General features: G+C 38.1%; 6 protein-coding genes across 12 annotated transcripts; 1 reads left to right on the top strand and 5 right to left on the bottom strand.

Moving 5' to 3' along the window:
• Positions 1–3,337: 3,337 nt before the first annotated feature.
• On the bottom strand, positions 3,338–60,406 carry elf2a (E74-like factor 2a (ets domain transcription factor)). 6 transcript variants are annotated; one of them, XM_088926504.1, is made up of 9 exons: positions 60,063–60,406; positions 32,302–32,505; positions 27,187–27,352; positions 12,348–12,461; positions 9,762–9,932; positions 9,022–9,108; positions 8,626–8,818; positions 6,233–6,625; positions 3,338–5,542 (listed from the first exon to the last, which is right to left on the bottom strand). In XM_088926504.1, exons 2-9 carry the CDS (start codon positions 32,374–32,376, stop codon positions 4,957–4,959), a joined length of 1,785 nt encoding a protein of 594 aa, XP_088782630.1. In that variant the 5' UTR covers positions 32,377–32,505; positions 60,063–60,406; the 3' UTR covers positions 3,338–4,956. The 6 variants fall into 6 exon arrangements, with proteins under 6 accessions (XP_088782630.1, XP_088782627.1, XP_088782628.1 ...); XM_088926501.1 differs by having other exon boundaries at positions 3,338–5,545; positions 60,063–60,392; XM_088926502.1 differs by lacking the exon at positions 60,063–60,406 and adding an exon at positions 43,711–44,054 and having other exon boundaries at positions 3,338–5,545.
• A 4,553-nt stretch (positions 60,407–64,959) lies between these two features.
• LOC148840893 (uncharacterized) lies at positions 64,960–70,756 on the bottom strand. 2 transcript variants are annotated; one of them, XM_088910883.1, is made up of 3 exons: positions 68,696–70,756; positions 67,898–67,946; positions 64,960–67,151 (listed from the first exon to the last, which is right to left on the bottom strand). In XM_088910883.1, the coding sequence occupies exons 1-2, from the start codon at positions 70,353–70,355 to the stop codon at positions 67,912–67,914; spliced, it is 1,695 nt and encodes a 564-aa protein (XP_088767009.1). In that variant the 5' UTR covers positions 70,356–70,756; the 3' UTR covers positions 64,960–67,151; positions 67,898–67,911. The 2 variants fall into 2 exon arrangements, with proteins under 2 accessions (XP_088767009.1, XP_088767018.1); XM_088910892.1 differs by lacking the exon at positions 64,960–67,151 and adding an exon at positions 67,190–67,354.
• A 4,776-nt stretch (positions 70,757–75,532) lies between these two features.
• LOC148840892 (uncharacterized) lies at positions 75,533–78,520 on the bottom strand. The gene is made up of 2 exons (XM_088920671.1): positions 78,482–78,520; positions 75,533–77,179 (listed from the first exon to the last, which is right to left on the bottom strand). Exons 1-2 carry the CDS (start codon positions 78,518–78,520, stop codon positions 76,715–76,717), a joined length of 504 nt encoding a protein of 167 aa, XP_088776797.1. The 3' UTR covers positions 75,533–76,714.
• On the bottom strand, positions 75,533–91,668 carry mgarpa (mitochondria localized glutamic acid rich protein a). The gene is made up of 4 exons (XM_088910870.1): positions 91,511–91,668; positions 85,980–86,083; positions 84,647–84,752; positions 75,533–80,474 (listed from the first exon to the last, which is right to left on the bottom strand). The coding sequence occupies exons 1-4, from the start codon at positions 91,584–91,586 to the stop codon at positions 80,380–80,382; spliced, it is 381 nt and encodes a 126-aa protein (XP_088766996.1). The 5' UTR covers positions 91,587–91,668; the 3' UTR covers positions 75,533–80,379.
• A 1,701-nt stretch (positions 91,669–93,369) lies between these two features.
• ndufc1 (NADH:ubiquinone oxidoreductase subunit C1) lies at positions 93,370–97,177 on the bottom strand. The gene is made up of 4 exons (XM_088924339.1): positions 97,059–97,177; positions 95,756–95,859; positions 93,822–93,896; positions 93,370–93,533 (listed from the first exon to the last, which is right to left on the bottom strand). The coding sequence occupies exons 1-3, from the start codon at positions 97,102–97,104 to the stop codon at positions 93,837–93,839; spliced, it is 210 nt and encodes a 69-aa protein (XP_088780465.1). The 5' UTR covers positions 97,105–97,177; the 3' UTR covers positions 93,370–93,533; positions 93,822–93,836.
• A 2,571-nt stretch (positions 97,178–99,748) lies between these two features.
• On the top strand, positions 99,749–137,393 carry LOC148840889 (N-alpha-acetyltransferase 15, NatA auxiliary subunit). The gene is made up of 20 exons (XM_088933885.1): positions 99,749–100,020; positions 111,033–111,117; positions 112,424–112,528; positions 114,613–114,770; positions 117,797–117,931; positions 120,074–120,227; positions 120,458–120,577; positions 122,146–122,241; positions 123,074–123,180; positions 123,699–123,771; positions 126,115–126,284; positions 127,356–127,508; positions 127,778–127,906; positions 130,295–130,508; positions 131,315–131,508; positions 132,541–132,649; positions 134,145–134,243; positions 134,331–134,474; positions 135,023–135,120; positions 135,930–137,393. The coding sequence occupies exons 1-20, from the start codon at positions 99,967–99,969 to the stop codon at positions 136,128–136,130; spliced, it is 2,598 nt and encodes an 865-aa protein (XP_088790011.1). The 5' UTR covers positions 99,749–99,966; the 3' UTR covers positions 136,131–137,393.
• The last annotated feature ends 204 nt before the right edge of the window (positions 137,394–137,597 follow it).

Raw genomic sequence — 137,597 nt, 5'->3', positions numbered from 1 at the left:
GTTTTTACTGTCACATAAACTGTCGTGTTTTTAAAACAGAGTGCTAAATATTTTGAGACTAATGTAGAAATCAATTAACTGTTCTATTTTAGCTGGAGTAAATGAAAAAATAGGTCCACAAAGAACTGTTTGACACCCCCACCCTGTCTGGATATCTCACCGGTTAACAAAAAGCTGTTTATTTGCGGCAAGTGCCGTGACAACGCAAAGTGTAACCTGAATCTGGGGCTGCAACCTGGACAAGACACCTGTCCCTCACAGGGCACAACACAAAAGGGCCTTCAGCCCAGAAACAAACCCAAAGGGCTGTAAGGCAGCTGTGGTAGCTGTGCTATTTGACACCTGAATCTAAAAGGAATACTCTTTCCTCAGTAGGATTCGTTAATATGAAGTTTGGCCTGTTTATGTTAACATAAAATTATTAAATTCATTTTGTTTGTGTCTGTGATCCTGTGTTCTGTAAAGTACTGGCCAATCCCATGATGCTTACAGCGGTCTCAATGCAGAAAACAAAACAATTACAACTGAGGAAATATCTTAAACCCAACAAGGGTTACTTCAATTTATAGTACTGTACATCTGCCTCAAAGGTTAACTTACTCCCCCTGGATTTCGACTTATTTTTGCTAAGCAACTTAACAAAAAGGATATCACCTTGTCTGAGTGTTACACTGTTCTGTTTGAGCTATTACTACCCAGTTCCATTAAGTTCCCAGTTCCATTGAGGGCACGGTGTCACAGTTCATGAACTAGCAATTTGTGTCTGCTTCAAATCTATTACATTCAGACTCAATTGAAGGGCTGGACGATAATTACAATGCTACTCTCAAAAGTGTACTGGACTAAAATACTACCCATGGTTTAATGAAATCACATGGTTTAAACATATCAAATGCAAATGGTACAAACTACAAGACCATTGTTTTGCTTTGTAAGACATTCACAAATATAGGGTCTTCAGTGAGATCAGAATACTATTCAGACCTTAAAGTATCGGAAAAACCTTTTGTTGCATTGATTACATGAAATGTAATTAAAAAATAGAGAAATTCATATCTTCAGTTCTAAAGAAACCATTGAATATGTCAATCTAGAGAATAGTTGTCAATATTGTGAAATTTAAAGATGTTTTTAAATGTCAGCTGAATCTAATTAAATCATAAAAATGAAATGCTGTTTTCTAACCATATTCCAATTATTATTACTCAAATACAAATTTTGACATAATTAACAGTTCTAATTTAATTAATTCTCTCAAAAAACAAGGGTGGCTGTTTGGATATGTATTGTTTTTATTTTGAATCCCATTTTCATTTTTTTTCATGATTCATTTTCTAATGAGGAAGATACCTTTATTTTTTTTATCAGATGTCACTCTAGGTGTATTAATTATCCAAAAACATCAGGTAAACTGTGTTGTGCTGGTTATCACTGTTATCAGCTACATTTATTGTTTAATCCAATCAATAGCTGTTTTCATATATCTGTGTATGATTGGCTGACAAATGGATGACCATACAAATATTAAACCTACCCTTTCCTTATTAAAAATTTATGCTATTGAGACCTCAATCAACTTAAAAATATAAACTTATTTACATAATATTTGAATGGTTTCCCCATTAATTAAAAGCCTGAGATGAAGAAAAACCTAGGCATTCAAATCAAAATTTGGCCATTGAGAAACATCTCGGAAACGTCATTTCAGATTTTTATTTCTAAAAACCTAACGTTCCACTTTCGTAACATCCAGGCTTATTATTGTAATGCCTTTCTACACGTTTCTTAGGTACCTCCTCATATTTCATCTCCACAACTTGTACACAATGCTGTCTCCATTTTCACAATAACCAGGGAGTTCAGCACACGATCTCGGTATTATTTTAAAAAAAAAACATCCACTTCCTGATGGATGATTAAGGATCAAGGATTAAGTTATAAATCTGTCTACACATAAAGCTCTTTGTGAGTGTGGAGCCATATACTACATCAAAGGCCTGTTGATCCTCTTTGTCCTAGAACATAGTTCTGCTCAGTGTTCCAAAGGTACAGAAAAAAATATATGCAGAGGCTCAAAATTTTTGCCTTAACGCCCTTGACTGTGTCATGATCTGCTACCGTTTCTAAGGAATGCTTCCTCTTTTGCTGTTTGTGAACAATAAAAGCATTTTTACAAACTGGGCAGCATGGTGGTACAAGTTAGCATTGCTGCCTCCCAGCACTGGGTAAAATTCTGGGCCTGTGGTGCTATCTGTGTGGAGTTTATTTGTTCTCCCCATATTCATGTGGGTTTCTCCACAGTCCAAAGACATACTGGTTGGCTAATTGACTTCTAGGGAAATAGGTCCTGGTGTGAGTGCATGTTTCTGTCTGCGTGTTCTCTGCAAAGGAGTGGTGTCCAGTCTAAGGTGTATCCTGCCTAGTGCCTGTTGCTTGCTGGGATAGGTCACTGGGGAGCCGTACCTCCCCAGCGACCTTGAATTGGATGAAACGGTCAGGAAATGGATGGATGGTTTTATAACTCCATAAATGATACTCTTTGATACGATTTGATACGAAATCGATACGATTTGCTTTAATCTAGACACAGTTTATCTCCACACTCCTTTCAAAATCTTTTTTTTTTTAACTTTTTGTATCTTTTCATACTTTTCATTTGTTTAGCACGGGAGTGCTCATTTCCATGAAAAGCGCTTTATAAAAATAAATTCTTCTTGTACATCATAGAAAAATCTATAACAGTTTGTTATTAAAGATTAAGAGTAGTCGTACTCACATTGTTGCCATCACAACCTTTCTAAACTTGTATATATTGTTTAAATATTTAAATGAGAAAACTGGATTTGGTTCCTTTAAACCAGGGGTCTCCATCCCTTAACCTGGATAAATCCATTGCAGTTTGTCTTGTAAATCACCTGAATTACCTGTTTTTTTTAGAGGAACACTTGCAAGTTAATTGATTAACCAAATAGTCAATTCAATTAGGAGAACTCTGGTCCTTGAAGGCTGAAGAATTTTTAGATTTTACTGATCACAGTTGAAAAGTTCAAGGTCACAAGAAATTGATTCATTTATTTTCTAATTCATTTTCTCTTCAATGATTCAGAACTCTTCCAGGCAGCACTGGGCAAAATTATCTGACATATTAAAATAAACACCTCACAGTTTATCAAATAGCTCTTGATGTTCTTTGGCACTGGAGTGAAGTTGCTCACACAGAGATAAGTGCTGCAAAGATTAGGCTTTGTCTGTAATCCCACAAATCCAATTGTATTCAGACTGTCAGGGCAGACAAGTCATTCGAAGCTACTGGAGCAGACATAAAACACGTTGTCCGTTTTGAAGGCAGGGACACAAAGTTTAATACAAGTGAAGAAGTGTTAAGGAAGTAATCAATATACACTGCAGTGTGCAGTACTAATCAGTAAAGATGTTACTCACCCAAATCATTTTTATCAGCTTTTTTTTTTAACAAAAGTACACATACTACAGCTCCTGAATGTCTACTAAAGGTGTAAAAAAATGGTACTGGCAATATTTATAAGTTAAGGGCCTTCTTGGACTTAGGATTAATTGTTAAAGCTCTGGCATATTAAAGCTGATGATTTCTTTTTCTCCTTACTGCACATTGGTGGTGGTGGAGGGGAGTCCCCATTACCTGTAAAGCGCTTTGAGTGGAGCGTCCAGAAAAGCGCTATATAAGTGTAAGCAATTCATTATTATTGTTATAAAAAGAAAAGCTATGGGGGTGGGGGAAGCACAGACATGCTGTTCTGTCATATATGAAGGTCATCGAAACATTCAAAAGAAGTTTTTTTGTATTTTTTATATTTCAGTAAAATCTACTTGAATACACTTTGAAACAAGAGTACAACAAAATAGAATATACTTCAAATGTTGAATATACAAACTAGTTCAGTCTGAACACGAACTTTTTTCTCTCCCTCTTCAATTACTAAAAAAAAACAAAAAAGGAAAAAGTTTAGAACGAGCTGCAAGGGATGCATGCTGAGCGTGACCTTTTAAGTAGCAGAAATGCTCCGAAACTGAAATGTCCATACAAACGCCAAGGCAATGGGACACAGGCAAAGTACAGCAAAAAACACTGCTGAAACTGAAATCCTGGAAAGAATTTTAAACTATAATACAAAATGTTGCCTTATTTCTATAATACTGTGCTTGGTACAAGGTTTTTTTAAAAAAACTTTACACATAAAGCTAGTTAGCTTATTTTTTTAGAAATGGAAAAAAACAGAAGAAAATGATTAATCTAAGGCTGCTTCTTTGAATTTCTTTTAGACTGTATAGCAGACATATACAAAGTCCCTTTTTACTTCCCTCATTCACAAGCTGTCCAGGAACAGCTTTGCCACATGACTCCACTTTCCAGATAAATATCTGTGAAGCTTTCACTTAGCACCAAAAAAGGGGGTACTATGTGCACACAGTGATAGTCAAACAATTTGCTGGTTTGCATTTTAAATGCAGAAACTGTATTAGACAAAAGTGTTACAAAGTTGAAATTGTCCCACCCATTCCAAAAGATCACTGTTGGTTAATTTACTTTTAGTGTTCTGGACATTTAGTGTCTGGGTAAAACTGTAGTGTCTGTTTGGTCCCTTCTCTCATCCACACTGCAAAATGCTTCCTATGCTTCTGTTATTCACTGCTGATTCGCATCAGTCTCTCACGTGAAATTGATGTGGTTCAAAATCCCATCAAAAACCATGGGACGGACATAAAAAAAGTCTCAGATCAAGTCTTTTTGCAGTTTTTAAAGTCAGTTTGACTGTTGAATAAACTAAAACAAAATGAGCACTGGATGGTTTTGCTTTGTTTTTTGTTGGTACAACCAGATTATTTATTCTCTCACTGGATGAGCCTCTCAGTCACTGAGTTTGAACGGCAAATCTAAAAAAATGTCAGTTTCATGTGCCGTCTCCCAATCTTTCCCTCTCAGCATTCGGCCTCCTCTGATTTCACTGTGACACTGTCCACAGCTGTCGTCTCCCCTATGGGGTGTGGCTGCGCTTCACTCTTCACTGTGGCTTGCAATGCACACTCCTGCTTGACCTCCGGCCGCCTGATGATGGCGCTGACAACCCGAGCTGGGGTGTGGCTGGCAGCCTGGCTGGTTTGCTGGTGGTGCTGCTGCTGCTGTGCTGGCATGGCCAGTCTCACGACAGGGGTCCCTGGCGCTACCGACACGGGGGTGAGCGCTCGGACAGCCAGCGGGGTTCCTACGAGGTTGATATTAGAGGTCCCAGGCAGCCCGGACTTGGTGTTTAGCTGGCACTGAGCGAGTTGCGTGGCAGGGATGGTAATGATTTTGGCAAGCTGTACGGTAATCTTGTCTCCATTCTCGGCAGTGGCAGGCATCATGGTGGGGATGGTCTGGATGACCACCTTGGGTGCCGAGGCCGTCGAGGGGCTGGTGTTGGTAAGGACTGAGGAGCCGGCAGATTGGACAGCCATGGTCGAGATCTTCTGACCCAGCGACGTCGTCATCACGACTGGCACCTGCATGGCCACACGAACTGTCCTGCTGAGATAAAGAAAGTTTTTAAAACCTCAAAACGGCAAGGGGAACTCCATGGACCCACACCAAATTCAGAATATAATTTTCAGAGATATCAGCGGCAGATAGGGTATAGCCTTTTGTAGTCACTAAGCTTTATGCACTAATTGTAAAAATATTTTTATTCCATAAACCTTTGGTTCTTTGAGGGGTTTTAAAGATTGAAGATTGAATAGAACCAATTCAGCCTACAGAAGTTCTGTTCTCAAGAACATCTGTTCTCAAAGGACAGGGAGGAGACTTGTTGGATGATTTAAACTTTTCACTGCTCGGAAACTGTCTAGGATTTAGATTTACATCCTTCCAAATCAAATGCAAATCTCAGACTTTGACAGCTCTCATTTTTCTGAACTCGCTTTGAAACTTCACTGGAAGAAATATTCCCTTACACACACACAAGTGAGGCCTCTTGGAGTGAAAAAAGGGTAGAACAGTGCTGGGTATGAACACTTACATTTTGCAACATCAGAGCATTTAAAACAAATAAGCAGAAATAATGGTTTTCTAATTACATGTAGATAGAAGAACTTCATGCTCCTTTTCAGAACACATTACTTTACGTTTTCCAGAAAAAGAGCCCAGAGCATGAGACTGCTGGGTTTTAACGTCTTCCACTCCGCTTCAGCTCCACGGCGGGAAGAAGGACCTCCTCACCTGGCTCCCGATGCCGCGGGAATGACGGTGGCGTGCGACTGCGGCGGGGAGGCGTCCTGGTGCTGCGCCGCGTACGTGACGCTCACTATCCGGGGCACGGGGGACGCGGACGCCGCGGTCTTGCCTCCCTTCGCGGGACTGTGGTGGACCAGGGTCCTCCCCCCGCCCCGCAGGATCCCGGGGGTCTTGGACAGCTCGGCGGAGGTGAGCAGGCTCTCCGAGGAGGGGGGCACGCGCTCGTACGACTTGTCGGCGGTGGGGCTCAGCAGCTCGTCGCCGCCGGGGTCGGATTTGTCGTCGTCAATCACCACGATGTTTTTTGGCATCTCTTTGAATTGGTAGACGAGCCGCTGTCCCTCCACCTTCGCCAGGATACCTCTTTGGTAGTAATACCTGGGCGAAGGAAAGGGTTCTTGGAGTCAAAGTCAGACTAATTTCTAAGTTGTATCAAATAATTAAAGCAAAATTAAGTGGCTTGTGAATTTTGGGATTGCAGGCCGCTAAAAACCTTCTATTCCACTACTGAAAACAGTCTAAATTGATGAATTGGCTTCATTACTCTGCTCTTCTCCCCACTGATAGCTAGTGTGTGGTGAGTGTACTGGCGCCCTATGACTGCCGTCGCATCATCCAGGTGGATGCTGCACGTTGGTCCCCATTACCTGTAAAGTGCTTTGAGTGGAGTGTCCAGAAAAGCGCTATATAAGTGTAAGCAATTATTATTATTATAAATTACAAAGTAAAACTAAGCCATTAACTTGTCATTTTTAAGCTTTCTACCAATTTACACAAACCTCCTCACACCTGCTACAGTTTTACTGCAAAGCAAGTTTGACTCTGTAAATTTGACTGCTGTACCTATTCATACACGTTGCAGTGCTGTTGCTTAATACCATAAGATTAAGGATGTTTGCAAAATTGGAAAGATCTAGAGGCTGACATTATAAAGAGGTTTATTAAAAAAACCTCCAAGTCTGCAATAGATCCATATCCTTTTATTTCACTTATATGTAAACAGCAGCAGCTGCTAAGCAACTACCAGCTGCTATATCACCCTGTAACTCACACCTGGCAACACACTGAAGCTCAGCAGGTGTGAGCCTGGTCAGTAACTGGATGGGAGATCTAATGTGATAGCTAAGGTTACTGCTGGAAGAGGTGTTAGTAAGACCAATAGGGGGCGCTCACCCTGCGAACTGTGTGGGTCCTAAGGCCCCAGTATAGTGACGGGGACACTATACTGTAAAAAGGTGCTGTCCTTCAGATGAGACGTAAAACCGACGTCTTGGCTCTCTGTGGTCATTAAAAATCCCAGGGCATTTCTCAAAAAGAGCAGAGCATCCTGGCCAAATTTTCCCCTGGTCTTTTCCAGTCATGGCCTCCTAATAATCCCCAGCTATGAATTGGCTTCATCACTCTGTTCTCCTCCCCACTGATAGCTGATGTGTGGTGAGTGTACTGGTGCACTTTGGCTGCTGTCACATCATCCAGGTTGGTGCTACACTTTGAGTGGAGTGGCCAGAAAAACGCTATTTAAGTGTAAGGATTAATATTTAAAAGTAATTTTCTAGGATTTCCTTAGTATGTAATAATATACCATTTACCATTTAAATATACCATTTAAAAAGCAGTTTTCAATGTTAAAAACATTCTTAACATCTGCACATAAAACCTAAATTACAACATGAAATAAAAGAACTACAAAAATTGTCAGCGAATAAAAAACTGAAGGTGTGGGAAGAGACTGGGACTCTGGTCACCCTGATCTCTATGGCAAATGTGCTTTGAGTAGCCAAGTGATGTTGCGAAAATGGCAGACCAGCATTAGAGTGATGTTAAACACGAATCAAGTGACCAACAAGTTTTCTTTCCGTCACAGAATGAAGTTTGAACAATATCACTGGTGATACGCGTGTGCTTCTTCTAGAAGATCCAGAGAATTCAGCAACTGAGAGCATCAATCCAGTAGCCAAGCAGTGATTTAACATCAGAAAACCAATTCACTAATCCAGAAGAAACAAGACAAAAGTGGAATGGAAACATTATACTGCAAAAGCATTCTGTAGTTAATGTCTTTAGGCTATTTTGTTATTGACTGTTCCTTGTGAAATATGCATTATTTCTATATTTAAAAATGTTGGCAGTCTGAGAGTGACTTTTAAAAAGGGGACTGGAGCAATGTACTTCTATTTCATTTAGTCTTTTCAAGCTACTAGCTTCAATTTCAGCTTTCAAAACTTTTGGAACTCATGAAGAAAATGAGTCTTGTGAGACTTTGTAAAACCATGAGATGAGTGATTCTTATGCTTGGGCTGTTCTGTGCTTTTGGACACACATCTGCACAGAGGAACTGTCCCTCAGTAACCACTGACAGCTGCTCTTCTGGTCCTTACCTCAGTGCTCTGCCCATTGTCTCATAGTTCATGTCGGGTTTGTTTTTGTGTTTGCCCCACAGTTTGGACACAGCCTTGGAGTCCACCAGCTTGAAGATGCCCTTCTCTCTCTGGGTCCATTTGATGTACCTGGGGCAGGTATTCTTATCCTGGAGAAGGTCCAGCAAGAACTCCCACAAATAGGTGGTATTACCTGGAAACAGTGCCAGAAATAAACTTACAGACATATCGTCAAGACTAGTAGGGAGGCTACATCCATCAGAATCATGACAGATTACAATAAACTTTCACACAGAATTAAAGTACAAGAAATTATTCAAATAAAACAAATAGCATTTCCCTAATATTTGCTAATTTTGTTCTGTGCTGTGCTTCATTCTATGTGCTGTAAATTACCTTTGCCTTCTCTGGGTTTTTTCTTTATACCCAAATCAGGAGACCCATTGGAAACAGCTGCCTGATGAGTCTTTGGCTTTCTCCCTGCTAAAGAGAAGAGAAAAGCAGAAAAAAATCCAGTTTTACCAAAGATACACTTTATTGATTCCTGTTACATGGAAATTAAAATTAAAATTAAACCCCAAAACTTTATAGAGACTATCAGATCTCTATTCTAGCAACTAGATAGAAACAAAGGGTTTAAGGAGATGATTTTGGAAGGGAATGTCTTTCTTCCAGTTAAAACAATAGGTTAGAATTGTACAGAAAAGTCACTAATAAAAGTCCTGAAATTATTAGAACCTGCATCACATTACAAGGAAAGGGTGGTTAAATCCAGTGTTAAAGTTCTACACATATAAGTAACACGGAGGGCTGAAACACAGCCAAAAATATCCCATTCAGACAACTTCTTAGAATATAGTCAAATCTCTTTTTGCCATCATCTTATTTCTTTTGAGCTGAAGTAAAACAAGACAGTCTTGCCTTAAGGTGTTTCAAACTCAGTGGCAAAATGTCTAAACTACAGCCTTAGAGCAAAGAGCTGTTAAAATCTTGAATTAGTTGTGCTTATTCAAGCTACCACTTCTGGTAGTGGTCTTACATTACTCACCAGCCTGTAAAGAATTACAAGAGCAATTTACTTACACAAGCACAATGGCAAGTAAGTTAAATACTAGGTCAAATTCATTCGTTCATACCTTTCCTTTTCTTTGTAGGCTCACTTTCTGGAGTTTCCATGACAGCACAGACCTCCATTGGCTCGGGATCTTCAGTGGACACCTCCACCACAGTCTCCGTGATGACATCTGGCCTCATGGCAGCGTGGATGAACTCGGGCGTCGTCACGCAAGGAGGCACAAACACCTCCACTGAGGAGACACATGCATCCCATTCAGTACAAACCTTCCAGCGTATTCCTCCCCTGAGCATGCGGCACGACAAATGTCACAAGATGCGCACTTTATTCAGAAATGACCAAAAAATAATACGTCTACAGCCCAAGTAATATCCCTGAGAGCTAAAGACTTGGTACAGAGCAGTTTCACATGAATGTAGTAGGTACACCTCACCTACCAATCACTCTGATGCCACGTAAGCTTCGCAGCACTTTGGAACTTTATTGGAGGAACTTGTATACTCAGTACCCACAACTCACACCCTTGCCTTTTGTAGCAGATTTCTTTACAATGTGATTAAAAATACTTCTTCATAAATCATTACAGAAACAATATATTCTGTATCACACCTATCTATATATCACAAGTTCTAAATGTACCACCAATTCAGGTTACCCTGAATTACCCACAGATGGCATATATTTACCTAAACAAGATAACAGTTGGTTTCAGATGTGTCTCAACTTTGACAATTGTCTTACATCACCTGCATGCTAAATGGAGTGCTCTAAGTTTGCTTAGGTCAATTTATCATATTTACTGTGGAACGTGTCAAGCCTGCTGAAGCTTAGAAAACACTTAGTGATCTCCCAGCTACGAAAAGCATTTTAAATTGTATATTGTGAACATTCTCAGCTCTCAAATTGGCATTTAAGATGCGCTCAGGGTGAGCTAACAAGAGTTAACCCCCATTTCGGCACATCGATGGTCTCCTCGAACTATCCCCAACCTCCACGCTAGCATCAGCCTGAAAGATGGTTATTTCATGACCTCCGCCTCAGAGGCTTACTTTAAAATAACTTACCCGGTGTCTCAATAGGAATGTGTCAGTATCATACAGCATTAACCATACAAAAGACGTCGCAAATACCTAAACCAGTTTTAAAAAAAGTATTCTTAAAATGTAACATAATAGAAATACGTTTATAAATTAACCTACGTGAGTAGTGAACACAGCATTCTCTTGACAGAATATCAGACTGAGGAGCAAGATGGGTAAACAATATGAATCAAAAAAGCATTCTGGTTTGTTTCTATATTTCCTTGTCATTGTTTACTTGTTTTAATACGTTATGCATGTTTATCTTTACTCTGTTACTTTAGGTAATGAGCTCTACTGATTTCTGGTCAGTATATTAACAGGGAAAAATAAAGGTTATCGGCTCTCATTGATGAATAGTTAATAAAACTGTTATTCTGCTTAACTGCATTTATTTTACACAGAAAAGGAAACTGCTCCAGGAAGTTAAACTTAAGGCACAGGTTTTTACACAGGCACCACCAATTAGCTATATGGAAAGTGCCCTCCAGATCTGTTCATACCCCTGATGAAACAGGAACAAAAACATCATATAACAAAATGAATTACAGATTGGATAATGCATAAACAATTGCTTAAACCAATTCCAAAACTCCTATATTGTAAGCATAATAACGCTGCACAGAGAAAAGTTATATTTGTCATAATTGAATTATAAAGAACATGAGGGTCATAGTTATGCACACCACTGAATACTCCTTTAAATAAATATTCCTTTAAATAAAATCTCTAATAACACTATTCTCTTTGAAAGTTAATAGAATCATCTGAAACCACACAGAGGTCTCAAAAAGTTTCCTCATTTACTTGGAGCATATAATGAGGTAATGCACAGAAGGCAATCTGTAGTAGCACTGATCATTATGGATAAGGTCAAACAACTCTCTGAAGAATGCAGACAAATGGTCACTGACGTCCACAAGAAGGGGGCTGGCTAACCGTAAAAGGCTGAATCTCTAGTGTAGTGTCCCTTATTGGTCCCAATCTAGCCAGGAAAAGAATGCAATTGTTTCTTGTCACCACAAGCTGTGGGACAAGTGTTCCGTTAAGCAGCAGTTGGAAGTCTCCAATACACACTGGCATCTTTAGAGTCCAAAACTAAAAACACAACTTTGCTCTGCGCAATACTATTACAGTATGACATCATCCAACCTATACATCTTCGTTATATAAAATATAGTATTTTGTTCCGATTTCACTGGGGGTGTAAATAAATCAGTAAACTCTGAGCACTCATTTTTAAATTTATTTTCCTTATAGAACTCCTTAGAGAGGACATATACAATTTGTCAATTTATATGAATTATGCGAAATCATGATCGACAAAATAAGCAGAATAAAAGCCTATGACAGCACATTAAGTGATACTGAGGATCTGAAACTTTGTTCAAGACTGCGTTCCAAGCCTTTCCACGTCCTAAAATGCTGTTACAGACCGACAAAATCCATGCGTTTTCTCAATATTTTATAAAACAAGCTGAAAGGACCACAAAACACTAAGACCTGCTCAGTGCATGACCGTTCTGCCTGCGGCAGGTTTAGAAGAAGTGTCTCCGGTGGAGGCTCACCTGGGCTGCGGTCCCCCCGCAGGCTGGTGGGAGAGTCCATGTGGAGCAGGGCTTCGGCCGCCTCGATGGTCTTGTCAGAGCAGTGGACATTGCTGCCATGCACCGATGCTTCCACTGCGAAAGAAATAAGGTGGACTTCAAGAAAAGCACCAGCTGGACAATCCTTGATGTAAAGAGAGAGGCAGGAACCGCCGATGCCTTTTAGCTTCACAGGCTGTCTTTTGGTTCGATTTTCATGAAGGGTTATTTGCAACGGTTCCGTTACACAGCGCCGAGCAAAATTTTCCATTAACGTACGTAAAGACAAAACAATTTGAGCAATTTTTACAGGATTAAATTGAAAACACCTCTTTTCATCTGTGGCTTTCTAACTCCAATCTAGGGAATAGCAGCAAGCAGGCCAAAAACCACAAGAGGGCAGAGCAGCTATTTAAATACTGTGTCATGCCTTCTTTGTGCACTTTAAAAGTAATTGGTAATAGCAATCTAATTTATTTAGTAAAGATGAGAATCAAGGAATAAGAATTTACTGAACACAGCATATAGAAATATATACAGAAAACAAATGCCAATCTATACCCATTGATCACTGTCTCTTCAAACTTAAAATAAAACCCTTTCAAACACAAAGTTATTTTTCACGTTGACATAGATTTGGATCTGTAGCAATGGACCATGCCATTGCTACTACAATCACCTAACGTCTACTACTCGTTTGGGTCAAAATGTGGTCAAAACCAACAGACTACATACTGGAAACATGTATACATCAGATTGAACAAGGCAAGAAACACTGTGTAATGGAAAATCCAAGCTGATAGCTTGCACACCAAATGCATGAGAGACCCAGTTTGCAGATACTTTCCATTAATGTTCACTTTCAACACTCAGGGTGAAAATAACCAAAGCGGGGAATAATTGCTCAAGTTAATTCGATAAGAGAAGGAATTTTAGCACTTGAATGATTACTTGTAATCATGATTACTTTATGTTGAAAAACCTTATTGCACCACGAGCTCCCATGGGTAAAGCTGTTGGCCGAGCAAATCATTTATCCCCCTTTGTACTGCCTCCCCATTCAGAAGTGAAAAGAACTGACACACTACTATGTTACGAGAGACGTTATGCAAACTGCTAGGAAAACTCAACTATTCATGATGTATTTAATAGGCATTTTTTTTTCCCAAATGAAGCCACCACCTAACCTACAGAAAGAGCTCTATATACAACACACTGACATGCTCTCAGGCTTCCTCCAGCGTTTCTAACCTCGCTGACGCCACACCACCTGTTGTCTTCCATCACCATGTCCACAGCCCTGCTCTGGCCATGTTTGGCCATGAGCAGTGGATGCCTGAGAGGGGCTATCTTTAGGTGATCCTACGTGTTCAGTCCCCAGTGCCAATGTGCTGAAGAGGACCTGACCTACACACTTGCTACACATTTTAACAGGGAGAACCACGAAGCTGGGCGGCAGTAAAACCGCTCGTACACAGTGAAGAGCTTCAGGAAAGCAACACAATGACAAAGGGAATATTTCTTAGAAAGCTGGCAACAGGCATTACTAATGTCTTGTTTAGAAAGTAGTGACTTCATAACGACTATCAAGATACAAAACAGTGCTGAATATATGATTAAGTTTAAAAGAACAGACAACAGAAATGGGTTTATTAAATATCAACTGCATTTTATTCTACATAAAAGGATAAAAGTCACAGAAGGTAGAATAGTTAACTGTTGTACACTTATGAATTTTAAGCCTTGTACATCCATTTTAGTATGATCTTATGGTATGGATAAGTAACGAAACACACAAAACCAGTAACCAAAGAAAAAGTCTATATAAAACTTGAAACAGGCAAATGTGTATAGACCTATTACACTTTTGATTTTAAAGTATCTTGATTTTATTCTACATAAAAGGATAAAAGTCACAGAAGGTAGAATAGTTAACTCTTGTACACTTATGAATTTTAAGCCTTGTACATCCATTTTAGTATGATCTTATGATATGGATAAGTAACGAAATACACAAAACCAGTAACCAAAGGAAAGTCTATATAAAACTTGAAACAGGCAAATGTATATAGACCTATTATACTTTTGATTTTAAAGTCACAAGTATTTTTTAGTAAGGTATACTACTTCAGTGATGACATATTGATGAAAGGTTTAAAATGTCAGTTTTATTAAGGAAATCAAGCAGAAGCAGCAGCAAAAGAAGACGGGACTGCCCTGATGTTCTTCATCTGAAGCACTTAATTCACAAAAACGGCCGCAGAAGTGATTGGGTCGTCTGCGGATACCGTTGACTTTGACTTCGGGCACAAAAAATAAAATCCAAAATGCAGTTTTAAAAAACAAGTCATTAGACACCACCTCACTCTACCCCAATCACACCTACGTTGTCGTTTCAACTCATGAATGGCAGAAGTAACTGAAGAACCTGTCATGATTAAAGGAGCAAGAAACTAAGGCTACTCTAAGCGTGTTAAAAAACTGCAAGAGCCACTGGAGTCTCCTTAACTGCTGGAAGTGGAAAAAGATAGAAAAAAGATAACGCTCTAAAAATAGGTACCGTGTAAACATTGATCTAGTGCGGCTCTAACAATTCAAAGGACAGCTTCTCTGTAACAGGTTATTGGACATTGTAAGTCAATAATATTTACCCAGCATATAACGATGTTTTTGTCAACTATCCTAAAAATGTGCATGCAAAAAAACAGCTGTACTAAAACTCTTCATTATAATAACATCAATGTAAAGCCAAAAGAAACCAGACGATGGAGAACAGTCGCATAAATAGCCTTTAATCTCTAAAAAATGGGTAATTAAAACGGTACTATTTAATTGCATCCTGTATAGCGGTTCTGCAAAAAGTAGTGCTGTCCCTTCTGACTTCCGTGTTTACACTCTTTCCCTCCAGTTCCCTCCGCAGACGCTCTCGCAGCGACCTGTCTATCATCCCCCGCCCAGACTCGCATTGGCCAGCGGGCGCTTCCCCGCCTCTCACACCACGCACAGCTATTGGGTCTGTGGCGGATTTCGAACATCTCTCACAGCCGATTGGTCGGACGGTCCTGTCAGTCACAAAATACAGTGTCCGCACGGATCTCAGTGCTTCCGCCATCAAATAATCAGAAAAAAAGAAAATCCTAAAATAAGTCATTCGACTTATAAAAAACTGGGCGCATACTAATAAAATGAAAACTCCTAATATCCAATCCCCGTTTTCTAATAAAACAACAAACCTCCTACTTTGCAGTGCGCACAGGTCACGCATTTTCTTATGAAATTAAATTTAGAATTGTACATCTAAATTACATAAAATATACCAAAATAGTTTAAGACGTGAACTATCTGTCGAGCTCTATTATTTCTATTAAAAAATTAGACCTATCATATGAGAACCTGAGCATGCAGTTAGGTCTTGTAATTCCACCGTTACAGAATTTTTATTCTAAGAAAAAAACACAATCCGGTAATTTAATCCCTCAGAATGTTCAAAACTATAAGAAAAGGGCAATGGCACTCTTATTATACATTTTACGGTGACATATAGCAAAAAAAACAACAGTAAAAAAGAAAAAAGATTAGAAGTGCACGTCCTTCCGAGTCAGACAGCGTGGCAAAGACGTAGGAAAGACAACAATCTTGCACACTTCCTGGTTTCCCAGCAACTCACAACAACCATCACTAAAATCCACAGAAAGCAGACGAAATACACCTCAAATTAAACTGTATGCAATGCAACAGAAAATCCTGTCACATCTGCATTTAGCTGAGCTGCTGTGCATTTTAGAATAAAGTACTTTTTTCAGCCCCCGAAACAGGAAAAGCAGAGAACGCCATGCAGGTTGCTAACCAAGGTGATCACTTCCTGATCTGCCCTCCATTACTTTACAAAACAACTTAACAAATCTGGATTTATGGACCAGGCTGGAAAGCGCGGAAAACGAAATCAAGCAACGACGCGACGAAAGGAAAAGTTTGCAAGGCTTTACCGGCTCTGATAAGCAGATCGAGCTGGTTAGCGGGTCCCTCATGCAGTGAAGTCGCCATGTTCTCCGGAGCTGCAGATTCACATTGACTTACATTGGAGAGGCGCAGCTAAGATCACTCCGCCAGCACAGGAAATCGCCTCAAATTCAGCCAAACACACAACCTACTCGAGCAACCGCGATTCTTCCGCGCCGAACACAGGAAATCCTCTACGTGCTGCTGTCAGCTTCAAGAGCACAAGGACAGCCTGCAGTCACTTGCTCAGAAGATTTTGGATGTTTACAGCGCTAATATGTCCCATGTTTGTTTTCCCCATAATCATAAGTCCTTTAATCTATGGCGCTTGCCTAACCGTAAACATTAACTGAACTTTACATAAAAGATGTCATCAGATTTTTATTCTTGAATTATTAACGCACCAGAAATGCTTTTGTTCTTTCGTTTGTTCGATGCGTTACTTCAGCTGCCGAGATCACTGCAGAACAAGTTTATTACTTTCAGTTAAAAGATCCTGAACGTTTCAATACGAGCGACATATCATCCGTAGACAAAAGCAGCAGCAAAGTCGCGACACAGATTTCCTGATTTATTTCACATGTGTGTGAGAGGCCGGCAGGCGTTTCCCTTTAATTCCCACACAGCTATACTGTTTACAAGTTTAGTAACATATTCTTCTGTCCCGACAGCCGCAAGAAACAGGCGAGTTGCTCAATATGGCTCTGCGCTAAACAGATCAAATTCTGTAGCCTGAAGGCTTAAGGAAATTGTAAGTTTACAGTACTCGGGAATAAGAGCGAGTTTGCTGTAGCAACACCAAACAGACGATCGTTGCTATCGCTTAAAACAAAGAAATTACACGCTTTACACTGGTTCGCTTTTATTGCTAGTTTATATACACAATCGCTACTACTATAATCACTCTCGAATATACATTTTTGAACGCCGGTTTTCTATAACAAATTATATATATCCCACACTTTCTGTACTATAGATTGAGGCAAAAAACAGGTGACAGAAAATCACTATTAGTACAACAGTTACTATTACAGAGGAGCCAGTTTTGCTATGATAACATCTGTAAGATTATGTCTGAAAGCTTTTCAATCAGAATCCTCTCTAAAAGGTTACCAATTGCAAACACTAACAGTTAAGTGTATGAAAACGTAATATCACTGTACTTACCTTTTATCTTTTTCAAGAACGTTTGAAAAGTTTTAAAATTCTGCAGTTTATATTAAAATTATATTTTAATATTTTATATTCATAACCTTTTATTTTTACAACTAGGAATACAACAGTGCCATATCTCCCAAATTATGAACACTGTCGCAGATTTTCAAATCAAAGACAAAACCCGTTTCTTTCCCCACATTGCTGTGTCACCAAGCAACTCTAGCAACAGCAAAGGTAACATTCAATTTTAAAGAGGTGTAAACACCATTTGGCTCTCAGATAATTACATTGTGACAGCTACATATATACTTAAAAGTATTTACATAAATTACTGTATGTAAAAGTATGACAGTTCTTCGGTGAAGCTTCCCACCAAATACATTTTTAAGATTTTTTTATGACTGCTAAAATCAACTGGGTTATTCTGTTAAATTACGTTTTCATGTAAATTTCACTTCAATAAATTCATTAATACCAGACGTGTATTTGATAGGTCGATATTTTACAATATTGCTAACTCCGATTCACAGAGAACGTTGTGTAGATCATGTCCCACAGTCTCTTCAGTTTCACACCCCGTTACTGAATCAGAAGTACCAGTTAAGCTTCAGAGATCTGGCACTAATAAATCAGCTGGTCAGGACAGCATTGAACTGTTTTTTCGAAGAAAACAACTTTAATTTAGGATCTTTTCACTGACTTCACTGTTAAAAGAGACTAAATTCCAACACGCTCAAAGCCCTTGTTCTTCCTCTTTTCAAAAGGTATACAGTATGAAGTCCGACACTGACTGCTGTGAACTTTTATCCATTTTCCTTGCCATTTAGAGGAATCGTGAAAAGAGTTAATAAGCCGTTAAGAACCTGTTTAGATAATTATATTGGTAAACTTCAAATTAGCCTGCACATTATTTTCGGTATTTCTTTTTGAAGGCTACATATGAGGTTATACAACATTCATTCCGTGTGTTTTAGGTTATCATTTGGATTTGGTGCAGGAGTATGGTTATTATGAAACTTATGTGCCTCTTATATCTTCTGGAACTATGGTTATCAATGGTTTTGAATGTTATAACATCTCAAAAAGCCTCTAGGACAGCAATATTAAATTGTTCTGCAGGTTTACAAAGCCTAACTCAAAGAAATCATTACCATTGCATTTAGTCAGATATGCAGTATGGCTTTCGCTCTGAGCATGGATGTGTTACATCAACTTCTAATGGTACGAATGATATGATACTGAATCTCAACAAAAATTACACTTGCAAAGCTATCTTCACAGACTGCTGATCACTCAAGTCTAATGAAAAAGCTGCAAAATTGGCTTTGATATAAACATTTGCATTTGCAGTTTAATGTTGTCAAAATTGGCTGTGTGAAACTGCTGGCACTTACTGGTTGTCTTACAATTTAACTAGCAGTACCTTTTATCAAATTGAACCTTCCAAAAGCAAGATGGAATTTGAAAATGACAGTGCATTTAAAGTCCAGAACAGCAGACACTTCTTGACCCAAATGGTTGTGGAAGTGTGGAAGAACCTAAGCAGCCATGTTGTTGAAGCCTTTTAAGAAATGTCTAAATGAGTTTAGCGGATCATTTAATTACTACTAAATCTGCTCGATTGGCACATTTGTAACCTTTGTTATGTTCTTAACTTACATGTTGGGATACCAGTCATTTCATTTTGCTGCTACTAAAAACTGGAATAATTTACAAAGTAAGCTGCAACTATCTAGCCTTGCTCAGGGTATTTTCATTTTTTTCTTCTTTCATTACTTTGTTTTCTGTATTGCCGTAAATGAGACATCAACTGATTTATCTGGTTAAAAAAGGACTAAACAAAAAGAGCTCAAGCACGAAAACAAAGCCAAAAATGTAATTTTAAACATGAACATTTGCTGAGATACACAGTACACCCTTTTGTAAGGGCAGTGTGTGGTGCTTGTACATAAAATGCATCTCATTTTGGAGTGCTTTTAAGATCTAAAACTGCTATCTAGAATTTCAGTAGTCCCACAAACCTTAGGTACCTCATCTTCAGTATTTTTGTGTTGCTGGGTGCATCAGTGTGGAAAATTGTCCAGTTGTCGAATTCCTGGGCAGGCGGCTTTGCTTCTTATAACGTAGGTTAAAAGTCACTTCCAAATTGTTTATTTCTGATCATGATTTAACTTTCTGTATATAGATCTGCTATTGTCTGCCTACTGTAATATACAATTTAATGACCCTTCATTAAATGTTAATAGTAAATCATAAAAGAAACAAATAAAGTACAAAAAATATATATTATTGGTGATGCAGGTCACATGAAAAATCCAAGTAAGTTTTCTTTCATATTTTAACAGATTTTATTAAAATTGTCAAAAAATACTTTACTGTCCCTATCTCAATCCTGTATATGGTCTATTTTTTAAAAAGGGGGATTTTCAGGAAAGCATTGTAAGTGACTGTGAATTAGCATTAAAAGCAGAAAAATGAAAGAAGTATAACATTTTACACACTGTAGACAGTGTCAGGTCTGGCAGGCGGTAATATAGCATCAAAGCACAGATCACCAGGTAGAGGAATAGTTATAATCGTCAAGCAGTTTCTTGAATAGCTAATACCTAGCAGTAGACTGACTACTAGCCACTACCACGACCTGTTGAATGTATCATTTGTGCACTGTATACTGTACATTCTTTTTGTTTACTATTGTATAGTGTAAAATATATATTGTATGTTGTATTGTGTATTGGAAGGTACGGTATTTGTACTTCATGGCTATTGCTTTTATTTATTGATGTCTTCACTTGTTTGTACACGACAGAACAAGCACGATAAAGAATTCAAACGCACTTATTACAAATGGCAATAAACCTTGAACTTGAACTACTAGAACTCCTTTGTAGCTTTTCTGTCTCCACTGGTAGTTCTCCTGAACTACCACTAGATGTCCCTCTAGACGTAGGGTGCCAATCATGAGCTGTTTTCCTTGCAAAAATCTGAACAAAACCTTTGACATCTGAAGCAAGTCAATCAAGAGCTCTTGACAGCTTTTCATTGCTTTCCTTGAACTGAAAAACACAATTTACAAGAATCCAGCAAAGACATATAATAATGAAATTAAACTTAAAAATTAAAGCACCCTTTTTAAAGAACTGTAACAAAGATGAATTCAGATTGTGCTTTAAAATTAAAGCCAGAAAACATCTTGTATTTTTACATTTACTGTTTGTTATTCATAAATATAATCTGAATTTATAAATACAAATATTTTTGCTTCCTCTGATTAGCATTATAGTCAGTAACCAGCTAATATACACACACTAGAAGGGTTAGATTTCAACTATGTAAACTCACCCTTTCCATCCCTTTAACACATTGAACTAGCCTGACCATGTAATCACAAGTTTCTAGAAAAAAAAACTCTTAATTGTTTAGAAATTTAGAAACAGGTGAATTCTGTATCTCTTCATACCTTATTAGACAATGTTTTATCCTCAATTGATTTAAATAATCGAGGTAAATAAGGGGTAAATGCTCAAACTGGGGTGATGTAATTAGTGGCGTACAACAGGGGTCCGTATGAGGACCACCAATCTTTCTAATTTATATCCATGATCTAAATACGGGATAGTTAGTAAATTATTCATGTTAGCAGACCTTACAAAATAGAAGAATCCGCAAGCATAAAAGCAGCAAATGAAATTTGAAAAGATTTTGATCAAATTCAAGATGGTTTACACAAGTGCAGAATATTACACGCAAGTAGCAAACAATATATAAAATAGCAAAAGTTTGAAGATTCTACTTAAGAAAAAGGTGTTTAAGCTGACACATGGACAATGTGTGGAAGCAATAAGACAGGTATACAATGTTAGGATATAAAGTTAAAAATAAAGAATTTAAATCAAAGGTTATGAAATAAGGCTTCATTCAGAACAATATGTACAATTCTGGTCACTATGTTACAAAAATACTGATGTTCTGGAATTCATCAAGAGAAGAGCAACTAGATACAGTATATTCCGGGGCTGAAATAAGAGTGTTACACTTACAGGTTAAAGGAGTTGCCCTTTTTTAGTTTAAAACAAAGAAGACTACAAGTGGGCCTCATCCAAGGATTCAGATTCCCTAAAGGTATTGTCTTTAATTTTTTTTTTAAGTTAAATAACTTTTTGTTCCTGAATAATCATTGATGAATCAACTAACACAGTTCAAACCTTAGGTGTGATGCTACAGATAGCCACAGGATGGAGACAGCAGTTAAACAAACAAAAAAGTAAAACAAAAGAGTTGTTATCTGAACAGATGTACAGTATAACTGTACAACTAAAACATAGTCTTGCAATTTAGTAACTTTGGTCAAATCTGCTTCTTGATTAAAAAATATATATTTCAATGGATAATTTAACAGAAAGATAGAGGACATTTAGATTTAAAGTATTAAAAAGTGCACAAACCATATTTTTCAAAACTTTTGAACACACACAGTGTCTCTACCAACACACAATAATAGCAGGCCATTAATATAACCAAAGCTATTAGTCCTTCATTCTGTTCTAGTTTTACAATAGCACAAGAAGGGTCATACACCCACTTTCTGTTCCTTTCATAAGAAACTAATATTTCATTTTAATACATATCTTTACACAGTTCTCATAGAAGATGGAGATTACCAAGGCCGTTAATTAATCTAAAGCAAACAACTGTATCACCTGGTAGTTAAAATGCATATAAATAAATATGTTACTTTTATTACAGCTATCAGTACCCTACAGGTAAGCTTTTATAGATCTAGCTGGTAAAAAAATAGTTTTAAATTTATATAAATGAGAAGTAAAAGATTCCACACATACAAAGCCTTTAGTCATGTATATACAGCAGTTACATCCAGGAAAATGTTAACATGAATTAGAGTAGTTCTGTACCGTTAAGTACAAACCATTTTTAACTTAATAGCTCTGTAAAAAATGATGTTATATTTTTTGTGCAAGCACAATATGACTATATCATATCAAATGTTTTCAAATCCAGACCTTGTACTAGGAAAATCAACTCATTCCTAAATTTAAAATAATTTTATTAGAAATATCTTACTGCCCATGCTTGAACTCTAACATGACAGCACTGAAATTATGCAGCACAATTGTTTAGCTCGCATGACAAAGGTATTTCTCTGACTATACCCTCAATTCCATGGACAGTAAGCTCAGATATGTCCTCCTGTGTTCTCTTACTGATTAAGTCCTGATGGAAAAACTGAAGGTTTGCATGATTTCTAGGATTGCCTAGGTTATCTTCCGAGTAACATTAACTTCATGGACAGGTATTTACAATCACATGTACTCTACCCTTAATGTGTAACAAAATGCAACATCTAGCAAGTTTAGCACTAATACAGAAATGCAATTCTGAATGCTGTTCCATTTTGTATGTACTGTAACCACTCAAAGAGGAGGGAAACATCAGAATTTGAACTGAGTGTTCTATTTTACGCTTGTCATGAACTGTCTGCTTCAGCTTATCACTCTTCTCAAAATTCCATCTATACCATCTTTCTCCAAGTAAACCGAACATCAAAAGAAACATCTCATAATACATTTTGTAAACAAATTCAATGCAACTACAATAAATTCACAAAATATTCAGAAAGATCATCATTTATAGCAGTTATACCCATATTTTATCCCAGCTCTTCCCACAGCTGTTCAATGGGGATCAGGTCTAGTGAATATGGCATTCATCAAACAAATGCTACAGGCTCTCCTCACCAGAAAGACATTGTCACATAAGCAGCCTGAGGACATGTGCTGTTCCATCACAAAGAGCCCACAGAAAGAGCAGCAGGTGAGGTCCCAGGACTTGATTATTGTAGTGCTGTGCTGTGCTGTCTGGTACAGTCCATTACCCCTGGGCCTGTCCAGTGATCTTGACAAGACATTACATTGTATGACACTATAGTGTCCCAGATTTGACTATAACATTTTCTTCTAACAAGGTTAGAAACTGCTGGCTGTGAACACCCTCAACTGCAAGCAGCCATGTGCCAAATTAGTCTGGCCTCCAACATCCCAATGGCATAAAGAATGTTTCTCTTGATATTAGTTTCTTTCTGTATTATTTTGGGATGTTCACTAGCTTGACATACTGTACAGCAGGCGAAATTACTTTTGCCCAATGAACTCTCTTACTAATGTGGCTTTTAACTGGTTATACAACAGCCACTTAAGTGCCTAAATCAGAGTTTATAATTAAATAGTAGATATGCAACGGTTCTTATTACAAACCATAACAAGAACCTACAAAATGAACTAATAAATCAGTACTTAAATGTTCACGTTAGTATTGTCAGTCGCAGTCCTCCCCTTGGTAATATTTATGAAAAACTCTCATGCAGTGTGTTTGTATGGGTAAACAACTTAATATTAATATTCCTTAATAAAGTCATGGTAGTAACACAAAACAAATGTCAGTGTACTAAATTATCTATTATCTAATACTTTGACCACCAATACATGCAACAGGTTATTACATCTCCACTTTAGATCATACTGTTTGATCAGGGCTGCTTTACAGTGTATGACAGGCAGTGAGCAACAGCTACCAGATAGCAGAAAAGCTCTGCTGAGTAAATTAAAAACCCTAAAGTCATTATTGGCTAAAGTGTAACTACGTACAGTAACACACCAACTTTAGAAGCAGTGTACTAGACAAAACATGGCATTGCTTTTAGCTTGTCTTTCACAGAAAAGTTTTTTTCTTCAGCAGCCATACCACCCTGCAACTCACAACTGGCAGCCCACGGAAGCTCCTGGCCAAAATTTCCCATTGGCCCTTATCAATCAAGGCCTCCTAATAATCCCCATCTATGAATTGGCTTCATTACTCTTCACTCCTCCCCACTAATAGCTGATGTGTGGTGAGCGTTCTGTCGCACTATGGCTGCCATTGCATCATCCAGGTGGGGCTGCACATTGGTGGTGGTGGAGGGGAGTCCCCATTACCTGCAAAGCGCTTTGAGTGGAGTGTCCAGAAAAGCGCTATATAAGTGTAAGCAATTAATTAATTAATTTTCTATAAGTATATACAGTATATCACTCAGGTTGGAAGAAAGGCATGAATGGACCGGGTTTGGAAAAGCTACTTTTTAAAATGTAGTTCATTACAGTTACAAGTAATGTGAAAGGGCTTACTTTTTATAATTAACAGGAAATTGAGTGAAATTGTTTTTTATGAGGAAATGTATTACTTTACATAGTCTGTACATGTTCAGGTAGGTAGCTGAGTCAGCATGCGAAGTCTTCAAAGGAACAAGAAACAGATTTATTCCATGCTGAAAAGAGGAGAGAGAAAACACGTTTCGGAAGGCTTCACAGCCAAAACGTTGTGTTTTCTCTCTCCTCTTTTCAGCATGGAATAAACCTATTACTTGTTCCTTTATAGTCTGTATATATACTACACAGATAGATCAATCAATCAATCAATCAAAGGTTATTTATCAAATGCACAACAATACAGCATGCAGCAGTAGTTGCTGGCAATTAATTGTCTTTTCTATAAGCTCACCGGGGGGGATAAAAATCACAAAATTAAAGTTACAAAATAAGTAATGTAACCAATGTACATTGATTGTAACCAATTAATGTAGCCAATAACTTTTTTAATTGTTTCCCTCTAATTACGTTTTAAAAAGTAACCCGCTAAACACACAATCCCATTTATGGATAGATGATACCAACATAAACCCTCACCAAAGTGATGGGAAGATTAAAGTGTAGAAAAAGGAAATGCAGATACTCCAAAGAATAGTGTCATCTGTGAAGCATATTCTGGCTTGTTCATGCATGGCTGACTCACTTGTCTTTATGGATGGTGTAACTAATGGTGGCAGCAGCAGAATGAATTCTGAAGTCTATAGAAACATTTCATCTGCTTATGTAGAATAAAATGCTGCTGTACTTATTGAGGAGCTTGACCATGAAGCATGATAATGACCCAAAACATATTGTCAATGCCAGTTTATCATGAAAAAAGACTGACTGGCCTAGTAAATTTCCAGAATTCAATCCAACTGAGACAAATGTTTTACATGTTGAAGAAAAATACTGAAGTCAGAACACCCTAAAAATAAGCAATAACTGATGATCTGCGGTAGAGCATCTCAAATGATTGCACAAAATTTGGTGAACTTATTTACAGACTTCATATTGTTATTGCTTCAAAGGAGTATGAAGCGAAAGACCAAATTTTACTCTGAAATCTACTTCATGTGAATGTGTCCCAATACATATGGTCACTGGATTGAACACATAGTATTTGTTCAAATACAGTCAAATGTATGTATGCAATTACTCAAAAATAAAGCATACATTCTTCAAATCACTCATAAAAATACCACAATCACAAATACAAACTGCTTGATTTTAAAGTAAAATGAACAGTTGTCACTCCAATGTCCAGATTCTTTTTTGGAGGGGTACTATACAGTATATGTAGCCCATGGATGAAGAACACTAATTGTGAATTCAGAAATTGTTTTTTTAAGGCTCTTTGGTTTTGAATGCTTAAGAACCAGTAGATGAAACATAATGTCAAAGCCTGTATAAGTCAATACTAGGAAGAGGGTTGTGGCGTGCTCAGAAAGTGGGGTCTTCAGAATGAATAGAATGGCTCTGAAAAAAGTCTAAAAATGCATGATCTCTCAGAGGCGTCCTCTAGCAGCATTTTGTAAAGAAAAAAAGGGTGTGACATGGAATGAGCCAAAACACATGAAAAAGCTCTTTCGGATTAGTCGGAATAACAGGCAAATGAGAAACAATTCAAACTGCCGTTAGTTTCCACCATAGTGACTCAATAGATTTAGCTAGTGATTGTGTAAAATGAGGAATGTGGTCAGCAGAAAACCAAGTGTACATCTGTTACAGTCACATAACGCCTATTCACTGGCTGTCCAAAAAATACTAGTAACAAAATGAGCCAATCATAACTAACAGCCATCTCCTGGTTTGTAATAAAGACACCTCACGCACATTTATTACATATTTTCTTGTAAAGTAATTAAATGTTACAGAAGGCTCAATAAGGGATTAGACAAGAAATATTAATTGTCAATCTACATGCTAATTACACTGTATTACTGGACTCGAATGGCTTTTCCTGGATGAGAGAGCTGCCTTGCACCACACGTATTCTGTAGTAAAAGTCAACTTCATATTAATGCGTGAGAGGCGGAGGCCATAATTCACCAAAACAAGGCATTACAATGTAAACGTGACATTTGCCGTTAACATCTTCAGTTTTTAAAATAAAAAAATAAAGTTTTGACAGAGCAGATATTTTAAGTAATGTCAGTCGTGAAAGAATCTGGGGGAAATTTATGAGGCTTGATTTTTAGGAGGAAAACATGATGACCATTTCTAAATGCAGTTTGGTTCCCATTACTGAAAAAAGTTCTCCATTGGAGCGAGTGGTTTTTATTCCGAAATAATATAAATGAAGCGATGCTGGTTTCACTTCCTCTCACATCATTCCCTCACAATAAAGTTAAGACTTGAAAGCTTCAACAGAAGGAATACAGTATTTAATTTTCTACATTTTTTTTTAAATTAGAGAACCACCTTTGTATCTATGGTTAGCGCCCCTCTCTGTGTTTATGCAAAGAAAGTCAAACAGGTCCTACCGGACTCCACGATTTCAGTTTCTATCTCCTGCTCCTCTGCGACGTCTTGCATCAGGTAGGTTTCGTCATCGTACACCAGGACCTGTGCTGCGTAACACTGCTCCAGACGAGCGCTGGGGACCTGCTCCACAATCACTGCGGGATACTCCTCCCCCTGAACCTCCTCCTGCCAGAACAGCACACCCACCATCACACCTCAGCTTTTAGTTCTAATCCACAGACACTGGGCACCAGCCAAACACAGCACTACAGTACTGCCTGCTTGGAGAAAAAAAAAAACGCTCATTTTTTGGGAAGGAAAGAATGAAAGAATCTAACTTTTAGCAGCAAAGTCCCTTTCAACACAAGACTGAGGTCATGCTGTTGGGTTCCTCCCATCTGTAAAACCAATGATGTAAGCAAGGCACTATGCTTGCGTTTCAATCCAAAATGAAGAATTTGGAGGTGGTTTTCATTCCTGGATTGACTTTTTGAACCTCAAGCACAGAATTTCTAAGCACCTTTGTTTTTCCATCTGAGAAATACTGCCAACCTGCCTTACACTCTCCATGTCTGTAGTGGAAAAACTTTCAAGGACTGATTATGGTAACACCCTAGTTGTAGAAGTCACTAAAACTACACTTAGTAACAGTAGGATCAGAATTTGGCATCTAGAATCCTGACTACGTTATGTGCCAGTGATCACATCACTTCAGCCTTGGAGTCCCTGCACTGGCTTTCCATCAGCTTTTGAGTTGATTTTAAAATCCTGCTTACATTCCAGAGCTCTACATGGCATTACTGTCTAGTATCTACTGGATGTGCGTCTACTGTCCTCCATGTGACCTTCACTCAGAATATTCCTATTTATTATGCATTCCTACAGTTCATCACCAGTCTGTGGGTGACTATGCCTATGGCCCTTTTGTTGATTCAGTAACACTTGATGTTCGTAAATCAAGCCTAAATATATACTTTTCAGAATGACTTTTTCATGATTGTTCTGTTTTCTATAACCTATTTGTTTTATTTTCTTTAATCTTATTGTGATTTTTGTGTATTTTGAAGTGATTTGAGATGACTGCTTCTAAAGGCACTAGTATATTATTATAAAATACAGGTAATGGTGTTCCTGTTGAAATAGTGGTCTTAAGATTCAAGTATAGTCACCTATTAAGCAGAACAGGTCAGGCGCTTTGCACCTATACAATATAAAAATGTTGAAATTGTGAAAGAGAAATACAGTTACATGAAAGGTTTATTCAATGGGATCTTCTGGTTATTTACATAAAAATCTAAGCAATACTGGAGGACACTTCAAATTCCTAGGCACTTTGTGTCCTCTAGTATCCCTGTGCACAAAGCTTTTCTCATTTATCAAGAAAACAGGCCAAAGTTTGAGCTGGTAAACCAGATAAATTAATGATAACACTAAGACATTATCATTTGTATCATGTTGTATATCTGTAGAACAAAGAATGTTTTTCCTCAAAATAAATTCCGGCTGATGACAATACTGTCCAGTGATGCCTTATAGATCCAAAAGGAATTCCTGAGATAGTGAAAAATTATGTCGGACATATACCTCACATAAACTTTAAACTATATGAATTCATTTCCCAATGTATTTTAGAAAGCTAATGGAAATGAATTTCTTGGAAAGGAGGAATGTTAAAATTACGCTGCTTACAGTCCATTCTATGCACAAGATTCCTGAGTTTTTTAATCCTGACTAAAATAACTTAAGTACATACCTCTCCTTCTGCAGAGTACCGTTTATAACGTGCTGGGTTTCTCAACCGGTGGTTACAGAAAATGAGGGAGAAGCCACTAAACTCCATTCTGTGTTGACCTCAGTAAGATTATTTGGTTTATCAAGGTGTAACACAAACTAAAACATATCTAAGCTCACTGCTCCTTCAGACTTAGCCAGTGATAAATTTCTTTGGTTAGGGTGACATATGACTCCATATTCTCCAGGGGACTAAGACAAGAAGGGTTTCAAAACTGCTTCCAAAGATGGCAATTTCTAAATTCATCATTACGCCTTTGACAAGATGAAAATTGGTGCTTAATGCCTGTGCACAATAAAACATGATATTTAAAGGTTTATCAAACACCATCTTTCTAACAGATTAAAAACCACAGTGTTTTAAAAAAAACACTGACAAATTGCAAAATCGCTCAAATGAGGATCTACAAAAAACAGTAAGACTGTCTAGCCTGACAACCCCACACCTGCAATATAAACACAAGCCTTCTACAAACCCCTCAGCAACCAGCCCACAAGTACGAGCGAGCACATACACATGTCTTAACACCTGCTTTGTCTTTTGTTGCCATCTCCATATCTCTGTATCAAGGCTGCTCGCTGCAGGGCTCTGGACTTGATTTTCAGTGTAGACTATTGTAAATTAAACTAATCTTAGGTACCACCAGGGGCTAGTAATTAGAACTGAAATCAACTGCAAGACAGAATGTGTGAAAATATCTTAGTAATTGACCACACATGTAAATGTCATTTCCTACAGCTCATGAAGGCTATCACAGTGCCAGCGTATGTCAGCTTTCACAGTTCCCATGGTCAGCTTGTGCTTGTCCTACAGTGTGCCAGTAGATCACATGCCAAAAACTAGCCAGTTTAGCATTTTGTATGCCAAGACTCTTAGCATGCTGAGTCTCCCTTTTCCATCCAGTATCATTTGTCAACATTTAACAAGAGGGGGGTGTTTGAGGTCAGCAAACACAATTATGTTAAAAGGACAGCCTGGCTGTTGTGGTATACAAAAAGAACGAATTGGGTGACTCCTATACAATTTTAATTCTCTAAGAAAGTGTATAATTCCAGTATTGAGACAATCAGTAGTATAGAGTTTCTAATCCTTAAAAAAAGATCCTGTATTTGTGCATATACAAGAATTGCAATTCACTAACTTTCAGCAGTTTTGTGACATGCTGCTGAACTTGAGAGCTTAAATTCACACATTGTGTTTCAATTTCAAAACATGAAAACAGGATTACTATAACAAAAAGATGTTTGTTAGCAAAACTAGTCAAAGCAAAATAGACTGCCCTGAAACTACGCAAACAGAAACAGCAGGACTCAGGTCCCACTAGTATTACTGAAGAAAAAAAAACCAAAACCTTCTAATTTCTCCAGGCATTTTCAGACCAACCTGTGAATTCAGCAACAATACGATGGAAAATGATTTAATTACGTATTCTGACATTTAGATCAGAAAGGCAAATTGCAAATAAAAGAATGATGGAATTAAAGGAGTATGAAAAGATCTGTTTTTAAATACGTTCTAATAGTGATTATGACACTATTCACATTTTTTTCCCCTATGACTAACTGTTAATTCAAGGGCTACATTTAAAATGTTTTCTTTCCATAACTGTATTACTAATTGTGACAGATAAAAATCAGCCAACAATAATGATTGCCTCACTTTAGCTAGGTCAACAGCAGGGTCCTGCCACTGGATACTCAGGGCTCTGTTTGCCTCTGAGAATTAAAGTGTGTGTACACTTTGGCTCCAGCTCAGAAGAGTTCTTTTCTCCAGTTTACTCCCACTTTCCAACACTGCCTCTGCCCTGCCAAACGTACATCACAGTCCTGCGATCAAAGAAGAGGACATTGATTTCCTGTTTTACAAATACCGCAAAAAGGCAGGAAAGAACTTGGGCCTTTTTGTTTCATTTTGATCCCTTTTCTTCAGCTTCAGGTGGTGATAAATTGAATACTTCCAAACGCATTGCCCAGACTACATAATTAGGAATAAGCCAAAAAGCACATAAGCAAACAAGGCTATTCAAGCATTTAATTTGAAGAGTTTAAATGGTTTTGTATTTTATTGGTGAACAAATTGGTACACAAAAAGTCATCAATACTTCTATTTTCACCAAGGATTTGTACTGTGTCTAAGTACTTCACTGGGCTTTGTATTTAGAAAGGCTGCTACAGAATTGATTTTTTCATCATCTTTCAACTCTGCTGCTTTGGTCTTGTGGTAGTCGCTTTTGTTGTTGTTTTAGTGTGTCAAAGTATTATTATAATCCAAGTGCTTGATCATATTTTAACACATTACCCCTCAATGTTGTAGTAGAAAGGATTGTCCTGGTGAAAGATCATCACTATCCGATAGGCATTATCAAAAATACTTGCAGCAGTTCCTTAACTTCTCTGCTTCAAATATAATGCATTCTGTGCAAGCCCACAATAATTGGAAAACTGCCTTTTCTGACTGGTATTTCCAGAAGTAAATAAAAGACAGACTTCATTTAGTCAATTCCCTCTTAAATAAATAGCAAGGGGTCCTCCATTAAGGGAGCAAAAATCCAAATGTATTTCAAAGTAAGAGGAAAAATCTGAACACGGAAAAATTGCTTTATGAACTGTTACTCCTAATGCAGACAATAATAAAAACAGTTTAATTACATGTGAAAAACAATAAGTTTTTTTAAGAAACAATCCTGGAAAACTCACTGTTAATATGTAATAAGCCATGACCACTTCCTATGCAGGGGTACAGAGCTACCATTGTACTCGGAAAACACAAGGATGTCATGCCTTTTGAACAAACAAGCTACTACAGTACTTCTGTTTGTAGAAGGAAGTAACTTTATAAATATTATTTCATTTTTAAACAGCATCAAGATGAGCACTTCTGAAAAAAATACATATATACATATTTACTGTACAGCTGGATAACACTATTGCCCAAGCCTTTTGTTTTGAGGTTTTGTTTTCCTGTAAACAAGTGCAGAACTATAGTACTCTAGCTAAGTGGTGAAGCTTCTTTTTCTTCAGGAATGCAATTATGAACTCACTTTGCCAAATAAAACAGCAGCGTTTATATGGAAAAAAACACATTGTGGCACTTCGATGTGACCTAAATATGATATTAAACTTTCAGGTTTCCTTTCTGGTGCCAAATTTGAATTCTCTTAAAACATTACATATAACCTTCCATAAACTAAGCATCTATATAACAAAGTTAGTTCCTTGCCTATTCCACAACTTTCGGTTACATGCTGTATGTTCATGCTTGCTCGCGTAATCATGGCTGTGTCTGGACCAGGACCTTTTTCAATCGATCCACTGAGCTCTACATACTTCTGATGTTCAGTTACCTGCTGTGGGTTCTCCATCGCACTGACATACTCCACCACCGGACCTCCGCCATCAACGACCACCACAGAGGTCATAACGCATTCCCTTGGGAGTTGGCCGTTCCCTCAGCGCCGTCTTCTCCCACCCGTCCTTCCTCCTGCCGCCCCTGCTCTCCTCCGGCCCGGCTTCCCTGCCTGCAGCGCTGTAGCCGCGGCCCGCGCAAACTGGAGAGCAGACAGAGAGAGAGAGTGGTGTGGATGAGTCAGGGTGCTGATGTGCTGCCGGCTGCCTCTTCTAGGTTACAGGAACTGAGATGGAGAAAGATGTAAAGCCCAGCGCACAGGAGCAAACATGTTTCCTGATACACTCCTTCGTCGTGTAAGATGGCTGCTTCTGCATTTCCAGAAACTAGCAGTCATATTTCCAGGCTTTCTTCTAGTCTGAGAAACATTTTCAGCAAACATGCTTGCTTGTTTCTGGAAACGCAGCAGCTGGCATTGATACATAAAGAAAGAGTGTAACAAGTTTCCTCGTGTATGCTGGGCTCAGAATGTGACTTTGCCAGATGGTAAAACTGATTTCTGCGGAAGACACTCTGCTACAGTTGACGCCGCTGACAGACCAATGAAAAACCACATTTGTAAGTGATCACTTAAACTTTGCCCATTTAAAATATTATGATCTCCTCTTCTCTCTCCACAATTTAGGGTCCGCTGTCTTGTCCATTTAACTGTTTCTGTGCCTCATCCTTTTCGGAATATTTACTTAAATTATAAGTACAATAAGAATTTCAATCATTCAGAAGTAGACAGGACAGGAGAAATTACAGCATGATGCTTGAAAACGTTCCTTGAATACCTTTGAAGAAATATGTTTCGGAAAGGATTTATTTTTTTCATACACTTGGCTAAGTAATGAAACACTAAACTCTAAGGCATTTCCAGCACATTGCCAAATTCTCACTCAATGCATAAATTTACCTTTAAAACAAAAACCAGTACTTTTTCTTTATTCAGAAAAGTGTTCTCAAGGAAAACAATCTGGCCTACCAAATATAAAGACCACTTAACTTTGACAAAGAACTGTTTGTTAAAATCTTATTAGAAGGTAAAATATAATCCAAACTGCTAAACCTTAATAGTGTTTTCATTTAAGTTCTAAATTTACCTAAATTAAAACATAAATATACAGAAATGTGGAACAATTTAGAAAAACAAATGAACACTGCTGAAACTGGTTTATTTAAAAGCTGCTCCATTAAAAAAAAACATACTTTAATTGACATACCCATACACAAATATACCTAAGTTGACTGCAGCCCCTGACATAGCTGCAGTGAGATGTGCTATTACCTTCTTCTCTACTTTAACTTAGCATACAATTACTACCCTGTCTACAGTTGTGTAATTGTGTTTCTGATTTTTTTTCTAACATCTATTTGTGTTTCACAAGCCAATAAATATACCCATCTAAACTATGTTCGCATGATCTTCCAACACATAACTACTGTACCCAATACTGATTTTTCTTGAATTACAGACTACACATTTATATGTGGCATGAAAAAAAATGTTACATTTCTTCAATATTTTCAGTTTTTCAAGGGTTTTTCAGATTTGTGTTGGAAATTGCTAAAATACTGAGGTTTTTTTTTTTACTGGCTGCGAATCTGCCTCTTGCCCTGTTTGGATTGCAGTGTAATGGTGCTTATACTTTAGAAGTGACACCTTTTCCTCCTGTTTCTTATTCTTATTTGTTAAAAATACAAGAATACTCAACTGTTGTTAACAAATAATACAATTTAAATCAATTTCCATTTTTATTTACCTAACAGAAGTGCTGAAAAATGGTACTCTAGCAGTGTAGCTGAGTTTCCTGTTTATTATGTCTGCTATTTCACATTATAGATTTTTAAAAGCACTCCAGAAAGCCGGCTAGTCCCCAGGGGATTCCTCTGTTAAAAGCAAACAAAACCATTAAGAATATATTCGAGCATTTTAGAACAAAGCAAGGAATTTATTCGACATGAGTGAAGAAATTAGGCGTCCGCTTCCCATTTGTCATTCTATTTCGTGCCCGTGGTTAAAAAGCCTCAGGACCACTGAAAGTAAGGTACTGCATAAAAAGGGGGAAAAGTAAATGAGGCCTCATATTAGATACTCTGTCGATATTAACAGCAGAACACGTGCTGTTTATCAGCAATCCTCAAAATCTTTCCGTCTCTTTCAGGTCACTCATTGTTATGAGAACTTCTATGTCTTTTGTTAGAAACCCATTGTGCTCTACTAGCCTTCCACATATTGACATACCCTTTCCGGCGAAAAAGAAAGACAATTCAATTCATCACAGTATGTTTGTTCCACGAGAGAAAGTCGCATGATTATCCAACATGAGATTTGCCATCTTAACAGAGATTGAGATACATAACGGTTTAATCTTCAGTTATTTCATTTAGACGCTTCGCATGTTGACCTTTGGACAATTATTCTCAAATGCTCAAAGAATGATATATTTGTTCCTTAGATCTTTCGAGGTGCAAATCTGGAGGAAAGTATAATTTCTTACAGGGCTCACTAATCTAGAAGAAGAACAGTAGAACAGTGAACATGTATCTGAGATGCCAATACAGAAATGGCTGAAATTCTGGGCAAGAGGCATTACTGAAGCCCTGACAGTGTTGTTACTCTACCCATTTGTGATGCTGACTCACCCAGGGTCCTGGGTTACAGAGAACCCTAAGTACTTCTAAGGGGAAATCCTTATGAAGTTCCTCCCACCTCCCACCAAAGCCAATAGTGATGGGTTATGCAAAATTTTCCATACCCTTAAGAACAAGAATGTTGCCCTTTTGTCATTAATCTGTGCTGTTTGAAGCAGCTCTTTTACAGTGCCGACACAGGGACCGTACAATGCCAACAGCTGTAATACAGCTCAGGTGAATAAGAAGTGCCGCAGTGCTCCCATGTTGACCTTAAGAGCACCTTTTCCCGAGTTTAGTGGTCTTAGCAGGTCATAGTCCAAGCCAGTGTGTCGCAGCTGCTTCAGAGGAGGGAACAAGCTGTACGGGGTACTGAAGCTCCTACAAACTCTGTCCTGTGCTCTGGAACTGCTCGCCACCATTTCCACGCAAAGTGGGCCACAGAAACAAAACAGGAAGAGTTTCAGTCACGCTCCTGTCTGTAACAACAGATGCCATGGCAATGGTAAGCCCCAGTAACTGCCACCTTGTTTACCGTCTGTGCTCCAAAACACGACCGGATCCAAAGAGTGCCTGTGTGAACAAGCCACCTCTCCACCACCCCTGTAACTGTATGGCTTTTTAGTTGTTTGGAAAAGTAATAAAGCACCTATTGTGATACAGTTCACAGCATCAAAACACAGCTGTGTGGTGCCTGCTGGTGTCAGGCTAGAGACATTCTCTTCTCTGATGAATGCATTAGGAGAACTTGTATTTTTTTTCTCATTTGTAGTCTCTTATTTGTGGGCTACAGCTTAGTATGAGAAAAGTGGACATTAAAGCGCTGATTCCGGATTGGGTGGGTGGTGGGATCTTAAATTTAAAGGAATGCTCATCTTAAAAAAAAACAGTATGGAGGAGTGCCGATAAAAAAGAAAGGTTGACATGCCTGCTCAACCAGAAAAGAAGCTCTGAGGAAGTGCAAGGGCAAGTGAAGTTGCCACTAGCTGACTCTGAGCATGCGTCCCCCAATCTGTGATCAACTGGCTGACCAAGACTGGGTCATATTGAGCTGCTCAGGACCCTGAAATTACCATGCAAAAAAATCACAAACACGCTTTTTCACAGCCTCCTAGAAACAAAAATACTTATTTAATCCTCTGTTCGACACTAACTCTGCTTTAAACATACATTGAAAACCAGTGTGCAATTCAACAGTGCACTTTCGTAATTTATGTAGTTGATCTTCATCACTCCCTCCTGCAGGGGTTTTTGTAACCAGGATCTGAGTTGACTGACAGATGCCAATTATCTACTGGTGAAGTATAAATAAATGGCTAATGAATGATTCCATTTTTTTTTAAATCACGGTAAGGATGTTGAATTTTTTGTTAATCCAGTTTACGGCCTGAAAATGGTTGCAAGCAAATAAAGGACAGATTAAAGTTAAATACAATTTACCACTATGGAATTTCTTTCCAAGTAACTCTGCTTATGGTTTGTATTGTAAAATATTACAAGTAACCTCCATCAGTTAGATAGATGGGCTCTCTGGGGAGGTCTTGAAAGTAGTTTGCAGCAAAAGACAATTCACTAAATTGTTGTCGTTGTGCTTGCATGAGATAAAATACTCTTCTTTGGCTGTAAGTGCTGAATTCCCTTAGACTTCCAAAAACAATGACAACATATTTATATTTTCCTACAGAATGACCTTTCCCAACAGAGACAAATTTATGTTGCCTGATCAACTTGACCTCTCAACACAGCTGAACTGAATCCACAATGAGTTTAGCTCAGCTGTTCTGAGGAGTCAAACTGAAGTGGAAACACTTGGTTGTCACACACTGGCAACCCTGAACCGGGCTGCCACATCCCCAAGTCCCCAAGACCAACATACCGATTTGCAGTAAGATCAGTAGAAAAGGATCTATATGTAACATAAACCAAAAGAGAAATTAAATAAGGTTTAAAAATAGATTTTGTCAAATCTATAGCAAAACACGGTTTAGAAATTCAATTTGACACAGGAGACTTAGGCATTTACAGGCACTTTATATCTAGAATAAACTGTATTGTTCTAATTGATGACTGCCTTCAAGGGATGTAATGCAATGACAAACATTAAACTGGCAAAGCAAAGTTGCCTGCAAGCAAAAACAAACTTATCACCTGTCATTAAACTGCATTGTCCTCATTATGTTACGAATCATATCACTGTAACAGTAACAATCAGCCTGCAAGGCAAAGGATTAAGCACTAATGATTTCATAACCTAGCTTCCTTTTAAAAGCTGGAAAGTACTGTAACTTTTTAACAAAAGTTCCCTTTTGGATAACCGTCTGGCATCTCCTCAATAAAATGAAACTTGCTGCCCAGAAAAGAAGTGCAAGTAATACTACAGCAGTCACATGTTTTATAATACAGGTTCTGTGCAGAAGTCCAGCCCAATCCCGGTGGGTGCAGTTTGCAGTAATGACTCAGGCTGGCTCTACCTACTGTACCTCCTGGACTCTCAGTGCCGAGGCCTTGACACTGACATTCCATGGACTGGGAATCTTACCTCTGCCTCCTCATGTCCCCTGTCAATGGCGTTATGTGCGGGGCTCGGTACATTTGCAAACAGCCACTGCAAACAAACTAAACTGAGATCAGGAACTCTGGGAAAGACTTAACTCCCAACTGGCCTTTAGCCATTTCTGTACATCCGCAATGGAAAGATTATTTTTATCATTCAAATTATTCTAATATTTTTGGCCAGATGTTTTTTTCCTCAAATGTGTAATCCAAACACTGTTCTAACGTAATCAAAAAAATTACTTCTTACCAGATGATTTCAACAAGGTTTTGGATTTACCTTCTCTTTACCAAGAATAACATTCTTGATTTACTTGTATTGTACTCCAGTTACATCACACTCTTGACATTAATACAACTGGATTTAAAAAAACCCTTTCAACTCATAAAATCCCAAAGCATTATACATTTAGAAGTAGGCGCACTTCATTACCTATTGTATTTCTGTGCCAACGTGGGTGGCAGTGGTGCCCATTACAAACCAGAAGCCTCACAATACAGTAGATCGGGCGAAGACGCACAATAAGTTCATCACCAAATGAATTCACATGGAACACAAGTCAGACTGTGGAAACCCAGAGCAAGATTTAGCCAGTTCAACAGGGTTTCTACCCCTACCCTTATGAAAAGTGCCATGTGATCCTAAATATTTATGTCTCACATCTCATCTGAATGATGGCACCACCAACAGCACAGTGTCCTTAGTGTGGCACTGATTCAGAAATTCCAGACCAGAAGTATGAGTGACACAGTGACACTTACTAACATCTGTTAATGTAGTTCATTCTATATCTTTGATGTCTGTACCAGCTACACTTTCCTTGGATAAAAAAATTATAAAAATTATATCTGACTTGTTGTTGACACATTGAATAGTCATCTCACTTTTGAAGTCTTTCAGGATTTAAACATTTACAAAGAACTGAAAAGGCTCTTATTGAAGTTCCTGATCTGACTCTGACTTGAGTATCTGATTTGACTACATTAGGCAATGCAATCTGCAAATCACGTTACTGTATGTACATTAATGCAGAGTTTGTTTTGCATCTCTGGTTCTTCCTTTTGAAGGTTCTCATTTTATCTTGCTGAAATCCGACACTGTACCTTGTACGTTTAATTCTCAGTTCTTTTGTCTGGTTGACATTCAGGGCCAGATTGTTGTCAAGGCACCATCTTGTAAGATGCTCCACCTCACTCCTGTATGCAGACTCATCGTTGTTGTTGATCAGCCCAACAATAGTGGTGTCATCTGCAAACTTGATGATGTGGCTGCTGCTTTAAGTGGCTGTACAGTTGTAGGTGAACGACAAGTATAGCTTAGGACTGAGCCAGCAGCCTTGTGGATCGCTGTAGCGGAGATATTGTTGCCAATTTTCACTACCTGGGATCTGCCCGTCAGGAAATCCAGTATCCAGTTGCAGATGGAGTTGCATGAGCCCAGATTCCTGAGTTTTGGGTCAAGTTTGGCGGGAACAATTGTGTTGAAGAGCGAGCTGTAATCAATAAACAGCATCCTAACATAGGTGCCCCATCCGTCTAAATGTTCTAGAGCAGTATGAAGTGCTAGAGATATGGTATCATCAACTGACCTATTCGGGCGGTAAGCAAACTGAAGTGGGTCAAGGGAGTCTGGGATAGAGCAATTTATATAGGACAATATTAGTCTTTCCATGTACTTCATGACCACTGAAGTGGGTGCCACTGGGCGGTAATCATTTAAGCAAGTTTCCTTGGTCTTCTTGGGAAGTGGTACAATTGTGATTTTCTTAAAGCACTCTGGTACAACTGACAGGGACAGAGAGAGGTTAAAAATGTCAGTGTACACGGGAGATAGCTTGTCTTCACAGGTTTTAAGGACACGAAGGGAGACACCATCTGGGCCGGCTGCTTTGCGGGTTTTCACTTTCTTAAAGGCTCTACGCACTTCATGTTTAGAGAGTCCCCTGGTTCACAGGCAGCCTTGATAGCTGGGGAGGTGTTCTGAGCCTCAAAACAGTGAAAGGGTTCAGCTCATCTGGTAGAGATGCTTCAGTGGAGGAAATACCGCTGTTGTTGCCTCTGTAGTTCGTGATAGCTTGCAAGCCTTGCCACATGCGCCTTGAGTCACCCTCAAGCTGTTTTTCTAATTTGGCCTTGTATTCCCGCTTTGCCAGTTGAATAGCTTTCTCCAGGTCGTACCTTGATTTTTATACAGTTCTCTGTCACCTGATTGGAAGGCAGCAGACCGTTGGAGCGAACGTCTTTGTTGATCCAGGGCTTCTGATTGGGATATATCCGGATCTTCTCGGTAGGAACACATCTATCTGTCCACACAGTAGTTGACGTAGGATGTGACCACCCCTGTATACTCATGTATTGTCTGACCAGCGCTGCATGGTCTTTACTGCAGGTGGCCTGCTCTTTAGCTCCTGCTTGTAAACAGGAAGAAGGAGCACAGAGGCGTGGTCAGACTACCTGAAATGCGGTTGTTAGATGAAGTGGTATGCTCCTTTAAAGGTGGTTTACCAGTGATCCCATGTGCTATTTCCTCTAGTGGAAACAGAGACGTGTTGAAAGTACTTTGGTAGTACTTTTTTAAGGCTTCAGTGGTTAAAGTCCCCCGCCACGATAGAAACAGCTTCCGGATGCATGTTTTCGGATTTGCTGATAACGCTGTACAGCTCGTTGAGTGCCGATGCAGTAGCATGCGGGTGAATGGACACAGCGGTCATAACAACACAGCCGTAAATTCCCTCGGTAGGTAGAAAAAGGGCGACATTTAATAGTGACGTATTCCAGATTAGATGAGCAAAATCTGTAGAGAATTTCTACGTCTGTGCACCAAAGATTATTAATCATGAAACACACTCCACCTCATTTCTCCTTGCCGGTAGAACCAGCTGTGCGGTCCATTCTGTAAAGCGTGAATCCAGCGGGGTTGTACAGCGGCATCGGGAGCGTTGGGCATCAGCCAGGTTTCAGAGAAGGCTCTGCGTGAGATGGCTCCTCAGTATCTATGTTATCTTTTTGCCCCCTTCCAGCTAATGTTAGTTTGTTACACATTCCCAAAATTAGTCTACACCGGGGGTGAGAAAAAACTGCTGTGGTGGGTTAGATTTGAAAAGTACTAAACGATATTGTATCATTTACAGTGTTTTGTTTTTGTGTTTATTTTACAGTAACCTTCTCGTTAAAATGCAATTAGCAGTCACGGCTTCTTCACTTAATATTTGTCTAGCAAAATATATTCATTAACCTCTGAGCTTTGAATGTTTTAACATCAACTGCAATAATCAAACAACAACAAATACTTGTGATTACTGTACAGTATGTATATCTCCATTCTATTCTGGTTAAAATGTTATTGCTGGGACATCTCATTCAAGAACTGGCCAAAATTAATGCAGAACTGTGTACACTTGCCATACAAATGCTCAATTTGTACTAATGTTTGCTATGACAAGTCATACATTTTATTACCCGTTTTTTGCAAAGCCATTCACAGTACAAGAAACACATTTTGCTTCATAGCTGCTTCCCTAGTGCTTTTGTTTACTTAGCGATTTTTATTGTTGAATATTCTTTTAATACTTAACATTATATAGGCATAATATGTTACCAGTGTTTTTGGTGTCACATAAGCAAATAAGGAAAGCAATGCCCTTGGCTATAAAAGTTCCAAGTGATAGAAAGGACAGAAAAAGTCAACTAAACTTGAACTAAACTGAACTGTGTGTATGTTCAAAGCTTATAATTTTCATATATTTTATTTTTCCTGTTAACCAAATAAAATGGGCTAATTAGGTATCAAAACATGCAACTGATTTGACAATTCTGAACTTTTAAGTTAACACTGAGCAGTACTGGGTGATTTTCTAGGCCTTGGGGATGAGTCACAAGATTACAAACATAAAGAACGGGAATTTAAATTTCACATTCCCAACGGGTTTTTTTAGAATGAATGCCACTGCGGTGAGACCAATGGTTGTTTTGTTTTTCTAAGGTTGTTCCATAATTTGGAGGAGTTTCAGATATGTGTGTGAAACCTTTAAATTTAAACTTTTGTATTGTTGCTATTGTTAAACCGGTGAGGGAAATGTTTACATTAAAACTAGTTGGTTTTTTTTCCAGCAGCACACAAACAGTTCTACAAAAAATCTCAAATTTAACACCGTTGAACAGTTCTAACAGGTTAGAGAACAGATTAAACACGTATCTCGGCTACTCTTTCAGGTATACGTCTTAGAAAGCCTTAAAAAAAATAGGGTCCCAAGCTCCCCTGTCTGCCTAGACTGACTCCCGAAGGACATAATCTGAACATGGCTATTAGGTCATCCACAGCCTGAACAGACTGTGAAATACTATGAGGTTGTAAACTAATAATAACAAAAAGGTCAACATAAAAAATGTCATGAATTTCACAAGCACATTTCATTATCTCAGGTCCAGACTAGGGGTGGCAGTATTCCTTATCTCGTGAAAATTACACATAGAACAGTCCATTGTAAGCCTTGCTACATGACTACTAACTACTACACTCAGGCTTTCAGACTTGCACCGAAATGAAAGACTAACATTGTAAGTGGCAGCTTTAAAGACCAAGTAAACAGAAGCTGTTGCAGCCTACTATCCAAGGCAGAGGATGAATAAGGTGTAAGGTTATAAAAAACATTTAAATGCACAAATGGCATTATCTCAGGATACGGTCCGGAATTTAATTACAGCTCTACACACTCCTTTAACTGATAAATAAATAGCCTACAGTACCGACATTGAGAAAACTTTGAATTGCATAAATCAAATTTAGGTCTGAAATGCATAATCTACACTACAACAACGACCCAAGAGAATGTGAAAAATACCTGTACTACCGTTGTGCTGCTCTTGGTTTAGCATGACATATTATGCAAACATTTTTTCCCCTGTCATGTACATCCCACAAGAATTTCCAGTCAACAGCAGCAACATACACTAATTATGTTTCTGTTTCAGGGTGTGCTTTCCTTATCAGAAAAAGAAAGCCATTTTCTCTTATGCTGAACATGATCTTTAGTACAGCTTTTATCCCAGATCGATGAGTCAGTCACACGTGTGGAAAGCTGTCATTGTTGAGGTGTAGGATATGGCACAATTGAATAAAGACAGAACAGAAGGGCAAGGAAAACTGCAAACAGACCACCACTGCAGCTTTTGACTATACTTCAGAATTTAAACAATATTACAAGCATAGCACCCAACAGCTATAAAAGGCTCTTCAAATTTTCAGGACAACATCGTTGATGTTGAGCAATGGCTCAAACCCAGCTCGGCCCTAAAGACAGGGTGACCTGCCCCCGCACCCCTTCCCCCCACCTCTGTAGAGGCTGGCCAGGGGGAAAGCTACAAAAAGGGAGGCAGAGAAATTAAAGAAAGGAAAGAAAACATCCAGAGAAGACATTCCAATTTGCTGAGTGACACATGGTGAGGATCTTTCTCTCTCAGTCTTTACTAGACATCATACAGTAGATCCACAGATATTATTATGGATCATTAAATATATAAATGCCTGTCTTCTAGTTTTAACTCTGAGTGCTAAAAGAGGAACATAAGATACTAAAAGCAAAAGGAAAATCCTAAAGCTTTACATTCAACATTCGATCTTCACGACTCTCCTTTACAGGATCCAAACCTCTTAAAATGATTCGTTCTGGTTTTCACCTGGTCCACATATTTTACTCCTAAAGCTGAATGTGAGAACAGATCCAGGTAAGGAAGTACAGGCTCGAACAAACAAACAAAACAAAAAAACACCACTCCCTGTCTAATTTTGAAAACTGTCACAAATAATTCAACAGCACAGAGAAAAAAAGTGAGCTAAAATTTCAAATATTAATATGCTAAGCACTAGTAGTAGCCTATATTAACATTTTATGGTAAATGGATAATCCCAGGTTATCTCAGCACTCACTACCACATACATGAAATGTTAAACATTTAAAGAATAAAGTTTACTTCACAGAACAACAAACAGCCAAACTGCACAGGGTGAGTGGATAGCTCTCATGTCAAAATGGATTCTGATTTACAGCACACAGAACGCACAGCAAACTACTTTCATTTTCTCCTGAAAGCTTTTCTTGTTTCCCCCCAGAGACCACACTGGAAACAAATAAAGCTCTTGGTCTGAAGTAAAACATTGAACTCTTTATAGTCCACCTACCCCAAAGTTGCAGAAGCATGTTCAGTTTGACACCCCTCGGCAGAAACTGGCAGTCACTGGCAAGGATCATGTGCTGTTCTTACCCTGAGTTTCATTCAGCGCTTACAGCACTCCAGGCTCTCTGCGCATTGCTCAGCTGGCTAAAGACTAAAAGCCAATCTTCTCCCTGCTGCATTGCAGTGCGGGTCAAGAGCTGCTGATAGCCTCAATAACAGGCTCTGTTCCCCTTTCACTTGGCTACTACAGCGTCTCCCTTCTCCTCCCATTCCGAGAGGAGGACACAACGTAAAGCTGGGCAGGGCTGTGCCGTCTCCACTGCCAAATGAAACCAGCCGAGAAGGAACAGACGTTTCTGTCAGCGATTCAGGGCTTTCAGAACTGGGAACGATCACATGTCTCTGGAGAAACGTTTCAGGAAATGTCACATGCCATGGCACAACAGCTCTTTTGTTGAACACTGGCCACTAAAGATAAAACACACACATATTCGGACAGCATATTCGTCAGCATTATCACAGCATTTGATAATGCATCTGCACAAAAAAGACACGGGCTTAAGTATCTGTTCGATTCTAGAAGACGTTCGCACGGTTACAAACTAACACATATATAAACACATTACCACAACTTGAGTTAAAGAATCTGTTATACAAACGCGAAGTCAAAAAGAGTTGGTTTAAATCTATCACCTGGATGCCGTTGATGCTGGAGGAAATTTTAAGTCAGCTGACAAGGCTTTTTTTTTAAGGAAAAAAAAACAGACTAAACATGTCAGCTGTTTTCCAAACAGCTGCTGTTCCCTCATTGCTACATATTGGTTTTTGACATTTAGATGTTGTTTGGCTTTAATTTGATATATCACTATCTAGAAGAGATGTTACAAACATTAATATATGCCACTGTCTATCTCAGGGGAATAACATCTGAAGCAATGGAAATTAGAATGATTATTTTAGCCAATTACCTTGTCAAGCAAACACTTTCCTGCGTACACTGTTCCATGGAACGTTTACTGAAAAATACTTTTTTCTGTCTTTGTGTTCCTGCTTTCCATCTCATTCCTTGAGTTTATTTTCTTTTTCCCTAAATGTTTACAGCTGTTCTAACTTTTCTTGTTGTTTTTTTTTTGGGGGGGGAGGTTGGAAATACAGCATAGTATTCATTTTGGACTTGGAAATGAAAAAAAAAATCAGCCAGTTTTACCTACCACTGGCTACAAAACAGCTGCTCCTTGGGTACAGTTACAGCTTCACCAAAAATGTCAAACAATATTAAAATCAAAGCTGTAAGCCTGCTACAAATATAGTTTAGGTCTTTTAAGCAGAACACCTTCCTGTTCACTGCTTTACAGATAAAATGTAGAACACAGCGAAAACAAAAGACTGCATATCATTATTACAATCTAAGATGCATAAAACTATTCCCTCCTGGCAGGGCTCAAACAAAACAATTATTCTCCACAGCATGAGGGTTTTTAAACAGAAGCTGCCTCACTTCATTGGTGACACTCTCGCAGGCCAGACGCCAGTCGTATAAGATATCTCCCTGGGCTCGGCAGACCCATGTAGAGACCCATAGACAAAGCCATCTCTGGGTAGGTAGTGATCTCACTCACAAGGACAGAGAGACAAATGCCTTCATTTACTGTGACTCCAAGATAAAGCTGAATTGCCAAGTTGGTGGACAGATTCCAGTCACATGTTTGAAACATGTCAACTGCCAGGTGTTCACAAAAACCACCCATTGTACTAAATATTCTTCAACAACGCACAAACACTATTCTTCTGGATTTATGTCATTTTGTTTCTGGATTTCTGTCACCAACATACTCACGAGAAGAAACTCTGAATGGATTCATAAAAACCTATTAATATAATAGTGAATATCATTTTTTCCCCCCAAGATCTGCAATTGATTTTGGAGGAGAAACATACTTAGTTCCTGGAAGACCAAACCTAACCTTATAATGGGACTATGTTATTGTACTCCTGGTGCAGATGCAACCTAATTACTTAGCCTAACTGCTCAGCCTGTAAGAAAAATAAGTATTTTGAATTACAAACACCTCATGACAACAAATTGAAATTTGTACACACCAATCTGTACATATAAGTTGATGGACTGTAAGAGGTTTTCGCCACCTTTCTATAATGTGTGCTTGCCTGCTGAATTGGCACTTCTGTGGATCAACAGCGAGTATTCACCTATGAAATGACCGATGCGTGCTTAAACCTAGAAAAAGCTTAAAAGTGACCCCTAGAACACGAATATTTGTAAAACAATTAGATCACATTTAATCATTTGGTGATCTGATCCATCCATATTTGGGAAAATTAAAGCTTTTTTAATGTATACAGGAACATGTGTATGAAGCCTTTAATATACCCCATTCACGCAACACAGGCTGCAACAACTGATGTGCAGTAACCTCTTCCATATGAAAATTCATATTCATCCATCTACGTCAGTGTGATTCACTTACATTTTACTTTAGGTTGGGCAAATACTCATGCCTCATGTGGAACAATGTAGAATAAGTGAACTACTGTATGTGGAATAAGAGAAAGGACAATCACACTATTCTCTGGAGGACCTCTGAGCAGGGCAGCACTGAAATTCTTTGGCTCCAACCTCGTGAACAAACACTACAAATACTGTAAAACACAAGTATGAACTCTTGGAAAAGGTTCATGTCTAGGTGTGCCCTGGGAGAAATCAGTCAGGCCCACTCACTTTGGGGAAGAGGAGAAAGATCCCCAAAGGCACAACTTATATTTTTTTATAAATAGACTCATCCTTAAAATAGAGCACCTTAATAATCCTACATTGTCTAAAAATTGCAATAAAACAAACAGCTCACATAGTGGTAACGGCACATAACTGGGTAAGTAACTAATCTGTTTTACTCTGTTGGTTCACTGAGAAGGAAAATTTTGAATTATATTTTACCATAAAACACACAACATAAAGTTTCACCCAAATCAGTAACGCTCAGCAAATCTTCTGTGTATTTTAATAAGCACCAAGAGTTTAGAGCAGATCCTCAATGGGACAAGAAATACAGGTCACAAAAGATTTATGTAGTCTATCCCCCCATTAGGTGATTTGATAACTACGAAGCGCTACTTAAGATCTGTTAACATTGTAAAAGTGAGCATAGGAACAATCATAAAAATGAGAAAGAGTTGTATTTCTCATCTTTTGTCACAATAAAGCTTTCATTACAACAAGCAATGTATGTTGGAAATATAATGATCAATGGTGACTGGGCAAGATTATAAAATTAATACAGGGTAAAACTGAATCTCTCATTCCACATTTGTAAGGAAAGTGCCACCAGCCCAGATATATTAATTTGAATATTTTTGAACTACTGTAGTTTCACGGCATTGACTACAAACAGTCTGTATTATTCAAGTTCAGGTCCTCTAACTCAAAACTTTATTTCCAAGGTGTCACTGCTCAATTTCTTATTCTTATGAATAACAAAGTTGTAGAAATGGGTAATATCATTTAATGTAAAGAAAAACTAGTTATACTGATAAACGCTCTAAAAAGGACAGCTTAATGTTCAATAAGTATGTAAGCATAGGCTGTAAGAAAACAAATTAAAACCTAGGATCACCTAAGCCAACACCTTAGCTTTAGCTTTCTGACTTTTGCTAAGGCTTTCACTTTTAACAAGTTCATGTCGACAAAGGCGTGGCACGGAAAGCCAGTATTGCAAGAGTACAAGAAAACAAGCAGGCCTGTGTTCACTAGGCCACAGAAAAATCTGAACTTCCGTGTGTGCTGTATCTGCCTACCTCTCATCTCCAAGGCAACCCTCACAGCTCAGGCGATCCTTTCCTGCATTACTGACTCCCACATATTTCCTTTACGGGCGGGTCCTCTCAGTCACACAGCAAGGCTGATCTCAAGGGAGAGGTGATGGCACATGAAAAATGTACAGCCATGGAGTCTAATGGTTTAGTGCATATTCAGCAGGGTCAACTACTACAAACAATGGCATTTTAGGTCTTTTTTCAGACACTTGTTATTTGGAATGTCCCTTTTGCCTAAGCAAACATTTGCTCTAGAAACAGTATCATCAAACAATGGAATAATTCCTTTGTGAGAAAAGTCCAAGGAGAAAGTCCTTCTATTCTTCCTTCACAATAAAATAAAGAAGGCAACTGTTCTATATTGCAAAATATAAGATAGATGTTTATTTAACATCAGTTTAAGTTTATTCGAGCCATAACTGTCTATGTAGTGCATATTAGATGTAGTGACTTTCTCAAGTTCTTTTTTCTTCATATGCAGATCATGGAACAAAAGCAATATGTTTACAAATACAGTCACAGAAGAATAAACTTGTTGAATAATTGCTTGTGAACCAGTTTAAATTTCTGAGCCCTTCATACATCAGATATGTTATGTAATCACCTAAATTATGTAAATATGATATGCGATATCTAATTATCATTTATAAATTATCTTTATAAATCCTAATCTCTCAATCATGTTGCTGTTTGGCACAAAAGGGCTTCAATAGTTTTGCAAATCTCTTACTCGTGCTAAACAGATGGGTGTGGGCAGTGGGCAGTATGGCAGTTCCTATACAGCATAGTGTCAGCGAAGTCTTTCCCTTTCAGCTCTGAGAAATGTTCCTCACCCTTTCCTTGGCTCATAGATGTGGAGATTGTTTTTCACAATTTTTAACAGGGACATTCTCTGCCAGCCATGACTGAAATCATGTACCTGTTTCTTGACAGCATTATGTTATGAACAATCATTCTTCAAAATCTGTTGCCAAAAGTTGCTCAAACCTGGAAGCCAGTTGATGAATAATCTACAGTAAACCAAGGCAATTTCAGCCAAGGATATTCATTAAAATAATGACACTTCAATATATTAAAGCTCTCTGCTTTTGATTAACATTTCTTAAAAAATTTGGAGCACACTATATGTATATATTTTTTTGAATTCTCAAAACCTGAAAATCATTTTAGATCATTTTTTATGTTCTTGCATCAACAGCAAAAGTATTATCTAGTGTGCTGATGAAAGTGTATTCTAAAGGTCTGCCTGCACCTTTAAGAGTAAAATTGTATATTAATATAAATCATAGTTACACAATTTAAGATTTTTTTTATTTAAAATTACCAACTATTCTTTGTTATATACCCTGAGTTTGAAATAGACAATTGTGTGTTTTCCATGTTTTTGCTCATGGCTAATAAACCTTGTGACCGCACACGGGGGAGAATGAGGAAGTGCAGGGGACTCTTGTGACCCTCCCACTTTTGAGAAGCAAGTAAATCAGCCCAGTACCAGAGGATTCACTGTCAACCAAAGGACCGCAAACCTAAAGTGCCCATTAGCCAAGATGAGAGAGACATTTTAACCAGGTTTTGATCTTCTAATAGTATAAACGAGCTGTAGAGATTTTAGAACACGCTGCAAAAAAGTAAGCATTTTGTTTTCAAGTGAACATATCATTGTAAAAGAGCTTTTGCCAAAAGAAGTAAGATAAGGCTATTAAAAAAGGTTACAAAAGTGATTATGGTACTTCAACAGAAAAGTAAGTTTTACAACAAAGTTACTTGCAGAAAAATCCTATGTAAGATATTTATTGATTTACTACAATAACCTTGTCATGAAATGGGGGATTTCTGTATGAATATACAACACAAATCTCAAAAACAGCAGGTCCTGTGTGAATATTTACTTGTCATTATCTTCACTGTGATGACACTTGAATTCTTCATTTAATTTAATCAAATTACAGAAAAACGAACACCCACATCTTTCTACTCAAGGATCTCTTCAATATTCTGCAGATGCACAGTAAATTGTTTCTTCCAACTACCGACTTACTCTGTTTTGTCCTGTATTACTATCATTTGGTGAAAAGCATACTTACTTTTACATTGAATATCTTCATAATGTCACTGCTTCCCAAAGCCATGAGCTTTGGATTTGTGTGTTATCAATTACGAGCCGTATTCTAGGCTAGCTGCTGATTACACAGGGAAGTAAAGACTTGCAAAAACAAGTCTTTGCAATTTGCAAGTGTCAGCAGTGCGATTTGCTAATCGCTTCACCCCTTCAACACACTTAAATTAGCATGCTTTGATAGAAAATGAAAAATATCACTCTTCTTTCTTTTACTTTTTATCTTAAGATATTTATCTTTATAGGCGTAAACACTGAAGTTTGGAACCTTGTACAGAATGCTTATGCCTTTATTTTATCAAATCAACCTGCCTCAAATTTCCAAATCCAATTTAGAAGGCTATAGAATCAACATTGATTATAGTGATAAAATGAAATCTAACATGAAAAGAAAACAAAAAAACACTGGGTCAACAACAGTCCTTTCTAATGACACACTAATTTGATAAAGGCCAGATGGCTTGTATTCAAAAAGGTCAGATTTTGGAACCTATAACATCTGGCATATGATCCAGACTGCTATCAGTAATTAGCACCGAAAATATTAAAAGCTTAATAACCCAAATCAAAGAGTACTGTACTGTATGTAAATAGTAGAATGTGATGCACTACAGAAGGATGACCGTGAAAATGGAGTTGCATTTTCACAAGAACATTAGTTCATTGTCACATATAAAGGAAATCAGAATGCATCCCCTGTGTTGGGAGTCCTTCCTATCCCCTCCATTGCTGTTGTATTATACAAGCAGCATACTTGACATGGTGATCATGCTTACTTATCAGTGCTAATGTAATTATCAATTACAAAATCCTGTTGCACCACAACAGCGTGAAGGAGAAGACTGCACTGACCAGATCAATGTTTTCTCTGTGATCATATCGCAGAAATGAAGGTTCCTTGGTTAAAACGCAAGAGATCACAAAAACGGTTACAGCCGAGAGGATTCAGCCCGTCTAGCCTGTTTGGCAGTTCATGCTCCATCATACAGTATTAGCTTCAACCACATGGCTGGGTAGCTTGTTCCAGACTCCCACAACCCTGTGGCCAAGCAGGTGCCTCCCACTTTGCTCTCTGCTTCATGTTGCACAGTTCATTCTTCTGGTATTGCCTTTGAGAACTGTGAATATTTGTGTCAAGTTCCCCAAAAATTTTCTCTGTTCAAGAATAAAATGTTTTGCTTTTTTCAGCCTATCAGTGTAAGACACTCCCATGTTTCCTAGAGATACTAATACTTTCCATCAGAACCTGTGCATGCACGAAACTCTGTAATGTTTGCAGATTTGTTTTTTCCCCCAAACTGTAGGGATAGCTACCAACAAAGTGAAACAAGGTCCTGGTATCCAGGTAAGTCATATTTCACTCAATATATTGTGTTAGAATCACTTTAAAGTTGTTTTCACAATATTACTATATTTTAAGCCATTGATATGGTGGCAGAATCTGACATTGATCAAATCTAAATTGCCTCTAATCAATCAAATACTTATTTTTATGCCTCTCCTTGTTTGAAAGTGCAATTATTTGGCTTGTAAAGACTGCTGCTTTCACAGCTGCAAGCTACAGGAGGTTATCTTGTTTGTACAGCCACATGAAATACAATATTCACTGAAGTTAAAACTGACTGATTGGGACCTCGCATATTAACTGTGTATCAGCCGCCTTGTCAGGTTCTTCTAGTTCTACTGTGTAACCAAGAGAGAAATGTAATTTAAAACCATTTTACTATGTTTACAACCAAAACCAATAGTGAAAATCTTATAAATAACACAAATAAAACATAGGATGTGAAGAATTTTTCTCTCTTAACGGGCACACCCATTCCCAGAAACTACGCAAGAATCTTGTCCTTCGGTTTTTATTTCAAGAATCTCAGGATGGCACGGTGGCGCAGTGGTTAGCATGGCTAACCAGCCCGCACCAGACCAGGGGTGCTATCAGCGTGTTCCCCGCCGAGGTCTCATGGGTTTCCTCTGGGTGCTCTGGTTTCCTTCCACAGTGCAAAGACAAACTAGTAGGTTAATTGGCTTCTGAAAACAACTGGACCTGCTGTGAGTGTGTGAATGTTTGCGTCTGTGCACCCTGGGATGGCCTGGCATCCGGGAATCACTTGTTTCTCGTCAGGTTAGGCTCCAGCTCCCCCCCACGCCCCAGTACTGGATAAAGCGATTAGAAAATGTAGGATGATAACCTCAGGTAACACTGATGTCAATTCCCCTCTCAGGAAACACGAAATAACCGACATTCACATAGTTTTACTTGTAGCCTCTTTTATACGCACTGTATTATGAGCATTAAAAAGGTTGAAAGTTATTCCCTTTCATGAAATTTATACAGGAGTATAGTGTTCTTTCTTCACTACCCTAATGGGCTGCGTTTTAAATCTTGTTTTCCATGTTCAAGTTCTCCAATTTACTGCACCTTCACGCAAACCCAATGTGTTTTCCTGTAATTAGCAAAGGTTTTATCTTTGTTACGCTCTGACATGAGATCATGGTTTGTGCCTACATGACATTGTTTACTACCACTTATCTCCAAATAAGGAGGAAATTTAAATAGGAAAAAAAAGGCAGGGGCACAAGTGGCAGGTGTCAGGAAATTCACAGAGATCAGGAGAGAGTACTGTTCACGCAACAAGGCCGAGTCTAACACAGGGTTCCCAGCTATGCTGTTGAAGCCTGCTACCACCTTCTAGCTCAGACAGAAGATGAGACCCCTAAATCAATAAGCTACTCCCAATGAAATTAAATGAGTAGAAGGGCCTTCTCTTGCTTAACCTTACGTTCTTATGATTTCTCTTCATAACAGGACCTGTTATCAATGTCATTGCCTTGTAACATTCCAACGTACCAAGGCAAGAGACCATGGCCTTCTTTATAACACTGCCCAGTGACCCACTCTATTCTGCATTCGAACTTCTCCAATCTACTTCTGGCATGTCGCTATGCAATGTAAGGCTGTATTATCACAACTGCACCTGGCAGCAGAGGCCTTGACATACTGCTGATGGCTTTGAGAAGCTCCTGCCAGAGTTAAATAAGAAATGACAACCTTGGCAATTTGTACCACTTCCTGGAGAGCAGGCTAAATTTGCAGATACTGAATCATTCATCATCTGCATATCCTATCAACCCCTTCTAATAAGCAAAGTTAGCAAAGTCAATTATTGTCCAGAATTTAAATGACTCTCTTCTTTCCAGTCCTGGATATTAAATAATTATGAAATGGTTATTTTTTAATATAAAATGATCTTTGGAGAATACAATTTTTAATTTCATTTAAAAAGTTATGTGGGCTATATTGGACCTAATTAAAACACAGACCCATTTAAACTGTTGCCACAAGAAGGCAAATCCTTATACCTGTAATTTGTGTTTTCCTACCAAATATCATCAAAACAGATGATGTCCTGACACCGGCTTACAAAAACACAAAGGAACTGCTGCCAAAATACAGAACAGATAATATTGCTCTTCCCAAGGTATCGTCCATGTGATACTTTGCACGTGAAATGTGAAAAACAAAGGTTTTATCAGCTGTGATGATGATGCTGAGGCAAAAACAAAGAAATAAAAAATAATATTGGGCAATTCTACGATAAAACAAGCATAAAAGGCTGAGGGAGTATCAAAGCCTGACATAGGAGATCAAACTGGACAACAAATAGTTCTGAGTTTACTTCAGGATGTCTAGTTCACCACAAAACTGAGTCAAAACTGAGAGAAAACACCTTTGGCAATTACAGCTGGGAGTCTTTTTAGAGAAGGCTCTACCATCCTTGCACACCTGGTTGGTGTAATTCTCACCCTTTCCTCCATCAAGCTTGATGGGGATTGTTGATGGACAGCACTTTTCAAGTCTTTCCAAAGTTTTTCCCATGAGATTTAACTCAAGGATATTCACTGTCTTCACCCTAATGTAGCTTTGGCCTTGTGTATTGAGTCATTGTCCTGCAGAAAGGTGAATTTCCATCCTAGTTTCAGGTCATTAGCAGACTGTAGTGGGCTTTTCCTCTAAGAGTTGCCTATACTTTGCTCCATTCATTTTCCTCTCAATCATGACAGGCTTCCCAGTCCATACTGATGAGAAGTAGCCGCATACATTAATGTTGCCACCACCATGCTTGACAGTAGTTAAGGTGTTGACTGGGCAAAGATCTAGTGCAACACAGATCTTTACATTAAACAAAAAGCTTGAATTTTGTCTTGCTTGTAGGGGTGGATGGTATAACCGGTATAGACGGTATACCGGTAGAAATATGTGCCACTATATGGATTTGACTAAACTGTTTATACCAGTAGAGAATGGATTTTGATGTTTACATAGATTGCGCCACCAGCATCATCACAAAACGGTGTTTGGAAATTTTTACTATTGACCCTTCATAGTTTAAAATTCTACCAGATTTTAGCTCCAATTATATAATTCTGAAAATGCTCATCTTGCCAATATTTGGAAGTCTGATAAGTTCAGAATTAATGATCTTCGGTGGTTCAGACGTCCGGTTTATGACGCATCTGAGGTCATTACAGCCAATAAAAACACGCGGGTGTCCTCTTCCCTTTTCCGTGAAAACAAAGTGCACGTGTTCGGTGTGCCCGTCTGCAAACACAAATACGCAGAGAAATGGAGAAAGGGAGCGTTAACGAGATGGGAACAAATGACGAAACTGTTGAAAAGAAGGGTGCTTCATCGATTGTTTGGAAATGGTTCGGATTTAAAAAGTCAGACCACGAGCAGAAAACAGTTATCTGCTAACTATGTCAGACGACGATTTTAGCCAGAGGCGGTAATACAAGCAACCTCTTCTATCACCTATATTGTATTACATATTTACTTATTAAATCAATATTCATTAGTTTATTGTATTGTTTCAGTTCTGCAAAATAAAAATGTTCTTAAAATGTTCCGACACTTACTTCAGTTCAATGTGAAATTTCAAAAATAGTAAAGGAACAACACAGTAGCTAACCAACAGTTAATAGTAACCTAATAGTTAACTCCAGGCAATAAAAACTTACTATCCAAGTCTTGTACGACTTTTAAAGCATATTATGAGACAAAATTCCATATCGTGATATATATTGTTACTGTCCAAAATTAAAATGATACCATGATATAAATTTTAGGCCATATCACCCAGCCCTACTTGCTTGATCACAAAACCTTTTGCAAGAAATTTCAGTATCATTTAAATGTTTTGTTGCAAACTCCATGTGGGATCTGAAATGGGTTTACCACTCTGACAAGCAGGCTAGCTTTTGGAGTGACCATGATTGTTGACTGAAAGAGTCTTTCAAATTATTTCACTCTTTCAAATTTCCCATTGATCTCACAGAAAGCAATTTCATTGCCCATCTTCTTTGTATGGAGGGACAGCATGATCTAGACATTGTCTGGGTAGTTCACCTTCCACTTCTTAATCATCAGCTTCATGATGCTCAAAGGTATCACTTTCCTTTTTCCCCCCAATCTGTGCCTTTCTACAGTTTTATCCCTACATTGTGTTGAAAGCTCCTTGGTCTTCAATGTTGAATTTTTGCTTGGAATTCAATACCAGACAGAGGGCCCTTACAGAGATGCAGTAGTATTCATTCTGAAATCATTTAAAACATTATTGCAAGGCAGGTAGACAGAATCACAACTATGTGTCAAGGCAACTTGACAAAGTATTTCTGTGCACCTGGAAATTTTGGCTTGCTATAGAAAAGGGGGAGAATACATACTGTATGCACTCCACACATCTTAGTTTTGGATTTTTCTTTGGAGGTTTTACTGACATTGAACACTTCTGTGGGTGAAAAGTTAAATTTGAACATTAACGTTTTGCTTACAAATATTCATTTTAAAGGATGTGTCTACATCATTTGTGATTCACCAGAATGGGACATCATTGGAAGGGGATGCACAGGCCAAGTGCTGATGGTGTTTTTCAGGCTGAGAAAACAAAGGTTCACAGCTAAAACATCAACTGCATTGTTTAAGATGCAACAAGCAGCATTAATTCAGGCACCTGCTCAGGGCGTTACTGTAACACTGCACATGCTACCACCTCTGAATTTTTAAGCACTATTTTTTGTGATGTTTGTATGTGATTTTAAAGCCTTGTGAAATATATCACAGGTCTTATGGGTCTTATCTTGTCCTCAATACCCAGCTTTGCACATGTAAGCACCATTAATTTAAAGCAGACATTATTAGGAACAGTATTTCATCCCTATCGATTCTCCCCCAAGGAAATCCTCAATCAGGGCCCTGGAGATAGGTAACTCTGCAGAATATTGGCAGAAGCCCACCTTTTTTACAGCTGTAAATACTACTTACTACCACCGCTTAACAAAACAAGCCATGTTGACACCTAGTTCAATTGCAACTGAGTCAAACAGTGGTTCTCTTATAACATTTTGTTTTAACTTCACATTTGGATTGTGTCACACCAGGACAACTCAAACACACTCCAGTTTCCTGAAAAACTAGTTCATGTTTATCTGCTGACTTCGCTTGCACCTTCTCGCAGACCAGAATTCTACTGGCTTCTTATCATACTTCTCCAAAAGCAATCAGCTCTCGCTCTCTTTACAGGGGTGAAAGGTCTGTTTCCCTACCGCAGAGAATACGTACAGTGCAAAGGAACAAGTAAAAGGTTTATTCCATGCTCCATTTCAACATGGAATAAACCTTTTACTTGTTCCTTTGCAGCCTACACATGCTGACGCAGCTACCTACTTGAATACGCACAGTGCTCTTTGTGCATCTTTGGTCTATCTGATGCTTCCAATAGCTGCACAAGAAGGTAAGCATACCAAGAGGACTTTTCATATTTTTCAGAACAACTGTGCTTCTGGAGAAAATTAATGAACATCTGCAGAAGAGAAGGAGGCTTTGAGACAAGACAAATACAAATATTACAGAGGCTGTGATTCCTGCTAACCCTGATATCTAACTACCAGAGTCCTTACAATCAGTCCTTAATGGGAGATCATGATAGTTATTAATCCAGGAAATTATTTAAGATGTTTAAATTATTAATAAACTGTTTTGAACTACTTGTTCTGTTGTTCTGCTTAAAAATGGGAACTCCACAGAACTAGAATGCATTTTGGCTACACATCGCCCAAAACTGAAAACAACCAAAGTGATGAAAACACACGGCACCCTTTCAAATAAACCACAAAAACATTTTCAGCTGCTTTGGCTTGACATGAATCCCATTGTGGTTACATCTCTGTCCGAATTTTCACACTTAACTCCCAATGTCACTACGCGTCAAACACCCAAACCAAACTGGGCGTGAAATATCCTAAGAGGTGAGGAAACAACATGTTAGATCTTCATGAACATGAGAACGATACCAGTGATTCCCTGTGCCTACAGATACAACCCTTTTGGAAAACACAACCAACAAAGGGAATTAATGATGAAGCTCACTTCCTGACATGACAGGGCTACCTCACTTTGCTTTCCTCATAAATTCACTATTATCCTGATGTATCCTGTAATTTATGCCAATTATAAAGGCACAGCAATATTTTCATAAATTAGACCCATAAAAGGATTAAATTTCATTGCTGTCAGAGAGGCAGTGTTGACATTTGCCTTTTTTTAATACATTTCTGTCCCATCATTGTACCCAGTTTAAAAATGAAGGCTACATAAATTTCCACAAAGCCATTTTTTTCCTGGGGCATTATTTGAATATTAGTTTGCGAGATCAACACATTTGCTTGAGCTCCATAAGCATCAGATATTGTATTGTACTGTTGGAACAGTTTTGAATGTTTAATAAAAATGTCTATGTGAATGTTCATGATTGTTTAGTTTGAAGGTACTACAAAAACACCAGAATCTGCATTAGCCTTTGTCCCGATATATTTATAATTGTGCAGTAAACTCCAGGTACTATCCTTGTTGTGTACTATCAACAGCAAAGATTAATTCACAGAATGATTAATACAGAACAAACATTGGTTGTCAGGGCTAAACACAACATAATCAAAAATCCCATTTTTTAAAATGATATAAGATAACAGTATTTGTAAAGGTACAAGCTTTGTGTAAGTGTTTGAAACTGCATTATGCCCCATATCTTTTTTCAGCTATTTCTTTACTCAAGATTGCATGTCTGTTTCACTCTATACACCAACAAAGTACTTTTCTTATTTTCTCTCATAGAAAAGGCACTAAGCATGTAAAATTTGGTTATAGTAAGCACTATAAGGATCTGGAAAATGCAGTAAATACAACACTGTCTAACGAAATAAAGCGTGCGTAAAAAAATGTCTGTACTCTTCTAATTTAAGTCCAGAAATTCATTGTAAAGACAAAGTACTGCACCTCTGTAGTAGGTAGGTGCTGCATTTCAGTAGTGGGTGAAGTGGATCCCCCTTATACATGTGAAACATTTTGAAAATCTTTTAAGATTAAAAACAATGCACAAATGCAAGTATTTCATTAACGTAGTGCTTTTATTGATACAGCCTAGTTATCTGAAGGATTTTTCTGTGACTGCACTGATCCTGATGTTTTAAAACTCGTGTACCTTAAGGTATAACACGATACTGCATTGTGGCATTCATGCAATATCTAACTGTATTATATGGACACATTTCTTGATCTATTCAACGAGTGCACTTCATCATGGATTAGCCATCCAAGCTCCAAACACTTTGAACTCCCTGCTAACCAGCTTCCATACATTGTGCTCTGATGACAGCCTCACAAACTATAGCTTTCCGAGCACAAACTACAAAACTACGTCAATCTTACACGAAAACATTTTTAAAGTACCTAATTTAAGCGCAACAGTATAAGTACATGTTTAAGTACAATCACATGAATGTCGCAAATGTGTCATTTAAAATAAAACACGTGAGGCGCTCGTTTATAATAGCTGGTTGATCGTTTATCTAAAATATTGCGAGGCACTCTTATTTCATTTCTTAGCATGCAGGAAGAATCGTACACATGGTAAATGCTGAACACCCAGCATAATATGGAATTTATAACTGTCATGGACCCATTAAACCTGTAATTCAAAAATTACATTTAAATTAATGTTAATATTCACTGCGTCATCAGCACCACATTATTTCGTGTAATACTATATCCATTGACAAACTGTAAGCTTCTGTGTACGTACTTCTGACGGACAGCCCTGCTTACATCATAATAACATCAAAAAGCTACTGATATTCTGCTAAAAAAAGGGATACACTAATCATTTTACAAATACACAAAGGCATCGGAAATCTGCCACAACTGTGAAATGTGCCTCGCTGTTCTTACACTCCGTTCCGATACCAGTCTGCATTTCATTCAGATTCTCGTCATTTTATTGCAGTGCTCAGCTGATGATTCTTCTATTGTTTTTCTATGTAGGCAAATCGAATCACTTATCATCTTAAGAAATGAGGAGGAATTGGGAGGAATTTACTTCAGTACACCCGAACAGATCTCGACTTTACAGAAATTGTTACGGAATCATTGCTTTGTGTGATACGGCTACCTTAATATGTAACTTAACAGAAGCATGAAATGCAAAACACTTCTAGTGTCTCAATCACACGTGAACAATAGGCGTAAGAAATACAATGATCTTCCGGCAGTTTAATTATACAGCACAAATACTACTGTAACATTACTCGCAATTCCTCGCTATTCTCAATCGCTTGAGCTCAACTGAAATGAAAATGAAAACTGCAATATCACGGGTTCAACACTTGAAAGCACTACTCTTCAATGTTTAGTTTTGCATTTCCTATTTGAAACTGTGCTAACAACATGTTATTGTAGTAGCGCCTAATGGAGTTAACGTGCACTGAACTGGCTCGAAAAAAACACTTACACTTATATCTATACAAGCTAAATTCAAGCGTTAGATTAAACCCTGTGTCAGTTTAAATAATAATCTATTCCAGACATGTTTTCCAAATCGAGTTCATCACATCGGCTCACCAGGCCTGAACTTTACTCAATCGTGTTGGACCAGAATCTAAAAATCTAGCAAAATACAAAACAGTTGCTGCCAATGTTAGGATAGACCGTATCACGGATGAACTCGGGCAAGACAATAATAACGAGTTGCAATTTTGGGGTTACGGATTCGCCTTCACAACCACCACGCAGGTTTCCTGCACAGTATCGTGTCAATGTTTACATGATGGCGCTAATTACAAAACATTGACTTGCAGTTCGGCGAAGACTGTTTAGACCCATTTTAGAAAACATGCCCGCAAAAGGAAACAAATTATTGAAGCCACGGTGGAAAATAAGTCAGATTAATAAGAGCAGTAAAAAGAAGCGGCGGCTGATTCTGCTGAACTTGAGCAATCGGCACCGCGCGCACTGGGTGGACTACCGTCGCCTCGACTGAAGCGCAATTCCCGTGATTAAACGAGAAAAGGGAATCCCTTACCTTCCACTCTTGCTTTTGCTCCAAAAGGGATAATGCCAGGCCTAGTCAATAACCCCTAACATACAATGGTGCGGCTGCTATGCAGTTATTTTCCTGTGCTGGTTGTACAGTAACCTCTCCGGGATGTAAAGAAGTAGCTGTTCTCTACAATGCAGCTCCGTATCCCGCTTTGCGTCTTCCTCTTTCAACTGGCAATCTTCTACAGGAGACGGGGGGGACGTTTTCGGGATTTGGTTTTCTGTTTTTCGGCTTTAATTTGATTGTGTTTTGATATGTACTGGGTCTCGTAGCTGTGGATCCAGGTCAGTCTCTCGCAGCCTGCCAGAGAGTGACACACAGGCCGTGACGTCACTTCACCCAGCAACTGCCCCCTTTCCCAGAAATTACAACAAGATCGAATTCATTGTTTCTCCTGCCCGCCCGCTCTCAGCTCAGCGCCAGATTGGTTCTATGTTTGTTATACAAAACACTATGCAAATTGTTAAAATTTGGAAAACAGAAAATTAACGTACTGTAAACAGCAACAACGAAATGTACAGTATGTAGGTAAACTAAACGAGATTTTCTGTCAGAAGAATATTTTTGCATGGAAAAGGTTTTGAAAGTTGTTAACGCAAGTAAAAAAATACACTTTTGGACTTTGTGTCTTAATCACTAGGGTATTATACATCTGCCTAGGAATGCACAAAAATAAAAATAAATATTTTAAAAAAATAAGAAATCTAACTGTTATGAAAAATTAACGGTCACATAACACTACAAATAATCCATAAAAACACACCAAACTGAATCTGAGCCCGAGTTACTGATTTGCGATTTATTATAAACCCTTAAAACAGTTTGAGGTTGCGAGTTACAAAGTTGTAAAATAGTATTTTACTGTTTACTAATATCCAAATACAGTATCATTGTCTCTTTCTATTACTTTTTCTTTTTCTATCACTTATTGCTTTGGATTCCAGTTTGGTTTCTGTACGACACACACAGGGATTCTGCCATTTTAAAGAACTTTGGAAACCTTAAGTCACGAAACCAACAATAAAAAAATGGTATATATGTTAGCGAACATGTTTAGTCTAGTCTATTACCTTTTATTAATACTTTTTACTGAACTACTCAGAAAATACTGAAATTATCAATTTTGCTAGACCTAGATGCAGACTGATAGATACTTTATTGATGAGGGAAATTGCAGTGCAACAGCAGCTTAAGACAGTCAACACAGCATAGTGTAACGAAATGATACAATAATACAATACATACAATACAGTCAGTACAGTCAGTGAGAAGTGCAGTAAAAGTAAAAAATGGATTATACAGATTTGCTTACAGTACAAAATATGCAGAAAACAGACCGGAAAGTACAGTACACAAAAAGTTGTATTGCACATTATAAATATATTGCACAAATCCCTAGCATATATTGTACAAAAACAGTTGTAAATAGGTAAAAAACAGATGCAAGCAGAGAGTTTTATGTTTAGTCCAAAAACAAGTCAATGTTGCCCCTGCCCAGACTCACAATGGATGAGTTGTACAGTCTTATGGCAGAAGGCAAGAATGACCTCCTGTAGCGCTCCCTGTCACACTGTGGTTGGATCAGCCTATTGTTGAACGTGCTCTTCATTCTCACAAGGATGTCATAGAGGGGATGGGAGACGTTGTCCATGATGGCCATTAATTTGGACATGATTCTCCTCTTAGCCACTACCTCCAAGGGGTCCAGTTCAGACCCAGTGACAGAACTTGCTATTTTGATGATCTTATTCAGCCTGTTAGCATCCCCTGCTCTAATCCCAGAGCCCCAGCATACCACTGTGTAGAAAATGGTGCTCGCCACAACCGACTGATAGAACATATATAGCATCTTACTACACACATTGAAGGACCTGAGCCTCCTCAAGAAGTAAAGTCAGCTCTGGCCCTTCGTGTAGATGGCCTCAGTGTTCTTAGACCATTCCAGTCTATCATCGATGTGCACTCCCAGGTACTTGTATGAGTCTACTATCTCCACGCCACTCCCATGGATGCAGACAGGAGTAGGTTGGACTCTTTTCCTTCTGAAATCGATCACAAGCTCCTTCATCTTTGCCACGTTTACTTGCAGGTGGTTCTCCCCACACCACCCCACAAAGCTGTTGACCAGTCCTCTGTACTCTTCCTCCTGCCCACCCTTGATACATCCCACAATTGCAGAGTTGTCTGAGAACTTCTGCAGGTAGCACGACTTTGAGTTGTATTTTAAGTTCGAAATATAGAGGGTGAAGAGGAATGGAGAAAGATCTGTCCCCTGACTGCTTGTTCGGACACACAGTTCTGCAGTCTCACAAACTGTGGTCTGCCTGTCAGATAGTCTGTGATCCATGAGACCATGGAGGCACCAACTTGCATCTCCTCCAGCTTCCTTCCTAGCATTAAGGGCTGGATAGTGTTGAAGGCACTGGAGGTCGAAAAACATAACCCTCACAGTGTTGCCATTGTAGCGAAAGAATAAAACCTGCACAACAAAGGTTCACAATTTCATGTTCTGGAACTACTAATCATTATTTTCAGTATATATGGTTGATAATAGGCCTATAGTATATAAAATTCTAATGACACAAAATGATGTTAGAACTGTCATTTATATAAACACGCACAAAAATGGATAAAAGATAGTGTCTCACAGTTTAACGGTATTGAAAGGTAAAAAAGTAGAAGACTGCAAGTCTGTAAAGTGGTCAGACAAATGAGATAAATATTTTGATGAGGAATATTTTACAGACAGGCACTGGGTGCTTCTATTATAACTGCTTATTGACAAGAATCTGCTGTAAGAGAGAATAAACAGACAAGGCTGGGAGAAAGCATGACAGATTTGTCTGATATTCAATATTCAAAATTTCATCTAAGAGGGTACCATACAGCAAAATTGTTTTTAAATTTCTGATCCAGATGGAACTGTGCTCATTACAAGTCTGCCAGTATCACTTCCAGCTTCCTATAAAAGCCAGCCACCCAGACAGACCCACCCTTGCTTAGTTTCTGACATAAAATGAGAGCAGGCATCTGGCTAGTTTGTATCTGGTACCAAACAGAATAAATATAAAAAAATATTAAAATAGTTTTGGTTCTAACAAATAATTTCCCATCAATACTTTCTGGAAAAGTAAATTGTTTTGTCTTCCAGGGTTTGATAAGAATTGTTTTACCTTTGCAATTTTTTTTCTCAAGTTATTCTGAAAATGTATGGACTTCACCTAAAATATTTCATATGAACAGAAGAAAAGTTACAGAGGAGATAAGGCTGTTTGCCAAACATGCAGACTTGATTATTTGTATATAAATGATCCAATGATCTCTATAGCCATTAATGAGAGATCCAAAGGAATGAGATCCAACATTATAATTGGACAGCTTGTTCCAGACACCCACCACCATTTGTGTAAGGAAGTGATTCTTTTGCTCAGTTTTAATTGGACTACCCCTAATCTCTTGTGCCCCTGGGCCCATGCTTTGGTGTATATGTGTTAATCACAGTGTCCCAGTTAAATTCTCCTCAAGGCCTTTACTATTTGGCCTCCCCAAAATTTTGTACTCAAGTCAAATGCTGTTGTAATCTCTCACTTCTCTACCTGAACTTTTGTGTATTGGAGCTGTTGGTGCACAGTCACTCTGAAACTCCATTCAAGAGGATGCTGCACTTTAGTAATGGATAACATGGGTCCCCTACTGTAGGACGAAAAAATGTTATTGTTGTTGCTGTGGTTGTTTTCAATCTTGCAGTTGTCCATTGTATTAACTTTGTTAGTCTTTCAGATAATGCTGATATTTTTACCAAGAAGAACTGTGAGACTTACCATTTCTATTTCTGAAAGCTTTGTCATGGACGCCACATTATTGATTTAGTGCGTTAATCCTGAGTTTGCCTTTCTTCAATTTGCCCAACCTTAGGATTGCAGCGATTACCTCTCTGTCCATGTTTCTCTATGACTCCGCAGAAAGTGGTTTCATGCAGCTGAGAGGCAGTCCTAGTCTTTTGTGTGTAAAAGCAGAACAACATAAATTAGCTGCCCCTGCAGAACTGTTTTTTTATGATTAAGTGTTTAAGAGGGAGGACGATGTTTGAACGCATTTGTTGGTTGTTTCGAATATCATAAACAGCAAATGTGTCCATTCAGAGGGTTTCTTCAGAATGAACTGTGAAACATGAACTGGAGGACACACATGGAAACACCAAAGTGCATTTATAATTGAGAACAGCAGGCACTGCTTTACCCAAAGGGTTGTAGAAGTATGGAACAAACTATAATGTTTATAATAATATAGTTAACCCCTGGGTAAAGGTAAGTGTGAAAATCGTCTTTGTTAAAATCTTGATTTGAGATTGTATGTATGCTGTAAAATAGTGCGACATCATATTCTTTCTCTGACCAAGATATTCCCTTTTTATCAATAAAATTCCAAAAACACACACACAAGTAAACAATACACTGTCACGGTTCAGTATGTCTTTGGTATTGTCAATACATAAATGTGCCTGAAAGGGTTATTCTTCTGTGCTTAAATGTTTTTTTTCTAATAATTAACAGTTGATTTCATATTAGCTAGGGGAGGCTCTTTTCACATGGTTAGTTGCAGAATTTACTACTTTGGCAATCACTGGAGGGGATAAATTCTGACTGTCTTTGAAGAATCAAAGTGGCACAATTGTTGTTTGAAGTAATCCCAAAAATACCATAGCAAGTTACAGGCTTGACTCTCTGAAATCCATTTCAAGACCTTTATCTGTATCTCCTATTGGGAGTCAACATTCTTATTTAGATGTCTATTTTAGGTTTTAAACAGGTTTCATAAATAATTATGTCTGTAATCAGAGCTGTTCCTATGGTTTCAATTACAATCTCCACACAATGAATATTTCTATATCATCTTTATTTCATTATATAATAATATGGCAAGCAGTAAAGTTTACGAGTACAATAATGAAGTCTCAACAATTTTCATAAACTTTCTACTACAATTTCACTTAATTACAATTAACTTACTAATTTCTAAAATGTGTGTGACACAGAGACATTCTAAAGCAAGTACAGAGACTTTTATGAAAACTGCACCAATCTATTTGTAAGTACTTTAAACTTAGTATGATCTATAAATATATATGTAATATTCATGGAGTGTTCCTTCAAAGGAATAATACTACAAAGGTCATAAATTATTTACACTGTGTGCTGGTAGCAACTGGTAATGACGTAAACATTTAACCCTTTATCTAACATATACTGAACTGTAACAACACTTTCTAAACAACACTATGGTACATATTACAACTTTAATATAATATAATAAATTGACTTTAGTACACAAGACCTGTGTATTGAAATAGCTGAACTGTTTTCCTTTCTAAAGTACTGCCATGAAACGGGTTTTAAGATTGTAGAACAAGCAAACAGATATTAGCTCCCAGATAAACACCAGCTCTCTCAGGACAATGGCCGACAACATTTACAAGGTATGTTCTCAGCATGTTTGCATGGGTTACCACAGGCTAACACCTGAAAGAATTATTGCTATAAGTTCTCACATGTCAACATTGTCCCTATTAACTTCAAGATATTTGTCCAGCGCTTCCTTGCACTTGTATATGACACCAAATTAGAAGTTTTCAAGGTTCTCAGTCTAGACGGATCTCATTGAACGCATTTACATTGTCAACATCTGCAAACCCTGAAGTATGAAGATTACCCTTCAGATTTCAAAAGAGTAACCTAGGGCCAGGTCTGGACAGCAGAGTGTGAGTTTCAGCAGATCCAAGTCACATTCTTCAATAGCATGTTTTTTGTTGTTTTTGTAAAGCACCAGTATAGCTTTGCCCAGCTTTGCTCCTCTTCATCTGACTGACGGCTTGACTTTAACATAACGTATACTGTAGCCAGACATCACAATTACCTTTGAGACCCAGAAAATGATTGCCATCATCTCTATGATCAATAATCTCCATGAACTAGCCTGCTAATGGTTGAGGACACAGTGCTGAATCTGTATGATTTTTTGTTGTTTGGCTTCAGGGCCATTATGGTGGACACACGTTTCATCACTTGGGCCGTAACCAAGTGGGCATAAAATGTAGCTGAATCCTTAAATAAAAGGTCTCACAGCCTAAAATGAGACTATTATGTTAACATTGCTCAGCCACAGATCCTGATGGAAATGGGGCCTTTTGTTGTTTTGGGCTTGGGGTTGCCTGGGCCTGGAGACCATGTATGTGCTTCAGTGCTTGTGGATGACTCTGCAATATTTCCATGCCAGAACCTGCCTCAGCTGTCAGCTGCCTGCAATTTCTACTAGCTGTACGAAATGATCTTCCATTATAGGAGTCTCCACAATGACCCAAGTACACAGCCATGTTTGAATGAAGCTGACCACTGGCATTTTATGGAGGTTTGGAACGTAATGAGTGCTCTATACTGACTTTTAATGAGATCCATGTTTTCAGGGTGTTTGCTCAATCCACCAGCTGTCCTCCAGACAAAAAAAAAGGACACATAAAGTATTTTTTCAACATTAAATAGCGAAGGAAATAGCTTTCAAATGAGTCATGAGGCAAACTGTTCTAATGAATTTAAGTACCGTGTCAAAAATATGAAGTATTGACCCACCCTAATGCCCCTATTGTTATGGGCAAATCTGGTAAAATCTGGCTTACCTACATCTCTGTTTCGTGATTAATTCTTGCTTCAGAGATTTCAGCATAGCTTAACATTTTTCAAAATAAACTGTGTGTTCTCCAAACCCTTCTTTTTAGAGAAAACGTTTACAACATTTTTTTTGGCTTTGGTTTAGTGCAAAATACCTTAAACGTTTGTTTAAACGTAACCCCCCAAAAATGGATCGCATTAAAATGGATTAAATGGCAGTTTTGTGGTTTGTACCCCACGAGTTGTTTACATGGAATGAAAAGCAAGGGCAAGCACTGGAAAATGATCAGTAAAGCAGACACTGTCCTCTGCTTAAATCAGGACACTGTGTGAGAAGGGAGAATAGGCAAGGCACTTCCTTTTCTTTGTAGTTCTCCATGGAATTCCTCACCGACTCTACTCTTCTCTGCTGTGGAAAAGAAAAATAAGACACCAAATAAACCCCATCATAATCTATCAGATACTACTTAAAGATGATTAGCCACTAGCACTGCAGCAATCGTTGGTACATACTGTACTAACTGGCACTCAAAGAACAGTTTTTAACTGGAGAGAATTGGCAGGGTGTGGTGAGCATGTTTCCAGACTCACAAACTGATTATCACTTGAAGTCTAAAAAAAAAAACAGAAAAAAAAACTATTTAATAGAGATTTTTTTCCCCAAGAGTGTCTTTTAATCTGACATCCTCAACAATGAAACCTCTGATGTTCATTCCTGTTCCTGCAGGGCTTATGTGCCTTTTGGTTTCCATCCCACTCTGGACACTTAATGACTTTATTAGAATAATTTGTTCACTTAATTAGTCTATGTTACCATTATTTCCAGTTCTTTGCTCATTCCCGATTAGAAATTGATCTGCAGCCCTACAGCACCAGGAGTGAATATCAGTGAACTAGAGTAGAAGCAGAGCTGAGAATAGAATCCTGGACCTGCTGGAACTACAGTAAACAATAATCTGTGAATATGAATATCGGTGAAATAGAGAACTATACGAAATACTGCCACCTAGCGGAAACTACTAAAAACACGGTATAGTGAAATCCAAATAGTACATTTTAATAAAATATCACATCAGTATTCATCGTTTCCATATCTAAGAGTATTAAGTGAACGCTTATTCGTGGTGTAGATTTCAATATAGGTGAATATCTTACCTTTCAACAGGTGGTTAAATGCCTGTGCTCTTATCTGCCCCTCTTGACTCTGTTAAATTGAAAACCAAACATTAGGGAAAGGGAAACACCTGAAAAAAATGGCCTGTAATACATGAGGTATACACTGTCATTTTCAATAACTACTTTGTCCTTAGATGGTCAAGCTGAACCAGAACCTAACCCAAAAAGCACAGGGCATAAGGCAGGACAACACCCTGGACAGGACATCACAGGACACAAACACATATGTGACACTCAGTGACACCAATTAAGCAGGACAGCATGTCTTTAAACTATGGTCTGAAACTGCTGCACCTGGAGAAATCCTAAGCACACGTGAGGAGAACATGCAAACCCCACATAGAAGGTGCCTAGGGCCAGAATCAAACCCAGGGGCCAAGAGCCACAAGGCAGCAGTTCTGTTATGCCTCCATATGCAATTGTCTAATTAAAGTATATTTTCTGGTAAAATATTTTGAGATATAGAGTCAATTTAGATTTCTATATTTAATTGCAACACCAGGCATAAAGCACCAAGTTATTCTTTGATTGTGTATTATTTCCAGGATAAACTATGAAAAAGCACTATACAAGGGTTGAATTAAAACAAAATTATTTTATACTTACTGAACTTATATAACCCCGTATTAATTTGATGAGTGTGCACATTTTTCTTTTTTGACTCATTTAATATAATACCTTTATTTATTAAGTAGCAAACCATTTCTTTACATTCTGGGTGCAACAACAAGTGGATTGTGAGATTTAATAAACCCTTTCCAATCTACTGCTGTCTACCTTTGTCTTCTTGAAAGGTTTCTTCTGCCTCAAGGTGATTTAGGATAATCTCCTCAGCAAGTGGACTCTTCTCCTCAAGAGCAGCAGAATTATCCACAGCCTTTGCCTCAGAAGTCACTTCTGTTTCCACCCCAACCCCCACTGGAGACACCGTCTTCTCCACAACCTCAGTCTCGACTGGAATGGATGTCATTTCGTCAGCCTTGTGTTCTGACTCCACTGCTTCAATATCCAGGGCCACAATTTCCCCCACTCTCTCCATCACCTGAGCCACTGCTGCTTCCTGTGCTGAGGGGACAGCACAGCCTGCTGCTGGGATCGCTTCTGTCTCGATCACTCCCCCTACCAGTATCACTTCTGCCTCCAGAACAACAGGGAGTGCTGTGCGCTTTGCTGACTCAGCTTCTGCCTCCTCTATTGCATCCTCTGCTTGCTCCACAAAACGCACTGGCACGTCCTTTGTTAGTTTCCCTTTGCTTCCCTTCCCTGTCTCCACTGCTAGAGGCCTGGCTGTTACTCCCACAGGATCAGCCTCAGCTGGAGTCACTGCCTCCTCCTCAGCTGGAGCAACTAGAGCAAACACAGAGACTTCTCTTGGTGTATGTGACATTTTTTCTTCTGCACTGGCTACCTCCTTCTCTTCTTGAGCCTCTTCAGATGCCCCCAGCAAATTTACTACAACCTCTTCCTGTGCTGCACCTGTTAATACCTCTCCTGGGGTGACAGCTGTTAGTTCAGCAGTAACTTCTGCATTGATTACTATACTGTCTTGTGTAATGCCTGCTTGCTCTTCGACTGTAGCGGTTGTAGTCTCTTCTACTGTAGTGACCACTGAATCTTCTTCTGGACAAATGTGTGTGCTCTCCATTAGAACTTCTGTTACATCCTCTTCTGAAGTAGCTGCTGTAAATTCTAAAGTGAGAACCGTGTCCCTCTCTACTGAAACTTCTGAAGTGTCCTCCACAGGAGAAACTGTTGTTTCCTCTGAAGGGATGCCTGCTTTATCAGCATCTTGAATCATAGATGACTTGTTTTCTGCTTGAGCTTCTGGAGTTATGGCTGTTTCCACTGCTCCTATGTCTGCTGTAGTGTTGTCTAACTCCTCCACAGCTACTGGTGAGGGACTTTGAGATGAGGCTTCCTTATCACTCACTGAAACCAGTGTTATTACATTGGGCTTCTCCAGAGAAACCCCTTTTGTTACTGAAGAAGTTTCCACATTCTGATCAGGAGACTGTGTTGACATTTGTATTAGTGTCACTATTTGCTGAGTTGCATCTTGCACTTTATCAGCATCTTGAATCATAGATGACTTGTTTTCTGCTTGAGCTTCTGGAGTTATGGCTGTTTCCACTGTTCCCATATCTGCTGTAGTGTTGTCCAACTCCTCCACAGCTACTGGTGAGGGACTTTGAGATGAGGCTTCCTTATCACTCACTGAAATCAGTGTTATTACATTGGGCTTCTCCAGAGAAACCCCTTTTGTTACTGAAGAAGTTTCCACATTCTGATCAGGAGACTGTGTTGACATTTGTATTAGTGTCACTATTTGCTGAGTTGCATCTTGCACTAGGGCAGGTGCTGCACTGCTTATTTCCCCTACAGAAGCTGCTGCTATCTCTACTGCCTCTGCCATAGGGACAGCTGATACAGTTTTCATGGCATTAGACAGCTCAAGCACTGGCACTGAAACAGAGAATGAAAAAGGTGGTGAATTGTTATTTTTACACTATTTTCATGAACCTTCAATTTTCCTCTTTTTAATTAAACAGGAAAAACCTCTGCAACTTCTGATCAATGGTCGTCTTTGCTGGTTGAAAGATGTTTTAAAAAATAAATAATCTGCTATATCATTCCAAAGAAAGGGTAACATGAAGAGCTGTTATAGTTTCTCTTGTAAAGAGTGACTGTCTACTCTCAGGTTCAATTTGACTGTTCATCTTTTAATGTGAGCACTGTGGTTTGATGTCTACAGCTCAGCATAACATGATGATGATCATAATATGAGCATAATAATAGGAATTAAAAATAACATGCAGAACTTTTTTGAGGATTCTTTTATCTCTATACATTTATAAACAGATGATTTGCTCAAGTCGACATTAAAATTAGATTACACACATAAAATTAATTTGGAGATCCATGATATGGACATTATGCCCAATTAAAATACTTCAAGAGTGTAGCATGTGAAAGAACAGTGCAACAATCTGTTAGAAATCTACATGATGATTGCACTCCACCTTAAATCTAATCTTTAAGATCATATATACCGTATGTGAGGAAAAATAATATTCTACAAGGAAATAACCAAAACTGCTTTTTCTCTGAGAGCTGCAACTTTTCACATACACATCGTCCATGAAGGCTGAGAGTGAAGATATACTGGAGGCAAGGTAACCCCACAACACTCACCACAATACCCCTGTAAAATTCCAGATTGCAGTGGAGCTAATGAGACACCTCATGATTCTAGACCCTTCTTTGTGTGTCTTGTAATTGTTTGATATGAGAAAGAAAGAAAAGGCAGAGTATTTGGAAGTTCTGTGTTGATGAGAAGGGAGGATGCTATGAAGGACACAGGGTAGGGGATTAGGATACTGCAGGCTGGAGAAGAGGAAACAGTGCCAGTCTAACTTTGGGGTGTCAGAAAGAAAGAGAGATACTGTTTCTTTCAATAAATGTAGACAATCTTCTTCAAGTGGGAGTAAAGATAGGTAAGGAACAAGCAGAAATGAGTCTAAGGCTGAAAATAAAATTTTAAAAAACAATATTTCAGCTGTGGAGCCTTCTTCAGGTACTTCCCATTTTCCAGTCTACTCTCTTCAGACTACTTCAGGAAGGAATAAAAGACCAGTTTAGCAATGAATTTACAAATCGTATATACCTAAAGACAGTGCTAAGCTGCTACAGGTAAATAATTTGTTTGACTATTCTTTAAGTTTCACATCTGGGTACTACTACTACTTGTATGGAGACATTCGAGGGAGTTGTTTTTTTCTCTCTTTTTGAACCTCCTAAGGAAATTAAATGGCTGGAGGAAAGGAAATGTAATATTTGCTTGATTTCCAAACATCCTTGCAGAATAAAAAAAAAATATTAGAAGGCGCACCAATGTTAGAAGCCGATTCTTTTACATAATAAAACATTTATCCACATCATATGGACCTGGAGAATGAAGTTAGATAAGCTTTTACCTCCAAAAGTTAATCTGCAAATTGATTTTAAAAGGTGATGTCTCTAGCATGGTTCAGAAGCAAAGGCAGTATGTAGAAAAGAGTGAACAAAATCCTATGTATGCATTTGCAAATGACATAAGTGAGGTTTAACATTTTTTAAATCAAAATGGACAGCACAACTGGAAAAAAGGCTGAGCTTTGTGAAAGGTGCAACTGTCTTTTACTTGGTACGTTAAATTTGATTCATTATATGGGGAGATTATTAATAAGAGCAAAATGAATGCCATTTTATAAATCAGACAATGCCAGCAAGTACTATTAATAAAATTCCAAACCATCTCTCACGATTTGTAGCTTTAAAAAAAATACCCTGTTGTAAATAACAATACCAAACAGGCATTCAATGCCTCATACTCCAATGAACACTGAGTGAGCTTTTCAAGTCAAATATATCTTCCAAAATTTGAATACTGTATAATTTGACGTGTTTAAAGCTATGAAACAAAAAACATACTGTAGATCTATGAGATTTAGAACTAATAAGAATGGGTCTATGTTTAAATACCTGAACTGGCCATTCAGAACTAAAAATAAAAGGTAAACGTAAATTCATGTTTTGAAGAACCTTAATACTCTTAAAGAATCTTAGAACTGATGAATTTACAAGCTAACAACTAAATCCCCAAAAATTATGTCAATATACAGAACTGTAATGTAAGAAGCAATTAAATTAAAAGAATGGAGTATGTTCCCTTGTACAACCCATATGTGGATGTTTCTCATAAATAGAAAACATTTTAGAAAGAAATCAAAATTAAACATTTCCAAGTTTCCCCAGTATAGAAGAGAACCTCAAAGGAGTAATGCTGAAGGAGCTTATACTACATGGGGTTATAGTGTCAATTTTAAACCTAAAAGTAAAAAGAAAAAAAACCCCACAGTGTTTTGACTACTTTTAGAAGGCTTCACAAACCAAATATGTTTTTCTTACACTTCAGAGTGGGGGTCAGCTTTACTTGTTGCATATCTCACATGTTGCTTGTACTCAAAGAGCAGAGTCTCCCATTCCAAATATTAGGACATTTTTCGGTGACATCCAAAAATGAGCCTGTATGTTTTCTTTACATTAATTCTGTACTGTTGTGTTAAAACATTACTGACAACATGTGGCTTCATTTTTACTTCTATTTCCTGCAATTTAAAATGATCAATTTTAAAATACAACAAATAAAGTATTATATGTAATAATATACATACCTTATCTATATATTATATATAATATAAATACATACCTTGTCATATATATATATAATATAAGGTCACTTGGCTTTTTGAGTACTGAACATTGATGTGCAATACCTACAATAAAAAAAGATCCATAGTGACTCCTTCTATAATAAGCCCAAAGACCATCTGAACCCCTGCTCTCCTTCTTGTTCTATGCTCAACACGTAGAGAAAGCACAGTGTAACGTGAGGAAGGAAATAAGCCAGGACCTCTACACCACATGCAATAAACACACCAATGGCAGAACCACAGACACAGTTCACAAAAAGGAGGGTTATGGAGGGAGAGAAGGGTTGCAAGTTGTTCTGGGGGTTAAAGCTTTGCTAATAAGTAAAGTTGGAGGAAATTCGACATTTACATAACTTCCAGAACCCAAGCCTGTCGTTATTAATCCATAACACAGAAATATCAAGGGCTTCAGAAGTATGTCAAGAAGAATGATTCTCTTTTAGATTAAGCAATACAAATGGAGCCATGCACTGGAAGGGAATGGTTTAATGTGGTGAATGGTAACAGTCAATTAGTTAACAGTAATAGCTGGTTTGTGACACAAAGTCAGGAAAAAGAGACAAACTGAACATATTTGTCATATTTCCACTAATCAACATACATTAACAGAAGAGGAGATCAGGAAACATTGTTTGGAAAATGGTAACAAGGCAAATGTTATAGTTTCTAGTTTTAAATTTGATAATTAACAACTAATAGCACAGCTCCATCATCAATCCCATACAAAATGCACAGAGAATCATGCTTGCATAAGCCTTTTACTGTGTGGTTTCAAGTGTTACCATGGTTTGCTCAGTGCCTGAGCACACTGAAACAAACAATAGCAAGGAAGGATCAGAATGCATGTTTGCACTTTCATCATAGAACAACACAACAAGTCTTGAAACTGTGAGTCAAAGCTGTCATCTTTTGCAGTTTTCTGATGATAACGAAGATCACAGGAACTTTTTTTGGGATTCTCCCCTACTTCATCCTTAAGCAATTTAAATGGATTATTGGCGAGAACCGAGACATGTAATATTTGAGCAATGCCATTTATACATTGTGTTCCTTATAAATACCTTCCACTGTGAGGCACATTGGGCAATTTTCTAGAAGCAAATTTCTATAGCATCCAGAAAGGTGCTAAAGATTTTAAAGGAAATTGAATTCCTTATTTTAAAGAGGCTTGTTTCATTCCCCTCAGTATTCACAATACATATCATGAGACCCATTTTTTTTCTTCAATTGTTATGAAAAAAATGTTTTTGTTCTAGCATTTTCAGGTTTTTTTTTTTGTAGGAATGCACAGTGACTTTTTTGGACCAGATTTACAGAACAAAAACACTGGAAGCAGCCAGCCGAAGCTTTCAGCTTCTAACTCTGAAACAACATTTGTTACTGATTAGAAGTATTAGAAGGAGGTAGAGAATGCTAATGTGTTTACAGTGTTACAGTATATTCCAAACCTCTGGCTCTTCAAAAGACTCAACAAGCTAACCAGAAACATTGAAGGATGAATTTTACAAAGCCTTTTTTTTCAGTGCCAGAGAATCAAAACATCAAAAAGAAAGTGAAAGATGACACTATAACTAATAAATGTTATAGTACACATACATACTTCACAAAGAATTAGGCTACAGGCTGAGCTGAAATAAGCATAGTAGAGCACCAGGGAATGGGTACCTTCATGTTCACATCATAAAGGAACAAAGTACGTTCCTATAAAGGGGATGTGAAGACCCCCACAAAAATACTTTGTTACATTAATGAGAAGCAAAAGTAAAGATCCTATCAGTACTTTTTAGAGTCATGTAGATATTAGGAGCATGTTTTCCTCTTAAAAGCAATTTGATACTGTTATTTAAAGGACTACCAAACATATAATCATTAATTCTATTATACTAACAAAATATATGTATCTCAATAATGATGTCCTTATCACCATTCTGTCAAACTGTCGAACGTTGACTCACTTTGACATATTGTCCTATTTCTGAACCCTGTAGCATTTTCAAAATCACTATTAGCCTTACTGCAGCATCCCCAACCAGTTTCCTTCTTTGCTGGGCTGCTCAGTTTGGAGGGACAGCCTGATCTAAGCAGTGCCCAAGTAGTACGATACACCTTCCACATCTTAATGACTTCACGGTGTACAGAGGGTTTATTCAGTGTCTTTGAAACAACTTTGTCCATAAATTGTTTTGAAAGGTTTCTTGATCAAATCTTTGTTTGAAATTCATAACATGACTGAGGGGTCTTATCCTGAAATCATGTAAACAACTATCGCTGCTCACAGACGGAGGCCACTCAACTAATCATGCGATGTTTAGAAGTAATTTTGTGCATAGAACTGAAAACTTATACCCGTAGCAGTGTTCAATTTGAGCATTCAAGTTTTTATTATAAATATTCACTTTAAGAAATGTGCATATATCATTTGTAATTAAGTAAAACAGGACATCATTGGATGAGAAGTGAATACTTTAGGACTGTACAGTTTATAAGGGTGACACCTGTGCACGGACTCATCATTGTGGTATGGAATTTACCAGAGTGCCTATTGCACTGTTGGGCACTTACAGGAACTTCTAATACAGAATACTTTGTTTGGTTTAATTTTAAGACTCTTTCACATCAATCATGGCTTTAACCTCATTATTAATGTACTGGATTTTCACAGTGATATCTAGCTGATAAGAACAACTTCTTAAGGCCGAGCAAATTTTACACTGCAGATGTGTTTGGAAACGTTGATTAGCTCATTGATAAGTGGTGATGGATACATAAAAATAGCAACGGCTGTTTTTATCAATGTAATGCAAAATACGGCAAAGAATTGACTTTTGTGTAGGTAAACTAACATTTCATTGTATACTCTATTCTGAATTACAGCAGCAGAGAACTGGGATTAAAAATCTGATGTGTAGGGTGTCTTGCAAATGTAGGAAATTCTCATGCAGGTATTATTTACCTTTCACAACAAGAGCTGTATAAAATCAATTGTATTTACCAGGCTGTAGACCCAGCAGTCCACAAAATTCGTAGAAATATTTCAATTCTTTTTATTAAAATGTTGCTTAATGTTTATTTGCACAGTGAGTTCAAATGCTTTTTTATCCACCTGACTAACTGGGATAATCATTTGGAGCATTCTTTCAAAACACTTTATTTTAAAAATCACATCTCATTTTAGAATCTGTGTCTTAATATTCTTGATGGTAGGCAATGTTTAAATGACATTTTCATAGCTTATTTTAACTACTTTTTCTGAATAGCATCTGACTGGTGTTTTTAGTTAAATCACTCAACATGGGCTTAATTTGCCTATAACCTGGTTACACTAAAAAGGATTACTAATCACCGTAGGACCACCTACTTAAAGATTAAATAAATATTTATACAGAGACCTATTTGTAAGTGTTTGTGTTAGATTGCTCACAGCCAAACCAAGTTAAATAGCTTTATACCATCATTCCAACAATTGTTTTCAAATTTCTGCAATTTCTGTAACCCGGGCTGGGCTATGTGCTCTGTCAGAAAGTATGAAAATGGACATTTCTCTTTAACCTTGGGCCTCAGACGCCTGTGTGGCTGGAGGTTCTGGAGACGTCTCCTCCACAGGAGGGGAAGCATGAGAGACATCCTCCTCAGCCGGGGTGGTACCGTTTGCCTCGTCCTCAGAGGACACGGCCTCACTTGGGGGCTCCTCCAAGGCCTCAGCCACAGCCTCCTCCACAGCCTCAGCTGTGGTGCCCTCTGCAGCCTCCGGTGCTGGCTCAGTGGCTGTCTTCTCCACTGCTGCCTCCACAGCCTCGGCTCTGGTGCTCTCAGAGGCCTCCAACACTGCCTCCTTGGCAGTCTCCTCCACGGCTTCCTCTACAGCCTCGGCTCCGGTGGCCTCAGAGGCAGTCTCCGTCGCAGGCTCTCCTGCAGCTTCTGCTTCCTCTGCCTCCTCAGGCTCTGCTTTTGTTTTTAACAAAACAACAATCAAATTAACCAGCCACGTTTCGCATGCATCACAGCTCTCCTACCTGACTCTGCTGGACATGGCTGAAGCTTTAGAAGTTTAGGTTTACTGAGCTTGTAGGCAGAACTGAGCAGGCCTACCCGGGCTGTTCAAATGGAACCAAAAGAAATTAGCCTGTTAGAGTAGCTTGTTAACAAATTACAAGGCTATTGTAAACGGCCTATACACATATTTTAGAGGACAAGTGATGATCTGAATAAAGTCCTATACAGTTGCATCTATCATATATTGCCACCATCCAACTGTATTATTCACAAAGTTATCAGGTACATTATATAGCTTGTTAAATAAGAATTGGGCCTTATTTATTAAATGCTGCCATCTTGCTGAATTAACAGACAGTTATGTCTCATATGATAACAACAAAGAAAAATTTGAAAGCACAGGAATACTAAAAAGCAAGAGGAGGTCACTCAGTCCATCTAAATCCTTATGGATGTTAGCAGCTACAGTAATTGATCAGTAATTGAAACAGCTCATCCAGCTGTTTCCTGAGAAAGAGGAGTATAAGCTACAGCAACATTGCTGTCTACCTAGGATACAGATATAGAAGTCTTGCTAAAAATTATAAATATCTTTTACCTATTCTTGTATCAGTAGTCTGGATTTTCTATTGAAAAGATGGATGAATATGGCCCAATATCTCTCCTAGGTTTAATCAGCATTCATCTTTCCTTGCAAAACGTAGTAAAGACCAGAATTAACTAATGTAAATCAAGGAATTGTCAATTATTAATATCACTCTATAGGAATCTGAAGCTGTATAAATATTTACATCCTGTGCGATTTAACCAAAATATTTATAAAATGTAATAAGTTAAAATAAAGCATTACTGGGAGATGAATGGTGTCAATACAGGTACAAGATTTAAACAAAAAGGTTTGTTTTTTTAATTCTTGTAATACTGTATATACGTAGACTACTTCAGCTCCGTTATTTGTAGATTTCCTCAAAAGAGAAAAATTAATTTTCTCTTCGCACATATTTAAATACTATGCTAAAATCCTACAATGCTGGACTTCTGTTTGTCCAAGGAAAGGTTGAAGAAAACACTACTCACTTAATTGCGAAGAGTTGTTTCATAGACTACATTGAACATTTAACAACACAATTATGAATAAAAGTCTGCACATCAAATGAGAAAATAACTTGGAGCCCGTGATTAAGATTAATATTCCTCTCGACAGAAACTAAAAGCGTGATAGGATTCAAAGCATTACTAGAGAGATTATTATATAAATCTGTCACTATTTCAGACTTTAAGCGTTATGCATTAACTGAAGAAAGTGAATTTATCCTACCTGTAAATAGGTCCCAGTAATTTTGTCTCTGTTCTGCATTTTTTACAACCATGTAGCAACCATGAATACATGTACTGTAATTGTACTGATGTATTGGAATATAAAGTTAGTATGAAATTTACAAACCCATGCAATGTAAGCCCAAAAATCAGAACTAAAAGAAATACACAGCAAAATTAGAGTAAGCCACTTCCACACCTTTCTGATTGCACAGTGATCTGATAAGCACAGTGACCCCAACAAAACTCTACATCAGCATGCAGTTCGAAAGCAAAAGGCATTTGGAAACCCAGAGCAGGAAATAAAAGGAAAAACAGGATAGACAGGGAACGGAACAGGAAACAGAAATACTTGTTAACTATCAATACCTTGACATTTTCACAACATACTGCAGGAGGGTTCGAAGTTTTGCTTTATTATAAATAAAAAGTAACGTTCAACAGCTCTTTTACAGCAATAAATACAATGCGCACACAGTTATGTACATTTTTAATTGGTAAATAATACCTTGAACTGAAAAGTATGATGGCTAAGGAAACTCGAGATTAACTTTACAGAGTGATGAATACATTCAAGAAGAGGAGTCCCTTCATCCAAAGGTTTATTTTTAATCTCCCTCAAGTCTAGGAAAGCTTGCAGTCTCTGGATTTTACTCTGGAAAGTGTAAATAGAGGAAGAATTAGGAAATGAGAGGAATGATAAACGAATATTTGATAAATACAAATTTCTTTTACTAAAGTATTCAAATACTTCATATGTATTTCACTTGGCATGCTTATTATTAGGAGTGGTTAGCTTTACCATACTGTTTATGCATTTGCGGTTATAGTTCTATAAGAATTTAGTCACTAATAAAATAAAAAAAATAATTAAAAAACCTATTAGTAAAAATGACTGAGAGTGCGGTGTCTATTAATACACAAGTTATATAGGGGGTGGGCCTACGTGTACAACAGTTGACTGACACAGGTAAGAAGAAAGGGAAACACAGAATGAAAGTAGGGTATGACAAGCAGTGCTGTCATTATTATGGGCTTTTTCCAAGGCAGCGGTGTTAGGGTCAAACCCCTTTCTGATTAATGAACAGTCTGGATAAAGTACATGGGCATGAGGGCTGTGATAGCTTTCAGAAGCACTTACAAACTAAGTCAAACTCAGTTCCCTCAGCTCCTGCGTTTCTGAAACAGTGTTTGTCTGAAGTTCGTGATAACAGCCTTAGAGATTAAGAAGGATTTTGGTCATACTTTAACCATCTCTCAATTCTATTTCAAGACTAGGTTGCTGTTTTGCCATAGAAGACTAAACAAAAAAAAATACCACAAAAATCACTTGAGCTGTGTGTCACTACCACTATCCCTATGTTACATTTGGTAAACTGTAATATTGTGACTATGAGCCCAGAACACAGCACTGAAATAAAATTAGTCTCTTAGTGCTCTTTATAGCCTTTGCCTCACAAACAGCTATCCTTTTCTGTAACATGTTTTTTTTTAATTTGGATTCCTCTTGGTGCTTTCTTTCGGTCTATAAACTTTAAGAGAGTCACAACATTCATAGTTGAGTAAGATCAGATAAATGAGAATGTTTTGTGTCTACTGAGAGAATGGGTTTACAGTACATCACAGATACCTGGCACTAGATTTGTATTGGCTCTAAATGGCTTAGCGCACTGATCTGAGCTTCATGAGATCATACACATTTTCAGTGTGAAAAACACGGGTATATACGCTTTTCTACTTTTGACAAAAACTTAAATAAAATAGTAAATAGTTAAAATGAAAACGTATTCATTAATCAGAATAGGGCTGCCCTGAGTTATGCAGGTCAAAGACATATTATATAACCCAGCATATCTACAGAATTCATCTAAAAATCCCCACTGCAATCAAGGGTGTTTACTAAACACTAAAATTAGTAGTGACTAGAGTTAAAACATGCAGAATTATGTTAATGTTGGTGAGCAAAACAGTAAACTGATACTCACCATCATCTTCTGAAAGACATAAAAAGAAGAAAAGTTATTTTTAATGCCATGCTTTCATATTACTGCAAATCCATTGCAATTGTACTAACATGCAAATGTTTCTATAATTTTATATGCTGGTTGATTTTTTTTAAATCACCAATGAGCTTGTATTTCAGTAAAAATGAACAAGAGTACAGAGCTAATTAACATAGCCCCTGGGATTTTGGGCTCTACACATTTGACTTTCTTGAGAAAACAAATCTGCCTCATTTTTGTGGTTAACTTACTTGACTAAATAGCTTGACTATTTCTTCAATTAGAAAAATGAGAAAATGTCAACCCATAGGTTTATTTTCACATTGACAATTTCAATGGTTTGACTGAGGGGGGTTTCAGATCACTGGGGACTGACCTGGTGATCACATACTGTACTTGCGCAGTGGGAAGAAGTGCAATAGTCTCTTGAGCAGATTTATTCATAAGGAAGCAACCAAACACTGGGTCAAGACGTCTGTTATGTCTGAGGAGCTAAGCTATGTTAAACTAACCATGCTGTAACAGGCTTCTAGCCCACTGTGACTCTATTTATATCAGTTAGCCTGTAAGACAGTAGAAGAGCTGATCTGCAGTATCAGTATCAAGCTGAGCTTCGACAAAGCTGAATGCTGTCAGGTGAACAAAATCCTATTAGCTACAGGGCAGAGAATGCAAATGTCATCTCCATGCTGGTCTTCTCTTATGTACATGTAGTTACCTGTAACAATTACTAATTCACAGTGACTGTTTTTGACATACAACTCTTGACAACATCGGATTAACCAAGACAGATCCTACCCACATTCTTCTCAGCTTAGTTTAATCCTTGGAAACTAGACTTTTAAAGAGCTAAATCATGGAGGTCTTCGGAATCTTAGATCTATGAACATTACGCTCATGACAAGGAGAAGTGTGAAGTGGGCATTGCAAAAAAAAAACAAAGAATGCTTGAAATTCCTGGCTTCTCTATTGGCCTTTAAAATGGAAATCCTGTGTAAAGCAAAAAACAAAAACTGCGGTTCAGAATTGTATAATCCAATGTGATGCTGTGTCTGTGTCTGTTCACACTCAAAGGTTCAGGTTAAAAAAACAGCTTTTGGGCTTTGAAAGCAGTCTCAAAGTTACTTTGCGTCACTAATTACTAGTGTTAAAAGATGTCTGTTTATCACAAATGTTCAAAAATGTAATCTTATGTCCACTGTCGTTGTTAAACACAGTATAACTACCTTTACCCCAGCAGCTAGGACTAAATAAATGTATTATAATGTCAAAAAAAGACAAATGAATAAACAAAACACTGGTAGTTAATTTAGACAATGTATTGTACATGATTGTAGCTAAGGGCTCAGAAACACACTGTACACCAAAATGTTATTTCTTTACACATCAGAATGCAAACAATGCAAATAATTTTGTGAATGTTTATGTATGATTTTGGTGCATGGCACGATGTATTGATTATATTATAAAAACTTTGGTAGTTTCTCATTTTACAGTAGCTAATTTCCTGACAAACTCTTCAACTACTATCCCATTACTTCACCCTTTCAATAGGACGTGTCAGATTATATTGCCACGCAAAACTTGGGAAAAGCAACAAAGATATTCCTTGCTCTGTTGTTTCAGCCAGTGGTTTCAAAATCACAAGGGTGTTTTTCATAGTTGTGTTGGAACTACTGGTACTTTAGACACTGATGATCACTAGGAATTCGGCCCCAAGCAAGCATCTGCTTCATCCTTTTGAGTTCATTATTTAGGCAAGGCACAGAGCAGAAAATCATTGCTGACAGCCTGATTTGTATTGCTTAATCTCATTTATCCGATTTAATACATCTAGCTCTCCACCCTGGCTGTGACACACTGCTTCATTAACTAAAGCCGAATGTCAACAGCCCTTGTACCTGGGAATTGGTCCTTGTAAACTAATTTCTTGTAGGAACAGCTGTATGAACACCAACTTTTACAAAACTTAAAACAAATTTGGGTATTTTTTACATTCAATTAAATATATACAATAAATGTATAAATTGTGTATATGCGTTTCTCACAATTCATCTCTACTGAAAAAGTACTAATTAAAAAAAAAGACATTTTTGGCAGCCGGATAACCAGATATGACACCTGCACCTCAATGGCTGTATAGAGATGCAAACAGGGATTGTTAACTGTATCCGATGCTGTGCTCAAATCCAAAAGAATAAGAATATCAAGTGTGCTGCAGCAGTCAAGCAATCATCAGGGAGCTGAAAATGACAAGACTCGGTATTGATCATAGATCTAAAGCTAGGATGAAAGGGTGTGTAGAGCCTGTAAGATTAGAAAGGTTTAATTGTATTAGTTACCACATGTTCCAGAATCTACCACAGAAACAGAAGATTAGAAATTGGGTGCTAATTGTTTAGCAGATTAGCATCAAGCTTAACAGTAAAGGAACACCAGCAGATTGAAGAGATTCACAGATACTGTCTTTGACATCCAGTGAAAGGAGCTCAGAGACAGTGAAGGGGTTGAATAGGTGTGATCTAGAGGCGGGCTTTGTTTTTGCAGGCAATTCACAGACATAGTAAGTTTTCACCACTCATCAACCAACTGCACTGTCTTTCCATAGTACACCTATTTGCTCATCCAAGAGCCACAGAATCACCAGTTCTTTGATGACAATGTCACTAAGAAAATTGAATTTCCTTCACTGTACCATACTGATAAATGCAAAACATTCAAAGAGCTGGTCCATTGTTTGGCCAGAACCCAAGCTGGTCTCTTCTCCAGCACTCTCAGGAACAGGCTTTGCCTCTAGAGGGTCATCCCCAGTCAGAACATATCCTCAGGTGTCCTTTCATACAGATGAGGACCACCACCCCAGTTTACTAGTTCAGAGGTACTGTACCTGCCTTACATGTAGCTTTGAAAAGGCCTGCTAACATCAATGCTCTTCCACACATTTAATACCTGGTGAATCTTGTTCAAATCTGCTGCCTAACCACTACAAAGGCACTTTATCAACACAGCAAGAAAGGTGAATCTGATCTCCACCAGAGGTTGCCAGTGCTACCTCTTGCAAAGAGCATTGAGCAGGAAACATCAAATGCTCCTCTTGATGATCTCCTCAAGTCAGCGATTCACTAATCGCTCAAAACAATCTGGCTAACATCCCACTGAACCCTCCCAAGGTAGTGAAAGGCTTGTCAGGACACCTTTGAGGCTATCCAAAGTTATTCTCCCTTATCTCTCTGAACTCTTCCTAAACATTCTTAGCCAATCGATACATCGCCTCCAAATCAGAAGACGATTTTACATGCACTGCATAGGGGGTCTTCTTCTACAGATCCCCTCAAGGCTGGTGTCCACCCCTGGGTCCTTGGGTTTTCACCACGAGGGGAAACAAATGCCTCTAAGCCATAGAACTACGTAGCTGCCTCGATGACTGAGATGAACACGACACATCAACTTAGACTCAATCTCCTCAATTTCACATTTCAAAGACCTCAAAGACCTGGGATTAAAAAAAAAATGGAAATGGGATGTAAAAGCTTTCCACACAGGGAAAGAGCCATCATCTACCAAACATTCCCTGGCACCCCACATTAGTCTCCTGTTTCTACCTGACTCCCATGCTTTAGATCCAACGCACCATGAACTGGTGATCAGCTCACAGCTCTGCCTCAATTTTTCCCCAGGTGTCCAAAATACCACACCTTTAAGTCCAATGAGATAACTATAAAATCTAACAACCACTATTAGCCCAAAAGAGCTCTTGTACTAGGTCAAATGAATGACAGTCTTGCGTTTGAAGATGGTATTTGTCATGGCAAATCGATAACTTGTATTATCAACATCCATCCACCCAATTTCTAACTGATTTATCCAATACACATGATCCAATGTCATGGAGAAGCTGGAGCGTATTCTGGCAAGCAACAGGTACAAGACGGGATGCACCCTAGTGGGGAGGCCAGTCCATCACAGGGCATTGTCAACATGATGAACAAAATTAAAACAATATGCTAAATCTTAATTTTGATAGTTTTCCTTTGCATAATATAACAGACTTTATACAGTATATGCCCTTGTATGAAATAAATGTTGTGAACTTAACTCTCTACATTAAGCCAAGGACAGACAAATGGCACACATAAGGGGGATGGATATACAGTAGGGCTTACTTTTGGGTGGCCATGGCTTTGGTGTCCATTCGTCCTTCGGTCTGGTGGAGATCTCATCAACTCTATCGTGGAACCTGGCCTTGTCAGACGTAAGGGTCTTGTAACTCTTTAGAAAAACAAGAAATAATATTGCTGTTATTATTTGCTTAGAATTTAAGTGACACATTACCATTCATATACAAAAATACTTTTAAATTTCATCTGTCTTAATGTCAGTGCTAGAATACACTATTTTTTTAATTGATACTGTATGTCTGGCAAAAAAGTTATTACCTCTAAGGAAAGCAGTTACTGTTTGGATGAGTAAGCAGGGGGTTTGTTGAGCTACAAACATGGTAATTTCTATAAAAGGGTGAGCGGAGTCCTAGCACTGTGAAGACTGTTTTTTTACAATACATTTTGCACTTTTTTGTGGTTAATTTGTATATTAGGAAAATCTCAATAGAGAGACATTTAAATGAGAGACCTGATATAAACTGATATAAAACTGATACAGAGAGCCCAGATTTAAATTAATTTAGCTGATATAAACTGGTTTCAACAAGAATGCACTGAGGTATAGGCTTAATTAGTGACTCCAAATTAGGAAAGTATAAAATAGAAAATATAACCAGTGAATTCAGATTTAATTATACAGAAAAAAACATGGAGATATAGAGTTATACTTTAAACCTTAAAGTTTGTTCCATTTTTTCAACAAGATTTTTCAAAGACAATGAATAGGTTAAATAGAAAGTTCTTTATTAAACATATTCTGAAAGTGACAGTGGTTCACATGGCCTAAGAGCAATTTTCACTGCATCTCAGAGCCCAATAATAAATACAACAGGGAAATAAAGAGTACCAGTATTAAATGTTCTTGGCATTTTTTAAATTACAAGCTGTTATTTTTAGCCAAAAAGTTAGGAAAATCCCCTTTTAATGTAGAATATTTAGTCCCACAAACCACTAAAACCACAAACCACTAAAAGATTACTGCACTAAGGTTATGAACTCAGACAGTGTAGCTCTCATTCTCACAAAATAGGTTTACGGTGATTACGGCGATTTAATTTGTGATTAAAAGTGAGTCTAGTTCACTTTTTAAGGTTAAACTGTCAGGGCTATATATAATCATTTCTTGCTCTATTGGAGTGTGTACATTACCATACAAATCAGTTAATTAAAAAAAAAATCAGTAAATGATTTTTCTAAGTAATTCCACTGACTGTTTTCCAAACCACGTTCACATCATTGAACACAAAGTGGATATGTTACACTTCTGTACTTTATATTTAAAGACTTCAATATACTGTATGTCTCCATTGCATGCTTTTAAACACAGGAATCATACATAATAAATTGCACCAGTGAAGGAGCCCCCGCAGAGGAGAACATAGATCAGGTTTGTTCCCGAGGAGCCAGGAACACCACCAGATGACATCTGTCGAGCAGGGACTGCAACAGGAAAGGCAGAAAACAACACAAAGTGATATGAAGAAGGCACATTACGTATGTAGCTTCTACAAGGAAAGGCTCATATATCAATACCAACCATGTTCTTCAGAAAATCTTACAAGCAAGATTTACCAAAATGTATTTTCTCAGGAGGAAATGTGAATGTCTGTAGCCATTTAGTCGTTTAACACACTCTTGCATGGCTGTTGCTCTCGAGGACCAGCAGTGTTATCCCTCTTAATATGCCTCCTGTCATTAGATATGTTCACTTTAGAAAACCCTTAGGAACTAGGATGATGATGAAAAGGACTATGGTATTTCACTTAGGCCAATACTGTAGCCCACTAATAAGGCCGCAAGGATAAAGTAACTTACAAGGTTCTTCATTACACTCTCTGTGTAAGAGCAGGTTTTTATATCAATCAAGTGCAGAGTTTTAAGAATGACCAAACAAACTTAATCTAAAATTATACAATATAAAACAGCTGACAATTAAAGTATAGTGATGGTTTATCTTCTTGCCGAGACTCCTCATGTTTATTGGATTGTGTTGGGGCATCCAAAAATACAACTGACAAAGGCGATTTACTTCTGCCTAAATTCGCCCTAATCATCTGCTAAAATAGTCCTGGGCAAAGGTGTTAGACCTTCCAATTTTCCATGGAAGTAAATACAATAGCTACAATATTCTAAAAATATTAATGATTAATAATAAGGATGGTCAAGCACGAATTATGTATAAAAATAAATAAGGCACATGCTTCCTTAGGGAAAATACCTCATTTAAATAAAGCAAATGTTCGTTGTTCATATATAATTATTCACTAGCTCGTAATAAAGTTTCATACAATTAAGGAACAAGGATACTTTCCTTTAAACATGTTTTTTTTATATAATGAAAGCGCAGATTGGCCTCCTCCACTGAAAATGCCCCAACTCATGAGACTCCAATCGTAAATTGTTCTTCAACACTTCAACACAACAACTTGCTGAGTTTCCAAATTATGCTCATTTTTTAGATTAATACTCCGCTTTCCACCGTCACTTTTTTAGCATGAAAGATATTTACAAAGATGCAATTTTCTACAATATTCATCTCAGTTTGCAAATAATGTTTCAGCGACAATAAAAGATAAAAGCTCACATCAAGCAATGCTGATAAAATATTTAGCTAAAAGAGGAACAACAGACATTAGTCTGTAGCCTGTGCTGACTTCTGCAGTGTGCAGTGAACTGGAGAGTATGACTTCTTCACTGGAAGGGACACCTCTTCACAAGTAATGTTATACAAAAACATTTTATTCCATTTAATTTCTAGAAATAATTCTTTCATTTATTTTGTAGAACGTGATCTGCACCAAACTTCCAAGATGTGTCATGTATGACAATTTGTGATTTTGCTTTTGCTCACTGATTAAATACATTTCATTGGTTTGTATATTGGCAGCTGCAGGATTTGCTTTTAAAAGGGTTTTAAATTAAATGTTCAAGGCATGTTTTGGTAAAATGTGCACAATTTTGAATCTCAATCTCATTTTCTGAATAATTTTTGTTTACAACAAGGAGGAAATGCACCTAAATTGCATTCGCTTTAGGCTGTCAAAATATTTGCATTCTGATTAAAAAAAACAAACAAACCACAAGTGCATATTGCATACATTTTCTGTACACTGCAGATATTTAACTTTTGAAATTGGTGAAATAATCCTAAAAAAATATATCAGTTCAGCGCAGATAAATTTACCATATTGACAGAACTCAATTAACAGATCTTTGTTAGTTAAGAAATATATCTCTGGGTACCTTAGAGACCAGTATATTTTCTCTGAGTGGAAACAGGTATCATTGTAATAGATTGTGTGGTCACAGTTGGCAAACATTTTCAATCTTCCTTTAAGACCATGTTTTTTACTAGTTATTTTTAAGAACTGTGTTTTTGAACCTTAATGTTGCCTATATTATTAAACTAGTGTATAAATCTTATATTTATATTAACTGTATTTACCAATGATCTGCACCTCATGGCACACCTGCATATACGTCAAAACATTCAGGGCCCACATAAAGAATAATAATAACACATTAAAACAGGATGCTCTGAACTGAAGGTTGTATGTAGCCATACAATATGTATGCTGCCAAGTCTAGGTGCCTTAAATATACATTGCTATTCACTCAGTGGGATACTTGGTCTTGCTTCTGGGAAACAATCAGATTAAACTGGTGTGGGATGGGAGAGAAGCCGACTTGCAGAGTAACATTCAAAGTTGCTTTCAGTTTATTCCTGTTCTTTGATTTCATGCCAGTTGCGATTGAAAGCCCTGACTCTCAAAGGTGTGTGGGGGTGAATGGCAATAGGAACTTGCTAGCACATTCTCACAGACAGGAATATTCCTTGGAGGCCCACATCCAAAACGAAGCAGAGTCACGTTTTCTGAGCTGAAGTTTCGGGCTGTTGTCAGCTGATAGTTCAAGAAGCCGAGTTTCCAATACAGTGGATAGGGCCATGCTTTCTACTGTCAATGGGTCCACCGAGAACAGGTCTAAACTGAAGGGCAGTCATTTCAGGGATCCTCTGGGAAATGACGTTTGAGTTTATTGAACAGCTGAGTGAAACAACTTTGGAGATACTGATGTGAGGAGAATCCTCCAATAATGGGAACATTATTATCCATCCCTTTTCCACCCTCTTGTTCCACAGTGTGAGATTTTTCCTAAATCCTTCAATTTTTTTAGGTCCCAAAAATGTTCTGCCATTTCTTCCACAGTAAAATATGTTGAATCGTGAAGTTTTCATAAAAGCCATTGAAGGAATGCCAGAATTAACATTCCACTGATGTAATCAGGATTTAGTTTAATGCAAGTAGAAATATTTTGAGATTTATTCCGAACTCCACAAGAAGCCAGTGTGAGTAAGCTAAAACAGGCGATATATTCTCATGTATCAGTTTTGATAAAAACCCAAACAACTCCATTGTGAACATGCTGCAACTTTTTAAGTTGTTTGGATATACACCAGCAAGCACTGCACTACTTTAGTCAAGGCTGGGAAAGGCAGGAGTATGCCTCAGGTTTTCTGGATCAAACTGGGAGAGAGATACTGTATAAGAACAATGTTAAAAAGGACACCTTCAGAACACTGAGAACATAAGCTTCAAATGCAAAGATGAGTCAACATATGTGGTCCTGTTAAGATTTCAGAGGTAACATGTTTTGTTGCACTCGTTTTTTTAAACAGTGTGACAAGGCAGACAGTACTTGATTAATGTCAGGTTTCATAAACTGGGATATCATAGAAATGACATCGGATGACATAACCACAAATCAACTTACCCAACTGTAATGTACAGATTCCAAAAAGAATTAAATTAAAGGGGAATTGACAGTAAATTTACACACTCCAATTCTGAAATTGTTTCCTGGTGTATCATGCACAAATCTCATTTATGCATTTATGTAGCTGACAACACCACTCTGGAAGCAAACATTTTACCTGAATAAGTCTATTCTTAGATTTCAAAGTTGATGTTTTATTTCAAAAGAAAATGAAAGCTTAAAGTTACATGTACCATAAACCGAAAGACCAAACTATTCAAACTTTGAAAGTTAGAGATAAAGCTAAAGTTACCCAATTTTTTTTCAGACAATTCCAGCTCCTTTGTCTGCACAACAGCAAACCTATACACTGTAATATGGGATCTAATCTATACCTAGTATGAATATATTTTTTTAGTGATCTAACTTGCCTAGGATTTAAGTACAGGACACTGGTGATCGCTGATACAGAAGCTGCATTGATTTTCAAATGAAATTTTTAGATTCCTTGGATTTTACCATTTCTGAAAACAAATTTAAGTAAGGAACTTCAACCATATTATTCTTGAAATAAACCCAGCTTTAGGAATGGAGGCAAATTTAAGATACTCTGCATAAAAGGATCAGCCAAATTAATTAGTCATTTTGGGTTTAAAGTAAGTGAAACCTCATACAAACTACCCAGAACAAATATCCATTCTATCGCTTCAATCTCAAAATGTTTAACACCACATTTTAACATTTTGAGGTCATAAAAGCATTTTTTTAAAAAAGACCTATGAAATTTTAATTGCTACAACTACAAAATAATAGTTTTTTTTTCTCATTAGTGTGACTGACATTACATCACAGGGTATAAAACGCCTTGTTTGTACCTTTTCTTGTAAATCATTTTCACACTTTCAGACACGCGAGGAATTTATAAAAGAGGAGGCGGGTCTTTCAAGCTACATAATCGTCTCCAGGGGTCACTGTTAAAAAACCATACCCTCGTGCTCGCATGTTCAGGAACGTGCCACTGCTTCGTTGTGGTTTTTAATTTCACATGAATTTATTTAGCATAAGAAAACCACTGTACCCCAATATTCCATACATCAAAGAAATTTAGCACAACGAGAATAAAGGAACAAACGACAATAACTGGTAAAAATCCATGTGACATTTAGGAAGTTAGGTGCTGGTCATCTTCCAAAAAACACACACAAACGAAACAGATATAATCAAATAACAGTTTAGTCCATTGTGCGCCCCCCGATCTGTGAAAAGCCTCAGCAATCCTTGACATTCAAGGCCTACAACCCAAAACATATCATGTTCAAGGCCAAGAAATGTTGGTTTTGACATAAATTTTGAACAAAAAAATAAAACAATTTGTTATTTTTTTGTGCATATAATGTTACAGTATTGTAACCCATTTGACCCATCAACATACAGTATATGTATACACAGTATCTGAGCTACTGTTGTATAAACTAATTGTTTGACACACGTCTCCCCCTGTGTGAGGAATGCGAAACCAATATGAGAAAGAGAAGGTACAGCGCAGAAAGCATTTGGTAACAAGGGTACAGAACCTAGGAATAACACACTTATGCATGGACGATTTTTCAGCGCAGCTTGCTGAGTTAGCATTATATCGCACTGTTTTCGTTCCATGACGAGCTTATTAGAGGATTTCGCCTTCAGTTTTAAAACACTTGACCAACCTTTACTGTACTCGAGTAAACCCAGATTAAATTTGTAAACCCCTCAAACCTTGTTTTAATGGTAATTTCGAGCACTTTTGCGAGATTTTCTAATTATGCTACCAAGCTGCCAATTCATTCTCGATGCAATTTTTCATTCCTCTAGTGACCTTCAGATCTCCTTTACTGTGACTAGCACAGAGTACTTGTCATAAATTGAAATCCCTCTGTTTGTATTGCAATTAATAGGCTACAAGTTATTTCTGCCTGGAGATTTCCGAAATTTGTAATATTATTTTGCATTTTAACACCTGAGGAGAAAAAATGCACTCGCAAGGAACATACACATTTATTTAACTCTTCATACACGTATGACGGTTATTTATTTTTTAAGACTTCTGACAAGGGCAAGGGGAACAAGACCTACCGTTTCTGGAAAATGCCGAGACTGACATCCGTGCCAGCGGAGCCAGTTTTCGCCAGGCCGCCCTGCAGAGAAACATATCTGCTCAGTTGACGATCAATACCGCTGCGACGCCGGAGTGCAGAAAGCAGCAAGAGCCTTTATAGTGAATGACTGCTCACTACTGGGGAAAGCTGCCTGGCTGGTTTTGCCTGGCTAGGTCTACACCCCCTGGAAACGTCACTTACTACAGCCTGGAAAATGTCGGCCAAACATGTGGTTGAGCAGTTAAAAACCAAGGCTGGTTTTAAACTGTTCTGAAATTTAAAGCTTATATATTTCTTAAATGTGTAATTCTTGAAAATGGTAGATTTATCCACAGTGAATAACTTAGGTGTCTCACGCAGTAAAACGGTTAGATAACACAGGTGTCCTCAGGGCCAACCATAATAAGTTTTAAAAGAGTATGTCATGTTGTAATATTGTTACCCCCTATATTTATAAGAGGTTAATAATTAATATATTTTAATTGAAACATCCTTTCCACGGCAGATTTACAGTGAAATCATGTAATCTATTGTTATAAAGATCTCCTATGATCTTGTACCTCTGGTATGAACCACACCCTCCAGAATCTGTCTAAACCAGAAGGAACATTTTTTTAAAGTTGTTAACTTTAAAATGAATTATTTGTATTAGTTCTTTTGGTGAATGAAGCAATCATTGACTATAGATCAATTGATAAAATTGGTTTAAACAATACTGGCTTTGATTATTGTCTCTCAATTTGAGAAGTTCATGATCATCTTCAACAAGTAGTTTATTTTGTTATTTAGATCTTTAACTCTGAAAAATAAACTTAAATAATTTACCTTACTTATAGTATTAAGGATACATTTGATACATTTGAAATGTACACAAACTTAAAAGCACAATTAACACACCACTGTTTACTACTAAATATCAAGAACAATTTGAAATAAAATTCCCTGTATATCTCAAAAAGCAGCACTACAGTATGTAGCCCGTGTACTTCGTTTTCTTCCTCGGGTTACTTTCTGTTTGTAAAAATATAGAATTAAACTAAGACTGCCTTTGAGATTTCAACATGCCTCTGCTTCTCACTCCCATTTTGACATCTATTACTACCCTGGTTGTTTCCTAACACAACCCTTTCTGACAAAGGGACATTTGCAAGATGCAAGAAATGTTCTAAGCACAGTTTTTTGAACACGTAAAAATGAAAGCAGAGTAAATTCAGTCTAAAACAAGAAGACATATTGAATTAGTATATGTACCGTACATGAAGGACACATGTCCTTTCAATGGGATGTTTGATTACTTGCTTATAACGATCCCATGGCACTGTTCAAAAGTGTAGAGGTGTTCACCCTGGCTATATTCCACTTTGGGACTGCAGAATCTGGTCTTCCTAAAGTTCTTACAAACTAAAAGTCAACTGCTGAAGCTGAGCAGTAACCCTGCTGGCATGTCATGACTGTCACCTCTATGTCAGCCAGGTGGGTGCTGCACTTTAGATTCAGTTGAAGTGGGTCCCCATCCTCTATGTAAAGCACTTTATAGGATCCTTTGGCATGAAAAGCTCTAATGAAGTGTGATTCTAATAAATTATAATTATTCTCAAAAATAAAGATGAATACTGAAATCACTTGAACCACACACAAAATAATACATAAAGAAAATATATTGTGAACCAGCCACAAAACCTTAATTATCAGATTTTGATGATATCATACCTTCTTGAGATGAACGTGGGCTAGGAGTATTTTGTTTTGGACTTTTGTTTCTGTGCAGAACTTTCAAAACAGTCACAGATGTCTTAGTTTTATAGTAGTCTTTAAACAAAAAGAAAAGAGATTGAGTGCATGTTTATCATAAATAAATTTATTAACTTTATCACGTTAGACAAGCTTTCCATGACCACAGATAACAGTAAATATGCTGAGGGAACAACGTGGAAATATTCATTGCAAACAGCACGGCCCCTTCCAACCTTTTCCTCTTGAATGATTAAACAAAACATATCCTGCAAAAGAGAAAAAAAGATTGCAACACATTTAGCTTTTTAACTAAATACTAACTACTCCTGAACTATCATAAAGATCACTAAGGAATGCTTTCATAAAAAATATTTTGCCTGCTTCCATTAAAAATGATACACTTCTTTATTTACAGAGGTGCATTCCATCACTACATATGTTGTGCAGGACATTTAATATCCTGTGACTGATGTCCTAAGGCAATTACATATACAGTCGGCAGTATTTCACAAGCAGATCTCCTCAAGAAAACTGTTGGGAGGAATCAGACTTACAACAGCTTTAGTCCATCACTCCAGCCCATTCCTCTTCTTATACTCCTGCACATCTGCACTGTGCTGCCTGAACAACTAAGAAAAGAAGGTTTAGTTTAGTTAATTATTTCTAACATTTTTATCAATACAACAAGCTTACATTTTGAGCTGTTGAAAGAAAAATACAACAAAGTTATCCAACTCCAAATAATCAGTTTAAATGTAATCAAATTAATTGATTTTGTAAATTAGGTAATTTCGAGATGGTTTGGAATATAAATCAGTATACAGTGATGAAAAAGAAAGTACAAACTCTTACAATTCTATGGTTTTACATATTAAGACATACTGTATCTGACCTAGTCGTAACAGTAGCTACATCTTACCTCATGTGACAAAAAACACACAGAAAGTTTACTTGGTCATTATTTATTAAACAAAAAATCAGAAGCCTTTTCTGAAAAAGTAAGTGCACCTTTACTGCTTCCAAATCAGTTAAGAATGTAATTAGAATAAGGTCCTGCTAAACAATTATTCTAATTTCAATTTACAAATGAAGAATGTTCAACCCGGCTGTCAATCTACCCAGGAGTGAGCATCCCCGCAAATTCACTGCAAGATCAGACCATACGATGCTCCTAGAGATTGCAAAGAACCCCAGAGCCAGGGATCTATAGGCCTCCTTCAATACGGTGAACGTTAAGAGTTCATGATCCTACCTTTAGGGAAAGACTAAAAAAGAAAGTTTTTCGTCCAAAACCCCTTCTCTCCAAAAAGATCGCTGTTGCTCGTCTTAGGCTTGCAAAACAGCACTTGAATGAACCACAAGACTTTTGGACCAATGTCCTCTGGACAGATGAGACCAAAGTCGAGATGTCTGGCTGGGATGCAAAACAACGTGTCTGGCAAAAACCAAACCCCACTTCCCTTCGGCACAAGAACCTCATACGAGCCATCAAGCCTGGTGATGGAGAGGTGATGATTTGGGCCTGCTTTGCAGTTGCAGGACCTGGGCGCCTCAGAGTCATTGGGTCCACCATGAATTCCTCTCTAGATCAGCACATTCTAGAGGAAAATGAGATCACCTTTCCAATGGCTAAAATCTAGCTGAAAGTGGATCATGCAACAGGACGACAATCCAAAACACGCCGGTAAATCTACGACTGAATGGCTGAAAAAGAAAAGAATCAGGAATGGCCAAGTCAAAGGCTAGACTTCTACCACAATGAGATGCTATGGTAGGGACTTAAGAGAGCTGTGCATTAACAAATGCTCTCAAACATCACTGAGCTGAAGCAGTTTTGTAACTGGGCCAGAATTGCTCCCTGGCGATGTGAGAAACTGATAAACTCCTACAGGAAATTTTTATTTCAAGGTATTGCTGCTTAAGGGGGTTCTACACCTTACTTAATCATAGGGTGCACTTTCTTTTTCACACAAGACAGCTGAATGGTGGCTGATTGTTTTTAATAAATAACGACAAAGCTAAATTTGAGTGTGTCATCTGTCACATGAGGTTAGATTTATCCACTGTTAGGACTTGGTGAGGACTAGATGAAGGTTAGATATGTCAAAATATGTAAAAACCACATAATTGTAAGGGAGTATCCTTTCTTTTTCACATCACTGTATCTTTCAGCCCTTAAGGACCAGAGTTCCTATAACTGAACAAATGTCTTTCTTAATTGATTAAAAAATATCAGTGATCTTAATCTTTCAGAAACAGGGGATTTATGGTGACCTCTACAATAAACTTGATTGAGGCTATCCAGTACCAAGGGCTTATGGATTCCAAGGAGATCTTCCAGCCCACTTTTTTACGGTAACTATTCTCACAGCTAATATTATTTAGGGTTTAATTTTCAAAATACAGAATCTTGGATTAAGCAAGAAGGCTGAATTAAAAGAGAATTAAGGAAACAGCCGTGAGTAAAGATGATCAAATATGATTTTACCAGGGTCCAAAGAACTGCTGTACTGCCAAACGCCATCCCAACACGTAACCAGTTAGGGTTGGTGAAGTCAGGCTTCCTTGCAGTGAAGGCAGAACGGGTTACATCTGAAAAGAACAGATTTTTCCACATGCTATTATTTCCCTAGGCAATCCCAATTATCTAAGTGGCCTAAATATAAAAGAAAAGGTTAGAATGGGGAGCTACGTCAGTGTGTGACTCACAAAAGAATAGACAGGTGTTAACTCCACAATGAAAAGTATAAAGGAAACACACATTTTTTTGTGATCACACATCAAAACAAGGAATTATAATTTTTGTTTTTTTTCTTCTTTTCGGTGTGGCATGAACCTTTACTTGTTCCTCGTCAAAGAGGAGTATGTATGTATGCATGTGCACATACACATATATAAACAAAATGTTTGAATAACTGCTAAAAATTTGATAAACTGGATCAATGTGTTTTTTTTTTTAGTTTTGTGTAACTAAAGCTTCCATATTTAAACTGACTAATGCTCCATTTTGGATGGATGTTGTAGAAAACCTCTAGAAAAAACACCTGGTTAACCTAGAAAACATTGGAAAATACTAAGTGTCCCTAAGGACTGCATTTTACAATGACATAGCCTTGCTTTATGGAAGAACCTGGAGCGTTCACTTCTATAAACCACCCTTTTCTTTACTGTTCCATTTTCACATTATTGTCGAAAATCTTATTAAAACTACCCAGCACAATCCAGCTTTTTCTTACAGCTGTCTTTTCATGTTTTTGCCAACTAAAAAAACGATATTAATGAAACATGGAAGAAGAAAGGACACTAAGAAGCGAACACATTGTCGAAGCTGAATGACGTCCGAATTGCAAACTTGTTTCAATGCTCTTCAACCAGTCCCACACAAGCCGAGCGAAAGCCAATTTTCAACGTCTAAAACTCAAAATAAAATCTAGACATGAAAATACGTTTTCAGGTGAACTTAGTATATACCCTGCATGTTAACGCAATTAAATTGCAATATATTTACTATTCGCTAGATAAGACAAAATAATGGTTTAATTAATTATAGGGAAAATAACGTAAACACAAAATACACATTTAATGATCCATTGTTATTTACACTCTTAGCTAATTTACTGATGTAACGTATTCCTCTTTAACCGAACAGAGTTCAAACACAGTATGATATTGAGAAAAGGTCAGGTAGGGGCCTGCTTCTGCAAAAAAAGCATTTGTAGATCGAAAGACCTAGTATAGTTTCATAACCTTTATTCGGAAAATAAAAGATAAATAATAAGTAATTAACTTACTCTTGCTAACAGTCGCTGTCTGCAGCAATAGCCGGTTTAAAGACATGGTCAATCTCAGTGTAATATTTTCAATAACCGTACTCGCACGGCGAAAAAGATCGCTCCTCGATTAGTAGGACTGGACAAGGAAGGTTCAGGCGTGATAGTTGATCTCAGATTTCCTGATTGTGAGAACTGTACAACTTAATAATATCCAATTTCATTTACATGCAATCTTCAATTCGGCGTTTTTCAACTCAAACCATTGACGATTAAATAAACACGGGAAATTATAAAGTTGATATTTTGTAAATTTAGAGATGTAGAAATTAGCCATTGCTAACCCTGTGTGAACTAATAAATGATTGAATTATAAGTTCTTCTATGTAACGGTTACCAGTAGCACAGAAATGGTAATATTAAAATTTACAATATTAATAGAATTTAGAATCTAAATTTTAGATTTTCCAATTCCCAATATCTATGCCATAGAAACAATTGTTTTCTGCTACTGTAATGTTTACTAACCACATAGGGCAAATACCATTATTCACCCATTAATAAAATTTCCCTGGAAGTATAAGGCACAAAGAGATATACCCTTAACGGATGCCAGTCTTTCACAGGGCACACATAAGTTAGAGACACCGGCTAACCTTGCTAGCATGCCAGGGGTTACCTTCTGTAACAGAATCAGTGCAAATAAGCCGTTTGAATAAGCACTTTGAGTGGAGTGTCCAGAAAAGCGCTATATAAGTGTAAGGAATTATCATTATTACTTCAACCCACAGTCCTCTATCGATTGAAAAAATCTGCTATTTCCCTCACGGGATCAATAAAGTATCTATCAATGTAAGATTTTTTTAGATGATTAATGAGATGTAGGAAATCACTGCAGTGATGCAATATCTATGTCTTACATAAACACTTTTTACTTCATTAGAGATGTTCTTGCCTTTACTTCTCACTTTAAAAAGCAGACAACATGAGGCAGATTCAAGCAGGCAAATCAAAATGATGGCACTACTGGTGGGTTTGTAGATGATCTAACACTTTCAAGGAAAGTCCTTCATTGTATATGGATGAAAGCATGTCTAATGCATAAAAGTTTTCTCAGTCTGTCTTTGGCAGGATCATAGATTGCTTACAAATATCAACATCGCTTCAGCAGAGAAGGATATAGCATTTTTTCAGCAGTGCCAAACATACTGAAGCATTTAAAGCTTAAGCTGTTCTCTGGCTTCAGGGCTTGCAGGGGTTTGGACTAACACGCAACAGAGTGATCCAGAAGTAAACATTTTGGCTGAAATGTTGAGGTGGTAAGAGATTATAAACAGGAAAAATGAATCCCGAGAATTAATGACTCATTGGGTTGTGCGTGTGGCCTAGGGGACTTCATCTGAATGTCTTCATCCCTACCTCCAGAAACTCACACATGAGAGACCTTTCATGATATTCAAATAGCTATATCTTAGAAATGGAATGTAGAATTCAAGGACACATTTTATAAGATGACAAATTATATGGGAATATATAATGAAGTTGTTTTTGAATAGCGGAATGTGTTTCACTATTCTATACACATTTTCTGTTCAAGTCAAGGGCTTTTTTGAGGATGGTTTTTAAAACTGACAAGCACTGGAAATGATCTTGAGGACCATGAGACTAAAGCAAAACCTCCTTAGTAACAGACTTAATCTGTCCCTTGGACATAGGAAAATCAGTTTTTGGAAAGCTAAAAAGAGTGCTTTTGTATTTATTTGAAGCATTTTTAAGCTGACATTTCCTTGAAAGTACTGATCGAGTGCAGTTATTCTGAATTTTTTTTTAAACTAAACATTTTTGGAAGTAACTTACAAAGCAAGGTCTTTCTTTGATAAGGTACGATTCTGTATAAAGTCAATGTCTGTCTTCAATTAGCTCAATTCAAGATGTTATTACAATAAATGTAAACCCAAATTCTATTTTATCTCTATGAAATAAAGAAACAATTACCCAACAGAAGAAACAAATCTGATTTCTATGTCCAAAAATATACAGAAATGAAAAACTTTATTTGATATGATATTTTAGGAACAAGTAATGGTTGCTTTGACGCTGAAAGTTGAAAGAAAAAAAGGGTTTCAGTTGTTGAGTTCTTCTCGGATGTATGCTTAAGAAATTAGGTTGATCTAACACAATTGAGGTATTAGAAACTGGAATTATATCGTTATTTGCACTTGAAAGTTATTATCTTTTTAATCTACTTTCTTTTTCCCATATGTATTCTGAAGATTCTGCGCTTTTCTGGTTTCCCAAGACCACACTTCAAAATGAGTCTTGGAATGTTGCGTGTTCTTGGAGAAAACCGATTTACCTTCTTCTTTTGACTTCTGCTCTTGTTTTAGAAATAGACTTTAAAACACATCATTTTCATGAAATAAGAAAATTACACGCTACCTAATGCAACACATTGATTTTGTAAGTACTATTCAATTAACACAATTGATAATATTGAACATATTTTTTTAAAGATTGTGGCTAAAACCTCGCTCATTATTGCAAACTAACACAACCGAGCAAATGGGTGTCAAAATATTTTCAAGATAACCATTTTGCTGTGCGCCCCCTAACGACGCGGAGGAATCAGGGGGCCTAGAGCGCCTCCACCAACTGCTTCCTGCGCCCAGGGTGCTGCGAGCGCTTCAGCGGCGGGGTCGGTACGCAAACGCAGACGGGAGCTTGACCCGGAGGAGAAGTACGTCGGCCATTTTGGGCTGAAAGGGGCTTTCAGTCACCACGTGAGAGAGGAGAGAGCCCGAAAAGAGAGAGAGCAAGAGAGAGCGAGAAGCCTCAGAGAACAAGGGGAGAACGGGAGCGAGAGAGAAGGAAAGAGATTTATTTATACAGGCCTTCTTCACATGTGCTGAGCACCGGGAAACAAGGAACGATGCCGACAGTCACACTGCCGCCGAAGGAGAACGCTCTCTTTAAGAGGATTCTGGTGAGTGGATACCAGCACACTAGCGGGCATGATCAGAGCTCTTCGCCGGCACGCATTGCCAGATCGCTGCCTTTCCTGCACTGCGAGGAGTAGTGCTGTCAATCCTGCACCAAACGGCCTAGCATGGCACAACCGATCATTGGACAACACCGGGGATTTTAAATGCAACCCCAGCTGCACCGTTTTTGTTTTCTGTAGCAGCGGAGGTTGATGTAACTCGTTTCCTTGCCGGTTGCTCCTGTTCGTGTCCCTTACCCTCTTGCGATCAGAGACCATGTTAACTCCACGGTCTGCCGGGAGATTACTCCCACCGAGGCCAGATGCGATGTTGCCTTATTAAACGCCGCATTCCGATGTGATTAATCTAAGGTTTATTTTTGCTTTATTTGCAATCACCAATTTCCCCCCCAGTGAATTAAAATTGCGTACATAGCATATTTGCTTTGTTGCTGTGTCAGGTGTCGTGGTGGTGCTGCTAGGGCTGGGTGTTCCGGGATCATTTATAGCTGTCAGTGTTTCTGGACTCAGTACTGCTCCTTCTATAGTCGGGCTTTCTACTCCATATCTACAATATGGTATAGACGCACATGCCACAGTTTTCGTGGGTTTAAGGAATTTTCCGCTCAGGGTTGCTTTCAGCTCATAAACGTCTTGAGCAGTAAACTTTGAAAGTGATAGTGCACGTATTTTCTCGCGTGTCATACATTAAGGACTGGAACTGAAAGCAACGGAAGTCCGTGTTTGAGGCCTGCTTCACATGCTAAATCATCCCTCGGGTTTGCTCAGGTGTCCCCTGCTTCTGTCCCTGTAGTGAAGCAATCGTAACACGTTGTTATTGAACTGTCGTTTTCTGTTGCACGTTAAACCGCTTTAACGGTTTCATTTTTAAACAGTACGGACACTACAGCCTACTTTTAGAACGGACAGGCCTTGTACAGTGTGTGCAGATTCTCCCTGTGATCTAAATGAAAGATTGTGTTAGGACATTATGATGATGAGCCTTTTCATATCAGTGAGTTTTTTTCCCCCTCACACAGGGTAAAGCAACAAACTGACAAAGTGAACGCCAGATTGCTTCCACACTTGGACGGTTGCAAAAAAGTAAAAACTGAAAAAGTGTTCGAAGTAGAGAAGTTCGAATTGAACCCATTGCATCTCAAAACGCAACACTTTTTGAACCATATTTTCTATAAACGCCCACTTTGGGTGAAGCAGTATATATGTCGATTAAATTATTTTTCAAAAGTGTCTTTTGAAGGGATACAGTGTTCACAGATTAAAGTTCTGATACATAAATACGTAAAATAAGACTCTTTGTATTATGCGAGTTCCTTTGTTGCCTTGCCAGGTAACTTATTTGTTAGTACAGGAGCAGAACTTAGTATCTGCATGCTTCTGTGTGATGTTTTTAATCCGTTTGAGTTGATATTGTTTGTTTTAACCCTGTCCCACGTGCTGCAGATAATTAGAAAGTATTTTTGCCATGGTTCTTCATCAAATGTGTTTCCAGGTGCATTTTATGACAGTCTCAAGTTTTATAACTCCAGAGCTTTTCTGCTTTTGTAAATCTTGTAGCAGATAGTTATATTTTCCTGTAATGTACTTAAGAGCCAAGAAAGTTGACTGTAGGAAACTTCTATAGGTTTTTTACCGTGTAGGCCTGGGCATTTACACAGAACCTACACATGCACTTAGTGGAATTGTGTGCAGAATGTATCAGTAGTCACATTTCCTTACTGAAATAATTCACTAATTCCGAGCTGCAATGAACCAAATAGTTTATTTTGGTCTAGTATTTTGTAGCTTGCACCCTTGGATGCCAGAATTATAGCACGTTGCTAATACTGGCAAATTTTCCCGATAGTTTCAGCCAATAACATTTAAATAAGTACTGACGTTTTTTTTATTTATTTTTATTTTATTTATTATTTGGTCTATCTGGTCATAATTGCAGCTCTTCATTTTGCTAACCTGGTGTAACGTGCTATGTAATCATAAAACTTGCAATAAAGAACTCCTAATTTCAAGCTAATCCTTTGAACTGTACTTCAGTTTACCTGTATGTGAGTTCAGTAAGCTATATAAGGGGATGATATTGTGTGTCCTATGTGCTCTGGGTTCTTGAATGTTGTAGTTTTGGAACATTTGCAGAAGTGTTCCTGAAAAAAAAGCAGTTCAGGAAACTGTTTAAAGGGAGTGTAGTGTATGTAGGAGGAACTATAATGCAGGTAATAAGTCTTAATAATTAGCTAAAGGGCATTTGGCAAGTTTGAAGTTGGGACATTCAATCACATATGTGCAATGGAACATATACATTCCTGCAAAAAAAGCCCACAGAACCTTCATCTAACCAAATGTGTTAGATGTGTTGGGTTTAGTGGATGAGCATGATTTCCTGTTGTTTCCGAGTACACCTTCAACATTACCATAGGCTCCTAGCACCATTCCAGTTTTCAGTGCATATCTGAATTGTTGTGATTGCTTATTTAGATTTTTTTTTTAATTTGTATTTTTTGTCAGTTCTCGGTGTCAAAATACCCAGCTTCATGGGTAGTCTTTCCAACAACTTAAGCATGCAGAATACCCAACTTCAGGGGTACTCTTTCCAATAGCTTAAACATACAGAAATCTGGCTTGCCAATATCCAACTAAAAAAATAATTGAATCAATCAATGATGAACAGACACAGGTGGGACTGACACTGTATCAGACCCTCCCACTATTAGCATTTTTCTTTTCTGCAGAGGTCAGTTTGGTTACCTTTCAGGCAAGTGTCCTCATACAGGTGTTCTGAAACTCTTCTGTAAATTACAGTAAAGTACAGGGTTGATACCAGTTACAAATCCCATGTGACCTTTTAGGAGCTGAGAGTTGGTTTAACAAATATGTCCCAAACAGAAACCTTAAATAAACTAGCCAGTGATTAACAACTCAGCCAAAGTATAAACCAGAAGAGGCTGTGTTCCTTCAGGACTAGGGTTAGGAACCAATGCTGTAACCTTTAATGGCTGAAACAAACCAGGTGATAAACTGTGATGCACCTCTTTACATTACAAGTGTTGCAGTCAGACTACAGTTGTCTGGTGTGAGTGAAACCCCTTTTGATACATTGTGCAATATGCAAGTATGTGTCCACACTGGTTATTTACTCATCATGGTGTTGGCAGTGTCGTTAGATCAACATCCTAGTATCACAAGCAAAGATTGGGAGACAGGAAGCTGGGTTATTAGGCTTCCCTCATCTCTGCAGATTTGGATATCGAAGGTGTGTGTCAAATCTGATGGCCTTTTCCCCAGGTTATTTTCCTCTCATTGCAAAAATTACGCACCGTATAAGCAGAAGTCTCATTCACTTTGACTGTGGGCCTAAACAACACTGCTTCCTGCATCTTGTCCTTTGATCTACTCTGTGCAACTGAATCATTCTGATAATTGCAGGGGCAAGAGATGGCTCTCAGAGATTAAAAATAGGCAAGTGCAAAATCCTTCAACTGGTTACAATCTGTAATTAAAATAGTTTTCCCTTGCATTATTAGATAATGTAGAATGGGTGGTGATTTACACAAATTTATTTTAAAGTTTGTTTTCCCCTTTGTGCTGGTGAATAGAAACTAGTTAATTTGCACGTGCTTAGAAATGCTTAATTAATAGAAAAGGGTAAATTGGTCCAGTTGAATGATGTAATTAGTGGTGTACCACTTGGGTCTGTATTGGGACCATTGCTCTTCCTTATATATAACTGTGATCTAGAGTCTAATATTGTTAAATTTGCAGACCATACCCAAATAGGATTAGTAATTGCTATAGAAGCAGCTAGGGAAAATGAAAAAGAATTAGGCAGAATTCAAAACTTGGATAACTTATATAGTGCAACCAGGTAGGCAGCACAGTGGTGCAGTGGTTAACATTGCAACATTGTAGCCTTGCAGCACTGGGGCCCTGGCTTCATTTTGGGGTATAGTTTGCATGTTCTTCCTGTGTTTGCGTGGGTTTCCTCTGGTGTGCTCCCACAGTCCAAAGACACACTTCTCGGCTTCTGGGAAAGTTGCCCCTGTTGTGGGTGTGTGCGTATATCTGTGTGTGCCCTGTGATGGACTGGTGTCCCATCCAGGGTGTGTCCTGCCTTGCTCCTGTTGCCTGGGATACGCTCTGGCTCCCCCCGAACATGAATTGAATGAAGCTTTAAGAAAATGGATGGATGGGATAGATAGTGCAACAAGATACTTGCAGGCTTAAATGAATGTCCTGCATAGAAAGACAAAAAGAATTTAACCTTTTTAGTTGGTAACAGAGAAGACTAAAGTAAGACCTGATTCAGGTATACAAAATCCTCAAAGCCAACCCTCTCTCAAAGGTGAAAACATGAGTCATTAAGAGTTGTGGGAGTAAGCTACCCTGCCATGTTGTTAAAGCTGATAACCTGACTTCTTTCCAGAAGTGGCTGGATGAGGTCTTTGGATCATTTAGCATTACCAACCAACTGGGCTGTATGGGCCGAAGTGCATCCTCCTGTTTGTAGCCTTTCTGACGTTCATCATCACGTTTTCTTTCTGCATTTCCCAGCAAGCTCTCGGGGCAGGTCACTGCATGTTTATGTTCTGAAGATGCAAATTTAGTAGGGTTTTGATATTCACGGATTTAATATTGTCAGATTTGATTATTTGTGAGAGAGTCACTAGGATCGATTTGGGCTGCAAATGTGAAAAATGCGTTGTGGGCTTATTCTAGCCTACTTGTATATCCCTTCTCACTGAAGAACTTCTTCAGCTCCTTGGGACATGCCTCTGTGGCTGCACGAACAGCCGATGCCTTCTCTCCTGTCAACATGATATTCCTGAAATCACATTTATTTATGACAAATGTGGAATGAGATTTACTAGGAAGTGTTACATACGTTTAATGACATTTTCATAGCTTAGGAAAAAATCCTTTAGTTATTATAGGCAGCAGGGTTATTTTCAGCCTTCGCAAAGGTTTTAAACACCTGACGATTGCAAATGTTGAGATTCTACTGTAGTGGAAGAAATCGCTTTCGGAATGTTGGAATGCTGGAAAGAAAAAATTGGAGACAGGCTTGTAGTTGTCTCACACGCGCATCCATTTCGATTTGAAATAGGAAAGCACCTGTAGCCCTTGTCAGAATGCGTTGTGTTTAGGTATCAGCAGTGAAGGTGATGCATTAAAGTAATACTTAAAAAGTCCATGTGAAAGATTTTAGTTTGAGACCGAGGTAATGAATTTCAGTCTTTGATCTCCAGAGTCCTGCAGACTTTAGAGAGACTTTTAATTTGCAACTGACTAACACATGAAAAAACAGGTGATTTGACTTAATAATGCAAATAATTCGTTCAGTTAAGCTAGTAAGTTCAGAACTAATGAAAACCTGTCTTATTTAAACATATCGAATCAGACTTTAAAATTTGTTTCATTAAGAAAGTAGACTAGAAAGTAAACGTTTACGCAATTGACATAATAAATGTTGTGAAATTGGGAAATGCCCCTGTTTTGTTTTTGTTTTTTTTACCAATCATGGTATAATTAAAATGTAACATTTTGTCAATATTTCTGTCATTAACATGGAGTCACTGGTTTTGTGTCACGTCCTCAAGATTGTAATCTTACGTAGCACAACATTTTTTGTTCTTCATTCAGCAGGTTTCCAAAATCTAAGGTGTTAAAAACCGTTTCGTCACAGTTTCACTGAGAACGTTGTCTGAAGAGACAATCCTGCCAGTGCCTTTTATGTATGTTTATAGTTGAAGACGCAGCGGGTCTGTCATTGTAACCTCAGTAGCAGTGGACAAAAAGGATGCCTTTGGCCTTCCTTCACTTTCAGTTGTACCAAAACATGACAGAGCTGTGGTGTAGTTGATTTCCATCACCTTTTTAACACTTACTTTCTTCAATATACTGTTTTACAGATCAGACCATTAAATCTTAAAAGCAGACCTCCTGGGAGGAGAGTACTTAGGTACAGTGTCTGAGAGCTATTTTTCAGTTCTGTGCTCCATACAGTATATTACAGTGCAGCAGGCTTACTTATGATCTATTACTGTGTTAAGGGAGGGTATGAATTAATATTGTCAATAATTTGTATTGATAATGCAATGTGTCCTATATAGTTACTGTTAAGGATTTAGTTGGGTATCTGGAGCATGTACTTGCTGGAAAGATGATGGTAGAAAGTAAAACTGTGCTAAGTCAAGAAACAATCCGGCTACACTAACAATGCATATAGAGGCAAAAAATCCGGTAATGATGCATTTTAGTATTCTTCTTAATAAGAACTCGGAAAAACCTTTTTGCGTATGGTGACTTATGTTTGTGTGTTTTTAATTACTAGAATAAAAATTTGGCTATCCTTCTTTGGATGAAGAATTTGTATCAGATTAAAAACCAAGATAAGGTATGGGTGTGTAGCTTTGTGAGGTCTGTGGTGCCACACTTAATTTTAGAGGTGATTTTCTGATAACCCATTTGGCAGTGCTGTCAGATTCAGTCTCTGAACATTTTTCTTTGAAACACTATAAAGTCTTGAACAGTAAGCTATTGTGTCTGGGTGCGACTGAGTTCAAATCTCATAAAGCAATTGCCAAAATTAAGGGGAGATTTCAATAGTTAAAGAACACAATATTTTTTTGTACAGAATTGTAACAAAAACACATGGAACTTCTCAAGTTCAGTATATTCAAAATATAAGTGCAGTATAACAAACTTCTGCGTCACTTAAACAAGAGCTGTTTATGTTGCATCTCTTAGATGTTACATAATTTATATATGGACACAAAACACTCGTAATATCTTTTGTAACCTGAAATGGCAGGCTTTTACTTAGACAATGTGCAGTGGTGAGCAATGTGGAGATGCCAGTTAACATGAACAGCCTGTCTTGGATTAAAGAATTAATTTAAAAATCAATTCATAACTCTGATAGGCTTTCATTGATACTGTAATGTTTCATAGCCGTTCAGGGACGCCAAATATGTAATGTAGTGGCTCTCTGAAGGCACCAGTTCTGTAGGGTTTGGGCATTTACTGAGACAATTATTAATTGTAGCAGTAAATCACAAAGTTGATTCTTTTGATGGCTTTAGAATCCAACCATGCGACATAACTCAAACAACGCACACACACAGGTACTAATACACGAGGATACATTTATTAATACATAGAATATGCATGTAAACCTAACAGATCTTATCGAGAGGGTTATCAGAATACAAAAGATATATATTCAATCAGTTACGAAGTGTTACACATATCAAGAGGACATACGTTCAGTATATCATTCATTTAGACCGTTTCGTACATGAACTTGGTTATAACTTCTACATTAGATACTCAAAACAAGTACATAACTCTTAGGAATTAAATTGATATCAACTGGTTGGGATAACAATTTAATTCTCGAGCTGTAATGCAGTGAAGTTGAATACTCATCCAATTTCTGGGGATTCATATCTCCTGCAGGCACAAAGAATCAGCTGCAGGCTTGTTGCTGTCCAATCCGCGCTCTCTGGCTCCGTGCCAGGCTGTGCTGTGCGGCTTGCGACGGTGCGCTGCTGATGTTCACTGACCGGCTAGTTAGTGTTGGCTTTAACTAGCAAAGTTTGTGCACAGGAGAAAAGATGACTGTGGGTCCCAGCAGGTCAGGAAGAGGACCGGTTCGTTCCTGATGAAGCGCTAGTTCTGAATAATGATTCAGCTGTCCACAGTTCCGACCTGTTCACGAGGCCTGCTGCTGTTGCTAACCTCGGGTGGATCCTTTGGTTACTCTCTGGCAACCTCCGCTCTAGACTCTTAGAACAAAGGAAAGTTCTGGCACTCGGACACACTGGCCGTTCCGTGGTTGTCCGGGCTGAGTCTCAGGATGGTCAGGAGGCGCGCTGCGAGAATGTCCTGCCCTTGGGAGCCTTCTGCTCCTGGGCCGTCCTGCCCTGGAATTCTCCTTTGAATTCCCTTTAGAACAGCCCAAAGAAGTCCACTCCTGAATCTTACTGAAACTTATTGAATCTCCCCTTCTGAATCTCTGTGTTGCCTGTTTTTACCTGGAGGAACTTCAGCTCATTGATTGGCTGAAAGTTCCATGGGCATCAGAGTCCCACGTGGGTTACTCGGCCCTACCAGTCCCTGATTGGTTGATCAAGGTGAGATATGAGTCACTTACTCCTGACACTTAGTAATGCAGTCCAGATGTCCAACTGGCAATCCCTAGACAGATAGGCGCCAGTGGATGACCATTGATCATGATAGCCAGGCTTAGCTAAGTGCATCCCCCTTTGGGAGCTGTCCTAGGACCTTAAATCACCCTGCACTAATGGTCTCTCTGTGGCTGTACCACAGAGATGAACAGAGAAATGGGGCCTCATTTGGGAAGCTCAGAAACACTTAATTCTGCCTTATTATTAAGCCTCGCCGCTACAATACAGATTTAGAAAATGATTAAATTAGTGTTGGTTTTGACGCTGATCCTTTGTTTGAGGCCAGAGGTAATGTATCGATTAATCTCTTCTTACAGAAAGAATAACATTTCTTTACTCAGGCCAGTACATTCCCAATGCTTAGAGGTCAGTGCTTGGATATTTTAGATGAATTGTCCACAGGTAGGCAATCTTTGATCTTCAAAATGTTTAGAATACAGTGTACAGCATGTTGATGCTGTTATCTAAAAGCCACAAATGCTCTTAATATCATTTGAGCTGCTTTTGTGATCAGTTTCATGAATCTTACGTCATTTGTGTTATTCACATACATACCTGTTGGAGTGTGTATGTGATACTGTGACTGTTTTACAGTTTTTTTATGCAATAGAGCAGCTTTATTTTATGTCACGTTATTTCCGGATGTCTTTAAACACCAGGGAATTTTGAGAGGTTACGTTGGGTAAATACTGTTCTTATTTTGACCATACGGCTTCCTTGATATTCGTACAGTGAGCAAGCACCTGGATTTTACCTTATGCCAAAAACTATTATACATGAGATATTACAAGGCTTTTTACATAGTAATATTTTAATGACATATTGATACTGTTAAAATGGACAAAACTATAGTGTTTTACAGGGTTATGTTTACTAAATGTGTAATATTTTTTACCTTTTTACATAAGTCAAACAACATAACTGTGATTTAATTTCCTTTGATGTTGTGCCTCAGTCTGGGACAGTCAGTTACTGCTAACACTGAGTTGTTACTGGCATATTCTGGGAAGAGTTGAAAACCTGGTGTCCTGTGCTGCCAAGCGGACTGTTTTGCTTGGGACTAACTCTTCTGATGAAAGCCCTGAGGAGCAGAGCTTCAGTGCCAGCCTGAAGACAGCCCCCACGTATCGCATCCGAGACAGTCAGTGCCACCGGAGCGGGGTCAGCAGCAGTGCCTGTGGCACACGAAGCTGTCATTTCAACCAGCTGCGTTGCATAGGCGGTGTGCTGACACTGGAAGATCCCTGGCTTCTGTCTGTGGGTGTGGCACAGCTAGAATTACGAACTGTGTGGAGGCACAGCTATATAAAAAGGCATACTCCTGGTTGTCATTGTGAATGTAAATGTGAATATGTCGTTCATTACCTTTCCTGGTTAATATTTGTTATTAGTGATGTCTGGTAGTGGGCTGAGATCTCGTCCAAGGTGTATTCTGCCTTGTGCCCATTGCTTGCTGGCTCCCCTATGACCCTGTATTGGATAAAGAAGTAAGAAAATGGATGAATAGAAGTCTGATAATATGGAATGGGTTGTTTTTAGCAGAAACCAAGTTCCCTTAACTGTAGGTCGGTTTTGTTGGAGTTTACAACTAGTGATTTACTGCTTCATAAATTAAAAAAGCACTTTTTTTCAGCAGGAACTTTATAGGCTTGCTTTCTTCTGTAATTCAGCAAAACTGTTTATTGCCTGAGCTCAGACTAGGCTTGATTATTGAACTTTGTAACACAAGCCGTCTTGTTCAGATCCTGTGATCAGCGTTTTACTCGTTTCCTTCTAAAGTTGACTTTTTTCATGACATCATTTTCACAATTTCTGTTCTGTGCCCACAGTTTCGGGTCTCTGCACTTGTGACTAAAACTTTGTGTTTAAAAATCCTGTGAGGATTCAAACCTCCAGGTCAACATTCTTGACGTGAATTTGCCATCAGTTGCCTTTACCTGGTTAAAGAAGTATGTATTACTACTTGGAATCGCATTCAAATATTGAAATATAAATAAAAACAGAGGTGATGAAGAGTATCAGTATGTTGGAGTCGTTGCTATGGCTATGTGTCTGTTTGAAAAATTATCCACCCTGTTCAAAGACACACTGTGGTATCATATTACATGAGACAAAGCTCCTTTAAAACAAGATGCTTTTCAGAAGTGAAATCATCTCATTATAACAATAACAAATTCATTATGCTTGAAAATGGACATACTAAATATTTAGATCTGTCTACCCTTGAATAAATGGAAATTATACAGAATATTTTTTTTTGTGGTACTTAGGATTCATTATCAGTAAGATAAATTGAACAGCAAATTGACCACCCTGTAGGCTGGTCTCCTAAGATTTCAGGAGAAGTCAAGGTTGAGCTAAATCAGGACTGGGATGGATCTGCAAGGAAAATCAGGTTGCTGCTGTAAGTAGTGTTAGTGGACCAATAGGTGGCGCTCTTCCATCTGGTCTGAAATTCCCAAGCCACTGCTCCAGTATGGTGACTGGGTCACAGTGCTGTAGGAGAAGCTGTTAATTTAAGTTTCTGCTGTCTAGTGGGGCTACAGGTCACCCAGGTGGCAGCTGTACATCAGCGGGGATTGAAATGGGTCCCTTATAGAATGTAAAAAAGGATTCAAAAGGATTTCAAAGCACTATAAAATACGAGTCACAGTAAGTATTATTAAATATGGGGAAATGCTGAATACTTATTATGGCAAGATAAACACACTTGGATACTTGCAGTAGTTCTTAATGTTCTTCAAACTCTTTCTTGCCTTTTTACTGCTGTCTTACTGCAATTAATGTCTTTTTTCTTCCTGTTTTTTGCAGAGATGTTATGAACACAAGCAGTACAGAAATGGCCTGAAGTTCTGTAAACAGATCCTTTCTAACCCCAAGTTTGCTGAGCATGGAGGTAGGTAAACATAGTTCTTACCAAAACAGGAGATTTATAGTTGCTGCTAGCTGATGATTTATCTGGTGAAGTGAAATGCCTTTTCAGGATCTACAAGCTTCTTTAATTAGTGGTTATCAACACATCCGTTTGAGGCAAAAGTGTGGTTCTTAAAATTAGCTCTGTAGGTATATGATGACAGCTTGACAGTCAAATGGAAAAAAAACCTCCAGTGTTTTGCTTCTAAGGAAAGAAACGGATCCTTCTGCAGCTTAAATTTGTTACTCAGCACTGTCAAAATGCCTTTGTGTCTTGATGGAAAATTAGCAGTGTCAGCCTTTCGCAAACTCTACCGGCATGTTACCTATGATGTTAAACAGCGAGGCTGAAGAATTTAAGTAAACCACTCCTGCAGTGAATTGAAAAATTGATATACCTAATCTTTTCTTCTTTTTGATACAATGGGTTTGCGACGTTATTTTTAAGAGTCACAGTCAAATAGTTAGGGTCATACATTTTCTGATAATTATAATTTAAAATCTGTTTTTGCTGTTTTATTACAAAACTAATGTTTTGAAAATAATTACTTTTCATTTTTCAAGGATTGCGTTTGATTAATCATTATTGCCCTGTATTCCATGACACTGTTGACTTACAGTCCTTTGATTTTGAGGGTTTTCTAAGTTCAATTTCAACACCAGTTTTCTAATGCTGATCATTTTCATGTGATTTTTATGTTGCGTCATGAAAATTGCAAGGTCAGCTCCATGGTAACGGCATATTTAGTTGGTGATCAAAGGAGGGCAGATGCTTCCCTTCAACTTCATACAAAAGATACTAAAATAAAATTTATCTTACAGTGATTTTAAATGTCATCACCCTGACTTGTTGAATTTAACAAGAATGTCATCTTCAACTTTCATGAAAATGGAAATGTGCGTTTTTTTGCTGAACTGTATCTTCAGAGTGCTTATCAGGATCAAAATAGAACATGGAAGAAAGTTGTTATGGCATGAGCTGATCAATCCAGAGGAAATATCTAAATGACTCCAATATCTAAAATTTAGATTAAGTGAAATTGTGTGGCCACTTTTGGTTCTTGAGATACATTATATTTTGTGTAATTTTTTTTGCCTTTTATGGATGGTTTTACTGTGATTGTTGTCTGTACTTTTTAAATCTGTACTGAAGGCTGTTTCCCTTTCAGTTTTGCTTTAATCGGATAGTTAATAGGAATTGCTTTATTGGCCTTATAACTTAACTGAATTTCAGACTGCTGTGGATGTTTACTCTGATTAATAAATTGCAATGTTTGTCCCTTTTTCAGAGACTCTAGCAATGAAGGGTTTAACCTTGAACTGCCTGGGCAAGAAGGAGGAAGCGTATGAGTTGGTAAGACGAGGCCTGCGCAATGATCTCAAGAGTCACGTCTGTATCCTTTTCAAGAGCTCGAGAGCTGAGCATCTTTGCCGTCTGCGACACCATCCAGCTCCCACTTTCTCTGGAATCTCCTGCTTCCAGCAAGAGATGGATGCAGATTTAAGATGGCCCTCTCGTCATTTATCTGGGTGTTTAGTTGGTTTCCACAGTGTTTTCATTGCAAATCTAGGAAGGTACCAGAGTTTAGTAGCCTTCCTCTGTTAAATTTTACTTCCTTTATACGAGCTCAGTTTGTAGCAAGACTTCTGCCATTGTGGTGTTGTCTCTCTGGTCTGGAATAATATTCAAGCTTCATTGTGCACTTGTGACTATAAGTGCTCAAAAGCACAGTTGCTTTTCCTACTCTGAATTGTTCTTTTACCAAGACACTGGCTGGTGACAAGGTATTTAACTCTGGTGGGCTTATAATCCACTGGAGCTCTGTCCCTTGTAGCATTCTCTTGCTTGTATTTTCTAATTTGAAGTGTACTACATCCATGACCAAAGGGTGTCATGCTGCCTCACACTTGGGTGATTTTAGTCAACAGAAATGAATCCTGTAAACATTACTGGTTTTTGGATGTTATTTTAACAAAAACATTGAACCTATTTTAAATAGAGGGATGCATTACTGTTTTTAACTATTATTTTGTTAAATAGTAGGTTGTACACAGAACCTCTATCGCAGCATCCTAGTTAGACAAGGAAAAATAATAAAAAAAACTCCTTTATAGGACTTTTTTTCCCATGTGCTATAAGCTTTTGAAACTCTTTTCATATACTCAGGCTTCATCAAGGACATATGTGCCTGCCCCTGAAAGTAGCATAAACCTTTGGTGTTGTGGCAAGAGGATACTTCCCAAAAGTATTCCACATATAAACACAATTGCTGTTGTTCCTAACAATTGTAATATTGTCATTTTCAATTAAATACGTCACGCGCTTAGTTTGATGTAGTGTAACCCATATGCATTTCATCATCTCGGTGAATTCCAAATGGAAAAAAGGTGGTGTATCTTTTAAAGAGAAATATATTTGCCATATTCAGTTGGTTGCCCTTAAGTTCTGCACTCAAGTTGCTTTGTCAAATAGCAACACCCCCAGCTTTCATTACACTTATTGTTGCAGGCAATATTAAATTTGGCATCACAGTTGGTATTATGGGCTTTCATACAGATAATTTACCTTGAAAACCCTTCTATCACCCACCGTAGTACATATTCCATAAAGTTTCAGTTTGTCATAGCTCTCCATATACCACAGGTAATTGGTTCAGAGTTGTAATATGCTCTCTGTTGAATTGTACATCGCTGGCGTTGACCCCATCACGGTCAATAACGAGCAGAGTTCGTCTAGCAGTTTCTTGAGTCACTCCCAATCCATTTTAATACACTTGAGATGCATCAGTTTGTATCCATATTATTTGCAGGTAGTTTGCTTTTCCTGTAGCAAGAATAACACCACATCCACAATGTCTGGATAGCATTCACAGGGAAGCAAAATGTAAATGCTTCGCGGTTTGTTTTAACATTCTCATTCTGATCACTGTTCTGTTAATTGCAGCCAAACCATTGAGAATGTCCCGGTAAGGTAAGTTCTAACATTGAGAAATGTAGTGGAGAAATTCTCCAAGAAATTCATTCGAAGAGTATTAAAATATATACAGGAAAAAAGCAGGGATTGGTATGAAAATTGAGTTTTCTGTATGCTGTAACAGCAAACAAGGATTATGTTGGTTGTGTAGCTCTGCCTCACCTACCTTCACCTTTCCCTCATCCCTCTGTATAAAGCTGGCGGAGCAGGTTTTTCTTAAAGAGGATTAAGACCACCTCAGCATATTTTATCCCAGATTAGATTCTGCGTCGTCTGCTGGAAAACAGTATTATTGTGATATTGGAACATTTTACCTGCATCCCATTTACCCTTGTTTAGTAGAGTTTCAAAAGCACTGAATGTTCACTCCTCTTTTATACCATATTAAGGAAAATAATGGAATGTGTTTAGTACAGATTGCCCCCCCCCCACCCTTCCAGTTCAGTCTTCCCTCATGCCGTGTGCTGTTTTGGGGAGTGTATTTTCCTTTACCAAGTTTCACAGGTTGGCATGTCTACGGCCTACTGCAAAGGTCAGACAAGAAGTATGATGAAGCCATCAAATGTTACAGAAATGCACTGAAATGGGACAAAGACAATCTCCAGATTCTGAGGGACCTCTCCCTGCTGCAGATTCAGATGAGGGACCTTGAGGGTTACAGGGTGAGTGCTGACAGAAGAGCAGTAGCCTCTGCAACGTTGTGTTACATGAATCTGATATACTCTCCAACGTACAAAAGCCCTTATCAGCAAAAGAACATGGGAGGCCGTTGGAACACACAGTCCCTTGGACGCCTTCCTAACATCTTTTAAAATGAGATGTGCACTCCTGAGCCACCATATCTCGCTCTCCCCTGAAGCCAACCTTACAGGCGTTTTCAGAGTCTCATCTTTCTACTGCTAGTATACCTCTGTAAAGACATTTCTGTATGTAAACTTTTTGTATGTTCTTATATTTTGTATGTACTCTATTCTGTATGTACTTCTAAGAATTTGGCCTTTAAAAGTCTGAAATTAATCATTTGCACTGTGAGAATTTCTTCATTAAAAGCGTTCCCATTACTTTTACAAACAACTGAACTGAAGTGCTAAAGGAGCATGTGTAGTGACGTCCTTGGGGGTAAATAGTGACCCCTGGTCTGTCCAGGACATGGTAATAGAAGCAGAATGAGAGTCAAGTAAATGAGAAAAATAACTAATTTGAGAAACTGTCAGAGCAGTGCAGTTTTAGCGGGGAATGACAAATTCACCCTAGAGCCCAGAAACCTCTTTATTTTCAGATTGAATAATAGACCATTTCAAGATCCAGATCTTTGCATAGAAATTGTTAGATATTTGACCCCCAAATATTACAGCAATATATTTTTAGCATTACTCAATAAATCATTTAACTCTCTTTGCAATAAAAATATGCCTTGTGATATTCTTTATTCCATTTGCCTACATTTCGTTTTTTTTTTCTGGGAATACAGTTTTTGAATTAAACGATGCAATTAAATGTAGGAGTTTTGTTTTACATTTTGAAGGTTTTTCAGTAATATTTTGTCCCTTTTACTTAGGTCTTGGACTGGCAGTGTAAAGATAGGGTCAGAATTTAGGGCTGAAACGATTATTCGATATTGTCGACAATGCCGACAAAAAATTGTCGACAAATGTTTCCGTTGTCGATTTTTCGTTTACATTTTCAAACGGGCCTCCAATCTTCAGCGAGTTAATGACTTAACCTGAAGAGGGCAGCAATGCGGCTACACCGTCGTAACTATAGAACAGGTTAAAAAAACAAAACAACAATAATGGCGGAAAGTTTAAAAAGAAGCAAAGTGTGGGAACATTTTCTTAAGATATAAAACCGTAACATGCAGAATATGCAAGGTTGATTTAGGATTCCATGGCAGTACAGCTTGCACGCAAATGCATTGTGTTCGGTGGCGTGGGCAGTGTTCTGACAAACTGAGCTACCTGCTCAGGATGAGCTACCCATTGTTTGAACAGTCAGAGGAGTTAACAAAATGAGCTACCCTTACCAAAATCACTGAAGCTCACCATATCCTATCAAATTCTACAGGTCATTAGAATGGGCTTCTGAATAATTAGAAGTATTTAGCAATGGCGAAATACAGTACCACAAGCTCCCACTCATTTGTCTATTAGCCTAAAGTTAGCAGAGTTGCAGCTCAACTTAATATGCTATTGCAGCATATTTTCGGTTTCCTTAACCATCGCCATATGGATAGTAGTCTTTTCAAAGAACTGTACAAGAAAAGAGATAAAGCTTGTCATCCTATCAGAAGTAAATATGGGCTACTTCAAAATATTGTGTAACAATCAGCAGCTCACCCTGTCATAGCGTTCCATCGATTGGGTTATGTAAAATTATTTAGGCTAAAAACAACTAGCTCGTACTGTAAATCCATTAGCAAATCCTACAGTCAATCGAAACATTTACTTACTTGCTGAGCTGAGTACACAGTTGGATTTCAAGTGACTTATTTGAAGTTTATTTTGACCTTTGAACTTATTTTAATCCGGTTTTATTTTATACTCTGAAGATTATTTTGAATTTTATTTTTGTACAAAAAAGAAGAAAAGTATTTTCCTGAAATTTAAGAGTGAACGAATGCTGTAAGAAGTAAGAAGATGTTAATGAACTTAAGTTGAAACTTTTTCAGAGTTTGGGGTTTTTTATTATTTCATTGAATAAAGGTATATGGCAACTGAACAATGCCAAACATTATTTGTCACAGCCTTTCTCATTTACAAAGCCATAATTTGCAGCTAAGCCGATTAATCGATTAAGCATTGTAATATTCGCCTGAATAATCAATTATCAAAATATTCGTTTGTTGTAGCCCTATTAGATTTCCCATTGACCTTCGCCCTCTATCCTCTATATGGCATTATCTTGTGCATCACGGGCTTCTTAAATATTTTGTTAAATTTTTATTATCAGAATTTTGCTTTCCATTAAAACAAGTAATGGGGTATTAAGTTAGTCAAAACAACACCTGGTTAGTGAAAAACATGCCTCATGTAATAACAGCTGATGCAAGCAGCAAATATGTGAGTATAAACACTCGACTAATTTTCTTTCTACATTTGAAGTCTTGGTTGATTGAATTGACAGTCCATTCCTCATATGTTCTAGTCTGAGTTCTTCTGCTCCATTTCCACTTAAGTGCTGTGCTCAGGTATCCTGGTATCTGGTGATCAGCCAGAAATGATCAGCATTAACTCGGCTCAGTGCTGTAGAATTGCAAACATCTCCACACAATCACTCATAAATGTATTTTCTGTAAGTTTTACTTTTTCCCTTCTCTTTGCAGCTCCTTTTCTTTGGGAAAAGAGGGTAAATGGGTTCCCCATCTTTGAAAATTTTCTAAGGCAAAATCTTAATTTTGTTTTCTAAGGCATAAACGTTCTTTTTCAGATGATCTGACCCAAACCATAAACAATAGCCAACAATTCATTGCATATCAGGTAATTGTAGTGTATATTTGTCCAAAACTGATTGTAATTTATTTACCACAGTCCCATTGCCTGTAGGGGGGCAATCATGGGACCCTGGGAGCCCCAGCAATATTGCCAACGTCTGTAAAATTCTGTAAAGTACTGTGTGGCCAACTGTTTGCGAAAGGTTTGCGAAACTTGAACTTGATGTCATTGTTTTATTTAATTTTGGAATTTGGCAGGAAACCAGGTACCAGCTGCTTCAGCTGCGGCCAGCACAGAGAGCCTCGTGGATTGGCTATGCAATAGCATATCACCTTTTGGAAGACTATGAAATGGCTGCAAAGATCTTAGAAGAATTCAGAAAAACGCAACAGGTAACAAGGGGCTCTGAATTTTCATTACTGAAAAACACTTTGTGTTCGTTAAACATTTCTTAGAGCTGGGGCATGTGGATTTTGGGGTTATGCGTTTTGGTTGCTGTGTATGCATTTAGATCAGCAATTCAGAGTTGAGTTGGAACCTCCAGCGCCTCCTGTAAGGCATCTTGCAGAATGTCAAAGCACAGGCGGGCCTGTCAGAGGAGGGTGTCCACAGGTCTTTCTTTCTCCCACACTTTACAGGAGTTGTTGCCATAAAGTCAAGTGGCACTTCCAGTTTTAAAGAAATAGGTGTCATTGGAAATGATACTACTGATCATTGGGGCGAGTCAGATTGACCTAGATACCCTCTACATAAAAGGTTTCCAAAGTACTATAGAGTGTGCGGCTCACCCCCCTCCTCTGTGAATTTACACCCCTCCCATCTGGGAGACACCCCTGTGCCCCAAGGAGTAATGGGATTAGGCTTAGGAAATTGTGCATCCTCTCTGCAATTACTTTATATAAAATAAAGCTTTTATCTCCTGAAATATTGTTCTCCTCTTTGTTTTTGTTGTGTTGAAATCTGCCACAAAAAAGTTCCCCCTAGGGGATAATAAAGCTTGAATTGTACTGAAGGTTGATTTATACATGATTTAGAAAAGGATGTTCTATGAGAAACATTGATTTACAGTGTTATTTTTGTGTTACCTTCTTTGTTACAAAGTGTACCTGACCTGCTTTGCCAAACACGGGAGTCATATGAAATAGAAAATGAGTTTTTGCTCAGAAATTTGGTTGCTGTTTGCTAATTGAGAATCTTGTTCAGCTGTTTCATAGAGGAAAACGGGTTTTCAACTTCAACCACAGGACTTCCTATGTTGTTCCATATGCTTGGAAGCCTGACATTACTAGATTATATTTTATGAGCACAGAAACTGGGACAGTAGGGCCAGATACTTTATGTGATCTCCAGCATCTTTACTTCTCTGATTAGCCATCTTCCCCTCCCTTTAAGTCTCTCGGGCCCCCTTTTCTGTATACGGTCTACTTTTGTTTACCTGTTTTTTTCCTTTTATTTCCACAAAAACAATATTGTTCAGAATATTTTTGTATTTCTATTCCAAAAACTTAGTATATCCATTATGAATTAGTCTCCCTGATATTTTGAGCAGCACAGGTTAATTACAGCAGAAGTTACCTACTGGTTACACAGAAGTTGCATACGTCACAGAGGTCTGTGATGAGCATTGTGCCCTCTGAGTTCCTTAGGGTGAACTAGAGACCAGAGAATTAGTCGGCAAAGAAACAAAGCAGCTGTTGACGCAGATTGAGGTCATATAAAAGTGTAGGGTGAATTCTGCCATGAACAATCCAGCAGGAGTGGGGATATTACTGACTCACAATTGCCAAGGGGCCCTGATTTAATTGCCCCTTTCTTTTCTGTCCTTTAGCAAAACTGTAGACTTGAGTGCTGACGTACTGAAGTATTTTTAACCGATTTCCGTTTTCTATTTGTAGTGTTTTTGCGCCAACTTGAAAACAAGTGATAGTATTGTGCGTAGAAGACGGCATTCTGCCTTCCTTAACTTGTTCAGCAAAAGGGCATTCTGATTTAAAGTATTTAAATATTAGCTGTGTAGTCACAAACTGCAAGGGCACATACCGTCCCCCCCCCCTCCCCCCCCAGTATTTCAATAAGCACTTAAAACGGCACAATGGCACAGCATATCTGTAGCTCTCCTGATAAGATGCTGTTTCCTTGAATTGTTGTTTTCATTCTCTTCAACATCAGGTCTTAGGTCAGTGAAGATAAGTTAACAGAAATCACTAGTCCATTTGCTGTATTTTTGTTAGCCCTAGTTTAAAAACACAGTAAAGGGCCTTTTGACTTAAAAAAAATATTTTAATGCTCAATTCAGAAAATAAAAACATGAAAACAAATGGAAAAGTGAGCTCTTACCCAAGAAGCCCAAGTTCTTTTGAGACCTTTTCATATTTGTGGGAATCTTCCAGGCTTCGTGTGGATCACTCTCCGTTGGCAGTGATCTCCTCAAATATTTTTTTTCTTTCTGCTGTAATCCTCAAGTTCATTCCTTATTTCCAATGACTTTTGCAGTTTCTCCATCTCTCTTAATCAGTTTATTTTTTTCCCCCCAGACGTCTCCTGATAAAGTGGATTATGAGTACAGTGAGCTGCTGCTATATCAAAACCAAGTTCTTCGAGAAGCCGGCCTTTACAAAGAAGCTCTCGAGCACCTCACCACTTATGAGAAACAGATCTGTGACAAGCTGGCGGTGGAGGAGACGAAAGGTATTCTATAATACACAATTTGGAAAGGTTTGTCGGGGTTGTGTAATGTTATAACATCACTGAGGTTCATCTTGTCTTATAATATCCCCAGACTGTTTTTGGAGTGAATGCTCAACTCCAACTTGCATTTTACAATATTTAGCCCCTTAAGGTACTGAGAGCAATGCAAATGCAGTGCAATCTGATGGTTGTGTCTAACAAAGCCCTGCTTATGTGGTCCTGCCTTGTAGGGGTCCTACTGTTGAAACTGGACAGATTGGAGGAGGCAGCAGACGTATACCGCAGGCTACAGGAGCGCAACCCAGAGAACTGGTCCTACTACCATGGTCTAGAGAAGGCCCTCAAACCTGGTAAGAGCTCCTTCATCAGGTGCATTCAGCTGTGTCCTGTTTTGAAGTGATGCAGAAGGAAAAGCTTAATCATGTTGGGCAGCAAAGGTCTGCCCAGTGTGAAGGTCAAACTTGGTATGAAAGAGCACACGTGGTTTGGGGGAAAGAAGAAGAAATATTTTGGTGAAAGAATTAATGTTATTGCTAATGAAGCAGAAGAGTTTCGAAAGGTTGACTTTTTCCAAAGCAGAGATGTACAAAACCCTGACATGCCACAGAAGCCGTATCTGTCCTGTCTTTTTAGAACATTTCTTTGACAGTTCTAAAGAATCCATCTGAAGATAAATGGTGACCATTTTTTTTCTTTTTACACACCCATTGCTAATAAACTGACCTTTACTTTCCACGGTGCTCTTAACAGTTCTGAAGAGATTTTGACCATCTAGTCTTCAAAAACTTTCCACATTTCCTATCCCTTCAAACACACTGTTCAAATCACAGCGGTCGTTAATGCAAGACAGGTTCATGGTTAACTTGTCTTGGAGGTATTCAGTGCTTGAAGAGTATGGGTCACAGCTGCTGAATGACAAGCCCAAGCTTGAACCGGTAAAGTCCAACTGATCAGGCCTACCTAAGTGCTGAATGAGCATCTTTGAGAGCTCATTCATTCTCTTTTTACACAGTGTGTACCTCTGTAAAGTCTGTATCAGTTGAGGGCCGTTTGCCTTAATATTTCATATTTCAATTCAGTTGCAATTTTTAAAAGAAATTGGCTTTACACTGTTAAAATAATATCCCATAATAAACATTTGCCACCACTGCACTAATCTGCCTTTGACATAAAAAAATGTTTAATTAGTAAAGTGCTCCCTCCAGATCTAACAGATGAGTATAATAGTCTGTGTGTGTTAGGATTTCAAAGCTTTGTGTGAAACCAAATTGATGTTTAACCACCTGATTATCAATGTGCAGTTTAATATAAATTTAACTTTGAAATACAAAAAGGTTGGGTGCCTGGTTATACAGTTTAGAAGGTTAGCCCTCTTTGAACTGTCACTCAGGACAAATATTTGAGATGTTTGTAAACATCAGTATTTCACACAGCCCCCTTTTTGCATGTTTTGTGAACTCTTTAATATTGAGACGTCATGTGTGTATGTAGTATTAAGATTGTAAGTTTCAAATGTGCTTTTAATAAAATTCAGTCATGGTCTTTAGACATTGCTCCTGCATGAAAGCTCTGATTGGCATTGCCGGCTCTCAAATACAGTGATCCACAGCCTTGTAATTTTAGTTTTTCACTGTACACAATCCCACAACTGGCTGAGACCTAGGAAAGCAAGCTACTTGACTGTAGGATTAATTGATTAATTGATTGCTGTGTGCTTGTTTTGAATTTGAAGAATCAGCTACTAGACTCCTTTTCACCAACAGCTGCCTTAAGAACACAGACTGTTCTGTTTCTAGAGAGAATGTTATGGTTATCTTTTAGTGTATTGTTGCATTTCACCCGCTGGGTAAATAAAATGTAAATTCACGAACTATTAGATTCATTAGTTTGTTTCCTGAAATGTATGTTTTTCTTTCAGCAAGTGTAGAAGAAAAGCAGAAAATCTATGAAGAGGCCTGGGTTAAATATCCTAAAGGCTTGGTGCCTAGGAGACTGCCTTTAAACTTTTTATCGGGTACGTCATTTGGGTGTTGTGATTTTGTTTGTCCAATCTTTGTCTTTATGCATTCTAGTATTGAAACAGCTAAGTGTTTAATGATAGAGGTGACTTGTAATGTAAAGTAGCTTTTTGCAATTTTGAATTTCAAGCTAATTTTTACATTCAGTATTGCAACATATGGCCTGTAACAATGCATTTCTAGACATCAGAGACCAACACAAAATTGGCACATGTGCTAGGTGTAGCAGTCAGCTAAATGGTCAAGGAAATGTATACAATATTAACTAATATAGTTATGTTAAAGCTTATATGATCCTTACAGGTGCATACATACTATACAAGTGCACAAATGGACTGAATATACTAAATACATTCTGCATTATGCAAATGATACGCAACGATAAATGTATTTTATATTCTTCTCAAAAACGATTGCTTATGCATGCCGTATCTTCTACATGTCTGAATACATTCTCAATCTCTGCCTCATCCTTTAGTCAGTGTAGTGGGTCAAAGTGTACCACACTTTTGCATGTAGATTCCCAGTCCATTCACATGCATTATTCTGATAACTCTCTGTTCAGTTGAACCATACTTAAGTTACATGAGAGTCTTAATTAGATACAGATAACTGTTTTAATGATGTGCTAATTATTTTAAGCGTCTACTCACCTTTGGGACAACACGCATCTAATCATTTATGACTGTTGCTGTGTAGATGTTTACTGAATCTTTGTGACCGAGGACCTTATTTAAAAAAAATGTTTTAAGAATTAGTAAGGCTTTATAATTTTGGTAGTGTTAATGGAATTGCTAATTCTGCTCTGTTGTTTTTCTCTTTGATTAGGTGAAAAATTTAGGGAATGCTTGGATAAATATTTAAGAATGAATTTCAGCAAAGGCTGTCCTCCGGTTTTTACGACGTTGAAGTCTCTATACCACGACAAAGAAAAGGTAAGGGTCTTGAAGGCGATATTTGAAATCGAAACTCAAGGGATTTCAGTCCAATCTGAAAGCTGCTGTTTGTTTCATCCTTCATGAAAATTATTGTACACTGTGTAACATATTTGTGCTATCTAAAACATTAATTGAAAATATATAAACAGGCTGGTCTGAGATAAAGGAGACACCTGCACAAATGCAGAATCAGCCTTTGCTTTGTTTCACTATTTTATGTGGTGGTTTTTAAAAACTTTGTGACTACAGTGAGTTGTTAACTGTTTAGTATTTGTGTCTAAATAGTAATGGTTACATTGTACCTTATCAATTTAGAAAATTTATACTGATTAAATTTGCTAAAGTTCATTTTTTAATTAATTTCTTACATCTATTTAAACTATTAAGCTTGCTACCTTGCTTTTGCATGAAATCTGAAATTCCCAATTTGTCTTTTCTGTTGATTATGTGAAAATTCTGTTTGGTCTTTTTAGATTTTGTTAATGTCTAAAAAGTGTTTTTTTTTGTTTTTGCAGGTATCAATAATAGAAGAACTGGTAGTTGGTTATGAAACAACTTTAAATAGCTGCCGAATGTTCAATCAAAATGGTAAGTCAAGAGAAGGGTTTAGGATATGAATATGTTGCTGATTTATTTTTTATGTTTATTTATTGTTGTGAATAAGAACAAATTCTAACTCAAGTTTTCCAAACACTGCCAGGTCATTGGAGATGGTGATTGTTTGGGGTCCTTCAAATAAGGTTTGTTGAAGACCTTAAATGAAAAGGCCAATTAAAATCAGTCACCAAAACTGGCAGGATCGTTTTTGTCACCTTTTTAGTTATGATTAATGTGTGTAATATTTGACCTAAGCAGTTGTAGTAACAAAAGTAACCAGACCAGCCAGTGAAACGTTTAAATCTTACAAAATATTTTTTTACCTGAAAGTTTCTAACTCTAACATGTGCCGTGCCCTCCAGATCTACGCATACTTCTGAGGAAATAGGAACAAAAACCATTGTTTAGTAGATCGAGTTAGCAATTGTATTTGTTGTTCCTAAAAAATCTCTGTAAACATTGCACAGAGCAGTCATATTTGTCATAATCAAATTCCAGAATGTACAGGGGTCACATTTATTCACACCCCAGTACAGTACTGGTAGAAATAAAATCCAGCAAAAATCTGCAAATATTTTTCTGCACTTTGGCAAGTGCAGTTGAACCATATAGAGGCCACTGAAGGTTTCCTGTTTCCCTGAGGCATAAAAGGAGGTAACACGTGGGAGACATTCATTACAAGTGTGCATCATCCTTGTTAGTGAGCTCACCAAAGGCTGCGGGCAAATGGGTTTTGACCTCCACCTGTCGGGGTTTGTTATAACAGAAGCCACAAAAAGCTAAATCTACCGCCTTCCACGGTAGTGTCCATTATTAAGGATACATGTGTAGTGATAAATCTCGCCACCATGACCCATGAGACAAGTGGTTCAGGAAGCAACTATAAATCAAAAGCCCGCATTCTCCAATACAGATTGTATCTAGCAGATACAAAGTGTCAGAACTGCTATTTGATGTCACTGGCTTGAAAGTGACATTCATAAGGACGAACCCGGTTATGAAGATGACTCAGATTTGCCAAACTCTGTCTTAACGATAATTGGAACTGTGTCGTATGGTCACATGAAAGGAAAATTGAAGCACATTCTTCTACCTTTGGTGCAAGACAAATAATGCTCTTGTTGAGAAAATGCTCATGGCCACTGTGAAATATGGACTGGTGGGGTCTGGTGAGTGTTCGCATAGTTTTACATCTATGAGTCCTAGAGCTTTTTTAAAAATATGGGGTCATCTTGAATTCTAACACTTACCTGAACATTTAGGCCAAACACTGAGGTTCTTTTGCCAGGCAGGTTCAAAGTTTGCAAACAGTGTGCCAACAATGGATGTTCTAGCATGACTATATTCCAAAGCAAATTTAATTCCAAGAATTGTTAATTAAGTGGCATCGTGAAAAATAATGGATAACTCAATCTCCCAGCCTCAATCCCTTTTGTGTAGTTCACAAACTGAAACCAAACAGTCTTAAAGGCATAGATAAATTGAGCGTGGAGAAATTAATTTGTATGTCTTTGTTGTAGCATATTTTTATTTCTCATTGGGTGGCCATTTGGTGCGCATCTTGCTTATTTGGTGGTAAGTAGATAAATGATAGGAGGATTACATCCAGTTGTTTCATGAAAGAAGCCCAGATGTCAATTTCAACAACATGGCTGGGTCGCTTAGAGTATGTAATGATATGAGGACTGATATGAGGACATTGTAGGCTGAATGCTGATTCACTGTAGTAATAAAGGTTCATACAGGATATGGCAACTCTTCCATTTGCAACTTCACCTTTGAAATAGATGATTTATAGGTATAACTGGAAGGTGCCCATATATTTGTCTGGGACTGCAATAAACATTTCATGGACCATCAGCAAGGGTCTCTGTAACTTGGATGTTTCATTATACAGTGGGGGTTCTGTTTCTAGAGAACTTACGTTTTTGCAGAAACACTGTACAAATAGATATTGCACAAAAAAAAAAGAAATTAAGATTTAGGTTCCAGGTTTACAAGCGTATGAAATTATTAGGCTAATACATTTAAAATCACCTGTTATTTTTTAATAAAGAGAAGCCCGTTTTGTGTGTCTGACATCTTATCTTAAAGTTATTAACTTTGTAACCTTTATAAATGTCGTGGATTCATTTGGTATGATCTTAGTTCTGCCTCTTCAAATGTGATTTTATTTTTCAAGCCACTTTATCTCAATCTCCTTTTTGAATTCATGGTATACACTAAGGATGAAATAGCAGAAAACGTCAGGAAAAAGCGTTAATAGTCACAGTTTCACAGGTGTTGTATCATTGTTATGGTTATCGTAAACTAAATCACATTTTTGTTTTGCAGATGACGGTAAAGAAGAGCCCCCTACTACTTTGCTGTGGGTGCAGTACTTCCTAGCCCAGCATTATGATCAGATTGGCGAGCAGGCCCTGGCATTAGAGTACATTAATGCTGCTATTGAAAGTACACCAACTCTCATAGAGCTCTTCCTTATCAAAGCCAAAATATACAAGGTAATAAAATGACAAATTTCTTTTTGTGCCGTTTTGTTTTAAATATTTTTTTACTTTGTTGATATGAATAATAAGGTAGGTTCTAAAAAATAGGAATGAGGACCTAACACCAGCTTGTCTTGCGAGCATTTAAGTTAACAATTTCACACCCTGCATTTAGAGGCAATAGTGAGTGGAATGCTTAAAAGCACATTACAGAAATGAACAGAAATCAGTCTTGCAACTTTGGCACAATAAATATGTAGTAAATAAACAGCTTTGTGCAGGGCTTAATCACTCACTAATAAAAATGCTAAACAAATGGTTACGCTTTGACTTGTTTAAAATACTGCAGATCTAAATAAGCTTTCTTTAGCTTGTAGAGTACCACAAGAAATTTTTCCACAAATAGAAGCCAACAGTCTCTTATATAAAATCTAGTTCGGTCTCTTCGGTGTTCGCATTACCTGGAAGTGATGTTACTCTCTGGTCTACCCAAAAGAAGAGTCTTTTCATGGTTCAGATTCTTCTCTTGTCTTTCTCTGTTCTCTGACCTGTACACTGTATTGTCTTGAGACCTAATTTCCTATGTCCTATACCCAATAAGGGTCGCTTAATGATTTATTTACCATGGTTGAGTCTTAGTTTGAAAGTGCTACAGTTGCCCTGCCTTTATTGGTATAGTTGCCTACCTCAAAGCCAAAAAAAGGAGGCACGGTTGAGCAGATGCTAAAAAGAATGCTTATCGTCTTATCCAAAAGAATGGAGTTGTATGAGATATTAAACATTTATATACCCCCTCTGATATGTAGCATTAAGTTCTCATACATTTCTTTCTTATATGTATAATACAGATTCGTATTGATGAGTCATGTGTAATAACTATCCTGACAGGTGCCTTATGTAGCCTACTGATCTAACTACCCGACAATAATTCCTAATGCCTTGTTTCTAAGTTGTACATTGTCCCTCATTGTATTAATTGCAATTTAATTTATAAAGCAAACTGAAGCGATCCATTTCTTGGCCAAAACACAGGGTGTAGTTGTGGAGGTAGTGTTGTTTCTTAACACGTCTTTATGTCTCTGACAGCACGCTGGCAATATCAAGGAAGCAGCGCGGTGGATGGATGAGGCCCAGGCATTGGACACCGCGGACAGGTTTATCAACTCGAAGTGCGCCAAGTACATGCTGAAGGCCAACATGGTGAAGGAAGCTGAGGAGATGTGCTGCAAGTTTACAAGGGTAGGGGGCCATTCTTTTCACATTTTATACAACGCTTGTGTGTGCATGCTTGTACAAATTGGTGACTACAGTTTTTATTTTTTTATAGTACAGTAGTTTTTTTTGCAGAAATTGGAAGGATCTTATTTTTGATTGGGTTTTAAAGTTGGTGTATTTTTTTAAGTGCTAAGAAGGGTTTTAGAAGAAATAAAGACCTGCAGTCCCAGTGGTGAGATCAGTCAGGAACGGGGCTGGTTCTCAATGAGTCCTCCTTTCCCTCTCCTCCTCAGGAAGGCGCCTCAGCAGTGGAGAATCTCAACGAGATGCAGTGCATGTGGTTCCAGACAGAATGTGCGCTGGCCTACAAGTCCATGAACAAATACGGGGAAGCTCTGAAGAAGTGCCATGAGATTGAAAGGGTAGGTTCATCTTCACAGCTATGGTGCCAATTAATTTCTTCATCTTTGAAGAGTGAATTTTTGTGATCTTTTGCCTTCATTTCCAGTAGAAGAAAGTGCCAGTTTAAAGTATTTGAAATAGCAATAGATTTGTTTTGTGTGCTGAATGGACGTTCTACTACTGTTTGGCGTAAATCAGTGGTTCTCAAACCTTTTGGACCAAGTACCACCCCTGGTCAAACCAAAACATCCAAGTGGCACCTACAAGTCATCTTCTCATATGAACCACAGAACATCTCAATGACCATCATGAGCGTGCGCGCATACACATGTATAATAAAAATAGCACTGAGCACTTACCGTTACAGTGAGAGGGGTGAGCCTGTTTAGTCGAGCAAAGCAGATGTGAATTCATTGGTCGAGCCTTGCTACAATTCACAACTTTGACAGCAGAGTCTAACAGATTTTAAATCCTCAGGCATTTTCTTGACTGCCAAGGCCTCGCGGTGGCTGCTGCAGTGCGTCCATTTCATATCTGGAGCAACCCCTCTCTAATTTGTGCAACTACACCGCTGTGTCTGCCTGTCATCACTCTAGCACCGTCTGTACAAACTCTGACGTATTTTTTCCATTCGATGCCATTCTCTTCTAAATTAATTCATAAGCTGAAATATGTGCTCTCCTGTAGTTCTTCTTGGTAGGGGCTTACAGACCAGAAAGTCCTCATGGGACATGCCCTCAAACTCATATCTAATGTAAATGAGCAAATTGGCCAAATCAATGACATCTACTGACTCATCTAATTGCAGTGAAAAGCATCTGCTCATCTTAACGCGCTCTATCAGTGTACTTTTGACATCATCTGCCATATCCATAATTCTACGAGTGACCCTGAATTCACACCAGAAGCGACACGTCAGCGCAGCGAAAGCATAGCGTAAGCGACAATGGGTCCAATCCACACCAACTCTGACAGTTGCGTTCCGTATTGAAACATGGGATAGTCAACGTAACATTCGAGAAAAACAGCGGAAGTTGGACTACCTGTAGACTTCATAGTGTAGTTGATTAAAACCCAACACGAGCAGGTGGACAAACGATAGATCTGTTTATTGTTGCTAAACAACCACAATACTTTACCCGTGTCGTGTCATCAGCTAGTTATTGTGCTCATGACAACAAAGTGAAAAGTTGCACTGTATCAATGGACCACTCTGGGCCAGCATGATCATAATATTGTTGTAGATTCTGCTTATATAGTTCACAGGGTATAGAAAGTGTGAGTTTTGTGTGATTTGAATGGATCTCTATGGGGTTTATGCTTCACTCATGTGCGCAAATGGGAAAAAATAGACTCGGAGCATAAAAAAATGCTAGAGAACGGAGGGGACAGACGTGAGACATGCGTTTTGCGGAGCCAGTGTGGATTGAAACATTGGTTAAAATGGAAGCCTATCTGTTCCGTGAGTCAGACGTGAGACGGACAACTAAAACGTGCTTCAGAAACGCTTTCAGTGTGAATTGGCCTTCACTGTGTAATTCGAAAGGGGCAGCAGGTCGAGACGATGAACAGCTTTTTCTCCACACGTAATACGTGTCAGCTCTTTTGCCAACAGTAAACAAAGTTCTTCACCAACAGTGTGGGGCTAACCTGCTTTAACAATCCGCAATCTTGCATTTTTCCCTGTTTCAGGAGTCCAGCTCAGAAGTTTTTTATTTATTTAAATTTTTATTTCATGCGCATGGGAGCGAAACACAGAGATGCTCGGGTGTATTTTTTTCAAATCAACCTGGAAAAGTCCTTAAATATTTTTCTGTTATCCATAATGCTTTCCTGTGCTTAGAAAATTGGCAGTGTTCCAAAATCACGCTCATTCTCCTACCTCCCTATTTGCTAAAGATAAGTGCTTTTAATACAATTGGTCACATAGGTTCATAGCACGCATTCCTATACAGTGGTATAGAATTACATAGTAGACCTTGTGTCCACTCAAGTATTAGTGCGCGCTGCATCGTTGTAGCTTAGTACATAGGCTGCGTACTTGACACATTAACTAATTTTATTAGAAAATAAGAAATCCCGTCCCACTTTTTCAGTGCACACAACAAATTTCCAGGGTCATCTGGCCTACCACCTGGGGGCGTGGTGGTACGCGTATCACAGTTTGAGAACCACGGGCGTAAATGATAAGTATACAAAATTTACAGATTAAATTACCAGCCATTGGATCCTAGCCTCTTAACTAAGTGCTACAAGCAAATGTCCTGATGTATTTCATGAATTCAGTTCATTTTTTTTTTCAATCTTCACAAATAGTTAACAAATACTAGGAACTTTAAGCCACAACCCTAAATGAATAAATGAAATGAATAATTCATTTCCTCTGCTTGTATCTTTGTGCTGTCCAGCATTTTGTGGAGATCACAGACGACCAGTTTGACTTCCACACATACTGCATGAGGAAGATGACGCTGCGGTCGTACGTGGATCTGCTCAAGTTGGAGGATGTGCTGCGCATGCACCCGTTCTACTTCAAAGCGGCCAAAACAGCCATTGAAATTTACCTCACCCTCCATGACAACCCCCTGACTGATGAGAACAAGGAGCTGGAGGCAGATACGGGTAAGGACAAAATCTTTAATGGTAACTAGGGGAGAGGTGCACCCCTTATTGAGATTACCATTAGCCTGCAGGTGTCTGGGAAGTCATAGGGTGCACATTGCTTTACTGGTATTCAAGAGTCTTGGATTACCCACTAGCCTATGAGCAAAAGAAAAAAAAAAACAGAACTGTGCCAGGTGTGAGCCCCAATTGGGGATATCCGGTTACCACTGGCTAGTGACATGACCCGGGCCAGAGGCTGTGATTTCTAGCTTTGGAACAGAGTCCAATGTGTGCTAGAAGCAAGCAGTTTTACCCTTTTGGTCACTTAGGAGCCCCAGTTGTACTTTTAAAAGAAAAATAAGGCTGTTATTCATTAATTTAAAACAACCACCTTACTTGATTACTCGCAAAAAAGGTATGACGAACACTAAAACACTACTCTTAAATTGTAGCTAGAAACAACTTGACTAGAAGATCATTAAATAATTAATGAGTGTGCAGTGGCAGTAACAAGTCATCCAGTGGCTTAGTTTTACTTTATTCACAGGATTTTCAGTGTTGGATTTAACATCATTCTATCATTGCTTTAAATATACAGCTTGAGACATTTTATTAAGTTAACTCATGATAAGGCTGCTTTTTGTTTCTCAGAGAATGAATTCTCTGAGCTTGAGCAGAAAAGAAAATTGCAACTGAAAGTAAAAGTCCATTCAAAAACGTGTTTTAAAAATGGGTGGTTCAAACAGTTATCCACCACAAAATGTAAAATTCCCAGATAAGACACCGACTGTGGCATCATTCTCCTTATTATTCTTGTTTGGCAGCCAACCTGTCGGATAAAGAGCTGAAGAAACTGAGGAACAAGCAGCGGCGAGCACAGAAGAAGGCTCAGCTGGAGGAGGAGAAGAAGAATGCAGAGAAGGAGAAGCAGCTGAAGAACCAGAAGAAGAAGAAGGAAGATGATGACGAGGAGATCGGGGGACCCAAGGAAGAGCTCATACCCGAGAAACTGGCCAAGGTGCGATCTGGGCAGGAGGAGGAGGCTTGAGAACTGTGCGCTCTTCTTGAGTGGCCGCTGATCGTCAGAAACCCGTATATCCATAAGAACCCAGGTCGCCTCTTAGAGTTATCACATGAAGAGCTTTCTGACTACAGGTCTCTTGTCTTGCCATAAAACGTTTTTTTTTGCAATGAATGCATTTTTTAAGATTTTATAAAAAGTGGATTGTTCCAGCTGTTTATTATTTTGATGATTGCAATGTGGAGAATGCCATATTTAAGAAATAGGACATGGTATTTATACAAATAATAAGTACTTTACACAGTGGTGTGAAGTAAGTACGCCCCATGAAAAGGTTCGTTTACATTTTTGGACAAAAGGATATTTGTTCGTCATTTCAGCAATACTGATAGATAAAAGCGAACTAATTTTTAAAAATAACACTGAAAAATCACATTATGCACTCATTTGTACTATTTAAATCAACAGAAATGCAATTTCCTATTTAAGCTAGGGGGTTTTCTTATTTTGTCCACAGCATTTCTGACTTTTTTTGTTGAATAAGTGATTGCAAAGAATATTTTTCATTGTTATTTGTTAAATTAGATCACCTTTATCTATCAGTATTGTTGAAATGAAGATCAAATATGCACACATGCAAATATGTTGAAAACACCTTTTTCACAGCACTATTTATTGGGTAGTAGGTCTACCTTCTTTAAAGATTAGTAAAAGGATAAAATAATAATGTTCAAACATTTAACAAGGTAGTACACCTGCTACCTGAAGAATAAACACTTTCATCTTAATAAGGTAAAAATGTTCTTCATTCCCAGCATGGAGACTTATTCTTCTTGTCATGGCTGTCATTGTATTAGGAAAGAGAGGGTAGCTGAAGAAGAAAGGCACCATTTACTAGTTTTAAGACCATTATACTAGTGCCACTATTAGAAATAGAGAATAGTTTAAAATATTTTTATGCATAGAAATAGAGGTATTGGTCTCTGTTTTTTCTCTTTAACAATTCACAGTCACTTTCTGACTTGACAGGTAGAAAATCCACTGGAAGAAGCGGTTAAATTCTTGACTCCTTTGAAAAACTTAGTGAAGAATAAAATAGAAACTCACCTTCTGGCATTTGAGATATACTTCAGAAAAGGTAAGAATGGGTTTAAATCTTTCCATGCCTCTCTGGCTGTGAATTGGAGTGATAGTAGTGTCTCTTGCCAGATGAAGTGTATTTTGTTGTGATGTATTGAGTTCTGTCTGTGTGAGCAGAAGGCATAATACAAGCAGTACCAGAGTTGAGGCTGAGAAAAAGCACAGCTTTACATATTTTATAAGGGCTTTTAATAATTTTATCTACTTAAATGTATAGCCTGTTTTTATGTAACCGCATACACTTAGAAGTGGCTACAACATTACCAACTTCTAGCCAGACCATGTCATATCTCAGAGGCTAAGCAAGATCTCTGATTTCCAAGGAAACCAGGTTACTGATTTACATAGTGCTCTGGTCCTCTAGCTGCTTCACAAAAATGATGAAACCAGTATAAAGGCTGGGGTCACTGTGCTGTAGGAGGTACCATCCTTCTGATGAAACTTGAAACAAATGCCCTAAATACTTGGTCATTAGATCCCATGGCACTGTTTGTAAGAGTGAGAATGTAACACCTATGTCCTGGCTAATGCTAGAGTGGGTTTGGTCAGACTGTTCTGTCTGACGTTATCCCTTATACTCAACTGGTCAAGAACTCTCACATCTCCAGCTGGTCTACTTTGTTGTAGGGCTGCTGGCATGTGAAGGTTTCTGTGCATCACCCAGTTGGTTCTGGGATCCTTTGGGCTGAAACACGTTCTATGAATGCATACTATTATATTTATTGTCAAAGAAAGAGTATTCAGTCATTTCTAAGTTGGGCGGTAGAGTCTTCAAAGGCTATGTGAAGCTGTTTGAGCCCACATACGAATTTGGAATCACATGCTGGGTCTTTTTTTTTGCTAGAGCATGTACTACTTATTCTAATTTATCTATATACAGCAAGTGCAAATCCAGCTTACAGAAAAGTGAAAAATACTGTATATTTTCACCATACCCTGAACAAATGTCATGCTGTTTTACACATCTCAGTCTGCAATGACCAGACCCTCGCCTTCTCGGCTCAAAGAAATCATAGGCCAGCTTTATGGGTGCCTTTTTTCTGCTGTCTTCATCATAACCAAAATGCAGGACTGACTTTTCTATGGCATCATAACCAAAATGAAGATTCTTTTTTTTATGGCAGCTTGCTCCCACACAAGAACACATACACTTACCCAGGGTCTGACATTTCTGATAGCTGCAGTGACGGTAATGGGTTGATGTATCTGGAGTGCAGGCTTGATTGACATGCATGAGAGTGTAGATGCTATCTTTATTGGGAAGAAAAGTTTTAAAGAAACTTTTTTTGAAATTTTTCAATGTGAATGCACTATTTGACAATGACAGATGACTAGCTGTGGAATACAGCACATTAAGACTTAAATATGAATTTTCAGTATAACATATTTACTTAAAAGGTAACATTGTGCACCTAAATGTTTTTTTTTTATTTTATGTTGGCAACATTACAGTATTTGCATAACTTTACTTTCCTTTTTGTTTTTTTATGTAGAGAAGTTCTTGCTTATGCTGCAGTCAGTAAAGAGGGCATTTGCTATTGATCCTGATCATCCCTGGCTCCACCAGTGTTTAGTTCGCTTTTTTAAAGCAGGTAAGTTGTGGTTCACTATGTGTTTAAGGGGAACATCTCAGGTTTTCCACAGAGAATATTATTAAAGCCCTCTTCTTCTCCTCACAGTGTTGGAGAGCAAAGACTTGGCGGAGGCAGTGCGCACAGTCCTGAAGCAGGAGATCAAGAGGCTATTCGGAGACACCAATGCGAAGAGTTTTAACGAAGCTCTCCTCAGCAAGCACTCCAACTCAATCCCACACAGAGTAGCAGGTAAGATTGAGATTTGTTTAAAATAATCCTTGTGTCCCAGAATGCCTCAGAATGCCTGGATAGTTTCAAATAACACAGTGTTCACTTAGGAAAGCTTGGGTTATTTGAAGAATTGCAAAACATGGATCATTTGGCACAACAGCAGAGTTTCAGCCACTGAATTGTTATGTGAACAATGGAGTAGAGGTAGAAGTCTTTTTGTCCACTTCTAACAGTTTTGGAGATAACATTAAGACCCTACATGTATACCTGTATATGTCTTGGTGCATCTTTCTGTATTCACAATGTAGGCAGCGTAGTCTTGAACTTTCACAGACGTAAACAGTTTCAAGCTAATATAAACATTATAATTGGAAGCTCACAGGGATTTCCTTTAATTTGTCAGTTTATTTTTTATAATGTAAATACCCCATGTCCTTTTATAGGTTTTTCTCTTTGAACTTGGACTTATTTTTGAATCCCTCTCTGTTTTGTATTTTCCTGTAGTAGTAGCTTATAGACCGGATTGTAACTCCGCTAATAAACACTACTGATGTCTTCTCTTCCAGCTGCCAAGATGATGTACTATCTGGACCCTTCCACTGGGAAGAAGGCTGTAGAACTTGCCACTGCTCTGGATGAGTCCCTGAACAATCGGACCATTCAGGTAAGAACAGTGAACACAGAGGAGTGACAAAGCAAGTGTATCCAACTTAATAAAATAGTTGCATTTTCATCTTTGGCTTTGTCATGTGCCAAAAAAGCACTTTCTACATTAGCATATAGTAATGCATATTAACCTGTTTTTCCAAGTCCAAGCAAAAGTGGGCAACCTTCACAGGGTTAGGCATACTGCTTGGGAGGGTGATTGAAGTTAGGCCAGAGAGGGATCTGTCTAAGTCTGTTTCTGCTGTTTTAATGACTGAGTCTCCATTTTACAGTTGAAGGACAGGTGTCCTGTATTCCAAAAAGAAAACAGGAATTTTGATACTCATTATTGCTTTGCTCAGAAGATTCATGTCTGGCCTCCCGTAACAAATATTCTGTCATGAGAATGAAGTGACTAGCGAAGAGAATAATTGGGGGGCCAAGTAAGTTACAGTAAGAATACAGTGCTCTAAAACAGGATTGGATACAGCCAGAGGTGTATCTAGCTGCATCATACTTCAGACTTCTGTGTGTCAGCATGAACAAATGAGTCAAGAGATGAATTTAAAGCAGTTTTCATCTCTGATCCCATAGAGCTTTCCTTCCTGCTGAGCTTCTGGTAACTGAATTAATTAGGTTAAGTGATATAAATTACCACTTTTTTCTAGATCTCTAGCCTTTGAGGAGTTTTTGGCTCAGGCGTGTGTTTGCGGGTGTTTTAAAATTTCGGTGTTGCTCTCGGAAGCTGGGAGCATCGCTGCATGTGCTTCACCTGCCTGGTGTTGGTGTCCCGCGTGAAAAACGGGTGTTTTTCTGCCTCGCCTCTAGATCTGCACAGAGGTGTTGGAAAGCCTGCGCAATGGCAGCCTGGGAGACGGCAAGGAAATGGCCGAGACCTACAGAGCAGACTGTCACAAGATCTTTCCCTACACGCTGGCGTTCATGCCCCCGGGCTACGAGGAGAACATGAAGGTCACGGTGAACGGAGACGTCTCGGCCGAGCCCGAGGAACTGGCAAATGACATGTGAGACAGAGAGAGGGACTCGAGGGAGCCCAGCCACCATTTCTGAGCACCACAGCCAAGGTTTTTGTCATGCACCTGCAGTACTGCGTCAAAGTTTCTATTCAGATAAGGACTAAAACGGCAATTGTATCGGGGAGGGGGGGGGGGGGGAGAGAAAAAAAATGGCCATTTTACATTTTTTTAATCTTGCTGATGACTACTTCTAAGCGAAAATAAAATGAATCTCTGGAGACGAAAAGGAATGGGTGATTCTATGAGGTGTAAGCAGTCCTGTTATGTTTGCCGCATCCTAACGTCTGCTTCCCGTGTTTTTAAAAATAATATATAAAAAAAACTAGAAAAAACTATAGAGGCTGTTACAAATAACAGGGTAGGTGCGTGCCAAAAACACTCAAAGCTAAATTGAAAAGGCGATCACTGTTTTATCTTGGAAAGCAGTTAATGCTGTTTAGCACTGGATTCTGAGCACAACCAGTTAAGGAATGGCAGGGCTTTGGTTAGGTGAATTGACAAGCTGTGCTGCAGGAGCTACACAGATGGCTAAGAAGGAAGCTAAGAAGACTTTACCACATTTCCAGAGGAAGAAGGTTACTTGGAGTACAGTATGAGTGGCAAATGCATCGGTTCGCCTTCTGTAGGGTTACAAAGCAAATTTGGTGGTGTATGATAAAGCTGCATCTTTTGAACAATTTCAGTATCGCAGTATATTACGGTTTCCTTTTCTCTGTCGGACTCAAAAGAGACGGAATTTTATTGAATATAATAGTCATCAGCAGATATCTTAGTTTAAAAAAAAAGCAGGCATTTGTCAACCATACTGAATTCTTTGCAAACCCCTGCCCCGCACACAGAATGTCACAGTGAATAAGTGGCGTGAAATAAAAGAACTGCTCAGGAGGAGAACTGTTCCTTTTTCTTGATCATTTTTCTTGTCAAAAAAAGAATCGGCAGTCAGGTTCCTCTGCAGGCTGTCCTAACCGTATGTATGCAGATGCCTAATCTGCATATTAATATTATGATACCTCTGGATCTTTTCCACAGTAAGGTTTTTTGTAATACTTGAAGCCCTGTCTTTCTAAAAGAGAATATTTCTCGCTCACCAATTTCAGACAAGCCCCAGACTTTGTACCTTTTCAGAATGGGGGCCAATTATTTTTTTTCCAGAACCAGATCTGCTTCTTCTTTATTTCAGTTGTAAAGTTAATACCCTTGTTGTCAAACACATAAGAGGTACCAAATATACAATGCAATAAACTGTTTTGAAAAAGTACTGTGTATTCTGCTTGTGCTGTGCAGGTTGAAAGGTTCCCAGACTGCAACTGGACAGCAGTCTTGCAGTGTTATTTGAAGGTCCGCAGCAAGTGTCGCACTGTCATCACCTGGTCACGAATTCGTACATTCTGTGATTGCTGATATTTTTTCTGAAGACAATCTAGTATCAACACTAAAGGAAGAAGAGTGGCCTACAAGA

This window comes from Atractosteus spatula, chromosome 1 (genome assembly GCF_055471065.1).
Source record: "Atractosteus spatula isolate fAtrSpa1 chromosome 1, fAtrSpa1.hap1, whole genome shotgun sequence".
Taxonomy (NCBI): Eukaryota; Metazoa; Chordata; class Actinopteri; order Semionotiformes; family Lepisosteidae; genus Atractosteus; species Atractosteus spatula.
This window is presented reverse-complemented; position numbering and strand designations above follow the sequence as displayed.

Bases quoted from the DNA above. Each gene is read 5' to 3' on its own strand.
- elf2a (XM_088926501.1), bottom strand. From the start codon at position 32,376: ATGACCTCTGTGGTGGTCGTTGATGGCGGAGGTCCGGTGGTGGAGTAT. The intron at 12,462-27,186 runs GTAGGACCTGTT...TTTCTTTCGCAG, and splicing joins AACTGAAATCGTGGAGTCCG to TGGAAGCATCGGTGCATGGC. The intron at 8,819-9,021 runs GTAATTTACAGC...CACTGTTTCCAG, and splicing joins AAAACCCAGAGAAGGCAAAG to GTAATACCACCTATTTGTGG.
- LOC148840893 (XM_088910883.1), bottom strand. From the start codon at position 70,355: ATGAAAACTGTATCAGCTGTCCCTATGGCAGAGGCAGTAGAGATAGCA. The intron at 67,947-68,695 runs GTAGACAGCAGT...TCAATTTAACAG, and splicing joins AACCTTTCAAGAAGACAAAG to AGTCAAGAGGGGCAGATAAG.
- LOC148840892 (XM_088920671.1), bottom strand. From the start codon at position 78,520: ATGCAGAACAGAGACAAAATTACTGGGACCTATTTACAG. The intron at 77,180-78,481 runs GTAGGATAAATT...AGAGTCAGGTAG, and splicing joins TTACTGGGACCTATTTACAG to GAGAGCTGTGATGCATGCGA.
- mgarpa (XM_088910870.1), bottom strand. From the start codon at position 91,586: ATGTTTCTCTGCAGGGCGGCCTGGCGAAAACTGGCTCCGCTGGCACGG. The intron at 86,084-91,510 runs GTAGGTCTTGTT...TTCCTGTTGCAG, and splicing joins CTCGGCATTTTCCAGAAACG to TCCCTGCTCGACAGATGTCA. The intron at 80,475-84,646 runs GTAAGCCCTACT...TATGTCTTTCAG, and splicing joins AAAGCCATGGCCACCCAAAA to AAGATGATGGTGAGTATCAG.
- ndufc1 (XM_088924339.1), bottom strand. From the start codon at position 97,104: ATGTCTTTAAACCGGCTATTGCTGCAGACAGCGACTGTTAGCAAGA. The intron at 95,860-97,058 runs GTAAGTTAATTA...TGTTCTTTTCAG, and splicing joins GACAGCGACTGTTAGCAAGA to ATGTAACCCGTTCTGCCTTC. The intron at 93,897-95,755 runs GTAAAATCATAT...TTCTTTTCTTAG, and splicing joins CAGCAGTTCTTTGGACCCTG to TTGTTCAGGCAGCACAGTGC.
- LOC148840889 (XM_088933885.1), top strand. From the start codon at position 99,967: ATGCCGACAGTCACACTGCCGCCGAAGGAGAACGCTCTCTTTAAGAGG. The intron at 122,242-123,073 runs GTACGTCATTTG...CTCTTTGATTAG, and splicing joins GCCTTTAAACTTTTTATCGG to GTGAAAAATTTAGGGAATGC. The intron at 132,650-134,144 runs GTAAGAATGGGT...TTTTTTATGTAG, and splicing joins TGAGATATACTTCAGAAAAG to AGAAGTTCTTGCTTATGCTG.